Source organism: Ammodytes marinus, assembly GCF_949987685.1.
Source record: "Ammodytes marinus genome assembly, chromosome: 18".
Taxonomy (NCBI): domain Eukaryota; kingdom Metazoa; phylum Chordata; class Actinopteri; order Uranoscopiformes; family Ammodytidae; genus Ammodytes; species Ammodytes marinus.
The window spans coordinates 23927349-24071527 of record NC_137222.1 but is presented as its reverse complement, the minus strand read 5'-3'; the positions used below and the strand labels follow the sequence as shown (position 1 = coordinate 24071527).

The window sequence follows — 144179 nt, the reverse complement described above, 5'->3', positions numbered from 1 at the left end:
AGCTGACAAGCATCATAGTAAAGTGAACAGAGAAGGTTGCAGTATGTTATAAACTACGAAACTTCTATGATAGACCACTTGACTCATAGCTGCTGACCAATAGTATAATACGTTTTTTGTTTGCTAAACAGAAAATGGCATTCACCTACAATGTAAATTTAAAATAATGAAAAATAAAACACACGCACTCTTTACTCAGCCTGATGTATCATCAACAGCCAATATCAAACAGTGCCCTTCAGGAACTTTAACTAATGGAGCATGCATTGGTTATTATAGTCAGCTGCTTTCCATGCAGTCTCCAGTCAGTCACACATGTCATGTGTCTCAATAGGCAGTCCACATAAACATCCGGCCCTCATTCAGTGTGCACACAGTGCTGAGCTGTGCGTCCCTGCTGCTATACACTGCTGTTTCTCTAGCTCCCTAGCCTCCTGTGTTTGAAACGCAAGACAGATATAGGGTTACCGTACCATACCAAACCAATCTGTACCGCTGAGTGGAATGCGTCAAGATCTAATGTTTTATAGCTGTACTTTTATAGTATTCTGGTTTATATGGTGCTGTTATTAAAATGGACATTCCTATGGAAGCCCAGTAATCCTGTCTATTCTCTCGCCATGACCTTTACCTTTAAACAGCCTTCACACCCAAGCACAGAGCAGACACTCAGCAGCTTGACTCAGTCTTATATCTATACATTGTATCTAAACTACAGTGGCTGTTTATAGGCAGTTTGATGTGAATGCTATGGCCCGCTTATTTGGCCAACCACCATCACTGTTTATCCGGTTCCACTAGAACTTATAAGTAAACACTTTGCCTAAGGAAAATAAAATAAAATACGCAGGCATACTTCAACATGCTGAGTATGCCAGCAATACACTCAAAAGAGCCCTCTGTAGAAAAGTATGTTCATTCCTGTCTATGACATCAGCGGTTGACATTGTGAGGTGACAGCATGCTAGACAACAACAAGCCGCAAAGCGTTCATATTGTTCTCACACTGGGGATGTACCTCAATACATTTGTGTGTGTGTGTAGAGGGGTCACGGACTCTGCAACAAACCAGTGCCCAGGGGCCCCTATAACAGCTTAACATGGCCCCATGGTTGGCACCCTCTGAGTTAACACTTGATGTCATTCATACATTTTATGAATTGGGCGGTTATTGTAATAGAAAATGATTGCACAATATTGGGCAGCACAGGCCCAACAGTGACGGTAGTGCAGTAGCTTCAGCCTCACAGAATGAAGTCAAAAGTACCTGGTCCCCTGATGGATGACTTTGATATTATGTTGCATATTTGCCAATACACAAATATTTCCAATCATCCCCCTTCACGTGGCACACATGTTAAAGCATTTGATGCTGAGTTAGCAGCTTGGTGACCAAAAAGCACAGAGGATGTCTTTTCAACTCCAGAATCTCAGGTGTAACATAGCCTAACTCTAACCTAATCAAACCCACCACTACTAACATCTCTATTCCAGTTATCCAACACAAAAAAAAAATCTAGTTCATGTGAGTTTCCCATGTTAGGATGACTGACTGTGTATCATAGTTGAAGCTAATGTGCTGCAGCTATTTCACAATGTGGCATGATTCACTATACTGGACACATGTGTCAGTCAAAAGGCAGCAGGAGAACAGTTTGTGTTTTAATGACACCCAGCACTTTGACAGATGAGACTGCGCATAGGCTGCATACTGTACATAAACCTAATCACTGAATATATCCGCAGCTCGGGAGAATGATTACTTAAATCATGCGTCTGTAGGCAGTTCAGTTCCGAACTCTTCGCTAGCAGTGATGAAGAGAAAAATAAAAGCTAATCCGATGCCAACATTAAAAAAAGAAAATACTCAAGCTCCGAATCGACAAGAACTGATTAAATGTCCTGCTGCGATTGAAAGCTGTTATCTAAAGATGAGAGTGAGTTACTTTACCTCTGTGTGGCTCATAGATGCAGATCAGAGCAGGTCGAAGCGTAGCCGCCAGTCTCGGTCTATCCGCGCGCGTGTGTGTGTGTGTGTGTGTGTGTGTGTGTGTGTGTGTGTGTGTGTGTGTGTGTGTGTGTGTGTGTGTGTGTGTGTGTGTGTGTGTGTGTGTGTGTGTGCGTGTGTGTGTCGAATGCAGCCTGGCTGTGCGCTGCGATGACAAGTAGCGGTTCCTGGCTTATCCTGCGGTCACACCCATACACTACTCCGTCTGCAGGGGCGTGCACATACTCTGTAGGGCCAGGGGCGGAAAATGAAAAAAAGCGCACCTTCTCTAGGCTATGTAAACAATAATAGGACTTTAAGCAGCAGCCTTTGCTTAAAGCCACTACAGTGTTTGTATTGGGGCCCAACGGCGGTCTGGAGTCCTGCTGACAGGATAGTGGGCTGAATATTTAGTTTTGACTGAAACAATCACATTTAATTGGCTTTTGAACGTAAAGCCAGATGGACTATTTATTTTTCCTTCCCTCATGAACTTTGGATTGAAACAATTTCTTATCTGTATTTCTTATCTTTATTTTTTGCGTGTACAGTCTCCCAGTTATGGAGTGGGATATTTGTCACCATACTGGATCCAACAGGTTTATTTTTGACTTTGAATAGTGTCTGTAAAGCCCTTTCAGTCCTTCTAAACAGCCTCTAACAACATTCACCTTGCGTTCTGAATCGCATACTTTCTACTATTTAGTATGGTAGAAAAAAGATGTAGTATGTCCCGATTTGTGTGGCCAGATTTAAGATGGTTAGAAAGACCCGGATGTCTACTACATCCGGCCAAGATTTTTAGTGTTGAAAACAGCATCCTTTTTCGATTCTGACCCATAATCCAGTGCGAACCTGAAGTGACGTCACATCAACGGATCCTCCATATGAAAACAAACTGGGATGCGATGGATATAAAAGCAAGAGGCAAGATCAAGGCACAATGTTATGATGAAATTAATAGGTAAAAGTATGTCCCAATAGTATGTCTACTGCATCCTAACTAGATTATTTTTATCTTCGGATGTAGAATGTAGAATAGAAAAAAGAAAGAGTATGCGATTCAGAAGGCAGGGTCAATCTCTAGCTCTATGTTCTTCTTCTTAGATTCTGTTTTGTGAACTGACTAACAAAAGTACTTTTTTTGTCAAAGCCACAGCTACATCAGTGTGCCATTCAGATGAACAGGCTTATATGCTACTAGTGTGCCCCCCCCCCCCTATTGTAGGAAATAAATCTTCATTTGAGCAGCTGAAATACCATTTGTATGACCTAAGTGTGGGAAGTCCCTTCAGGTTACTGGTTTGAATAAAGATTCCAAAAAAGGGCGTTTAAGGCTCTCCAGGGGGAAGAAAGGGCGGTGGACAGTTACATTTTTGTTATTTCCATGTACAGTATTGTATTTCGTCTACATTTTATTTGATTTTGCATTCTAAATGTAGGCCTACTTTATACAGTATGAAGAGGGTGCACCTTATCTCTACTCTTCTATCTTCACTGTGTCCTCGCACTACTGTTGTGTTTATGTGTGTCTCAGGTGTTGCTCTCTTCACTTGTGTTTTTCTCTTCTTCTATATATCACATTGTTGAGAGGAGCCTGAGACTTAAGAATGTGACTGCTGCAGTAATTATTGCGGATATTAACCATACATGACTCTTGAATCCAAACCTGTAAAGTCATCACATGGGTTTTTAACCTTGCTGACTAACGGTCTGATGACTGTTGGCTGTGCTCCAGACACTTCTTCCTCCTTCATCACAGAAGCAACAGAAATAGCAAGCGCATTGATGAAACATCACCACTTTATTTCAATACATCTCAAACAGAGAAGTGTGTGTGTGTGTGTGTGTGTGTGTGTGTGTGTGTCTCTCTCTCCTAAGATAGGAATCGGTCACAAAAAGGCTCCTATAATAGGCTACACCCCAAGGTTTTTGTAATGTGACCCTGCGTTGTTCCAAATCACATACTATTCTTTTTGCTACACTACATTACTAACGTACAGAAGAGTTTTAGGGCCACAGGAGAGAGAAAAAATCACATGAAGAAGATTTTTTTTTCCATTATGTTGAGAAATGTCAAGAATAAAGACGAATACTCCCAAAATGCGATTTGGAGTTAGTGAGGCATTTATGTATTTTTCAGCATGTATTGGGACATACTAAATCTTTTTCTGGCATACTAAATAGTAGGGAAGTATGGGGATTGGAACGCAGGCAGGGTGGGAGTGGCTTCTTCCTCAACACATAAATATTACCCAGAGTTACTAGAGGTTTTCTCAATATCTTTGATATTTGATATTTGATCTTTTTATGAGGTGCCCATGGTAGACGACTGTATGAATGCTAATGTTGCTCCATGTAGCATTGTTGGGGTATAGCTACCGTTTCATCATGGCTTTGAGGAGGACCAATGTCTATCAAGATCAAACGCCCATCTACATGTGATATGAAATGATAATTAAATATAATACAAAAAGTCACATGACAGCAAAGAAAATGTGCCCAAGGAGTTCATTGCAGAAACTAAAAAGTGCTAATTTGATCTTCACATGTCATATATTATAAACCAAATAAACCTCATTTTAAATGACCAATTAAAACAAACCACTTTCCACAGATCTTTTCAAGGGTGAGCTAACGATTACATTACATTTTATTTAGCTGACGCTTTTATCCAAATTGCAACTTCCATTAAGTGCATTCAACCATTAAGGAACAAACTCAGAACCAGAAGAATCCCGCAAGTACTATAGCTTCAAATAAACCAAACTACCAAGTGCCACATGTAAGTGCTACATGGAGATGTATCGAGCGCCTTATTTTCTTCTTCTTTTTTTAGTCGAAGTGCAGTCTGAAGAGATGTGTTTTTAAGGCTGCGGTGTAAACTATCAGCTGATCTGATGTTAATGGGGAGCTCGTTCCACCATTTTGGAGCCAAGACAGTAAACAGTCGTGATTTAGTCGAGTGACTAAAGGATCCAGCTTTCTGGAAGGTGAACAGCCCTGACATCTAAACCTAAGGACAAACCTGCCTGGAATTTCACCAATTTTGTTGGAAACATGTGGATTTTATATTATCTGGGGCTTGTCAATGGGGGGTCGATTAGAGAAGCAATGGTCACATTAAAATGAATTATTTTCCTTTAATGACAAGTGACAAAAAAATACAAGGTACTTGAATCACTATGCAAATATAGAATGTAGTTGAACAAAGCTATCAAAATGGAGTTAAACTGTTTGCCTAGACAACTGTACGGTTATGTTAATGTTGTCAGTTTAGCCTGAGTGCTTTTCGTCCTGGTGATGATGTGTGACATGGTACTAGCCTAGGGCATAGGAACATGTATTCTGATAGGAAAGAACCTTTCAATTTCTCTGGGCATTGCGTCTGTGCTTTTTTGATCTTTATTTTATAAAGATTAAAAAAACAGTGACGTCGTTTGTAATATAGTTTTGTACCAAATATCAACCGGTCACTGTTATTATACATAATAATACACTTTCATTGAGCATCATTTATTATATAGTCTAGGTCCTGGGTAAGATTTGTATGCGCTTCACTTAGCGGAGAATATCTCAACTGTTATAGACTAATATGACCCCAGTGAACAACGTGGGATGTGTGACTTTTTTTTCCTTTATAGATATCCTCATACTTTTTTTTACCAGAATAATCTTCATATTAAGAGAAATAATTTTTGTATTACACTTTGTAAAATATTAAATGAAATATGCAAATGAGGCAATATCTCATTAAATATGCATAGCCTATATAAACCCTTTAGTAGAAGTCCTTGATACGATTTGTATGCACTTCATTTAGTGAAGAATATCTCAACTGTTATAGACTAATATGACCCCATTGAACAACATGGGATGTGTGCTAACAAATCTAATAAAATATGCAAATAAGCCAATATCTCATTAAATATGCATACAATAAACCCCTGAAGTTACAGATTTTCTGAGGGGATCACAATGTTCACATGACAATGATTATAAGGTCATAGAAGAGTGTAAACATTCTGATAATGAAAATGGCTAAAACAGTCAACCTATTACGTACTGTATGTACAGTCAAGTGCGAAAGTTTGTGAACCCCTTGAACATTTTGGAATTTTATTTATTGTAACCATCATTAATTCATTTTTATCAATACCAGTATTTTTTATATGAAATAACAGATGTTTGTTTATCAATTCAACATTTTTCTTTTCCAGAAATCAATTGTTAAAACAGATAAAACAAATTATTTGACGAATGTTGTATGTGCAAAAGTTTGTGAACCCTGAGCTGCATTGCTTAAATGGAGCAGGTAAACACAATCAGATGGGCCAAATTGAGTCGTGAAATGGACCAATGTAGTGAGAGATCTTTAGGGAAGAAATTGGGCGGCACTAGATACAACAGAGATAAAACCAGGTCAGTTTAGGCTCACCAAAGTGAACCCATACAGGTCAGACATGCTAAAAGGGGAAACAATCTCAGAGGATCTCAGGAATAGAGTTGTGATGCTGCTCATTTGTCTGGGGACAGCTATAAATTATTTTAAAAAAAGTTTGAGCTCCATCGGTCCACCGTGAGGCAAATCATCTACAAATGAAGAGCTTTAAGAGTGACTGAACATCTGCCTAGAAGTGGACTTCCTTCAAAAAAATCCACAAGCGCCACAAGATAAGTGATTTTTCAGTTAAAAGCCAACCCAAACATTACATCTGGTGATTTGCAGACCTCTCTTGCAGCATCTGGGACAGATGTGCATGGTTCCACAATAAGAAGAAAACTCAGTCAACATGGCTTTCATGGGATGGTTGCTGAAGAAGCCTCTGCTCTCAAAAAAGAACAAAACTGCTTGTCACAACTTTGCCAGAGAGCACCTGGAGATACCTGAAGTCTTATTCTGTGGACAGATTAGTCAAAAATTGAACTGTTTGGTCATAACCAAAACCGCCATGTTTGGGCAAAAACGCAATTCTGCCTACCACCTAGAGAACCTTCTCCCAAGTGAATAATGGTGGTTTCAAATTGTCTGCAAATCTCCAGGTGTAATGTTTGGGTTGGCTTTTACCTGAAAAATCACTTTTCTTGTGGCGCTTGAGGATATTTTTGAAGGAAGTCCACTTCTAGGCAGATGTTAAGTCACTCTTAAAGCTCTCCATTTGTAGATGATTTGCCTCACGGTGGACCGATTGAGCTCAAATTTTTTTTTATGAATTTATAACTGTCCCCAGACAAATGTGTAACATCAAAACTCTATTCCTGAGATCCTCTGAGATTTGTTTCCCTTTTAGCATGTCTGACCTGTATGGGTTCACTTTGGTGAGCCTAAACTGACCTGGTTTTATCTCTGTTTTATCTAGTGCCACCCAATTTCTTTCCTAAAGATCTCTCATTACATTGGTCTATTTCATCAACCAATTTGGCCAACCTGATTGTGTTTACCTTGCTCGATTTAAGCAATGCAGCTCAGGGTTCACAAACTTTTGCACATACAACATTCGTCAAATAATTTGTTTTATCTGTTTTAACAATTGATTTCTGGAAAATCAAAATGTTGAATTGATAAACAAACATCTGTTATTTCATATAAAAAATACTGGTATTGATAAAAATGAATTAATAATGGTTAAAATAAATAAAATTCCAAAAGGCTCAAGGGGTTCACAAACTTTCGCACTTGACTGTATGCATATTGAATGACATATTGCCTCATTTGCACATTTTATTACATTTTTTAGACAAAGTGTAATACAAAAAGTGTTTCTCTTAATATGAAGATTAATCTGGTAGAAATGTATGAGGATATCTATAAAGGAAAAAAAGAGTCCCATTCATCACGTAGTGTGATACTAGTGTAACCTGTTGTGGTCATTTTCAGGACTTTCGCCCCGGATAGAGATTTTGTCACACATCCCACGTTGTTCACTGGGGTCATATTAGTCTATAACTGTTGAGATATTCTCCGCTAAATGAAGCGCATACAAAACTTTCCCAGGACCTCCACCACTAATAGTGAAACTGTTTTATTCAAGTGAACAAAAATAATGTCTTAGATTCTCAATTTATTCCCAGCTCTTCTTTTTTGTTGTTGATATACAGTGGAGGAAATAAGTATTTGATCCCTCACCCATTTTGTAAGTTTGCCCACTTATAAAGAAATGAACGCTCTATCATTTTAAAGCTAGGTTTATTTTAACAGTGAACAGAATATCAAAAAGAAAATCCAGAAAATCACATTAAAAAAAATATATAAATTATTTTGCATTTCATTGAGTGAAATAAGTATTTGATCCCCTACCAACCATAAATAATTCTGGCTCCCACAGATTAGTCCTCGTGCTTTAAAAGAGTATTCCTAATCTCAACTAGTTTCCTGTATAAAACACACCTGTCTCAACTTGTTACCTGTATAAAAGACACCTGTCCACAGAGTCAATAAATCAAACTCCAACATCTCCATCATGGGCAAGACCAAAGAGCTGTCTAAGGACATCAGGGACAAGATTGTAGACCTGCACAAGGCCGGAACAGACTACAAGACCATTGGCGAGAAGCTGGGTGAGAAGGAGACAACTGTTGGTGCGAATATTCGAAAATGAAAGAAACACAAAATGACCATCAATCTCCCTCGGTCTGGGGCTCCATGCAAGATCTCACCTTGTGGGGTATCAATGATCATGAGAAAGGTAAGGGATCAGCCCAGATCTACACGGGAGGAGCTTGTTTATGATCCCAAAGCCAGGGCCGCCCATAAGGGGTAGAAAGTGGGAAGGCTTTCTAGGGCCCAGCCACTTGGGGGGCCCATGGTCTTTGGAAGCCAAGAACCTAACTAAGCTAAATTTATTTTGAGATTTTTAGATATTTATTTCAATATCTATTCAGAGTTGGGTGTTTACACAGAGCCGCAGCTCCGCTTACGGCCATTTAAAAAGCAGTAGAAAAGCAGAAATGCTTAAATGTTTCAGATTGAGCACAACGGAGTGTAACTGTTTCAAACATAATCCATCCTATAAACCCTTTGTGTGCCATATGGTGACAAGATTGGGTTTTGATATCAAACAGTTTTGTCTGGATTATATTTCCTGAGCCGTTCCTGCTCATGGAAAACATATTTACCTGCTACTTGTGTCTGAGTGTGGCTGTGAAAAGTATTTGGACCCCATGAAAAAACAGGTTGGGTACCTTTTGTAGTTATTCTACATTCTTATAAAGAGGACAGGCTAGTTACTCTGTAATTTTCCTGGGTCTACAAATAGGTTTAAATTATCTCTCCCTCATACATTTTTGTGAAAAAGAATTTCCCTTTGGGGACAATAACTTCTCAAGGCTTTGACATAAGTCTTCAGGATGACACGGCCAGCCAGGCCAGAAACCTGGCTAATTGACCAACCAGCCGGGTCCTACCACAATGAAGCTGACGAGCAGCATCATCCTGTTTTAATTTTTGCCTTAACCACTGAGGTCCTGTTTCTGAATTGTATTGTTTCTAAAAAAAAAAATAGACCTAAAAAAGTTCTTAATGCAAAGAAAGACACACAAAGAAGTTGGAAATAATTTAAGTAACAGATTTGAGTTCAAAGATTAAAAACTTTTTTTGTAATGATTTCAGTGCTTTTGCAGTGATGAGAGCAGAATTAACGAAGCCTAAATGTTGCAACAAAACATAGCCCAACTTTATAGTTTTGAGGGTAAGTTGGTTTGGTTATTCATGTAGAGAACTGCCTTTTTTCATTTGTTTGTGAAGAATTTGTCTTTGGGTTAAAAAAAACTCCTTCAACTCAGTATCCGTCTAGTCCAAAAAAACTGTCAGCTGCTGCTGCTACAGACGGTGTGCAGACGGGCTCGGAGAGTCGGCATCGGCGCATCAACAGTCATTCAAAGCAGCGGCAGTAATCACACAACCGAACGGTGTAAAGTCCCGTCAGATAAAAATAGTAACCCAGTTTTTAAATCCATGTTAAAATCGGAAGGATATAGAGCTAGTTAGCTTTAAAAAAAAAGTAGCAAACATGTCAAATGTGATGTGTTCAGGCCGGCTCAGTAATATGATTGATGTGTTCAAATGCAACACAAAATTAGATTTTGGCGAAAACTTGTTTTCCCAGCATTATAAAATAGATAGTAAAGATGGAATTATGACCTGTTTAATGTCCTATCTTGAGCTATGATCATATCAGCAATTAAAGCAATAATACAAGTTCTATTTCAACAAAATAATAGAAAAGTATCAATTGTGATATCAATAAAGACCTGGATCGTTAAGGAGTCTCGAAAATGGTATCAATATCAACAAAAAATAACGATATCCTGTCATCTGAGAGAAATTAAGATGATTTAATTTTTAGTATTTACCGGTTAAAAATCTTATCGGTTGACTGGTTTACCATGGACATCCCTTATACTGTATAAATGTTTATCATACACTGTATGTTTTTTTTTGTGTTATCCCAGTTAAGTTTATTTTTAATTTATCATTTAATATTACTTTTAATAGTTCCGGGACGTTGGAGCAATAACCTGGTGTTTTGACACTTCAGTCTGCACTGTGAATTTGAAGTAATGTTCAGTTTTGAATAAAGATGCGGCATTTACGAGTGTTTTTTTTTTATCTGATTCATCGAAAAAATCATCGCAACTAACGATTATTAAAATAATCGTTAGTTGCAGCCCTAGTTCCTGCTCACGGAAAACATATGTACCTGCTACTTGTGTCTGGGTGTGGCTGTGAAAAGTATTTGGACCCCATGAAAAAACAGCTTGGGTACCTTTTGTAGTTCTTCTACATTCTTATAAAGAGGACAGGCTAGTTACTCTGTAATTTTCCTGAGTCTACAAACAGGTTTAAATGATCTTTTAAATTATGTCTCCCCATAACGTACATTTTTGTGAAAAAGAATTTCCCTTTGGGGACAATAACTTCTAAAGGCTTTGACATAAGTCTTCAGGTTCACACGACCAGCCAGGTCTGACCAGTTTTTCACAAACCTGGCCAATTGACCAACCAGCCGGATCTACCACAATGAAGCTGACGAGCAGCATCCTCCTGTTTTAATTATTGCCGTAACCACCAAGGTCCTGCTTTCTGAATTGTTTCTAAAAATAAAAAATAAGAATAGACCTAAAAAAGTTCTTAATGCAAGGAAAGACACAAGGCACAAAGAAGTTGGAAATAATTGAAGGAACAGATTTGAGTTCAAAGATTAAGAACTTTTTTTGTAATGATTTCAGTGCTTTTGCAGTGATGAGAGCAGAATGAACTAAGCCTAAATGTTGCAACTAAACATAGGCCAACTTTATAGTTTTGAGGGTAGGTTGGTTTGGTTATTCATGTAGAGAATCGCCTTCACTTCTTCCATTTTATCTATTTTTTTTATCATTTTCGCTGAAATACTGGGGGTAAGTGATATGTCTCGGGGTATCTCTAATCACATTATTGAATATGGTCCATATGCTTTTAATATTATTTTTATTCTTTTCCAATATTGTACTATAATATTCTTTTTTACATATTCTGATAATACTTGTTAACTTATTTTTGTATTTCTTATATTTATTTTCTGTTTCCTTAGTTCTGTATTTGACAGATTCTCTATATAGAGTGTTCTTCTTTTTACAAGCATTGTGTAATCCTTTTGAGATCCATGGATCATTTTTATGTTGATTTTTTCTGCTTTCTTCCCTAACTGGACAATTTTTATCATATAACTGTTTGAAGGATTTCACAAACTTATCATTTGCTATATTCACATCATTTTCTTTATATATTGAGTCCCAGTCATATGCAATCAAATTGTTTTCTAATGTAATCATAGATTCCTCTGTTCTGACTGTATTGTGGTCTGTTGTCTTTGTAGGTTTTATTGTAGTTGCAGTTATAGACTATAAATACAGGTAAATGGTCAGTGATGTCATTTATTAATAATCCGCTTATTATGTTGTTATCTGGGACGTTTGTGAAAATGTTGTCAATTAACGTGGCACAGTGTGAGGTGATTCGGCTGGGTCTAGTTATTTTAGGGTACAGACTGAGACTGTATAAGGTGTTAATGAATTCGTCTGTCATTCTGTGCTTGTTTGGGTTCAGAAGGCCAATATTGTAGTCTCCGCAGATAAACATGGTTTTATGTTTTTCTTTTTTCCATTAATATTTCAATTGTAACACATTCTAAAACATCATTTATCACTGTTGACATGTTTTCTACTACCTTGTAGGTGAGATTTTGATCTACAAACAAAGCCACACCACCTCCATTCTTGTTTTCTCTGTTTTTACAAATCATTTCGTAGTCTTCGAGTTCAAAGTCCACGCCCCTTTCATTGTTAATCCATGTTTCTGAAATGGCAATAATGTTGAATGGCTGCGAGAATTGTCCGAGGTAATACTTTATGTTGTGGAAATTGGCATACAGGCTTCTGCAAATGAAATGAATGATTGAGAGTTTATGTTCGGTCTTGATGGTATCATTGAATTGTTCTTCATTGTAGTAGTGGCAGTTATTGTTTATGCTGTGAAAGAAATTAGTCTCGGGATCTATATCATTTTCAATGTCATGTGTGTGATAATTACTGTGTTGAAAGGTCCGTAGTTCCACATCCTCATAATTGGCAATCGGGGGTGGGTAACCAGTTTGTCGTGGCGTAAGTAGGCTATTTCCCCCCTCTCTCTCGCAGCTCTTAGCTCTGGCATCAGCTCCTTCCTTTTTTGCCTCACAGATTCTGTGAAATCTTCATTTGTCCTGGTTCTTTTGAGTGCCTTAGTGCGCTGCAGGATGGATGTTCTGTCCTTGTGTCGGAGGAATTTCATCACTATCGGCCTTGGTTGTTCACCTCCAGGTTTCCCTGTGCGATGAGCCCTCTCCACCTCCACGTCCTGCTGCAGCTGTAGCTTCTCAGCCAGCACCTTCTTCACCTTTTCCTCTGCCTCTGCCCAGGTCCCACCCTAAAAATACAGCAAAGGCAACAAGGGAGTGGCTCAAGAAGAAGCACATTAAGGTCATGGAGTGGCCTAGCCAGTCTCCGGACCTTAATCCAATAGATCTGTGGAGGGAACTGAAGCTCAAGCGACAGCCTCAAAACCTCAAAGATTAGGAGAGGATCTGCAAAGAGGAGTGGTCCAAATATCCTCCTGAGATGTGTGCAAACCTGGGGCCTATTGCATAAAAGCGGAATAAAGACATCCAGGATGATTGATAAAGCCAGCCTTGACAAAGTCTAGCCTGGGCATTTTGGATTAGTCAATTGCATAAACGCCAATCCAGGATGAAAAGGGCCCGCTTTGTCAAGCCAGGTGTAAGTAATTCTGTTAAGTGCCAGCCTACAGCTTTCAGAAGTAGACCCAGAGATCGAACACAGATTTACTGATGGAAAAATGGAAAAGACGGCCCATTTTCCCACAATGCCTTGCTAGTTTAAACCGTAAGTCAGGGGGCAGTTCATTTCATACAGGAGATGTATTCTCTGCCAACTGTTCTTGATGTCCCTGCATTGTTTTATGATAAAATAGTTGACAGTGAGCAGTCTGCAGGTGCATCTAAAAAAATGAATATCATGGAAAGTCCATTCAAAAAGGGAAACTTTCATAGATTCATTACACAAAGTGAAATATGTCAGGCCTTTTTTTGGATCGATTGATCATGGAATAAAAAATCCAAAATATCTCAAAATATTAGAATGTTACATACAACCAATCAGAAAAAAAAATTTATAATACAGAAATGTCGACCTTCTGAAAAGTATGTTTATTCTAGATTAATTTCACTTCATGTTTAATGAATTTCTAGACTATATTTAAGTTTAACTTTTTGAATTCAATTACAGAAAAAAGGAATTTTTCATTGATATTGAATTTTGTTTCAGATGCACCTCAATATAGTTATAAGTACAAAGTGAATTTATTTGACCCACACTTGCAACGTCATCTGCCATCGATAATCAATTGTATAAATATAGCCTGCAATATGAACAGACTATCACATAAATTATTATAATTTATATCATTGCATCTTAATCTAATTATAATTAAGTTAATTATAAATGGTTCATGTTAAATAAATAAAAAAGAAGAAGTATTTAACTAAATGACAATGTAGTCCTTTATGTGGTACCTTAAAACAGGCTAATGAAAATAAAGCAATACACGGAAGATCATGGAATAACTGTTAAACACCTTGATTTCAGATCGGAGTGACAGCTGACTGAGCCAATCAGGCAACAGAATAAGTTTATCCTTTACGTTTAGCCTGGTCCCGACCAGGCTAAACCAAGCCCCAACCTCAGCGATTTTTACCGGCATCCAATAAGGAAGTGACCTACAACTGTAGTAACCAGAAAGTGCCACTGGGGGTGGCGCCAAGATGAGCAGTTTTTCTTTGACTCACTTGTTAGATAGGCCGTTTTCAAAGTCTTATTAAACCTATTTACAGCCTGGGCCACAAAACCATTTTAGTCTGTATGTTTAGGTCATATCTCCATGACAACACTGAGGGGGGTGAATTTTTTTGGCCCAAGCTAGTTTTTATTCTTTTGGAGGTTAAAATGTATTGGCACGATCTCTTGAGTGACAGCTCTCCGCCCGTTGTCCCTCACTTTGCCTCGGAGGTATAGTTCAGCTATCTCCCTCCCCCCGACGTGACATGGATTCCCCTTTTCGGCAAGAGGAGTGAGGCGGAGTAAAAATCTCACAAGATGGCGACACGCACAAACCAGGATTATTGGATGCCGTGTGAATAACTGAGGTCAGCCCGGATGCTACATCCATATTATTTACTATCTATGGGCTAAACGTAAAGGATAAATCTCCATGGTAACTTATGTCCCTCCGCTTTTATGCAACCGGATCATGGCAAGCCAGGATAACCGAAATATCCTAGGTTAATCCCTTATCCTAGTTTTATGCAATAGGCCCCTGGTCATCAACTACAAGACACGTCAAGGGTTTCTCCACCAAGTACTAAGTAGGGCCCGACCGATATATCGGCCGGCCGATTTAATTGGCCGATTATAGCACATCTTCGAAAAATCGCAATCATGTTGAGTGAGATGCATTGCTGCCCTGGAGGTAGCCTTATAGCATATTAACAGCAGCAGCAGGTGTGTTGTAATACATTTGAATAATCACACTTGACAGTTCCCCCTGACACCAATAGCAGAGTCATTGGTCATCTCTTGACTGTTAATAGTAGTTGATATTACTATAGTTATTATAGAATTTATATAGTGCTTTATTGGAGATCATTCAAAGACACTTTACATCAAACGTATAGAAAATCATACTTATAGAAAAAGAAAACAAAATACAGACAAGTTAAAGATAAGGTTTGGAATGGAGTCAGGTGTAATTATGCTTTCTGAAAGAGGTGAGTTTTGAGTTGACTTTTGAATGAGTTTATTTAGTCTGAGATGCTGATGTTTGAAGGGAGGGAGTTCCAGAGGGTTGGGTGCAGTTACATAAAATGCTTAATGCCTGAGTTTAAAAATGCTTCATGTCACATGTGACATATTTGTAACACTTTATTTTTTTTAGATAATGCATATTTCAATAAATAAAAAGTTCCTGTACACCTATCGACAGTAACAAGTATTTATATTTCACAAAAGTTCAAAAAAGTAAATTTTTTCAATATATATGTATGGGATTTTTTTTTAAAGAAAATCGGCCGATTTAATCGTTATCGTAATTTTTCTCAGAAAATAATCGGCATCGGCACCCAAAAATCCATATCGGTCAGGCCCTAGTACTAAGCAATGTCTTGATAGGGGATCAAATACTTATTTCACTCAATGAAATGCAAAATTATTTCTATTTTTTATGTGATTTTCTGGATTTTCTTTTTGATATTCTGTCTATCACTGTTAAAATAAACCTAGCATTAAAATGATCGACCGTTCATTTCATAGTAAGTGGGCAAACTTAAAAAATCAGTGAGGGATCAAATACTTTTTTCCTCCACTGTAGCTCCATGCTTTCTAAAAATGCCCTGTCTGTATTTAGTGAGACTCGACTGCACTTCCAGCACTCACAGCCAAAGCTAGGATTTAACACATCACTCTCCTGTTCTACAACTTGTTGAGAGAAACAAGCAAACACAGAGACATCAGCCAGGGTGGTGCTCTGCTTGTTTACTCCTAATCAGCTGGCTAGGAGCAAACAACAAACATTGAAGCAGGATGGAAGGGGAACCTCTTGGCTGTTCTGTATAACTACTATACAGAACTATACTAGAACTTGAAGATTCATAAGCAAACATTTTCATTAAAGGTCCAGTAAGCGGAATGGTCAGTTTAGCTAACTTCCTGTCAGTGACTGCAGTTAGCAGTCCCCTCCCTCGTCCCTACGTCACCACATTAATGCAATGCGGTCTTCAAGCAGCGAGTTATCTAGCATCATCTCAGATAAGTAAGTGTGATAAAACATGATAAACCATCAAAACAGACATTGGGAAGGATTTTTACCTGCTACGCCATTGTAGGCCATACACATTCACGAATCTGTCGCTCTGCACGTGCACCGGCAGTGAGACGGGTGCCGATTTGTAGCGTTCTCTCTTCTGATTGGTTATCAGTAGTGGGATCCCCGAAACGTTTATTTGCAGATTTCATGCAGAGCGAGTGACTGAGAGATCGGCTTTATGAAACACGCACACTATATAAGTGATCACTGTATGAATAAAGAGCGATTTAACACTTACAGTGCCTTGCAAAAGTATTCATACCCCTTGAAATTTTCGACATTTAGTAACGGGGCAGAAAAACCTGTTAGAGTCTGCAAAAGACTTGAGACTGGGGTGGAGGTTCACCTTCCAGAAGGTTAAATACCCTAAACATACAGCCAGATCTACTATGGAATGGTTCAAATCAAAGCATGTGTTAGAATGGCCCAGTCAAAGTCCAGACCTCAATACAATTGAGAATATCTGGAAAGACTTGAAAATTGCTGTTGACAGATGCTCTCCATCCAATCTGATGCTGAATCTGAAGCTTGAGCTATTTTGCAAAGAAGAATGGGCAAAAATATCAGTCTCTAGATGGGCAAAGCTGGCGGAGACATACCCCAATAGACTTGCAGCTGTTATTGCAGCGATAGGTGGTTCTACAACGTATTGACTCAGGGGGGGGGGGGGGCTGAATACTTATGCACGCCACGCTTTTCAGTTTTTTATTTCTAAAAAACATGTAAAACCATATTTCATTTTCATTCCACTTCACAATGATGCACCACTGTGTGTTGGTCTATCACATAACATCCCAATAAAATAAATGTACGTGTGTGGTTTTAATGTGACAAAATGTGGAAAATTCAAAGGGTATGAATACTTTTGCAAGCCACTGTATATTAACATAAATAAATCGCTAACTTCACCTTTCATAAAACACCACACATTTCCCAAAATCAGTGTTTTATTGAAGAGAAAAAAAGACTGTTGCAGCATTTTTATAGATTTGTGCCAGACAAAATGCTTGTTTTCCTCCAAGACAATTCACAAGTAGCATCATTAATGCTTTCACACACACACTACAAAAATGAGCCCTGTCCCCTGTCACAGTATTTACAGATTGTAGGACCCATGCCGCTTCCCTTTTTTCACATATAGTGACCCACACCCACCCATTGCCCACCCCCCGTCATACTACTTTCAATTACCGTATTGACCCTAATATAGGAATTTTGTTTTTCTGGAAATTACATTTTAAACAACATATCATACTTGAGGACAGGACATGTACGTATTGCACAAACAGATATTCTTTCAGAGTGAAGACAGTTCTAAACCTGGTCATCAACTACAAGACACGTCGGACCTCTGTACTTGCCAACAAGGGTTTCTCCACCAAGTACTAAGCAATGTTTTGATAGGGGATCAAATACTTATTTCACTCAACGAAATGCAAAATAATTTCAATTTTTTTTTATGTGATTTTCTGGATTTTCTTTTTGATATTCTGTCTATCACTGTTAAAATAAACCTAGCATTAAAATGATAGACCGCTCATTTCATAGTAAGTGGGCAAACTTACAAAATCAGTGAGGGATGAAATACTTTTTTCCTCCACTGTAGCTCCATGCTTTCTAAAAATGCCCCCTGTCTGTATTTAGTGAGACTCGACTGCACTTCCAGCACTCACAGCCAAAGCTAGGATTTAACACATCACTCTCCTGTTCTACAACTTGTTGAGAGAAACAAGCAAACACAGAGACATCAGCCAGGGTGGTGCTCTGTTTGTTTACTCCTAATCAGCTGGCTAGGAGCAAACAACAAACATTGAAGCAGGATGGAAGGGGAACCTCTTGGCTGTTCTGTATAACTACTATACAGAACTATACTATAACTTGAAGATGCATAAGCAAACATTTTCATTAAAGGTTCAGTAAGCGGAATGGTCAGTTTAGCTAACTTCCTGTCAGTGACTGCAGTTAGCAGTCCCCTCGCTCGTCCCTACGTCACCACATTAATGCACTGCGGTCTTCAAGCAGCGAGTTATCTAGCATCATCTCAGATCCATAAGCGTGATAAAACATGATAAAAAACCATCAAAACAGACATTGGGAAGGATTTTTACCTGCTCCGTCATTTTAGGCGCATACACATTCACGAATCTGTCGCTCTGCACGTGCACCGGCAGTGAGACGGGTGCCGATTTGTAGCGATCTCTCTTCTGATTGGTTATCAGTGGTGGGATCCCCGAAAAGTTTATTTGCAGATTACATGCAGAGCGACTGACAGAGAGATCGGCTTTATGAAACGCGCACACTATATAAGTCAGGGGTCTCCAAACTTTTTTCACTGAGGGCCACATACAGAAAAATCTACGAAGGGCCGGGCCACTTTGCAAAAATAACACATTTATCAGGACATGTAGCTGCTCTGATGTTTAGTCTCATAGTGTCTTCGTAAATTGTAATCCTTCTTCACGGCAACACTTTCCTTGCACATTAAACAGACACATTTCCCCTCTTGTTTATATGCCAATGATACACCCAGTGTTTTCTGCCTTTGCGTCTAATGTCCAGCAGGGTGAAAATAGTATCCAGCCGAGGTCCCGACCCTCCTAGGGAGGTCCGGGGGTATGCCCCCCCGGGAGATTTTTTAAAGTTTTTAAAGCTAAATGCATGAATCTGGTGCACTTTGAGAGGGAAATTAAGAGGCTAAATCTGAAGAATTTTGTATGAAAAAAAAATGGAGACACTGTGTCAGATGAATTAGAAGCTATTGGAGAAGGACGCATAGATTTTCCATAATAATATTAATTTAAAATAAAATATTATGCAGGGTCCTCTGGGATGGGCTTGTTGCTCATTTTCTTTTATGGGACATATTTCTCTGTAATATAATGAGTGCATTTAAATTATTTAAAAATTAAAAGCGCCATATTACATTATATTTTTAAAATGTGCCACGGGCCAATCAATCAGTGTTTGACACCCCTGCACTAGTGGGTTAACTAAGAAATGCAAAAAAAAAAAAAAAAATCAAAGGGCCATATTACATTATATATTTAAAATCGGCCGCGGGCCAATAAAAAGCAGGCCGCGGCCCGTATTTGACCCGCGGCCCGTAGTTTGGGGACCCCTGATATAAGTGATCACTGTATGAATAAAGAGCGATTTAACACTTATATTAACATAAATAAATTGCTAACTTCACCTTTCATAAAACATCACACATTTCCCAAAATCAGTGTTTTATTGAAGAGAAAAAAAGACTGTTGCAGCATTTTTATAGATTTGTGCCAGACAAAATGCTTGTTTTCCTCCAAGACAATTCACAAGTAGCATCATTAATGCTTTCACACACACACTACAAAAATGAGCCCTGTCCCCTGTCACAGTATTTACAGATTGTAGGACCCATGCCGCTTCCCTTTTTTCACATATAGTGACCCACACCCACCCATTGCCCACCCCCCGTCATACTACTTTCAATTACCGTATTGACCCTAATATAAGAATTTAGTTTTTCTGGAAATTACATTTTAAACAACATATCATACTTGAGGACAAGACATGTACGTATTGCACAAACAGATATTCTTTCAGAGTGAAGACAGTTCTAAACCTGGTCATCAACTACAAGACACGTCGGACCTCTGTACTTGCCAACAAGGGTTTCTCCACCAAGTACTAAGCAATGTTTTGATAGGGGATCAAATACTTATTTCACTCAATGAAATGCAAAATAATTTCTATTTTTATGTGATTTTCTGGATTTTCTTTTTGATATTCTGTCTATCACTGTTAAAATAAACCTAGCATTAAAATTATCGACCGTTCATTTCATAGTAAGTGGGCAAACTTACAAAATCAGTGAGGGATCAAATACTTTTTTCCTCCACTGTAGCTCCATGCTTTCTAAAAATGCCCTGTCTGTATTTAGTGAGACTCGACTGCACTTCCAGCACTCACAGCCAAAGCTAGGATTTAACACATCACTCTCCTGTTCTACAACTTGTTGAGAGAAACAAGCAAACACAGAGACATCAGCCAGGGTGGTGCTCTGTTTGTTTACTCCTAATCAGCTGGCTAGGAGCAAACAACAAACATTGAAGCAGGATGGAAGGGGAACCTCTTGGTTGTTCTGTATAACTACTATACAGAACTATACTAGAACTTGAAGATTCATAAGCAAACATTTTCATTAAAGGTTCAGTAAGCGGAATTGTCAGTTTAGCTAATTTCCTGTCAGTTACTGCAGTTAGCAGTCCCCTCCCTCGTCCCTACATCACCACATTAGTGCACTGCGGTCTTCAAGCAGCAACTTATCTAGCATCATCTCAGATAAGTAAGTGTGATAAAACATGATAAACCATCAAAACAGACATTGGGAAGGATTTTTACCTGCTCCGCCATTGTAGGCGCATACACATTCACAAATCTGTCGCTCTGCACGTGCACCGGCAGTGAGACGGGTGCCGATTTGTAGCGTTCTCTCTTCTGATTGGTTATCAGTAGTGGGATCCCCGAAAAGTTTATTTGCAGATTTCATGCAGAGCGAGTGACTGAGAGATCGGCTTTATGAAACACGCACACTATACTGTATAAGTGATCACTGTATGAATCAAGAGCGATTTAACACTTACAGTGCCTTGCAAAAGTATTCATACGTCTCTTGAAATTTTCGACATTTAGTAACGTTATAACCACACACGTACATTTATTTTATTGGGATTTCATGTGATAGACCAACTCAAAGTGGTGCATAATTGTGAAGTGGAATGAAAATGAAACATGGTTTTAAATTTTTTTTATAAATAAAAAACTGAAAAGCGTGGCGTGCAAAAGTATTCAGCCCCCCTGAGTCAATACGTTGTAGAACCACCTATCACTGCCATTACAGCTGCAAATCTATTTGGGTATGTCTCCACCAGCTTTGCACATCTACAGACAGACATTTTTGCCCATTCGTCTTTAAAAAATAGCTTGAGCTTCAGATTTAGCATCAGATTGGATGGAGAGCGTCTGTGAACAGCAATTTTCAAGTCTTTCCAGAGATTCTCAATTGTATTGAGGTCTGGACTTTGACTGGACCATTCTAACACATGACTATGCTTTGATTTAAACCATTCCATAGTAGATCTGGCTGTATTTTTAGGCTAGTTATCCCTCTGGAAGGTAAACCTCCACCCCAGTCTCAAGTCTTTTGCAGACTCTAACAGGTTTTCTGCCCTGTATTTGGCTCCATCCATCTTCCCATCAACTCTAAACAGCTTCCCTCTTCCCTGCTGAAGAAAAGCATCCACATAGCATGATGCTGCCACCACCATGTTTCACGTCGGTGAGGATGGTGTTTATTGGGTGATGTGTAGTGTTAGTTTCCACCACAGATTGCATTTTGCATTCAGGCCAAAAACTTCAAGTTTGGTCTCATCTGAATATGATGTGTCCCCCGCATGGCTTGTGGCAAGTGTTGGAGGAAGGTGCTCTGAAAACTAACACTGCACATCACCCTGAACACACCATCCCCACCGTGAAACATGGTGGTGGCAGCATCATGCTGTTGGGGTCCTGTTCTTCAGCAGGGACAGGGAAGCTGGTCAGAGTTGATGGGAAGATGGATTGAGCCAAATACAGGGCCGAAAAACCTGTTAGAGTCTGCAAAAGACTTGAGACTGGGTGGAGGTTCACCTTCCAGAAGGTTAAATACCCTAAACATACAGCCAGATCTACTATGGAATGGTTCAAATCAAAGCATATGTGTTAGAATGGCCCAGTCAAAGTCCAGACCTCAATACAATTGAGAATATCTGGAAAGACTTGAAAATTGCTGTTGACCAATGCTCTCCATCCAATCTGATGCTGAATCTGAAGCTTGAGCTATTTTGCAAAGAAGAATGGGCAAAAATATCAGTCTCTAGATGGGCAAAGCTGGCGGAGACATACCCCAATAGACTTGCAGCTGTTATTGCAGCGATAGGTGGTTCTACAACGTATTGACTCAGGGGGCTGAATACTTATGCACGCCACGCTTTTCAGTTTTTTATTTCTAAAAAACATGTAAAACCATATTTCATTTTCATTCCACTTCACAATGATGCACCACTGTGTTGTATCACATGCAATCCCAATAAAATAAATGTATGTGTGTGGTTTTAATGTGACAAAATGTGGAAAATTCAAAGGGTATGAATACTTTTGCAAGCCACTGTACATTAACATAAATAAATCGCTTACTTCACCTTTCATAAAACATCACACATTTCCCAAAATCAGTGTTTTATTGAAGAGAAAAAAAGACTGTTGCAGCATTTTTATAGATTTGTGCCAGACAAAATGCTTGTTTTCCTCCAAGACAATTCACAAGTAGCATCATTAATGCTTTCACACACACACTACAAAAATGAGCCCTGTCCCCTGTCACAGTATTTACAGATTGTAGGACCCATGCCGCTTCCCTTTTTTCACATATAGTGACCCACACCCACCCATTGCCCACCCCCCGTCATACTACTTTCAATTACCGTATTGACCCTAATATAAGAATTTAGTTTTTCTGGAAATTACATTTTAAACAACATATCATACTTGAGGACAGGACATGTACGTATTGCACAAACAGATATTCTTTCAGAGTGAAGACAGTTCTAAAGCAAGCCCAACACAGCTTGAAAAGTGTTCAGGGTCAGCTGCACCAGTTTTACAACGGCCTTATAATGTGTTTTACTGATGTGATGGAAAAAAATTCCTGGAGAAAAGGAGTGGAAACCTCTTCTTTGTGATCATGGCCATCTTAAATTGCAGCCAACAGGGTCATCAGAACAGGTAGAAGTGGCATCGGTCCAATGAAGTTCTCCCTCCGCAGTGCTTGGTCTAAAGGGATGTCCTACTGGAGCCCTATTATCCTACAGAGTGGAGATGGGCAATTTCAAGAATGTTGGTCTATCAAAATATGACATTGGACGACTGCCACATGCGGAGGTGTGGAAGTCAGTGATAGCACATTTCTACATGTCAATCGTCTCTAAACTGAAAATAGAAAGAAAATAGTGAAAGGAATCTCAAAAGCGTTCTTTTAAGGGGGCGCTCGTGGTGTAGTGGTTATAGCCCCCCCCCCCCCCACCACCACCACCACCATAGAGGCTCAGTCCTCTTCATAGCAGACCCGGGTTAGAAACCAGCCCGGGTCGTTCCCTGCATGTCATTCCCCTTCTCTACCCCATTTCATCTCTGTCTATCTAAACTGTCTAATAAAAAGCAAAAAAATTAAAAAAAAAACGTCTTTATGTGTGGAGCCAGCAGAGATCACCCATGGCTACCTTCACATACTACAGTCAGTCAGTCACACAGGCATCCTGAGATCAGTCCGCTTTCTTTGGCTTGCGACTCTTCCACATGAAAACTGCAGTGAAGGCCCCTGTGGAGAAGATAAGAATGGTATTATTAACCTGGATGTAGATACTACCTGCATTCTCACACCTCATCTCATTGTATATTTGCAGAGTCGATATTTTTAAGGAGAGTACTCGAGTGTGAGCTTTGTTTTATAGAGTGATGTAAGGGCCGTGCTAAAATATCCATACGGCAATATATCGCAATATTTATCTTCTTGATTAAGTATTGTATCATCAGCCCCAAAAATAGATATTTTTGAATAAAGAAATTCAAGTTTTAATGGGTTGTGTTGTGTAGACTACAACCTCTACTCCTGCAGATATAGCAGTACGGTTGTGTTTTCCTGAATGGCGGGGTTTTTGAGTCTGAATTAAAGTTTTTGATTTAAATGAGTTATCAACATAGATGTATTGAAGAGCACCCAGATCATACACAGCAACTTGTAGGCCTATTTCAGCTCTGCTTTTACATTTTCAGGGAACTATGTGGAATAGCGCAATGTTGCAATATCGTTAGCCTCATAGCATCATTGCCTAAATCATATTTACTCTACTCTTCTTTTACTCTACATCTACTCTATTCTACATCTACTCTACATTAACGAAAAGTAGATGTAGAGCAAAAGAAGAGTAGAGTAAATATGATTTAGGCAATTATGCTATGAGGCTAACAATAGGCAAGGCAAGTTTATTTATATAGCACAATTCAGACACAAGGCCACTCAAAGTGCTTTACAGGGGCAAGATTAGAATACATAAAACACATTATAAAATATGCATCATATCGCATGTATCAGGTATGGTATCATGAAGTCATAGCCGAGACACAGCCTTTAGAGTGATGGTCTACTCACCTATACAGAGGAGCAGGATCACTGCAGCAGCGCCAGGCAGAATGACAGAGTACTCCCGAGGGAGAAAATACTTGTGCGCTACATGGTCACTGTCCACGAAAGGCTGGGAAAAGGACAAAATACCAAATCATAAATTGAATTTAAAAAAAATGTATTAAACATTTGGCTTAAAAAAAAATTACATTTATGTTTGTGTACCCTTATTAAAATAAAACATGTCATAACAATATTGTGTGAGACAGTAGAAGCATTAACGTCATTTAAGGTTTACTTTGACAGAATAAGATGTGTAAGGGCACAGAGAGGTCTCAGGTCTGAATGCAGGGTATCTGCACATTTTTAAAAGAACAAATGGAATGACCTCTGAGACCTTTTTAAGACCTCTAAAGCCCAGTTCAGACCAAAGATTCGCCTTGCCACTGCTTGCGACAAGACGGTTTTAGAACGTTGCGGGGGATAAATCGCAGCAGTGTGAAATAGGGGTAGGAAAAATAATCGATTCTCTGATGCATCGCGATTCTCTCTCGAACGATTCTGAATCGATTCAGATAAATTAATAATCGGAATCAAATTTTTATTTAATTTTTTTTATTATTATTTTTTTTACTAGATTTGTAATTACTAGTATTTCCTGCACCACTGCGCATGCACACCACACACGTGCGAGTTGTTAAAAGTGGCGACAAAAGGGCTGACAGCAGCAAACCTATATGACCTGCACCGGCTTTGTGTCTGTTCACGTTTTTGTATGAGAGCTGAATTCCAAGCCATACTTTTTGCACAATGTGTTGAAATGACAGAAAATAATAGAATAGAAATCCTATAGAAACATGATTCACAGGAGTAGAAAGAAAATTAAACTGAATCGGTTTAGTTTTTACACACTTCCATATTGTGTTGAAAGCTGCATTGATTATTGCACTGTTCATAGAAAGTCATATTTGTGACAAGTAAAGCTTTTTCTCTAATACAATATTAGAGAAGGCAATTCATCTGTTGATTGTATCAAATGATCATCACACAAGTAGGAAGTGATTAGCAAACTCAGATGTGTATATAAATATATTTTTGAGAATCACACATGAGTACGTACTTAAAAGAAAAATTGCATTGAGAATCGATTTTGAATCGAATCGTTGACCTCTGAATCGGATGGAATCGTGAGGTGCCAAGAGATTCCCACCCCTAGTGTGAACTGCTTATTGCAGCGCGTTGCAAGGAGTCGCAGAAGATGCAACATGTCAAATCACCAGGTCAGTTTCAGAACGTCCAGGCCAGCTCGTTGTGAAGCAGTTGCAGTTACGTCTGGTTGCAAGGCGAATCTTTGGTCTGAACTGGGCTTAAAAGTTAAACCAATACTCCAGCAAAAACAAATCGACCAACTGCACTACATTATATACTCCGTTTAGAGTTTTTATTAAGTTTGATTTACACATATTCAAAGCGATTGAACGATATAAAACATAGAAATATAAATTTAGCTAGAAAAATTAAAAGAAAAACTAAAAAGTCACACTCATTCATTCTGCCTTGTTCAAATGTAATGCCTCCCCTCAAACAATTCCAGAATCTTAAGACACTTAAAAGCTTAATATAATGACTTTTTAAGACTTTTCAAGGATCTGTGGGTACCCTGGCCTGAATGTGATCGATAAAACTTCCCTCTTCTCTATCTGAAATAAGCCTTGAGAGTTTGTAATGGTAACTGTAGGGAGAGAGACAGTAACGTACCAGGACAATGACCCAGACAGAGTAGTATGTAAACAGCACCAGACTGAACACAACAAGGCTCATGCCCGCTGCTTGGTCCACTCCCGTAGCCTAAAAACAGACAAACAATGCTGGTTATTGTATGTTACATGCATGACCCAGAAGATCCCAGAAGAAAAAAATGTAATAAAGTGTGAGTGAACTGTGTATAATTGTTAGGTGCTCTTAGAGGTATGACCTTTGTCTAAGGGTCAGACACTGCAGGTGAATAGGATAACATTTATAACTTATAGTCATCATGAAATTAACCAGTTGATTACTTACACAAAAATATTTGTTTTTAGTATAATATATCCAAAATCATGAGTACATCTACATCTACATCTTAATGTACATGTTGAACCTTTCATGGTCCAAATAGCCTACTATTAGTATACTAATAGTAGGCTATTAGTATACTAATAGTAGGCTATGACCGAACAGAAGACATGTTATGGAAGCAAAAGAGACAAATTTGAAAAAAAAAATGCAAGTTTTCAATTTCAGCCTAATCCTCAGAGACACAGATTCTTCATGGTCAACCAAAATAACTGTCACTTAAAATCAAGGTAATCCCACATACAGAAAAAAATAAAAAGTTCAATAATCACTCGCTGTTTTATCCATGCATAATGTCAGTTCAATGCTGCTGCTGCGCGCCTAACAACACTCCATTCAGAGGTCTTAAAGTTGACAGTTGTCTCACACCACATACATTAGTAGTTGATTCATTCTAAAAGCTCCTTCGTAAATTCAGGGTAGAACATTCATTCAAACTAATTTGAATAGCACCTCTTAGATTATCCTGGGATATCTCATCTGTATCTGAGAATGGAGACGTTCTCTATCAAATTGTGTATCGGTGTTGTACGTTTGCAACCAAATATAACATTGGCTTTATAATACAAACCAGAAAACATCTTATTATAATGGGTGTTACGCCAACGACCAAGCTAAAAGCAAATGTCGAACCGACGTTCATAAGGATTGGATGAAGATTAGCTACAGGAAGTGTGACTCAGTCAACCTGCGAAGCTCCATTATCAAACCGGTCAAAGTGTTCAGCCCGCTACAAAGCTAACTAGCTATGAGATATAGCTTCAGATAGCCTCAAATCCATCTATTCATTTCATTCAGTTTAACTTTCTTACCATTTCTGACAGGTAGCCTACTGTTCTGTTTGTGGACGTTTCCTGCTGTTCTTCTTCGTGTTTGTTAAATACGGCCGACAAGTTGCACCCCAAAGACTCTGTTGGCCCCTACTGGATGAGCGGCAAAAGTACACCTTTAGTCCAGGCATTTTGTGAGAAAATATGGGTGGACCTCTCAAAAACTCACAACAGAAACTATTTCAACTGTTTGGCTATATGGCTCAATATCTTGAAATGTTCAGGGCCCCAAACTGTATAAATTTAGAAAATGTTTCATGTTTTTCTGAACAAGTTAACAATTGGGAAAATATCTACCATAAAACAGTAGGCCTACTTTAGGAAGCCAACAATTGGTATAAAAGTATGGTTAAGAAACCCCTAGAAAATAACTTTCCACCACTTGGATTCCTTAAGACATTTAGTATGTTATCAATTACATATTCATGATTCAAAAACAGTTGAAATACAGTTTCTGTTGCAATTTTTTAGATGTCAGTTTATATATAATGCCTGGACTACTTATAATGAGAAAGTTGCTGTACAGTTTTGAAAGTGAGAATGTATTTGGAATCGTGTATTCATGTGACATTATTCTCGTGCATACGAAATCATTTCCCTAAATCTGACCTATTAGATGTCATGTGCAATTACCATAATATCTGTTATGGAAAAACGGCATCCATGATTTTGTTTGTTGTTGCAGTTTTTACTTTTTTTTTCTAATTTACAATGTAATTAACTTTATTCGAGCAGCCTTTGTGGGCTGAGCGTGACATTAGCAAATACATATTAGCATTAAGTTAATGTGTGAAAAAGCCTATACATATATTTTGATACATTTTCAGACGGTCAAAATAAAGACGTGAGAAACAGCAGCAAGGTTTGTGCATAAACCTTTTTGTTACACAGAGACAGTTTGCAACTAAAATGTCAGGTCTGTTGAACATTCTCTTATCTTAAGTAATCTTACACACACACCAGATATACTGGAGTGCTATATTTTGTCCATATCATTAATATTCACTGTCACTGTCAAAATAACTCCTGCATGTTGTACAGTATAGGCTGTACCGGACCACATCACTCCCATCCTATAGCAGCACTTCACTGGCTCCCAGTCACATGTGAAGGAAGTTCTTTCAAGGTTAGAGGTCAACTCAGGTGGAAGAATATTTCAGGAGACTTGAATGAATTATGAAGCAATATTTATTACAGACTTGGCCAAGGAGAACCGGACTGCAACTCGGGTGACTTGCACTTCAGTTCTGACAAACCCTTCCTGAGAGCTGTGTATTAACCTGGTGCTATCTCTAACACCTCCCCGGCTCGGGCACCAAGCGTACCAATGTTTTGGTTCAGAGCTGAACACAGTGAACCATAACATTCTGGAGTAGAAGGAGATGAGACTTTATCTATACAACTGACCTAAGTGTCTCCTAAGAGGCTCCAAGGCTGACCTAGAGTCAGAGAGACAGACGCACAAGACAGGCATAAATGGACTATTAATCTTTACTATTAATATTACAACTAAAGACCAAAAATTCCTTCACAAAAACATGAGTTTTGAACTTTTAAAGCCCTACATGGTCTCCCTCCGTTATATCTGAGCGTTGTTCTGTCAGAATCCCAAGACTCTGGAACTCCTCACCAAAGAAATGAGGTCAGCAAACTACTCCCTTACAGTGATGGGAATTTCGGTGAGCCTGATCATTTGGATCACAGGTCACCAACAAGAGCTGGCTCTTTCGGCTCCAATACGGCCTTCACATTACCACTTATATAATTCAGCCAAATGTAGCCCTGTTTTGACTCGTATGAGTAGGCCTATGTCACTTAAATGATTCAATACATCCTTTGTCCTTTTCTAATATCAATAATTGGAGTAGCCGACGGTTTTTGTATTTCCAGACCCTTGTAACTCTCTGAGACCACTAAATAAATGCGCTGACTTGCTTGTAGAGCTCTCTGGTACACAAAGTGGCCTAGATGAAAACACCTATAAAAACTAAGGCAAACTATATACAGTATTTATTATAAAAACAACTCCCATGGTTTACTTAAAAGAGCTGGTCTCTTTGAACCAGCTCGTTTGTGACAGACACATCATAATGACTGTCTCGTTTTACTTAAAGGTCATTAAGAAACATTCTCCTGGTTATAACTCATTTCTTGTTTTTACTTTGTATATGTAGATGTTAAATCTAATCTGTGAAGCGCTTTGTAACTTTGTGTTTAAAAGTGCTACACATTGGTATGAATGCACTGTACATAACCATCCACTCCATGCATATCATTTCAATATTTATTTTTCATTGCTCTAATGACATTGTTCTGAGCTGAGAGAGCATTCAAGTATAAAAAACACAATAAGAAAGACAAATTCCTTGTGTACAGTCAGTGTACACATACTGAGCCAATGAAGCTGGTTCTAATATACTGTGGTCATCCATTTATTATATATTAGATTTGATTACAATAGCACTTGTTAAGAAACAACGGTCCACCATGTAGAGACAGCCCTTATAATGATAGCAGTAAAATAAGTCTTATTTCTAAACATCATCACAACCCAAAGAACCCCCACAATTTCACATTATTTAGTCATGCACTAACATTGCCTACACTGGTTAACTACATAGATTTTCTTTGCCGATATCATGTTAGATTATTACCACCTTTACATAAGACATTTCTTGATATTCTGAGTTATATTACATTCATTTTTGAGAAAGATTGGTTTTATTTTTCCTTAGAACGGAAAAAGTTTGAAAAGAAAATACATTAATGCATTGTCGTATTTTGTATAAATGTAATTAAACCCGGCCATGGGTTTACACACGATCACATACAAAGGAAATAATAAGTGTTTTCTAGAACAAATCACAATTGGTCCCCTTTGATCATAACCACAATCTTCACTAAAAAGAACTGTGTATCAGTTCACTCTCAGCCATATTAGCTTTTACATAGAAATGTGTATAGAAACCTGCCTGCTGGTCTCAGTGGGGGAAAAGGGAAAAAGATTGGAGTGTTGTGTAGCCAAGGTTCTCTGAGTGAACCCCAACATAGGACTGAGCCCATCTGCATACATACAGTAGATACCTATTGACTTAATATTTAGAACCATGACATGACAATATGGACTTATTCAATAAATGACTGAATATATAAATTCCTAGGTTATGTGCCTTTGTGTATGGGAAGAGTACACTGTTCAACAGTATTCCCCAACAATTGACCATATAGTTTTTAGCAGTAAATCCACAGTATTAACAACCCAGGCATAATGAACCAAGTAAAGATAAAGCTTTCCAGTATCTGATACACATCCTTACACATCAGTCAAACAAAACATGCACGGCCCGCATGCATAGAGTGGCACATTCAAAACAATACAGTGCGACATTTACATACAAAAAACGCCAATGAGTCCATGTGGGATGAGGAATCTATTGTACATTGTTAGAGCCATGGCACAACAGAGGGCTTTGTGCTGCTGCTGCAGCTGTAGAACTGACCTCAGTGCAGTGAACAGCAGGGCCACAGTATACTGACTGTTAGCTCTATGCACAATGACACAGGCACTGAGTTTACAGAAGCTATTCAGCTACGATGCAGAAAAAAAATAAGGAATTTGTTAGCATTCTACTACGAGTTGCAGTCCTATAGAATATTCTGCGACACCCCTCACAAAAACACAGACTAAAACTACAAAGTGCAAAGAGCTCTGGTTGAAGTTGGTCTTTTTTTAGAAAATAGGGGTGCAGCAGGAATGTAGGCATAACAGCAGCCAATAGGAGTCCAGTACTGTTTTTTGTCTGATCCAATAATATGAGCTCAATGACAGCTGACTAAATATCTATTTGGTCCAGAAGTACTTGACTGATTATCACTGATCCATCAGCCAATCAGATTCTCCTAAATGGCCTAAGCTGTGGTTCAAAGGCGAATCACTAGCTCAATCTAGCTTCAAATATTGTACTTTAAAGCTGCAACACACAGACAAAGTTAAAGGTGGAGTCCGCCATTTCCAGGAGAATACTTGTTGTCAAAGTGACTTTGTTGAATTCAGTGAATATCTCCTCAAGATCAGCTACCTGTCCGTACTGTGCTATGCGAGAAAGGTATTAGCCGTAACAGCTTTACATATGCTTCTATTGCAGCTCAAATCATTAATGTAGCTCTTAAGTGACATTTTATCCAGCCTGTTGTTGTACAGAAAAAGAGTAGAATGTACGTTTTAAAGCCTCTCCTGTTCAGTATACATATGAGGGTTCAGCTAAGCGGTGTGCTATCAAATGGAGCTTGGGGTTGGGACAAAGATCCAAAAAACAAACTTGCGAAACCAAAAACTTGATTTGTTAACAAGATATTCATGTTCTACGTAACTAAGTGCAGGACATGGAGAGGTACATATGGCCCGCCATAAACACTCAAACTTTGTGCTGTCTCATAAGAGCATCCTGTGACACATTAACCAAACTACATTTTGTCCTATAATAAAAACATAAAAAATTAAATGTGGAACAGAGTAAAAAACATCATATAAATACCAATTCCTTTTAGTGGTTTTAACAATCCTCACACGTGTACGTAAAGGTTTAATTAGTACTATTTACTGTGATCAAATAGCGTCATAATATAATACAATAAAAGGATAAAAAGCTTCAGATTCCAGTTTACAGGCTGATTTTGAGTGGTTCTCAGAAACAGCCAGTGGATGGCTCTTGTGTGGCATTCGGTGGGTCCTTGTTAACTCATAAACTTAGAAAATTATGACATGATAAAAGTCATATTTACCAGGTATACCATATTTGTAGTCAGATCCACTAGTCAGTGTTATATATCCATCACATGAATTGCACCAGAGAAAAAACGTGACGTAGGCTGTTTGATTATGACAGAGAAATCCATATTATATGGATATCAAGCTGATACATACTGATTTCAGATCAGTCCATCATGTGTTCAATTGAAAGCCGAAGAGCAAAAAACTCCTATCTGGAAAACCTACTCAATATAGTAATATATTCCAATAACAGTGTATTGAATTGGGTATTTTTGTTTTCTTAAAAAAGAGAATTTGCGAGGTTTTGCTTTTAGGACTGCTATGTTACAGCTGGACAACTCAGAAGTGTTTCTATTTTTACAAGTTGACAAGGCTCCACTGAATGCACCATTATGTCAGTGTTGCACTAAAATTCCCACGATGCAGTGGTCTTTAAGGTATTGTTCAAGTAGCTTTTTTTTTATCATTCTGCACATTTTGCAAAGGGCCACAGTAGAACATCTATTAACCTACTGCGCCACAGACTGGTGTATAACAAACCCAATGAGAAGAAGAGAGGAAAAACCAAATCACTGGTAGCGATGGCACTAATGTGTTGCTCTGCGTTTCTCCTTTTAAATGCAAGGCTTTTAAGGTGCAAGAGGTTAAAAAAGTTCACAGAAATTTGAAATCAATGCTCTCAAACTAGGAATGTATTTGAGTGAGTTACCAGAACAATATTCTCAACAAATGTTGACAGTATGGATTGTCAAGATAACAACAATTTTTTAACAAGAAACATCTGAAGAAGAAAAATCTATCCATGGCCATATTAGCGTTTCTTCACTGCATTACGTACCTACTGACGCTGAGAGTATTACTGAAATGTAGCCTATACCAACTGTATAAAAACAGTGTTGTGATGACAAGGTTCATCGAAGTCAATGTGATGTCCACACAATATCCATATGAATTAGTATTTTGAGGAACCTCACCTCCAAAACACAGCGGCTAGTCTGATGCTAACACTGCGCTGAGCTCATTTTATGCGCAAACATTTAGACTAAAGTAAGTGTTGTTTTAGTTTCTGGTATTCATGTAAAACGAAGGAAATAATCTTTCTTCATTTGAGGTAAAAATAAAAAGGAATAAATAAAATAAGATTATACTATTTGGGAACATATGCTAATCGTGTGTTAAGAAGACACCTCCCACCACCGTATTAAATATACTAGAAAAGGCTCAGTATGGGTATCATAGTAGTAGTCGTATTTCAAGCTGTGTGCACTGAAGATAAATATATTATGCACATAACTCTCACATACACAGTCACAGACAATCAGATGTCACAGAATCATCAACCGGTTGATAGAGGCTTGAGACGCGTCCATACGTCTCTCAGTGAGTCTCGATGACAACCGGCTCAAAAATACCTGGTGTCCCTCTGGAAGAAACACACACACACACACACACACACACACACACACACACACACACACACACACACACACACACACACACACACACACACACACACACACACACACACACACACACACACACACACACACACACACACACACACACACACACACACACACACACACACACACACACACACACACACACACACACACACACACACAATCATTTAGATAATAAACATGTCATTAAATTAGTTCATTTTCATACATTTTTCAACTTTTTCTGCGCTCTGAAAGATTGAATTTGAATGAATAACTGCTCAAAACATGGTTCATCATACAGATTAGATTCTTTTGCACCAGTGGTTTAAAAAAAAAAGCATGAGCGGTCCTGTAACGGCCTTAGTTCCTGATAAAAAGACACGGTAAATAAGCGTGTAAAACTGTGTAGGCCTACCTGTTGGAGAGCTGTGTCCCGCTGAGGGCCGTGCTACCATCTTTGCTCACAAACAGTCTCAAGTTGCTATCTGAAGTGAAACAAGGCAAGACCCAAGAGAAGAGTTACCGACTGTCATACTGGTACTTGCTGTGTGCTGCTTCAACTAAATCCCCCCCAACACCACAACAGCTGTGTGCTCAGTGCTGTACCTTCATTGTTGCTGCAGTCAGAGAAGTTCTGACTCTGGATGATCTTCTCCACGATGTCGTCTGCATCGAGGCGCGTGTCCTCCACACAGCTGGGCTGCCTCTCCACGCTGTCCTGCTTCCTCCTGGTACAGGGACAAGAAGAAAGATTCATACTAGGTAGTAGGATGTCCTAGAGGAAAGAGGGGGCCGACCAGTAACCATGAGGTCTCTGGTTCCTCCTCCCAGTAACCATGAGGTCTCTGGTTCCTCCTCCCAGTAACCATGAGGTCTCTGGTTCCTCCCAGTAACCATGAGGTCTCTGGTTCCTCCTCCCAGTAACCATGAGGTCTCTGGTTCCTCCCAGTAACCATGAAGTCTTTGGTTCCTCCTCCCAGTAACCATGAGGTCTCTGGTTCCTCCTCCCAGTAACCATGAGGTCTCTGGTTCCTCCCAGTAACCATGAGGTCCTCTGGTTCCTCCTCCCAGTAACCATGAGGTCTTGGTTCCTCCTCCCAGTAACCATGAGGTCTCTGGTTCCTCCTCCCAGTAACCATGAGGTCTCTGGTTCCTCCCAGTAACCATGAGGTCTCTGGTTCCTCCTCCCAGTAACCATGAGGTCTCTGGTTCCTCCTCCCAGTAACCATGAGGTCTCTGGTTGGATCTCGGCACCTGACAGGAGGGTTTTGGTAGTAAAACTAGTGGTGGCTGCTATTACATCTACGGTGCCCTCCATCTCTACCATTGTGTCCTTGAGCAAGGCACTTAACACAAAAAATAATAATAATTGCCAGCAGCAGGTCTGGATTTCCAGGCTAGGACATTTGTGCAAAGTTTGAAGAATATCCCTCAAAGCATTCATGAGACAAAATCCATAATCAGTTGATTTAGCAATTTAGCGGTTGACATTCAGTCTGAGGCCCTCTCACAGAGGTCTCCCTCTCACAGTCAGGTTGGAATTCTTGCAAGAAATTCCTGGCATGTACAGTACGTTTACACATGCCCAAGATTCACCATAGATTTTTATCAGTGAGGTGGAGTCCAGACCAGTCTCACATTGCGATCTACTGACAAAGAACAGTGTTGAGGGAGAGTGCTGGAGCAGAGGTATTCAGGCAGGAGTGCAGGTGTGTGTTACCCTAGAGAAACCAGACGCGCAGCTAACAAATTTGAATTTGCTCTGCAGCTTACTATGGGGACGAACCATTGGAGCTCATTAACTGTCAGAATGGGCCAATCAAATGGGCCGCGTAACCGAGTAAGTCACCTTGTTCATTGCTCTGATTGGTCATAGTCAGTTGTAGTGTTATCCAATTGCGTGCAGTGGTATTTTGAAATGCATGCATTGGTGCCATTCCCTTGAGTTGGGAAGGTCTATTGCTCGTACCCTGGATTTCCAGGGTAGGAGTGTGTGTGTGTACCTGGAGGGTCTGCTGGTCTTGAGGGCTGCTCCGGTGGGGGGAGGAGGTCTGGCTGGTTTGGTGGGACTAGCTTGTGGGTGGCGTGGCTCTGTGGGAGTGGGAGGGGCCAGCTGTGAGGAGTGGGCGGGCCCACAGGACACACTGCTACTGGACGAGGCGTTCCTATGGTGACTGAGGTCGGTCAGACTGGAGGAGCGAGAGTGAGCTGTGCTGTAGCCTGCACCATGGGACAGAAAGAGATGTCTTAAAGGGGCCCAAAAATGAAGATGTTTCTCAGTTTTTATAAATATATTTGATCATATATGAAACATAGTCATGGCTCAATATAGTAAGAGAATCAAAAAAAATATTACTAGAGATAAGTTGTAGTTTTAAGAAATATCAGAAGAGACTTTTTCCCTTCACTAAAATGGGGAACGTGGAGCATCTTGTGAGGATTTAGCACCCTTCTTTCACAGTTAACGAAATGCCTAATCTTTTGGCAAGCTGCTTATGAGAAAGATTTTTAATTGAAGAATTAGCAGCAGCATGAGAAAGGCATTACTCTCTGACCTGAGATCTTGCTGTGCGTGCTGGCATAGCTGGAGCTGCGGATATGACCAGTGGAGAAGACCTCGTCTGGACTGGACACACTCTCTCCCTCCTCGGGCAGACCTGCATTCAAAATCAAATCACTTTCATTTCTATAGCAGCCCCAATGTCACAATAGACAATTGCCTCAGTGCGGGCTTTACATTCCGTACTATGACACCCTCTGCCTGTAGACACTTAGCTTAACTGAGGAAAACGGATAACGGATAACCCTAACCAGTTTAATTGGTGAAATCTGAGAACGAAGAATCAACACAATTATCTTAAAGGAATACTTCACCCATACGGAACCAGCGTTCTATCATTATAAAATAACTATTATAATATAATGAATGAGGTTTTTCTTCCCTCAGTCTTCCCTTAGTCTTCCCTTGGCCCAGCTGTCCTGTTATTCCTGACCCTTACTGTGATGTCACAGTAAGGAAACTGTAGGGTTAGACAGTGAGACCATAAAACACTCTTTCTGCCTTTTCTCAGGCTAAGATGATCCGATTTCAATTTTTTTTGCACATTTATACTAAATAGGATCTCCGAGTTCAATACACCTTCATATTCCAACCGGTGAAGTAGGCCTTTAAAGGTATATTTAAATGACCAATGAAACTGCTGAGCGAGAGAGATCGCAAGATGGCGCTGTACGATGAGTCAATCAGTGGAAGAGGTTACATGTTCTCTTACACTATTACACAGGGTAACTTTAAACTCCCACGCTTGAAAACATATCTGCGTTTAGAAAATTAAAAATGAAAGTATTTTAACAGGTAGTTTAAATGCAGGAAACACTGTAGGGGAAGATGTATGTGTATTTGGACACTTCTATTATCATGACAGACCACAGTTGGTCTGTCTGGTATCACTGTTGAACCTTATGTTCACCCACAAAATAAATAAAAAAATCGTTTCAGAAACCTTTAGAAACTCTACTTTAGTGAGTAAGTGCACACAGAAGATGTGACATCTATTTGCTTATTAGACTACAACGTTTAGAGAGAGGGTCTAAAATGTTCCTTTTTAAAACCCAAACAAAAAAATTATAATAATCCCGACCATTGTTTTCTAAAAGAAATGACATAAGTGATTGAATGGACCACATGCACTAGTTGTAAAAGAGTATGTTGGTTAGAGACGACACAGGGAGCAATGATACCGAGTAGTGGGGTTCCATCCTGTTTATGTTGTTGTTGTGTCTTGTTTAATTGTATTTTCTTTTAACATTGATGTCAGGGGACTACACATGAAAAATTGCCTTTTGGCTAATTCTGGCATTTTTAACCCATGTGTGATCATGTGTGTTATTCATTTGCACTGTCCCCTTCTTAAATAAACTGAACTGAATTGAATTGAGTTACCCGAGCTTCGTACTGACGACTGTTTGGGTTTGTTGATGCGAGTAGGACGCTCCAGAACGTTAGCTAGCGGCTGCGCTGTGGCGTCAGTGCTCTCCCCCTTACAGTCCAGCTGCAGGGTGGGGTCCTCCGTACCCATGGAGACAGATTTGGCCGTGCTGGGAGGCCTGATGTGGTTAAAGACACAGGCACAAAACATGATGAGTATTATTACCAAAAAGTTACCACATTCTGGGGGGAGCTTGTACCAATCCCTCTCATCAAAAGCCCTGACAGAGAGGAACTCACGTTTTAAAGCAGGGATCCCCAGACAGGAGAGTCATCCCGATTGTTACCTATAAAAGAAAATCACAGACGTGTTACTAAACCTCAGTGCCGATCTGCTCAGTGTGTGTGTGTGTGTGTGTGTGTGTGTGTGTGTGTGTGTGTGTGTGTGTGTGTGTGTGTGTGTGTGTGTGTGTGTGTGTGTTTTGCCATGCCTTGAGGATAGAGTTGTCCTGTCGAGTGTTTTTGGTGTCGTAGCCCTCCAGAAGGCAGCAGCGGTTTGTGGAGCCTGAACCAGCGAACTCTGCAATGTTCAGATCAGCAAAACCTAGCTGGAGACATCATACAACAGAGAGTGAGAGCGTTAAAGGGTGGAGAGTGGAAGGTTATATACAGATATAGAATAATGTCTAGAACCTGGTACACTCAAGCCCCAACCACAGCGAGTTCTACCAGCATCCAATGAGGAAGTGACAAACATTGCAGTAGCACCGGGTGGCCACTAGGGGGTGGTACCAAAAGTGAGCAATTGTTTGTTGACTCACTTGTTAAACAGGCCGTTTTCAGTCCTATTAAACCTATTTACGTCCTGGTTTAAAAAAACATTCTAGTCTGTATGTTTAGGTCATATCTCCATGACAACACTGAGGGGGGAGAATATTTTTCTACCAGGCTACTTTTTATTCTATTGGAGGTTAAAATGCATGAATAATTAGGGACGCGATCTCTTGAGTGACAGCTATCCGCCCGTTGTCCCTCACTTCACCTCGGAGGTATACGTCAGCTAGATGGGCGTATCTCCCTCCCCCCGACGTCACATCGATTCCCTTTTTCGGCAAGAGGAGTGAGGAGGAGTAAAAATCTCACACGATGGCGAGGAGCATAAGCCAGGAGAATTGGATGCAGTCTGAATAACTGAGGTCAGCCCGGATGCTACATCCATTTTATATACTATCTATGGGTAACACTTCACAGAGAGAGATCAGAAACAGTTGGACGGTTCTCCTTGCTAGTACATGTTCTTCCATCGTTTTGTGTAGGACCCTTTTTCGTTCTGTCTTTATACTGTACGTGACTCCTGTGAATAACCCTCAATCAGTCCTCCTGCTCATGTGAAGAAGTGAATGAGGTTTTTCATGACTCTTTAACCATTCCTTCCAAGCCAGTTCAAAAAGCCAAAATACAGGACAGGCGACCATGATATTTCCTTTAGCTCATCCATGCTCAAACCATTTTTTTATTCTGTACATTCAACCAGCTTTCCTCTTAGTGCTATTCTCAGGACAAAAACAAATAAAATCAGTTGAAGAAATATGATTGGAGTAGCCTACTGTATTTTGGTAGTGAGGGATAACAGTGATTGAGAAGGATGAAATGATCCCTACAATCAGGGAATGACATGACAAAATTCTGTAACCTTATGTGACCTTCTATGTTATTATGTTACATTCTCTCACACACACACACACACACACACACACACACACACACACACACACACACACACACACACACACACACACACACACACACACACACACACACACACACACACACACACACACACACACACACACACACACACACACACACACACAGAGTAGTAAACACAGTGTTATTGGTTACTGGCTACTTCACAGTCATTACTCTGACTGTGTCACATGCTCCCTGTTACAAAGCCCCGTCATTATGTCGACATGGTTGCCATTTTAAAACCTATGTTTTACCATCACTGACACTGTATAAGTCTGTCATATAGAGGGACTTTATGAGTTTACAGGTCAAACCGGTAGGGTAAGGGGTGAGTTACAATCATTGGAAAATAGACGTACCTTTGAGAAGGCCTTTCCTCCTTTGAGCTCCTGTGAACACAGAGAGACGGTGAAGGAGCAAACTGCTACTGTGTATGTCAGCCTGCTAACACCCTCTGTACACTCATATCCACAAACATATTATATCACATAAGGAAGCCATGTGTAACCTGAAGTTAAACCTTGTTATAGGTGCTGTGGCCCAAACCCACACTGCGTTCCAATCACCATACTTCCCTGCTATTTAGTATGGTACAGAAAGATTTAGGATGTCCCAATACATGTGGTCGGACGCAGCATGCTGAAAAATACCCAGATGCCCAACTACAACCGGTCCGGTTGTATCAAGTTATGATGAAATTGACTTAAGTTAAAGTATGTCCCTATTGTGTGCCTACTGCATGCTAACAACATACTTATGTATTATCAGCTGTAATATGTAGAATAGTAAAAAGAAAGTATGTGATTTGGAATGTAAGGCAAGTATACTAAAATAACTGTAGTTTGTAGGGAATTGTATTTTACCTTGCGTACAGAGACCCTGCAGATACAGGGGTCCAACACTCCTGTGATTGAATTGGCACTCATTTTACACACAAAGGAGAACTTCTTCCTCCATCGAACACAGTTCTGCTGCACCTCCTCCCTACACACACACACACACACACACACACACACACACACACACACACACACACACACACACACACACACACACACACACACACACACACACACACACACACACACACACACACACACACACACACACACACACACACACACACACACACACACACACACACACACACACACAGAGAAACAGGTTTGTTATTTTAAGGGATAACATAGTGACAATTTACTAAAACAATACGCAAGATGTTGATAGACATGTGAGTAAACTCCCAAACAGGTAGCTGGCCTGTGTTTGCTTTAATCAGACAGGATTATTCACAAAAGGCTAATGGCCGTTTGAATAATGGTGTCAATGGTAAACTAATGGCATTCCTCCACAGGCAATGTGTAGTCCATCTGAGCCTTAGGGAACCTAGCTTCACTGTGGTTACAGGGAACTGTAGTTGTGCCACCGTTTTGCCTCATTCAAGGGTGAACTGATTTAATTTTTGAGGTCATGGGTCCAAAGGTCAATGCCACTGTGACCTCAGGCCTCTTGAACGCTATCCCTGCGTTCCAATCCCCATGCTTCCCTACTATTTAGTATGCCAGAAAAAGATTTAGGATGTCCCAATACATGCAAGTATGCTGAAAATAAATAAATGTCCCACTAACTCCAATAGCATTTTGGAGTATTCGTCTTTATTCTTGACATTTCTTGACATAATGAAAAAAAATCTTCCTTATCTGATTTTTTTTCTCTCCTGTGGCCCTAAAACTCTTCTGTACTTTAGTATGTAGTGTAGTCAAAAGATAAAGTATGTGATTTGGAACACGCAGGGAATGTCTCAACAACACTTTGAGGGACTTTCTTCAATTTTTCCACTCTGACTCAAAGATGAACTGATTTGATTTTGGAGGTCAAATGTTACTGTGACCTTAAACATTGTGGTCTAGTAGAGTTTTACCTTCTTTAAAGCATAGCCTACCACCACTGGACTTTTCACTTTTCTGCAATTGTATGTATCACAGAGACATATAACCACCAGGCGCTTGTCCTAGTATTTTGTGTTGTTTTATTGATTCCTGCTGCTGATGATTAAATTTTTTTTTTACCAGTGAATCAGTGGTGGGGAAATGCAATGATTAGCTCTGTTAGAGAGGGGTTAATACATTCAGGGCTAGACAAAAATGTTAAACAGAGCAGGAAGAAGTGGATGCTAAATGAGCAGTCTCACTATGGAGAGAGAGAGACGTGTGTCCTATTAGTTGAAAGCTTCACATATCATTAGCCTCATAGCATAATTGCCTAAATCATATTTACTCTACTCTATGCTATTATGCTATTAGGCTAACGAAAAGTAGATGTAGATGTAGAATAGAGTAGATGTAGAGTAAAAGTAGAGTAGAGTAAATATGATTTAGGCAATTATGCTATGAGCCTACCGATATGGACAATCAAATTTATTTAAATATACTATATGTTACCCTGAAGTCTAAACATAGGAAATGGAATTAGAACTGTTAGAAGTCCCTGCCTGCCTTTCCTCAGAAATGAAAAAAATAAAGTCCAGATGGTCCACATGATGTCATCCGGGTCTGTTGAGGGGTTTTCCACTCACACAGATTGAAAACAGATTTGGTGTTTATTTCTCACACGTATCTCAGTGTCCATGAACAGACTGGCTCTGATGTCACAGAGGAGATGATACCTATATGCTGCAGGGTGCTTTATCACTGCATGTGCATGCTATGTAGGGTAGAGGGTTTCTTTATGCACATATGCATAGCATCCAGTATTAGGTATACGTTACTCATTGGTCTACCATCCAAATGCAAGAAAGAGTATTTGCACCAAAACACTTCAGAAATGATCATCCATATATCTTATCAATAACTTATACACTTGATTCCAGTCAATACTTTATAGCCGTGGCACAGACATCCATTGTATTTAACAAAACACTGGTTGAGTTTAAGTATGGTTCAGGCGTTCTTTAGAAACTGGTTCATTTTTCTTAATCACATCATGAAAAGTTGTGTTAGGGTTTGTTAAGATGCTGTATGCATGAGACACATTTGAAGAGATAACGCTTTGCCCCGTGAGTAATTCCAACAACACTGTCAGTGCATCTACAGTACATGAGGTAAGGCTTTGGTGATCACGCACGGATTTTATACCTTCAGCTGTACGTCCAGGTTTTTCTCTTTGCAGTAGAATCAACAACTGAAAAATTGCTTGGGCTCTTCTTGGGATTTCTCTGAGCTCCTGCGCCAGTGTCGAGGGGGATACACACCAGTTTGTAGACACTACAGTACTGAGAAATACAGAGGGAGTTTTGTGGAGATGATAGGAATAATTCATTAATAATTAAAAACATATGATAATTACTGGCTTTATCTATGTGTTACAGTGAGGGCTTTTTGTCATTCAGATATTGACGTAATAGTTTGCCACATATTTAGACAATGCTGGAGGCATTTCTCTTTTGATATTATGCATCATGGTGTACAAGATGAGCGGAGTCACTGTGTTGGGAGGAACGCTCTATTGAAGATCAAGTTCTCTTAGTAGCTTGGGCATTCAAACGCTCCCTGCGTTCCGAATCGCATACTTTCTACTATTTAGTATGGTAGAAAAAAGATTTAGTATGTCCCGATTCTTGTGGCCATGTCTACTACATCCGGCCAAGATTTTTAGTGTTGAAAACAGCATCCTATTTGGGCGATAATCCAGTGCGAACTTGAAGTGACGTCACATCGACGGAGCCTCCATATAAAAACAAACGGGGATGCGATGGATGCAAGATCAAGGCACAATGTTATGATGGAATAAATAAGTAAAAGTATGTCCCACTCCAAATAGTATGCCTACTGCATCCTAACTAGATTCTTTTTATGGCCAGATGTAGTATGTCGAATAGAAAAAAGAAAGAGTATGCGATTCGGAACGCAGGGACAGTCAGAGACCCTGTTTCCACCTGGCATCAATATGTGGTTCTGAGGAATCCGATCGTTATATGTAAATGTAATATGCTTGTTCACACCTGGCCTTAACAATGCGTCTTCTATGCGCGTTTGCGATCCGGATTCGAATTCCCCGCGCTGTATGGAAATCAGCTCGTACATCATTTCCGCTTATAGGCTACTGTTGTTTTTAATCGGCGGGGGCAGCAGTGCCCCGCCCTTGCCTAGTCTGCCGGAAATAAAAGAAGAAGAAGAAGAAGTGTTGACCATCCACGACCATAGACATTATAAATCCCTTTATAATGTCTATGGTCACCTCGGCAAGAGTCTTGTGTTTTGGTGAAAATGTGAGCACAGCACTGTTTATTGTGTGGTGTTTTCCTCGTCAATAAATTAATCACTTGGTTACACTGTGTCCCACTGCGTAGCTGCCGCAGCCAGCACTGTTCGCTCACTGTCTCTATTATGAGTTGCACCGAGCCGTCTCTGTGTGTTTACGCCATAGATAGTAGTAGGCTAAATACACGCTCACAACAACACGGGGGGAATAAATAAAAAAGCGGCTGGTTTGACCGAGCAAAAACGTGAGACCGCTGGCTTGACCACAGTTGGTCGAAAGAATCATTTCCGCCTTGTGTAGTCACCTCGGCTAGAGTGAAGAGAGTCAGTGTGTTTTGGCGAAAATGTGAGCGCGGCACTGTTTATTGTGTGGTGTTTTTCCTCGTCATTAAATGAATCAGTTGGCTACACTGTGTCCCACTGCTACGATGTCACGAAGCTGCCGCAGCCAGAGCTGTTCGCTCACTGTCTCTATCAGTTGCACCGAGCCGTCTCTGTGCTCACAACAACACGGGGGGAATAAATAAAGAAGCGGCTGGTTTGACCAAGCAAAAACAAGAGACCGCTGGCTTGACCACAGTTGTTCCACTTGTTGACTTTATTATTTACCTGCAACGGTGCGCTTTTATGACGTGAATTGTCGCGTGAATGAGTACGCCTTTCCGCCCAGTCACTCGCCGCAGTTGAGTGGGCGGGGCCTAATGTGTATGAGATACGCATACGTGTTTCCACTGTTAATGGGTATGTGGATATGTGGTCTCAAACCACCTCCGAATGTGGATAATCTCAATGCGCATTCAATGCGCATTGAGCGTGTTTCCACCTGTAGTTAGCGCGATCGGATCCTAAAAACCACATATTAATGCCAGGTGGAAACAGGGTCAGAGTCTCAATTAAGGACCACCATGAGCACAATGGAGTGATGCTATAGCCCATCATTTAACAGCAATCCCTGTCTCCCATTTTATAAAGTATATACTGTAAGTACACACAAGCTGACAAGACTTCGAGTCGTTGTCTGTCTCATTTAGTTCCTATGCTGTATGCAAAACATTTCACTGGATATTGACAACCTTATTCATGCAGTTAGCATGCACATAGGAATGAACAGGATTATTCTTCTTGTTTAAATCTCTTATCCCCGGTCACTGCACAAGGGAGAAAAAAAACGCTATAAGCCTGATACAGTGGGGTTGCTCTTTAATGCTACAGCCTTTGGTTACTCATGTTGAGATGTTAACCTCCTCAATGAGCCATGCAACAGGCAGATTCCATACAGGATGTATTCAGTAAAATGATCACATTTGCATATGAGACGCATGTGTGCAAGGAAACATGCTTCCTGTAAATCTACTGTAATGAAACTTCACTGCTTCAATTACAAAAGTCTTTGTGTCTATCCAATAAATTGAATTGTTGATGAATTGTAATTATATACTGTATGTAACCATAACTACTGCATATGTAAATGTAACTACTGCATACAATCTCAGATGACAGTGATACATATCTGAACCATTATCTACAATACGGTTTTTTTTAAAGTGAGAAGCACAATTCTTTCCTCACGTTTCCTTGAGCAAGGCACTTAGCCTCAGAGTGGGAGGAGCTAGGACACATGAAAGGCCTATAGAAAAGAGAGAGTGTGCTTTTTCTTCCCCTCGTTTGTGGAATTTCTACGGCCTCCCCGGGGGTGAAACATGGCTTCACTGGGCTTGTCCTCACTTGGTTTGGTTAAACTCAGATGTTATCAGCCCCTGGCCCGCTCACATGGCAGGAAACACTAGATGGGAATCATCCACAGCTCTGTACCGCGATTCAGTTACACAACACACACAGCCTGCTGCTTTGTTGATTACAGATAGTTCCACAGGCTTCTTCTGTGGAACGTGATGGGCAAACAAAATGCAGATTGTCACCCTATCACTACTGCAATAGACAACTCTTCGTACCATAATTCAAATGTTCATCATTTTCCGACGTTTGGAATACAACCCATCCAGGTTCTGCAATGTCCCTGTGCTGTACTAACAATGAAGCTACGTTGTAAATTACAGTTGCATTCACTTGATTTTGGCCACTTGAGCCGCCTTTCCACCACAGGAACTACTTCCCGGAACTAGGAAGCTTTGCAGGAACTCTGTGTGTTTCCACTGGAACCAGGGTCTAAACTGTAGTTGCTGGAACCTTTCTTACCCCAGAAAAAGATCCTGCTCGGGGGGGAGGACTTTACAAAGGTTCAGGAACCTTTGGGGGCGGGGCTGCAGTGCTGAAGAATTCTGATTGGTGGAGTTGCCTGCTCGCAGCTTTTCGCCCGCGATGTTTAAATCTCCGTTTAGCGAGCGTCTCATTTCCTGGTTTGAATTTAATCTGTTTGTGATGTAATAAAAAGCGAACAGCATCATCATCACACATCATGCATCTGCTGCGCTTGTGTCTGTGAACATGTTAACATTATAGCAGCTGCTTGTACAGTCTATAGAGCAGCCGCAAAGCGCTGTCTCGCCATTTATTTTTCTCCACTAAAATATAGAGAGAAATCAGAAACTTTTACTGCTTCTCCATACATCAGTGGCCTGATGCATTAACCTCCCTGGGAGCAGTAGATGGATGTACCTGGGTCCCTGGTTTCTGCCAGTTCTGAGCTGATGGCACTGCTGGATTTAGATTTATCTTCGGTTCATTAACTGCATTTTATCAATTTATGAAAATAAACTCATAAAAACTTCGGTTTTAGAAAGCATTCTTTGTTTCTTTCACACCTGCCTAAAACTTTTGCACAGTACTGGACATATTTAGTCTTTTTATGCAATCGACCATAAAAAACATGAGCCAGTACCTTGAGGCATTCTTTTCCCCAGATTAGCTTTACCATTAACCTTATCGCAGGGACCGTTTCGCTCTCCACTTATCTGAAGCGTGACCTCCTAAAGCATACAGGTCTCTTGAAACAACAAGCTGCGAGGGTGCCGGCCGCCTGGGAGGGGCACATAATGGTCAAACAGGTTCTGCCACTTCTTTTCTTACAGCTTAACTTCCCCGCCTTCACAAACATACCATTGTAAGTAGACACAAGCTGGATAGCTGGTCACAGTACACCAACAAAGTCCCAGTCTGACTCAGTGGCCGATATATGCTTTGTCATTTCAGTAGACATTGATTGCGGACTGAGAAAATGGCAATGTACGTGGACAACAGATGTAAGTCATGCTTGTCAATGTCAAGCAATATAAGAGTAAGAGAAAATAGTGTACATAAACACATACAATACTTTGTAGAAAAATATTATCCACCAAAATTAGACAATAGAAGATTGGAAAAGTCTTGCCTGGTAGAGTCAGAATTTGGCGTAAACAACATGAAATTATGGATCCATCCTGCCGTGCACCATCAACCATGCCACATTCAAAGTCGCTTAAACCCCTTTTCTTCCCCATTCTGATGCTCGGTTTGAACTTCAGCACGTTGTCTCGACCACGTCAACATGCTTAAATGCATTGAGTTGCTGCCATGGGATTGGCTGATTAGCTATTTGTTTTTACAATCAATTGAACAGGGGAACCTAATAAAGTGGCCGGTGTATACATGATCGTAAGGTTGACACAATTTGAATTGAAGTGTCCTTTCGGATTCCATTCCAGTGGATAAAATATCCTGTAGGAGCCCTTGAGTTTGCCTTTGCTTTCACTTTAAATGCATCACATCATGGTGCTCACTGGTGTCTTTGTAACACTGTCTTTAAACAACAACAATGAAGATAAATAAGAACATTTGATCCCACATATTCACCGTGCTACGTGAAGTTATTTTTTTCTTCATGTCTGGGATGTTTTTCTGTTAGTATTACTGACCATTCCTACAGAACATGTTGAACAGGTTTCATCATAATATGACAGCTGTGATTGATGATACCTTTGTAGAATGTGTAAAGTCTAATCTTACCACACCTGACACTGAATAGTTAAAGCAGTAAAAAGCATTCTGAATAGTATGGAAGTACGGGGATTGGAACGCAGGGCCTATTTCTAGTCTTAGCAGACAGGAGACTGTGAGCAACGTCACTGGTTAGAGACCAGCAGATTCAGACTGGTTACACTTCCCCTTTTTCAAGAGTAATAGTGCAACTTGAAACTGCTTCTAAACCAAATTCCTTCATTTAAAAGCCAAAAAACCAAAACCACTGTGCAAAGCTGCCAACCACAGTAACACTACAGGGCACAACACGGACCAGCAATGTCACATGGCCAATCCAGACCAATGCTGTAACAAGAGCATCAGAGTGAACGAGCATGAATGAATGAATGAATGAATGAAATAAAAGCAGGAATCCTGAGGATAAGGTCAATGTGACATAACCACAGAAACACTGCTCCTTATGTTAAGTTCAGTGAATCGAGGTCCTTGTTGAACATGAACAGTTCAAGGAAACACAATAAGAACAAGATCTATACTTAGATTAAAGGATGTCAACACGTACATGTACAGTCAAAACGGAAATGATTCATCCCCCTGGCAAATTTAGACTTAAAGTTACTTTTATGAAACCAGCAAGCTTTTTTTTTTTGTTGCATTTTTATGCTTTATTGATGAAATAAATGGGTGAAATGGGGCAGAGAGGGGAGTGACATTGTTACTAGAATTATTTCATCAAACTACCCAAGTATTTGAATAATTGAAACTGAGTCAGGCCTTCTTGAAAGCAGGTGAATTTACTTGCAAACAGCAGCAAGGGTCAAACAACAATGTACCACAAATGGGCTTACATGATTGAATACATCGAATGAACAGTGTACAGAGATTATATGCAAGAGAAGTTGGTGTGTGCGCAAACACATACTAGGTTTGGTGTGTCCAGCCCGTTTTGCTGGCGAAAGCAGAAATGTTTTAATTAGGCATACATTCCCAGAAATTCATCTCAGCTGGTGTTATCCTTCATACAATGTCTGATAACAGAATATGGGGAGTTTAGGGAGTCTTTTCTTATTGTGCACATGAATGCGTCATACCTCTGTATGGGCCAAAATCTTATTAGGCAGTTTCTTTTTCAAGGCTAAACAACAAACTTGTAGCAAAACACTTTGGAGTTCTTAATCTACTGGGACAAAGTTCAATAGGCAGAAAGCATGTATTGTGCATTAAAATATTATACAATAAAGCAAACTAAATTCTGTTAACATTCCACCCTTTTTATAATATTTAATGCAACTTTTTGCAACACTTCAAAGCAAAAGGGCAAAGCATATGAGTAAATATATTTCATTCAAGCAGAATAATATCAAGTACATCAACATCACAGTTGTGAAAATGCAAGTTTGTGTACTGGTGCAACAGTCTATGTACAGTTTCAGAGAGGACAGTTTTTTGCAGAAGCCAGGGAACAGGAACCAGGATCGTCTTGATGGTCAACAAGTCCTTTTTGTGGCATTTTGACGTAAAGTGTCCTTCATATCACAGTCACTGGGGGAATGGTTATGTAGGATATTACCATAACCGATTCAGATTGTTCCTCAGTGTCCAATTGTCCTTATTGAAGCATGTCAGCTTCGTCTTCTCCTTGCATCTGAAACAGAATGAATTTGAGCAGTAACATGTTCTCAAAAGAAATGCTCATCATTCTGCCAGGGTTGTTTCTAAAATATCATCCTATCCATTTTGCTTGCTCTAGATGTCACAATTAACGCACAACAACATTTTAGGATAGGTTTGATTTCATTCTTCCACATGGTTGTCTGTGTTTGGGCAGCATTCAAGCACACACAGGCAGTCAGTGAGACAGGCCCTCCCTTTTCTGCATGGGACTGAATCACACACACACCACATTCCTGAGAAGCTCTCTACTTCTCCAAATCTGACATGGTGTTATAGTTTGTTCTTCAAATAACACATTATGATCACATTTTCAGCATAAAAATCCCCTTTAACTTGTAATTCAAATCAAAAGCATTGAACAAGTCTTTTCAGTGAACATTTTCATAAAAAGAACACAAAAGGACGCTTTTTTTAAGTTTATGCTGGGACTTCAAATGATTGACTGCACCTTTAATCTTTAAGGTTCACTATGGGGCTGGAATTGGCAAGATATTCAGCTCTAAACTTTAAAGTGTTTAGCAATTTAGTCAGAACTCTGGTCATCTTTAGGAGACAAGCATTTTATAACCCATCATAACAGCATAACAATTGTATGCACACTTACAAAACCTTTTATCTCCCTTCCCCTACATACTTTTTCTTTCTTTATAACATCCATAAACAATCAGTTCCAAACAATCTTTTTCCTCTTACACTTTCAACAACATTCTCTTATTCATCTCCTTGGCCACCACCTTTCTCTTTACTGTTCTCGATGGGGGCTTGGATCAAATGTAAAGTCAGATATTTGATCATATGTAAGAGGGGCAGTTGCTTACAAGTATTTTTTTTTTTTTTTAAATGTAAAATCTAATCAATTTAACAGGACGAACACCCCTATTCCCTCCAATTGATTAACAAAATTCACCAATTTAAAACTAGAACACCCTATGTGATGTATTCTAAACAAAACTAATAAATCTACTCAGCAGATGTAGACTATCGACAAACATAACAAAACAAAACAAATCAGCTGTTAATATTCACCTGATTTCAAGAAAGCCCCGATTCGCTCAGGCTCCGGATTCCGTCACCCCCCCTCCGTCCAAGTCGAGTCTGCTGACGGCCTCTCCCTGTAGCAACGGGCTGGAGGTCTTCTGTGGAGAGTCCCAGACTCCCCCGTCTTCACGTGCAGGCTCTTCTTGTCCAGAGAAGAAGATGTCGGATCCGGCAACTCGAAGGACAGTCAGGCCTTCTTGAAAGCAGGTGAAATTTACTTGCAAACAGCATACAAGGGTCAAACAACAATGTACCTGGCTTGATACATGGTTGAATACATCGAATGAACAGTGTACAGAGATTATATGCAAGAGAAGGTGGTGTGTGCGCAAACACACACTAAGTTTGGTGTGTCCAGCCCTTATTTTGCTGGCGAAAGCAGAAATGTTCTCAATTAGGCAGATAACAGGGTATGGGAAATTTAGGGAGTCTTTTCTCCTCAACTACTGTGCATGAATGCGTCATACCTCTGTATGGGCCAAAATCTTCTTCAAGGCTAAACAACAAACTTGTAGCAAAACACTTTGGAGTTCTCAGGTTCTGGGACAAAGTTCAATAGGCAGAAAGCATGTATTGTGCATTAAAATATTATACAATAAAGCAAATTAAATTCTGTTAACAGACATGCATTCATCTTTAGCAATGAGCTCCAACTCTTTCAGTTTGGAGGGTCTCACTGCCATAACCCTGATCTTTAGCTCCCTCCATTGATTCTCAATTGAATTAAAAAGTCAGGTCTCTGGCTGGGCCACTGTAAAACGCTAATGTGTTTGTCCGCTAACCATTTCTTCACCACTTTTGCTTTGTGTTTTGGGTCGTTGTCGTATTATTAAAAAAATACAATAAGTTCTGCATAGTGGGAAACATATGAGGACGTGGTCGGAAGCCAAAAGTTACACCTGTACTGGCCAGGAGGATAGTGAGAGAGGTGAACAATAATCCTAGGATCACCACCAAGGCCATCCTGGTTAATGTTGGCTCTGCTGGAGGAAACGTCTCATGGCAGACAATCCAACGGATACTGCACACTGCTGGGATTCTTGGACGCAGAACAAGGAGGATACCACTTCTCCAGATAAGGCACACAAAAGCCCACTTTGCAAATGCTCACCTGGACAAAGAAGGAGACTTCTGGTCTTTTGTTTTATGGTCAGATGAAACTAAATTTAATTGTTTGGCCACAATGATGTGTCCTTCATTTGGCATGAAAAAGGAGAAGCCTTCATCCGTAAGAACACCATACCCACTGTCAAACATGGTGGTGGGAACCTAATGCTTTGGGGTTTTTGTTTCAGCCAATGGACCGGGGAACCTAATCACAGTAAACGGCATCATGAAAAAAAACAATACATCAAGATTCTCAACAACATCAGGCAGTCTGCAGAGAAACTTGGCCTTGGGCACCATTGGACATTTCAGCAGGACAACGACCCAAAACACACAGCAAAAATGGTGAAGAAATGGTTAGCAGACAAACACATTAACGTTCTAAGGTGGCCAAACCAGAGTCCTGACATGAATCCAATTAAGAATCTGTGGAAGGAGCTAAAGATCATGGTGATGGCAAGAAGTACCTCCAACCTGAAAGAGTTGGAGCTCATTGCCAAAGATGAATGGGCAAAAGTACCAGTGGAGAGATGCAAAAAGCTGGTCAGCAATTATAGGAAGAGTTTGATTGCTGTAATAGCCAATAAAGGCTTTTCTATTGACTATTGAGAAGGGTATGAATAATGTTGGACATGCAAATTTTTGTTCAAATGTAAATAAAAGCTGAAAAATATTTTTTTTCCCACAATGATGCCTCTTGTACATCGTCTTATTATATTTTGGGAGAAGCCTGTGTCATTTCCAATCAAGAAAAAGCTTGCTGGTTTCAAAAAAGTAACTTTAAGTCAAAATTTGCCAGGGGTATGAATCATTTCAGTTTTGACTGTATGTTTTTATATTGGGCTAGTTTCTTTCACCAACTGAGTTGAGCATGAAAGTCTGGAGGTTGAAAATGTTCAGGCTTCGTGACATTGAAATTTGAGGTTCTGGTGAATAACAAGTCAACGGCCACCCTAGCTTCCCCTTAAAAAGCCCTAAATGTTTTAGGGCCGAAATACATTACTGATCTGCTGATACGTTATGAACCGTCCGGAGCCCTTAGGTCGTCTGGGACAGGTCTACTTACAGTCCTCAGAGTTAGGACTAAACAAGGAGAAGCAACTTTCAGTTTTAATGCTCCACATATCTCAAACAAACTCCCAGAAAACTTGAGGTCTGCTGCAACCCTCAGTTCTTTTAAATCAAGTCTGAAGACTTTTCTGTTTCCATTTGAACCTGCAATTGTATCGTATTTAAATGTTCTATTTCTACTCATTAGCTTTTAAATGTTTTATTTCTGTTAATTCGCTTTTCTAATGTGTATTATGTATTCTAATCTTGCCCCTGTAAAGCACTTTGAATGGCCTTTTGTCTGAATTGTGCTATAGAAATAAACTTGCCTTGCCTTAAAGGCCACATATTGCTAGGCTCATTTTCAGGTTGAAAATTGTAATTTTGGTTTCTACTAGAAACTGTTCTCAAGGTGTATTTCAATCTGGGTTGTGTTTTAAGACTGTATCGTAACATGCTTTTTAAAAAGAAGAAAGAAAGAAGTGTTCGGAGAAGAGATATAATAATATACCCTGCGTTCCAATCCCCATACTTCCATACTATTTAGTATACCAGAAAAAGATTTAGGATGTCCCAATACATGCATGTTAATTGTAGTATGCCAAAACTACTTAGATGCCCCACTAACTTCAATTGCATGTTGGAGTATTCGTCTTCATTCTAGACATGTCTTGACATAATGAAAAAAAATCTTCCTTATCTGATTTTTTTCTCTCTCCTGTGGCACTAAAACTCTTCTGTACTTTAGTATGTAGTGTAGTAGAAAGAAAAAGTATGTGATTTGGAACACAGGGATAGTCAGTGACAGTGGTGTTGTGCTGTGCAGCTGGAGTTCTTTATTCAACCTCTCTCAGCTGTTTGCTTGTGTGTTGTTGTGTAACAGCGCCTGATGTCGTGGGCGACGCCTGTGTGTTCTATTGAATTAAGTATGAGAGAGGAATTTGCTCCTAAGTGTTGCTCTCAATGCATCTCTGGCTTATGAAGTGTCATGACATTCAGAATGCCTGCCTCAGTCAGTACAAATTGATAACTCATTTCATTCTCAGTTGAAGAAAGTGTGGGCTTTTTTGTTTGTAAACTGTCTACAAAATGATTTCTATGTAACAAAAAGATGTGCTTTAATGCTGGAGTATGGTGTCGGACAGAGGGCAAACATGAATATTATAATAGAATATTGACTTTATGTCATCAGCTGTAAACTTTTTATTAGACCTAACTTGTCTATTCACCCCCTTCATTTAACATAACAGCCTTCCAAAAAAAAACGAAGGCACTTTACCACCAACGCAACGATTACTTTATGAGATTACAGAGATGAGATTATTTCCAATCAGGAATTCATCAGAGAATCATCCAGAGCAATGAGTCCATGGTTACACATTGAGCAATTAATGGCACAACTAACACTTTCCTCAATGCCTTCAACTAAAAATGGCCCCGTTATTGAAAAAATCTGAGTTGGTATGAAGAACTCAACAAATGGAAGGATGTACTGTACGTAATTTGCTTTGGTAAAAGTAATATTGGGTCTTCATAGAACATGAAAAAACAAGCCCTACAAAGAAACCCCAAAGATATACATATGATGTGTAACAGAATGAACTACTATTGGCCACTTTCCATTATGATTAGCGCTCGCTATAGGAATGTTGAATATCACACTGAAAGTTTTCTGAGTAATGAGCATTTTAATAGAAATGTACAGTGGACCTATATGTAACCGTCAGCCATAAATACCATGGGGCCAGATATCTAAATCAATGTGGAACCTGGCAAGCGTGCACAAGCCTCATTGCTACTCCCACTTTAATAATAAAGTCTGCCAGAATACCATTTTCAGTTGTTTGCTCCAAATTATGTTATCTTTATTTGCAACCTAACTGTTGCTGTTTAATCTCTTTATGTTGCGGCTTCCCAAACCCGCCGTAACACCGTCAATGATTCAGTCATATTGAAACAGACTCACAAATGTAAAAGTCATCTACAGGGGAATAATGGCTCCAATGAGAGGAAAAGAACAATTCAGAAATTTAGAAATCATTAAAAAATGTGTTAAATGATATACAGTACATTGACTGACATTCAACAGAACACAGTCAGAAGAGCAAACTAATGTGTGACTCTACGTTAAACTACATGTGCACCTCATCTTATTGTGAGTGTGCAATTTTTCATCACATTGCACATTTCATTTTAACTTATCTATTTTTTACTTTCTATTCTATTTCATATACTGTTTTATATTGCACAGGAAATTCCTTTGCTCTACTTAGTATTTAGAATTTATCTTATGTAAATATTGTTTATGTTGTCTTATTTAACTCTATAACTGCACATTGTCCAGAGTTAAACACCATTTGGATTCTGATGTATGTCTTGCATATATCAGAACTGACAGTAAAATACTTAAGACTTTGACTTGAGCTATCTCAGCTTAAAGCTGTGTGAAGACATGCTGTCTGTGGGTGAGAGTGTGTGTGACGTGCACACACACTCTCACCCACATTCTTCCTTTGGGAAAAAGGCCCCCGCTGGTCTTCACTATAACTGAGTGAGAATATTTGCATGGAGGAAAAAGTGCTGACGCAGAACAATATCTGTGAGGTGTCTGTTACTTTAGCACTGTGACACCCATAGATCTGAGTGGTTACAAAGAATTGGCTCTGCTTGGTTATCTGTCTATGAACTGTTGATCCTCATGCAGACTGCTCCTGTGTCCTCCATAGAGGCTTACTATATAAAGGTGACAGTGTTTCAACCTTTCATATTCTAAGTCCTTTTCTAAAAGCTATTTTAATTATGAAAACATTTTTTTTTTCATTTGTTTGCTGTTTGTCTCAACCTCTATCTGTTGGCTTTTACCATTTCAGTGTATTGTTCTATTATGTTTTTAAACCGATCGCTTTCCAAAGAAAGAACCACACCTCATGTTTGAGCATGATTTTATGCAATTTACTACAATTCCCACTAATGCTAATGCTAATAATAATAATAATAATAATAATAATAATAATAATAATAATAATAATAATAATAATAATAATAATAATAATAATAATAATAATAATAATAATAATAATAATAATAATAATGCCAGAAAGCAACTGGCTTCCTTTCAATTCACCAGAACTTGCCTCGTTAGCTATGACGTCAAATCTGCTCAAAAAGAATAGTTCTAGATGTCCAGAAGTAGATCACATTTTCATTGTTTTTCCAAGGGGGAGATATGAAGCTTGGAGGGGGGGGGGGGGGAGTCTAATCGCCAAAGACTCTAATACCTTCAGCACATTTCAATAAATTAATTGTATAGCTAACTTTGGAGCAACTTAAATAAACTCAACCAGAAAGGCCAGTTCTACTCCACATATGAATACTAGTGGTTATAAAGGTATTCCGTCATATATTCCCTTGAGCTCTGATTGGAACAGAATACCTGTCTTCAAAGCAACCTTTTTCCAATTGGCGTTTCTAGGCCTACTGGACATGACAGGTCTGCTCTTCTTGTGATTACTCAGCTGTCAAAAAGTTAGGAAAAGCTACGTGTTCAAAAGAGGGCTGCCATATTTTCACTATAAATCAAGATGTATCTCTGTGCCTCTTTTAGGTACTTCGGTTGTATTTTCAAAACAATTCCATATACGTAGGTATTCCAACATTTTTATTGTTCCTATGTTTAGTTACAAGTTGAGGCTTTTGACATAAACTCAAACTCTTTCAAAAATATGTAAAGGAAAAAGGTTGAAAACAACTTGAAAAAAACAGAGCACCTGAGTTGAAAATCTAAGGCAAAGTTTGAGTTATTCAGTTTCTCAAAGTTAAGTTATTATTTGGTGTTGACTTGCATACTATCTATTGCAAGTACAAACGTGTCTGATGACCTATAGCTGTAGAGAAAAGAATGAAAACTGGGAAGGTACAAAGACAATGTGAAACAACGTGAACCATTATGGTATGCACTAAATGGGTTAAAACATGCACAGACGTTGGCGCGCTCCTTGGAAGGATTGTTTGTGATTCTTTGAACCTGTCATGGCACTTCCCCCCACAGTTTACTCATATTGAACCTCAAATGTAATGGAGCGAGTCTCACTGAAGTCATGCCAGTGAGGTGCACATACCAATGGCGTGTGTTGTGTGGGCCACCAGATTGCCTTTTTTTAAACTGGTATGAAAACTGCTACTTGCAAATAATCAAAGGCTCAGATCATCAAAAACCATCAAAAAGTCTGCCTTCACACTGACACAATACAGTACAGAAATGATATGCGATAATACAACAGCAACTTGTTTTTTTACAAAGTCACCTAGTAACTGTAAATAGTCCACAAGCCTAACAGTGAACTGTTCTTTTTATTGGAACTTCTTTTTACCAAAGAAATAGTCCTATACGTATGGTCCCCTATTTAGCTTTGGTGAACTGACTCTGCAGAGGTCTGGCTGGCTGTTAAAGGTCACATGTTATGCTAACTTTCTATCTTAAATGCTTATTACATCATCATGAGGGGAGAGAAATCTGACTTAGGGTTTTTTGAACACGGGTTTTCAGAAAGGTGGAGGTGGAGAACAAGAGAGAGGGTTTGTTTTTTTCTCATTCTTTGGGAGTCTCTAGTCACATTGGTGGACCCATATTAATGTAGAAAAAAAACGTGGAAAAGTACATTTTGCATAATAGGTGACTTTTAAGAGACGCATGTGGCCAGTTTGAATCCTACAAAGGAAATTGAATGATTTTTGTTTTCCTCAACATCTTTGCCCCATAGTCCTTGTGCAAACCCCTTCACCTCAACACACTCATATAGGGGCTCAGTAGAAGGCTGTGTTCTAATGCTTGGCCGGCCCTCACCGTGTGAATGTATGCCAGGGTGGAGCTGAGAAAACACCCAGAAGGCAGCTTTCCCAGGAGACATAAGGGTGAAATAATAACACATGGTGCACCGAAAGGTTACACCATGTGCAAAGACAGGCAGTTTCATACCAGTTTTACAGCCATCATGACCATAATGCACTCTGGCCCTTATCTGAGGTTGGAGAACTACCAACAAACATAGGCTTATGTCAACTATCCACTCCTTTGTAGCAGCGAGTGTGTACATGATCTATTTGTATAAACAGCAATGTGTCAACTATTGAATAGAAAATAATCTGATTGGACTGTCTGTGAATGAAAAAGTCAAGTGGACTAGAAGCAGATAATATATAACCACAACATGTGTATGGCATGCATTAGCAGGTTTCAGTGGGCTTGGAAGAACAAGGAAGTGCCCAGTTGTTCTCTTCACATACCTGGATGACAACATGGCAAAGTCCCCGCCGTCTATCAGCCGGATCTTGCAGAAAAGCACTCCGTTGACGAAAGGCACCGCCGTCAGCTCGCACAGTGTGAACTGCACTTGGAACTTGAACTTCTTCTTTTTCATCAAGAAAGACATGGTGCCCAGCTGCTGCAGTGTGCTGCCCATAGTAGGCTATGATGGACAACCGAATGAATGGAAACTAGACTAAATGAAATACATATAGGCTACTGCTGGATGTGTCTTTAATGGGTGGGTGATGATAAAATCCTTCTTTTCTCACAGGTTTGTCATTTCTGAAGAATGGTTTCAGACCTGCCATTGGACAGAAGAAGAAAAAAACACAATTTAAAGTTATTTTTGCAACAATGACAGTTGTTGAAATAATGTGGTGTGTGTATATTTGTTTCTATCTCACATTACAGATAGAAGTCAACACCTCCTCCATAGGCTACTATATTACAGTTGTGACTAAATAGATTGGTGTGTTTTCCAATAGCTTCACAGGCTGTCTCTAAACGATTGATGCCTATGTGGACTCGCTCCCCAGTTCAGACAGCTGCCACGCAAACACTGAAAACACTTGGCGACGACTCAATATAAAACACTTTCTGTCGCCCGTAAAAACTCTCCAGGCCAACCTTACCGTTCCGTCGCCGGTCTGATGCGCCTCATTCTCGGTGAAACAGTGCAGCTGTGTACCGCTGCTGCATGGAACCACCGGACTTAGTTGTTGGCAGTTTTTTTTTCAGCTTGGGTGCATCCTCCTCCACAACTTTTCCCTCTCTCTCTCTCTCTCTTCAGTAGAGTTTTAGCAGTCAGTCAGTCAGCGCGGCTCCTGCGTGACGAGGCAGCTTAGGGACCGTCCACAAAGTGCGAGCAGAAGTGTGGAGAAAGGAGGAGGGTCGACAAATATGGAAATCTGTTATAGGCTATGTGTAGCCTATTTCTGTCATTTATGTAGGCCTACATATAATGTAAGACCCAAATGTGAAATATAGATAGATAGATAGATAGATAGATAGATAGATAGATAGATAGATAGATAGATAGATAGATAGATAGATAGATAGATAGATAGATAGATAGATAGATAGATAGATAGATAGATAGATAGATAGATAGATAGATAGATAGATAGATAGATAGATAGATGGATAGAAAAAATCCCTGTTTCTGCAATATCTGGTGAGAAGAATTATGATTTCATAGACATTAATCAAAAATCAATGTTTCTTGCAGCAGTGAAAGAGAGTGAAATGATAGAGAGTGTTCTTGAATGTAAAAACTAAACTTCAACTGACCATAATGACTGTATATGGTTTATATATTTAAAAAACAACTGTATTGTCTGGAGGACATCTCTACTGATGCTAACACTGCCATCGGTGTTTGAGTGTGTGTATAAAATGTGTGTTAAGATATGTAAAGCGCTTTGGAAGCGCATTGTGAAGCGCCTTGTGACCCTGGTCTGTGAAGGGCGCTCTATAAATAAAGCTAACTTACTTACTTACTTACTTACTTACTTACTAACACAATGGTTGTTTTGGCAGATTTGACATGTTATGGCACGAAGGAAGCAAAGTGTGATTTCCTTTTTGCAGATATTATGTTTCTGTTGTTATTCAAATGATTTCTTCAATATGCAAATCTCAACCAAAGATTGGAAAGATTTCAGAAATGTACAGTCATACCAACCCTTTCAATTGACTTCTATTGTACAGTATGGTCTGTTCTGAGCTGAGCTGAAGAGGAGACAGACTTAGAGCTATCAGGTTGATAGGAGGAGGAGGGTCAGATAGAGAGGCTAAAGGTCAGAGGAGGATCCATCAGTTTTTAAGGAGGCTGAGCAGGGACAAAGTGACAGCAACCACTGTCCATTATCAACAAGAGGCAATGTATAGGCCAGGGCTCTGAAGACTATTGATATTGTAGTGTCTAGAAAGTGAAATGAATTAATTAACGTACGACGATAAGACATGGTTCCAGTTATACCAATGCAATAATTCAAGAAAAGATTCCTAGATAAGGCAGTAAAAAAAGATGGTTTGGTGTTCAGATTTGTTTTCCTTCATCTTACTGTTTTCAAATGCTCATGAAAATGAAAGAGATTTGAGGAGAAATCAATGCACAGGCAAATGCACACAGCATCATGACATTCTGTGACCAAACAAGACCCAAAGTCCTACAAGGAACAGACCATTAGAAAAAAACACAAAACAAAGCTTTTACCAATCATCTAAATATCTTAAATGCCAAACCTTTGTCTCAAAGTTGCATTAATTAATTTGGTCACTTGGGGGCAGAAGAACTTCACAACAAGCCTGGACAAACTGGACAAATCATCACTTTTTTTAAATATTTTTTATTTTTTGTGCTTCAGACAGACAAAGACTCTCACACGAGAACAGATCAGGGAATTGAACAAATAAGGAAAAGTGATTGGTCACCAATTTAAAACTTTTTTCCCCCTCCCATTTGCTGTCTGAAGGATCTTCCCTCTGGCATGTAAATGGGGGTAGACTGTCTGGTGGCGCCAGAGTCAAACATAATACAAACAACCAGATTGTACATGTATGACTGGGGAGCGTGTTGGATGGGGCAGAGTGCAGTGATGAACTATTGGCTGCTTGGTTTACTCCTTGCTGGCCATGTGGACCATCAGGTCGATGACACGGGTGCTGTATGCAAACTCATTGTCGTACCATGTGACCAGCTTGACGAAGTGGTCGTTGAGAGCGATGCCAGCGCCGGCATCAAAGATGGAGGAGCGAACGTCGCCGTTGAAGTCTGAAGAGACGACATGGTGCTCGGTGTATCCCAGAATGCCCTTCATGGCTCCATCAGCTGCGGCTTTCACAACCTTCTTGATGGCGTCGTATGAGGCGGGTTTCTCCAGGCGGACTGTCAGGTCGACCACTGACACGTTGGGGGTGGGGACACGGAAGGCCATGCCGGTCAGCTTGCCGTTGAGCTCGGGGATGACCTTGCCGACAGCCTTGGCGGCGCCAGTAGAAGCGGGGATGATGTTCTGGCTGGCACCGCGGCCGTCTCTCCACAGCTTGCCGGAGGGCCCGTCAACAGTCTTCTGGGTGGCGGTGATGGCATGAACTGTGCTCATCAGGCCCTCAACGATGCCGAAGTTGTCATTGATGACCTTGGCCAGGGGAGCCAGGCAGTTGGTTGTGCAGGAAGCGTTGCTGACAACTGGGAGGGTGTTGGTGTACTTCTCATGGTTGACGCCCATGACGAACATGGGTGCATCAGCGCTGGGAGCAGAGATGATGACTCTCTTGGCACCACCCTTCAAGTGAGCGGAGGCCTTCTCGATAGTGGTGAACACACCAGTGGACTCAACCACGTACGTGGCACCAGCGTCTCCCCATTTGATCTTAGCGGGGTCCTTCTCATGGAACACGGAAATTTTGTGTCCATCGATGACCAGCTTGCCACCCTCCATGGAGACCTGGCCATGGAAGCGGCCGTGGGTGGAGTCATACTTGAACATGTAGACCATGTACTCCAGGTCGATGAAGGGATCATTGATGGCCACGATCTCCACCTTCTTGGAGTGGAAGGCGGCGCGGGTCACCAGACGACCGATGCGGCCGAATCCATTGATGCCAACTTTAACCATCTTTGCCTTGGGGTTGATCTAGTCCTGGTGTGTGAGATGCCTCAATCTGTCTTGCGACTGCGGGTGTGAGTGGGGAAGAGCAAAGTTTAGTGTGGTGCTTTTATAGAGTAACCAGAGTTTAAGCCACGCCCCTACCCACTGCTCCTTGACCCGCCACCCTTTGAATGTCAAGGTTGTCTGGCCTTTAGAGAGACCTGCAAGCTGGCCTCTGACACTTAACTTCATCTGAGTCGAATAGCCTAATGGTTTTCTCTTATCATCCCATTTATGTTGCTATTTATGGGCCTGGAGCTATAGATTTGTATTATTTTCTGCAGAAGTTCCAGCATTATCGAGGCCTTTCCTGACGGCACATGAATGTCGATAAAACTGTATGTATGTTCTTTTCAATATCTGCAAACAGCGATTCAGATCCAGACGTAACAGTAGAAGGGAGAAGACTTCTAAGTGGTCCAAGAGTTCAAATACCTGGGAACATTAATAGATTCTAAGCTCACTTTTAAAACACAAGTTATATAAGTCCTAAAAAACCTATTCCAATTTCAGACACATCAGGAATGATTTAACTGCAGAACCCTCAAAGTTGTACCTTCATGCTATGATTCTCTCGCATATTACAGTTTTTCTCAGTCGCTTTGGTGCTTTTCTCACATCACTATTAACATATGCACAGCAGTTAGTGCATTTCTCAAAACAATTAGTGCAAAACTGCAAAACCTAGTGGATAACCTGCAAAAGTACGTCACTTGCTCAAAATGGATAGTCTATTCCTCAAAAGCAAGTATTCATATCATTGAAACTGCCAGTGTCATCAAAATGAGAAGTCTTGACACCATCGTTTATGAACAAGATAGTCAAATGGCTTTGTCATGTTTTCACTATGACAGTTTATTCTCTTAGTGTTTTCCAATGCAAAAAAAAAGAACTCGTGACACTACCTGAAAATGCTCAAGACAGCACTATACACTACTTGTACAGCCATTTGAAAACTACAGTAAAGTTACACATTGCTGTAGTTAGGGGAGTAAGTGAGTACAAGACACTGAATACGTATGTTTCAAATTTTTACTGTATATGCTCTTTGTAATTCTACAGCATTGTGCAAAAGAAAAATACACTTCAGTCACTCATTTAGAACAAACATAAAAAAACACCCTTTTGGTAGAGCTGTGCACAAATGTGAACAATATAACTGAACATATATAGGTAAATCATTCTGGCACATCCAGACATTCCTGTCTGTCTGGCCACGTATTTTCATCTACATCACAACGGATATTATCCCTTGCAATGCAGCGAGGAAAGTCATTGGTTACAATTAATACTTCACACACCTCCTCGTGAGTGAAAGCTGAAGTCCACCTGAGAGCAATTGTTCAATTTAGGAGACATTTCCAGGAAAAAATTATAAAGAAAGGTATAAAATTTGCTTGACAGAATTTGATAACTAGTTCAACAATTTTGTATGTAATGACTCAAGCAATGAAATGAAGACTATTAGTTTTATTGGGAACGACTATTCAGCATCCATAAGTATAGTTCATTTTGACTGACATGACATAAGCAAATGACAATGTTATAAAACAGCAGAGAATTGTATGAAAGCAACTGATACATGTCCAAAAGCATTTGCAATTTGTTCAGAGGAAGGAGATATTGCTACTATGATGTGCTCAAATGACTAAATGTTGCGGAGGTTGAACTAATAGTTATGAGAATTTTCATTCTGATCTGAGAAAAGCACCAAAGCAACTGAGAAAAACTGTAATGACTGTCTTACCAGCTGGATGACAGGCATTGAAAACGCTAGATTAAAAAATCAAATTCATATCACCATTGTAAAAATCTTGATGACATATGATTTGTTAAACTGGGAAAACATGATTGACTTTGTAGACATTTTACTCAAGGAATTTGTTTAACAAAATATAAACTCTTCCACCAGAGCATCCACAAGAGAGGGGATTGTAAAATACCATATAGAAAAAGCTATTTTGGGCAGTCAGCCTTTTCCTATCGAGCAGCACAAACTTGGAATACCATACCCACAGAACTAAGGAACATCACATCACTCAAATCCTTCTCAAAATCTATATAACACTGGTTACTGGTAAATCAAATATGCGTCCATAATAATCTGGGATAGTGTGTTTGTCTTTGTGTTTTCTAGTTGTGTTTTTGTCTGTGTTTATGCTCCTTGTATGTGTGTATGAATGAATGAATGAATGAAAACCTTTATTTAAACAAACTCGAAAGGCATTGAGGTTCCCCTCATTTACAACGCCGACGAGCGCACAAGAAACACAACAACAACAATAACAACAGAGTGACAGAATAAAACAGAGAAACACAAAATCCTAGCAAGATAAAACAGATCAAAATAAATAAAGAATTACAATAAAAGAGCTTAAAAAATTAATTCAGTTAAAACAAATGCAGTGGTGATGGTGAAAATCAGAAATCATAGATTTAAAAGAAGAAAAAGTGGGGAGAATGGTCATATTGAAGTTGCTCTGAAGGGCATTCCAAGAGGTGGGGGCACTATAGCTAAAAGCAGTTGTTCCCAGCTTTGAATGAGCTCTAGGAACCTTTAAAAGCAGGTTATACTCCTTGACCGTCCACAAAGTGCGAGTAGAGGTGTTGAGAAAGGAGGAGGGTCGACAAATATGTAAATCTGTTATATGAGTAGCCTATTTCTGTCATTTATGTACATATAATGTAAGACCCAAATGTGAAATATAGCCAATAGGAATGCCTTATAGATAGGCTAGATAGTCTAGAGATAGATAGATAGATAGATAGATAGATAGATAGATAGATAGATAGATAGATAGATAGATAGATAGATAGATAGATAGATAGATAGATAGATAGATAGATAGATAGATAGATAGATAGATAGATAGATAGATAGATAGATAGATAGATAGATAGATAGATAGATAGATAGATAGATAGATAGATAGATAGATAGATAGACAGACAGACAGACAGACAGACAGACAGACAGACAGACAGACAGACAGACAGACAGACAGACAGACAGACAGACAGACAGACAGACAGACAGACAGACAGACAGACAGATTGATAATATGGATGATGCAGTTAATGGCTTCAATTCTTCTTTTGTAAATGTTGGAAGAAAAAATCCCTGTTTCTGCGATATCTGGTGAGAAGAATTATGATTTCATAGACATTAATTCAAAATCAATGTTTCTTGCAGCAGTGAAAGGGAGTGAAATGATAGAGAGTGTTCATGAATGTAAAAACAAAACTTCAACTGACCATAATGGCTGTATATGGTTTATATATTTAAAAAACAACTGTATTGTCTGGAGGACATCTCTACTGATGCTAACACTGCCATCGGTGTTTGAGTGTGTGTATAAAATGTGTGTTAAGATATGTAAAGCGCTTTGGAAGCGCATTGTGAAGCGCCTTGTGACCCTGGTCTGTGAAGGGCGCTCTATAAATAAAGCTGACTTACTTACTTACTTACTTACTTACTTACTTACTTACTTACTTACTTACTTACTTACTTACTTACTTACTTACTTACTTACTAACACAATGGTTGTTTTGGCAGATTTGACATGTTATGGCACGAAGGAAGCAAAGTGTGATTTCCTTTTTGCAGATATTATGTTTCTGTTGTTATTCAAATGATTTCTTCAATATGCAAATCTCAACCAAAGATTGGAAAGATTTCAGAAATGTACAGTCATACCAACCCTTTCAATTGACTTCTATTGTACAGTATGGTCTGTTCTGAGCTGAGTGTGGAAGAGGAGACAGACTTAGAGCTATCAGGTTGATAGGAGGAGGAGGGTCAGATAGAGAGGCTAAAGGTCAGAGGAGGATCCATCAGTTTTTAAGGAGGCTGAGCAGGGACAAAGTGACAGCAACCACTGTCCATTATCAACAAGAGGCAATGTATAGGCCAGGGCTCTGAAGACTATACTGCTATTGTAGTGTCTAGAAAGTGAAATGAATTCATTAACGTACGACGATAAGACATGATGGTTCCAGTTATACCAATGCAGTAATTCAAGAAAAGATTCCTAGATAAGGCAGTAAAAAAAGATGGTTTGGTGTTCAGATTGGTTTTCCTTCATCTTACTGTTCATGACATTCTGTGACCAAAGAAGACCCAAAGTCCTACAAGGGACAGACCATTTGAAAAAAACACAAAACAAAGCTTTTACCAATCATCTAAATATCTTAAATGCCAAACCTTTGTCTCAAAGTTGCATTAATTAATTTGGTCACTTGGGGGCAGAAGAACTTCACAACAAGCCTGGACAAACTGGACAAATCATCACTTTTTTAAAATATTTTTTATTTTTTGTGCTTCATACAGACAAAGACTCTCACACGAGAACAGATCAGGGAATTGAACAAATAAGGAAAAGTGATTGGTCACCAATTTAAAACTTTTTTTCCCCTCCCATTTGCTGTCTGAAGGATCTTCCCTCTGGCATGTAAATGGAGGTAGACTGTCTGGTGGCGCCAGAGTCAAACATAATACAAACAACCAGATTGTACATGTATGACTGGGGAGCGTGTTGGATGGGGCAGAGTGCAGTGATGAACTATTGGCTGCTTAGATTACTCCTTGCTGGCCATGTGGACCATCAGGTCGATGACACGGGTGCTGTATGCAAACTCATTGTCGTACCATGTGACCAGCTTGACGAAGTGGTCGTTGAGGGCGATGCCAGCGCCGGCATCAAAGATGGAGGAGCGAACGTCGCCGTTGAAGTCTGAAGAGACGACCTGGTGCTCGGTGTATCCCAGGATGCCCTTCATGGCTCCATCAGCTGCGGCTTTCACAACCTTCTTGATGGCGTCGTATGAGGCGGGTTTCTCCAGGCGGACTGTCAGGTCGACCACTGACACGTTGGGGGTGGGGACACGGAAGGCCATGCCGGTCAGCTTGCCGTTGAGCTCGGGGATGACCTTGCCGACAGCCTTGGCGGCGCCAGTAGAAGCGGGGATGATGTTCTGGCTGGCACCGCGGCCGTCTCTCCACAGCTTGCCGGAGGGCCCGTCAACAGTCTTCTGGGTGGCGGTGATGGCATGAACTGTGCTCATCAGGCCCTCAACGATGCCGAAGTTGTCATTGATGACCTTGGCCAGGGGAGCCAGGCAGTTGGTTGTGCAGGAAGCGTTGCTGACAACTGGGAGGGTGTTGGTGTACTTCTCATGGTTGACGCCCATGACGAACATGGGTGCGTCAGCGCTGGGAGCAGAGATGATGACTCTCTTGGCACCACCCTTCAAGTGAGCGGAGGCCTTCTCGATAGTGGTGAACACACCAGTGGACTCAACCACGTACGTGGCACCAGCGTCTCCCCATTTGATCTTAGCGGGGTCCTTCTCATGGAACACGGAAATTTTGTGTCCATCGATGACCAGCTTGTCACCCTCCATGGAGACCTGGCCATGGAAGCGGCCGTGGGTGGAGTCATACTTGAACATGTAGACCATGTACTCCAGGTCGATGAAGGGATCATTGATGGCCACGATCTCCACCTTCTTGGAGTGGAAGGCGGCGCGGGTCACCAGACGACCGATGCGGCCGAATCCATTGATGCCAACTTTAACCATCTTTGCCTTGGGGTTGATCTAGTCCTGGTGTGTGAGATGCCTCAATCTGTCTTGCGACTGCGGGTGTGAGTGGGGAAGAGCAAAGTTTAGCGTGGTGCTTTTATAGAGTAACCAGAGTTTAAGCCACGCCCCTACCCACTGCTCCTTGATCCGCCACCCTTTGAATGTCAAGGTTGTCTGGCCTTTAGAGAGACATGCAAGCTGGCCTCTGACACTTAACTTCATCTGAGTCGAATAGCCTAATGGTTTTCTCTTATCATCCCATTTATGTTGCTATTTATGGGCCTGGAGCTATAGATTTGTATTATTTTCTGCAGAAGTTCCAGCATTATCGAGGCCTTTCCTGACGGCACATGAATGTCGATAAAACTGTATGTATGTTCTTTTCAATATCTGCAAACAGCGATCCAGATCCAGACGTAACAGTAGAAGGGAGAAGACTTCTAAGTGGTCCAAGAGTTCAAATACCTGGGAACATTAATAGATTCTAAGCTCACTTTTAAAACACAAGTTATAAAAGTCCTAAAAAACCTATTCCAATTTCAGACACATCAGGAATGATTTAACTGCAGAACCCTCAAAGTTGTACCTTCATGCTATGATTCACTCGCATATTAATGACTGTCTTACCAGCTAGATGACAGGCATTGAAAACGCTAGATTAAAAAATCAAATTCATATCACCATTGTAAAAATCTTGATGACATATGATTTGTTAAACTGGGAAAACATGATTAACTTTGTAGACATTTTACTCAAGGAATTTCTTCAACAAAATATAAACTCTTCCACCAGAGCATCCACAAGAGAGGGGATTGTAAAATACCATATAGAAAAAGCTATTTTGGGCAGTCAGCCTTTTCCTATCGAGCAGCACATACTTGGAATACCATACCCACAGAACTAAGGAACATCACATCACTCAAATCCTTCTCAAAATCTATATAACACTGGTTACTGGTAAATCAAATATGCGTCCATAATAATCTGGGATAGTGTGTTTGTCTTTGTGTTTACTAGGTGTGTTTTTGTCTGTGTCTATGCTCCTTGTATGTGTGTATGCTCCTTGTCTGTGCTCATGTGCTTTTCTCTGTTTAAATTCTTACGTGTTTTAACATGCTATACGTTCATGCACTTTTATCTGTGTCTGTATGCTACTTGTTTAATGTTTTCCACACATCACCAACCTGTTATGGTCTGGAGTAATAGTTCATTTATCATTTTGGTTGGTGCTTATGTGTTGTATTTATGTAGTTTTTTAATGTTTTTTCTTTCAAGCTATCAACCTGCCAGGGACCTACAGGTGATATTAACTTGCATGGCTAAATCTGTCACATTTACTTGTTGAACTCTGGTGCTCATGTGTATTAATGTGTGCTGTCCCTTCTAAATAAAGAAATCTAAACCAAAAAAATAGGTCTAGATGTAGATATTAAAGTCCTCGGATGAACCTCGACTAGTGAAAAAAGAGAAGGGGTCTCTCCTCTGCTGACCTTCTCAGTAAAAACAGGCACACACAGACATAGAGGTAGCCAATGGGGGATCAAATCTCTGTCTTCATGCCTGTGACATTTACTGTCCAAAGACCACGACCCTTCACTTTCAGAATCTCTGCCTAACTACCAATCTTTCCCCTCTTCCCCTTCTCCCTGGGCAAAAGGCAAAAGTTGAGCCGTGGTTGGGTTGCATAACGTGAACTTATGATCATTACGCGCATGTGCAGAGGAGGCACCTTCCTTTCTGTTCACTTAATCAACTTGTTGCTTTGTCGGGGGTTTTTAAGAAAGGATCAATTTCCTAAAACAGGACACACGTCTGGAATATTAGCAGACATATGATGGAGCTTGACAGGAGTTATGTAAAGCATGTTCTCATCAGCCACTTATATTGAAGTAGCTATAAATCAAGTATTTATGGTTTGTTTTTGTACCTTTAAACAAGCATTATTCCAGTCTGTCTCATCTATATCTTCTTTTATGTTTATTTTCAAAGGGTTTAATGTATCTAGTCAGTGTTGATCAAGTACTATGTGTAACTAATGTACTGTAATACTTAGATACATGGCCCTTCTTGCCTAACTTTGCCAGTGTTACTTCCTGGAGTTTTGATCAAGGGGGCGGGTCCATTATCTGTTTGTTTTGTTGACATGTAGCTTATAATTGTAAAGTGCTTGATGAAGTGTTTTTTTGGGGATTTGGTATATCTGACTCTGAATTGATCGAAAGAAAGCAAAGCTCCTTCTACATTTAGATGCATTATTTTCTGGATGCCTTTCGTATTCCATAGCCTGAACCCCTCCATCCTTTCTGCCAGGTGGAAAGTGTTCATTACCACCCAACAGGAGTAAAATCGAGGTCATTCAGGCATGTCACCTACATGTTTGTGTGCAGCATACCCAACTGAAATGGTGTTTTTGAGGAAAGGAATTTGTGTATGTTTTTTTTCAATTTCTTAATATCTGAAGAGTATACTGTAAATATATATACAAAATGAGTGGTAGTTCAGGCGTGGATGCTTGTTCAATGTATAGCCAGGAAGGAAGAGCAGTCGTACAGAAATGATATGATGCTGAGAGGTTAGCTTTTTTAAATGGTTATCGTCACCATCTGGGGAAAAAAAGTTGTTTGGCCACATCCAGCAGCAGTAGAGAAGCACTTACATTGCAATAAGAGAGACACAGGCAAAACAGCCCTTATTGGGGAAATGTAGTCTATTTATATGTCTTAAAAATACTTTGAATTGCCATGTTGTTAAAGGTGCTACAAATAAACCTGCCTTAGTGCAGAGCAGACTGATCAAAGCCATGGTACAGTGTCCATGAGGGTCACTTTAAAAAAAAAACTCCAATTCAAGCACTACTACCCAATGAATACAATGTTTAACATCCTTTATGGTTATATGCTTCTTACCATTCAGTACGACCTGTTCGTGTGCCTGCGTAAACTATAATCTTTATACCTTATAACAGGCATTCCAAATTTTAAGGGCCAATATATTTCACATACAGTAACATAGAGTTGACTTAAAACTATACTCTGCTGCTCCACCAGTCATCACACTTGCTTACACACACTGACCCCTTGTGGTTGATCACACAGGCTGCAGACTTTTCTAAAAATGTTTATTTCACTCTGGAGCATAGATAGTATAATAATACTGGAGACATGGTGCACAGTAACCAGCCAGCCCTGGTTTTAGAAGTAAGACATAGAAAACTACAGGATGATATGAAGGGAACAAAACAAATCAAATGTTCATCTTTGCATTGTAATCCAATGTAATAAATAAGAAACACTCTTCTCTCATTATTGACAGAAAGTAAAAAAGATTTCCTCCTTAAAGGTGTAGCAATCGATTCTGGAGAACGCTTGTGTTCAAAATCAATTTTTATCAAAATCAGTGAATATCTCCTCACGATCTGCAACCATTCCGTACTGCGTGTGCGCCGAAGTGTTAATACACAGCCTATACTCTGTAAACGAGCATCTTTGGGGCCCATTGTTTACATTCCCTTAGTTTACGTATCCTTTGTTGACATAACAGTTTACAGAGCCTAGGCTGTGGTTAATACCAGAAGTCTTTTAAGCGCACACAGCATGTACATCTTGCGGATTGTGAGGAGATGTTCACTGATATTGACAAACAGCGTTCTCCACAATCGCTGACTCCACCTTATAACTGTCCAAATCAAACACTGAAGTAAAATCGTGTACATGCTCTCCCTTAAGTGCCATGCAGACAGGAAGCTGTGCCCCACACACACAATCACACAAACACACGCGCACGCGCACGCACACACACACACACACACACACACACACACACACACACACACACAGAGTCTATTGTGTGTCCTTGGCTTGCTCTGAAGGCGGTGGAGGTGTTTTAGGCCTGCTCTGCTCCTCTGCTCCTGCCCCCCCGTCAGCTGATGTTGTTGCCGTAGCTAGCGAGCTGCTAGTGTTAGCGGCGGCGTCGGTCCCACTCTGCAGGAACTTGCGTAGGTCTTTGAGAGCCGGCCGGAGCATCTGCACCAGAGCCAGCAGGGCGGCCTGGCTCCCCTCCAGGGCCTGGGCCTGTCTCTCCTGGGCGAAGGCCTGCGCCTCCTGGGAGCGCCTCATGGTCTGCAGCAGCTCCTTCTGGCCCTCCAGGTGCTGTGCGATCTGGCGGATGTGGACGTTGGTGACCCTCTGCTCCTGGAGGAGGCGGGCCGAGTTGAGTGCGATGCGGCTCTTGAGCTCCTGAGGTTTGGCCTGGCCCTGAGGCGGAGGAGGGGAGGCCGAGGCAGAGGAGGCCAGCATCTCCACCGGAGCCTCCATGTGAGCCACCACAGAGGGAGTGGAGTCGCCCCCCACGGATACAGTAGTGGTGCAGTATTCCACCACACCGCCGTCTTCCAGGGCGTGGTAAGTGGTTTCACCTGGGAACAGGACCAGAGAACAACACTGTCTTATGGCGCTTTTCCACCGCATGGTATCAGCTCGACTCGACTCGACTCAACTCGCATTTTTGGCGTTTCCACCGCAATTTCATGGTACCTGGTACCTGCTAGCGGCTGCTTTTTTAGTATCGCCTTGCTCTAGGGTCCAAGCGAGCTGAGTCGAGCTAAAAGGTGACGTCGGCAGACGGCCGGCCGCTGATTGGCCAGAGACTACCGTCTGCCGGCTTCATTCTGTTGATTATTCTCCCCTTGATTCTCAACAACTCTCCGGGACTTTTATGTGCATTTTGTCTCGCCGCGTGCAGCCTTCTTTGGCTCGCTTTCATTTGATTTGCATCACAGACCCGATTTTTTTCTCTCCATATATTCGCTAAGCTCACCCAGTTGTGTTGGCTGTTGGGGAAGTTACTTTGAACATACGAGAGGAGACATAGCAGCTAGGCTAAATAGCCTATAGCAGCAAGCTGGGACAGACATGATAGCGAGCGATTACATTACAAGCCTCGGACTGCACTGATTACCTCAATAAAATATTCAGGCTGAGACACGGCTTGCATTTGAAAACACGTATCCTGAAACAAGCACTTAACAGTCAACTTTATCATGCCCGTGTTTACGTGCATAGGGATGTACGTGACGCATCCCTACAGCTGTGTGGCAGTCACACATCAGGACACAAACCCTACCCTTTTAACGGCCCGTAGCAATATTATTCTACTTCTTTTAGCAAACAGATACAAGGGGAGTATTTTCTTAAACATTTCTCATCCGTGTTTTTGGCGGTTGGTTCAGTTAATAGTGCAACAACTGCTCGTAATTTCTGCTTTGCTACTTGACTCCGGAGTTGGCTTTCAGCCCCTTACGACAACCCCGCCCACGTTCAGGAGGTACTATTTTCGGTGGAAAACGACCCGTGCTGCTACCAAACCAAGTTAAACTGAGTCGAGTTGAGTCGAGTCGAGCTACATTTGCGGTGGAAAAGCGCCATTAGTAATAAGCAGGGACTTGGACTTGGGTCGACTCGAGTCACTGCTTTGATGACTTTTTTTATTGTATTAACATCATTCTATTACATGTACAGTATCCTATTACACTAAAGTTATTATCATTTTTATTTTCTATTTCCATGTACAGTATTTTATTTTTTCTACACGTAATTTCGTTTATATTGCATTCTAAATGTACTTTATATTTATCTGCACTGTGCCCTCGCACTACTGTTGTATTTATTTGTGTCTCAGGTGTTGCTCTCTTCACTTGTGTTTTTTTCTTCTTCTATATTTCATTGTCGAGTGTTCATAGGTCTGTTAAATATAAAATGCTATAAATCCATGTTGTCAAGTTTCTGTCTAACCATAAAACAGGGAATCATGATTAGACGACTCAAAAAAGAAAACTCCCAGTATGTGATTGTCATGACTGGATGATGAATGTAAGACCTGCTCACTGAAGAATTCCAACAGCCGGACTGCAACATCAAACGTTGTAGGCCAGCATTTTTAGTCCAACCAACAAATATTAAAAGAAAATAATACAATTTTCTTATTAATCTTCATAAGCGTATAGGCCTATACAATGTGTCCTTTCAACTAAGAAACACACTGGGTAATGTGTATGCGTCAGATACACAGTTAATGCAGGTTAAGCCAACTGTACATGGAGGGATATAGTGCGGGGGAAGAATCTTACCGCTCAGTGGCTTGGTTTCATCACAGACTGCACCAGAGCCAGCTGGAAGAGCTAAGAAACAAAGAACACAGACAGAAGATGATGCCAACAATACAAATGTAGAAATATGATCTGCTAAAAAAAGAAGCCACGTGTGAATGATTAGATTTACTGTTTTGTGCACTTTCCTTTAATGTTTAATGTACGCTGTGCTTTATTGTCTGCTTATTTTATTGTTTGTTAGCCATTGTCTGTCAATTCATTCTTACTATGTGTTATTGAGTCGACTATGTTGTTTTTTAAATCTTTGTTTATACATGCATTTTATTTCTGTCATTTTAGGTTGCCTTTTACATATCTGGCAGGGGACAACAGATGAAAACTAGCCTCTTAGGCTAACTCTGGCTCACTTACATTTTGAATGTTGATTAGTGTGCAATGTCCCTGAAATAAACCAATAAATAAAATAAATAAAGTCATTCAATTCCTTTTCATGCCAATGGCTAAGAGATGTTTTGAAAATGTTCCTTAAAGGTGCAGTGTGTAATATGACATCATCAAGAAAGTTCTACAAAGTTCTAGAATACAACACTCCCTGGGTAACCCCAACCCTTTAGAATAATAACAGAAGCTACAGTGGCCTTCAAGGACAAGAACAATTCAAAATTTTAAACAATGCACCTGATGACATTCCAACTATGACACTTTCAAGATGGCACTAGGCCTTGGTCCAAATTATGCAGAAATATGGACATATATGAGACCCTTTCTAAGGGGGAAAAAAATAATTCAAAACTTTTTTTTCAGCTATTATGCACTAAATTAAATGTACTTATGGATATTATAATTACTTTCTACAAAATCTGCTCGGAAATAAAACCCCAAATTCTACACACTGCAGGTTTAAGGTTCTGTAATGAGCAGTGACATAACAAGTGGTTTGGGAGCCAATGGTCCAGTGTGATGCGGACACTATCTTGTGTCCAATAGTTCAACTTTGGAATCAATAAAACATATTTTCATAGTAATAGATTTAGTATAGGCAGGATTTTTTTTTCTCTTCTCTCATTTTTATTCCAAAACTGCTGAAGGTATTCACATCAAACCACTGTCCACTGCTGGAGTGGATATTCACACTTCCTTTTAAACTATTCCATCCACCACACGTAGAAACCTTTCTTTATATGTCCATGGTAGAAACACATGAACTTTTCTTGCTCGTCATCATAGTTGCAGTACCTAGACTACATAATCCCTGACGTCGTAAACTGACTGCATCCTGCGCGTGCACGAGTGAAAACTTTTGTTGTTGTCAACTAACCCTCTGTGAGTGTGACGGTGGTGGCGGCGTTCACTGTGACGGGTATCGTAATCTCAGCATCCGAGTCTCCCCCAGGTAGGCTGATGATGGTGGCCTCTCCCAGGAGGTTACAGATCCGCTGCTGCATCGCGCTGAGGATGACGGGAACCGGAGTGCAGTCGGCGGACGTCCCCTCTATAGCGGCCCGCGCCTGGGCCACTCTCCGCCGGACCTCCGTCTTCATGTCGGACCACTTCTTCTTCACCTCGGGCAACTCCCTGGGACAGGTGGTGACGGCGTTCACCTTCTTCAGGATGTCCGACCACGCGTTATTCTTTGCCATGTGTGTGACTCCAGCATTGAAGTGGTTAACCAGTGTGTGCTTTTGTTTCTCTATTTCTTCCACAATAATTTCCACTTCTCTCTCCGAGAAATTCATTTTTCTCTTTTTCGCGATCGATGCCATAATTGCACAAATACCTCTTTCCGAGAGGTAATTGTGCGTATTGTACGCAAAAATAGTATGATTTACTCAAGAGATCTGCGCAACGTAATGGCTTCCAGAATCGGCTTCTTCTTCCTTACCAACAACGCTTACGTTAGCGGGGCGTGTAAGCCCGCCCACTGACACTCCATTGGTTTGATATCTCGCGGTCTTTGCTACATACTCTGCTACTATTGGCCATTTACAAACGCCCATCATTCAAACAGCCAAGCAGACTATGTGATTCCAAATAAATGTATCCTACCGTTATCTTACTTCATGTCACGGTCGCAATTGGTGAATAGGCTGAGTTTTTATTTTATTTCATAATTTAATTTAAACAACATCAGGTTTGTATGAAACAGGAAGCCTATTTTATGCGTCTGTCCTAGAAAAAATAACATCAATAATAAATGAAAACATATATATTTTTTTAAATACATTTTATTTAAATATAGGCCTAGGCTATTATTATGCAAATAAAAAAACGTAGTGTTGTAAAGTGTGTTACAACCTTTGTTGTATGAGTACAGCTGTAAGTTGAATTGTTGACTAGAATTCAACAGTGTTAAACTCCATAAAATGCTAATTATAAAAATGAAATTTAAAATCCAGAACTGGGTGGTTTACACACTGTACATTCATGCTATATGTACTTTATACTTTGGCTCCACTAAAATTCTGTGGAAAATATACTTTTTATTACATTAATTAAAGTTATAGTTTAAGATACTTTACGAAACATATGTAAAGTTTATAAAACATTGCATACTACCCAAAAGTGTATAGGCCTACAAACACAGAGGAAACAATAGGCTACTAAAATCCACAACGAAAATAAATAAATAATTTGCAGTCCCATACTGAATGAGCTCCACCGAATCCAGCTACAAACCCTGATTTTGCATACACACACACACACACACACACACACACACACACATATATATATATATATATATATATATGGTATAGGGCATTATAAAACAATGTTTTTCAATATATTTATTGCTTTTTACTTTTTTTTAACAAGAACACTACAACAACAAAAACAATAGAAATATACAAACAATACTGACCAAATAATAAAGTAAAACAAATATATATTATACTGTATATATTACAGGATTAGGGGATTTCCACAAAAGTAAAATACGGCGTCTTGCCAGAGGGGAGGTGAATGCTAATATTTCTGATTGTAAGGCTGTAATATGGGGTTGTGTAAATGGGGTTCCAAATATTGCAATGAAGGGGTCTGGGCTCCTAGAACCTTCGTCATGATCATAAAAAAGTCAGTCCAGAATCTGTGTAGTCTGGGACAATAAAAAAACATGACTCAAGTTACAAGAGGAGGCGTGGCATCTGTCACACTGGTCCACAACATTTGGATACATTTCCGATAGTCTGGATTTGCTAAAATGGACTCTATGTAACACTTTAAACTGTATAAGCTGCAGCCTGGCACAAGGAGAAGATGAGCGTATACTATGCACAGCCTTATCCCACCATTGATCTGTCAAATCTACCCCAAGCTCACGCTCCCAAGCATTTTTGCTTTTGACAGCTGAATTGTTTTCCAGAGCCATGAGTTTGTCATACATCTTAGATATTAGTGATTTCTGCTGGGGTTTTAAGGTCAGAAGGTCTTCCCATGGTTGGTTAAAATAGAGAGGGAGGGATAACATGAAAAAAAAAGTGAAAGTACATAAATAAATGGGATGTAGGTAAATTAAAATCTTTAGACAAGTCCAGGGGTGGACTGGGACAAAAATTCAGCCCTGGCATTTTTGGCCATGGCAGCCCACCATGATTATTTATACGATATGTGGAGGCAGGGGCGTTGCTCAAAATTCTGGGCCCCTATACAGGAAGTCCTGATGGGCCCTCTGAGAGGCGGTCTTACAATACAAACATGTAAAAGCTATGTTTGTCTATAGTCCAAAACGTATGAGTGACTGGTCCCTCTCTGAGCCAGATAACAACACAATGTTTCTATTGATGAATGACCAAATCATTACGCGTACTTGAACACAACCCCTGGTCTAATGACTCTTAATAACCATGCACACACACAGTGTTTCTCACAGGAATTTGGGAGACTGTGTCGTGGACCCTGGACCTTCTAGAGCAGGGGTTCTCAACCTTCTGCAAGCTGGGCCCCCCCAAAGCTGGGTCATTGCAGTTGGGCCCCCCCACCGACCCTGACAACCCCCCCCCCCCACACACACACACACACACACCACCCTACACAGATAGACAGATAGACAGATAGACAGATAGATAGATAGATAGATAGATAGATAGATAGATAGATAGATAGATAGATAGATAGATAGATAGATAGATAGATAGATAGATAGATAGATAGATAGATAGATAGATAGATAGATAGATAGATACTCTATTATTGTTATTATCACAAGGGCTAGGCCAGTGGCGCACCTTTGAGTTGAACATTGGGTTTAGGGTTGGGGTCCGGAAATTTCTTATAATTTAACGTTAAATTCTGGTGCACTTTTATGTGACACTGAGGAAATGTTATTTTTTTTTAATCTCCTTAGAAGAGAAGAAAATAGTAGCCTAAATAGAACATACACAGAATAAATTCTACAATAGGTATACCTGTTATGAAAAAGCTTCACAAAACAAAGTCTATGATCAATGGGAAACCCAGTTCAGAGAATGTTTCAACTATTGAGTCTTGGATTTGGAAAGTGGCCAGATTTAGCTCAAAATGCTACCTGCGATTAATGTGCTGTGCAGCCTGAACGCGGAGTTGTGTGTGTCTCAGTGGCGATTCCAGGAAATTTTGACTGGGGGTGGCCAAGGTGGGCCACAGAGCTAGAGTGGGGTGGCCACCCCTGAATGAATAGCATGTGATATGCTGTACAACCAATTCAAAGATGATTTATAATCCCAAATGCCCAAATCATGTTAGTATCCATTGTAATGTTTGTCAGAAAACTAAACCCCTGAAGAGGGGTCTGGGGGCATCCCCCCCAGAATATTTTTTTGTGTTTTTAACATGTAATCTAAGCATTCTGGCGAAGATAATAAAGGAAAAAGTCAATATTCATTTCAGTTCAGATGAATAGTAAAATTAGCAAGACAACATAACTTGCTAGCAGCCAGATGCCTAACAACTGGACAGAGGGACGGATGACAACTAGATTTTGACCAAATATCTTGCTAAAAAATAAACCTTTATTTATGAAATTCTGCCCTAAGAACATGTTACACTTGCTAACTACAAACTTAAATTTTTTTATTCAGATTTCAAAAATCTGCTGGGACACGTGCCCATACACATGCATGGGTGGCATGCATGTCACAAGCACACTTATGCTGTTTTCAAGACCTTTGCTGACCAGAGACCAGTTCTATTGGCCACAGTCCTACCATTAATTCAGTACTTGAAAATTGCAAACTGATCTCATATCAGTGGATTGGAGTGTTTGTGTGATGAACTTGGCAACTACCTATCAAAAAAAGTTAAGAAAGAAAAAAATACATATCATCTCTGAACTAGGATACATATCAGGAATACAATTTAAATTACAAAAAAAAAAAAAAAATTAAGATTAAGATTTTTTTTTTTTTTTTCATCCCCCTCGCGCCCCCCTGGTTGAGAACCACTGTTCTAGAGGGGTCCGGGGGAATGCTCCCCCGGAAGATTTTTTTTCAAGTGTTAAAGTAAAATTCATCAATCTGGTGCACTTTGAAGAGAAAACTAAGGATAAATCAACTGTTTCCTATGTAAGCTATTTAGTAGGCTATTATTTGCTGGAATAATGTATAGACACAGATGACCAAAAAGCAGAAAGAAGAAATGTACATGTTTAAAAAATCCAGTCAGCTTCGGGATTTTTTTTCCTTTGTTTGCATTTTTTAATGGCCCAATATAGGCCCCTGATCTTCGTAGCCCCGAACAATGTTATTTAAAAAATAACATAAATGTACTGACGAATGAAAGGCCCATGAAATCTTTTTTTTCCCTAAATAACGTTTTTCTGGGCCTTCAAAGATCAGGGGCCTATATTGAGCCAGTAAAAAAAAATATAAAATATATTTTTTTGGGTGCAGCCCCCCTCTGCCTTGGGCCCCCCAAGCCTGTCCGCAGTCCGACGGCCCTGAACGTAACTGACCATCGTCAGATGCTCATAATTATGGAGTAGAAGTTGAATGCATGATAATACAATTTAATGCAGCCTCTGAATGGGCGGCCCTCTGCTGTGTGTGTGATTGGGCCAGGCCCAGCCTAGAACCAATCATAATGAGTCAAAGCCCAAGCCTGGGACAAAGTTTTATTTAACTTTCAGGTGAAGTTGACAGCCTGCACGCACAATTATATGTCCATGGCACTCCCGAGAGGGAAGGGCCCTCGGCCCTCGGCTGTGTGACTTGGCCGGGCCGGGCCGAGTCACACAGCCGAGGGTCCATTAAAAAAAAAAAAAAAAAAAAAAAGATTTTAAATTTTTTGTTGTTGTATACAACAGGTGTCAAATAATTTGTTTTATCTGTTTTAAAAATTGATTTCTGGAAGAATTATTTTTTTTAATTGATAAACAAACATCTGTTATTTCATATAAAAAATACTGGTATTGATAAAAATGAATTAATAATGGTAAAAATAAATAAAATTCCAAAAGGTTCAAGGGGTTCACAAACTTTCACACAGCACTATACAAAAGAAGGTTGTCAGCATAAAGAGACAATTTTAAGTCAATACCAGAACGAGGAATGCCGTGAAAGTGGGGGAGAGATCTTGGAGCAATTGAGAGGGGTTCTATGGCCAAAGCGAAAAGTAGGGAGGAGAGGGGACAGCCCTGTCTAGTACCACGTGACAATGTGAAATATTTAGACTGGGAATTATTCGTGAGGACACTGGCTTGAGGCTTGGTATACATTATAAAACAATGTTAACAAGACATCATACACATATGACAGAGTTGGGAGTTGGAACTTGGTTCAGATGTTCAAATCCTTGCTGAAAATAGTTTTTCAAAGAAAGAATTTTTTAATTGTTGTGAACACATTTAAAACAACTTAATCCACTGTTCTGTTCCTCAGATATATGAGGTAGGCTAAATACATAGGCCTACTTTTGTATTGGTTCTTGCAGACAAAAAGCAGAACAATTTGAAATAGTGTTTTATTTCATGTCTGTTGATTTAGAGAGAATGTTAGACTCATTTTAGCCACAAGAGGTCAGGACAGGTTTAAATTAGCTGTTTGCTCTTCATTTATTATCTCACTTCCTGCACTCATTTGTCAAAGGGACATCTCACTCAACCACTCCTGTTACATAGGCCTACACTCATATAACTTTCTCTGTATGCTATTAAATTAATAGGCTACTCTATTATTAACTTGAACATAACTTCCAAATGTACAATGAATGGCCTCATGAAGTTTGTTTGGGAAACATGATCACCACCAGACTTCATACTAGTTCACTAATTTGAATTGTAAGCTAGGCCTAGGTCTACTTCAGACCATTCGGCTAATGACATGCTTTTTGAAACAGAAGTTTGTCCTAGTGTGGACTGCCACGCAGCAGGGTTGAGTCTTCTTGAGTTTATGTTTACATCTTCTCAGATTTGTTTTCAATATTCTGACTTCCATAACATATTCTTCAATTCTAACTAAAGTTTCCCATCTGTCTACTACAGAGTATCCTGCCTGCTGTGCTGCCTACCATAGAGAGATGCCATGCAACCAACACGTTTGCTGTCCGTCTGTCAATCAGGCAACAGCAGAAGGGCAGAATGAGTTCACGCTGCAATCTCGCGATGTACAGCGAGACTTCAGACGCACCCGGTGCCGGTGACAAATGTATTTATCTTCTCAACGGTCGGCGAATTGGCGGCCCTTTAATTAACGGTTTTTCGCATTGGAACCTTATTGTTGGTGATTTGCGATAGACGAGCCGCTCAAGGACTGTACTGTTAGATGCTTTGAAGGTATTTTAATAGACGGTGGAGGCGGTGACAGCTCAGCAGTAGGATAGTCTACTCATCTCATTACCGCGTCTCGTTTCGCCGGCTAGCTCTAATGCTGCGTCCACACCAAAGCTTAAGTTGAAAACGCTAGTCGTCTAAGCTTATTTATCAAGTGGAATCAGTGAGAGGAAGCCTGTTCGTCTCACGTGAAACCTTGGTGGTAGAGAAAGTGGGTTTTGTAAGTTAACCGGCACCTGGTTTTTACTTTCAGTGGAAATGGAGGGGACATGTGATGTGACGTGGTAGTCTTTTTGACCGAAGCTGTGAGCCGGTTGGCACTGAAGCTAATGTAGAGTGTCAAGCTGTTCAGGAGCCAAATAGCGGCGGACACTCATAATGCACCAGCAGGGCTCGTTCATATCCCCCTTGCTCAGTAATGTATTCTGCCAGTGCCGGTGTTATACCGAGTTCGACCACCAGTGCAGCGGAGGCGAACCCGCCCAGCACCCCCCCTCAGCTTCCAACACCTCATCCACACCGGCCACCCCGCAGTCCAGTGAGTGTCACCCGGGCGCCCACCAGTCATCGCACCCGTGTGACATATGCGGAGGTCCCGAGCAGGAGCACCACAGGCTCAAAGTGCTCTTCCAAGTCCTGGATGTGAACGGTGATGGAGGCATCTGTGTCAACGACCTGACGATTGGCCTTAAGAAGTTAGGGGTTCACCGCACTGAACATGAGCTTATGGTGAGTAGTACATTGACATATCTCTGCAAAGTGTATAAGCTCGTATTTTTGTATGTCATTGTTCTTCCTGGGTCGCTGTCTAAATGAACAAGAAATAAGGTAACCATCGCAAGTATAAAGATCCTTCACTTAAGTTAAAGTACTAATACCGCCCTGTAAAAATACTGTGCTACAAGTAGAAATCTTGAATTGAAAATGTTTCTAAAGTATTAAGTATAATCAGAAAATGTACTTAAAAGTAAATGTACTTAATGAAAAAAAAACGTGACAATTATGTTATATTATGACATTATTACTACTCATCATCAAAGAGGGAGTCAGCCATTATGAAGAAAGCCTGTTGTCATTCAAAATACCTTTTTGACAAAAATCCGTACATCTCTCACACTCCACTTACCTTCCAGAAATCCAGTATTCATACACAGCCTATGAACTCTGTGAACATACATGTTGCTAGCTAGCTATGATGGCCCCCCTCTGTTTATATGCCCTTTGTGTACATGCCTGTTAATACAGAGGCTAGGCTGTGTATTTATACCTGATCACTTTTCAGTGCACACACACTCACACAGTTCATATTGGTAGCAGTTCATAAGGGGATATTCACTGGTTTTGACAAAGTGACAACACGCATTCTAGAATCACTGTCCTCTTCATTCTGCCACCGATAGACTCAGGTTTTTCATTGAGTCATTACTTTTAAAAGGGGATTCCTGCTGAAACGCAGTGGATGATGCCTATTTGATTTGACACCGGGCAGCAGTTGTAGTTAGAGTTTACAGTAAAAGGTAAGTGAGTAGTACAGGAGTCTTCCTCTTGACCTAATTTGAGAGTCTGGATTTGAAGCAGATCAGAGCTGTGAAAATCCTTCTGCTTCTCTTGTGAATTTCTCTTTGTGTGTTGTGGTCGGACACCTAATCCTTTATAATGGCATCTTCCGCATGCCGTTTGAAACTGTGGCAAATGTCCAAGACCATAGACAGTCGCAAGTTTTCACACCCTAATAACTTTAAAGTTGTTCTAGCTACTATACACAAACTTGTCAGGATTCAGTGTATCCCAACCAAAGATTTTCTTTATCATTTGACAGTTATAGCCAGAGCATTACCTTCCAGTCTATATAAACCCCCTCCATATAAAATCAAAGGGACCCAGTTTACTCTTCTACTAAACCAGGGGGTCCAAACTACGGCCCGTGGGCCAACTGCGGCCCGTGGCCTGCTTTTTATTGGACTGCGGCCGATTTTAAAAATATAAAAATTTATTTTTTTATTTTTTTAAATCCATGTGTCCTTCTTCAATAGCTTCTAATTCATCTGACACAGTTTCTCCAAATAATGTTTTCATACAAAATTCTTCAGATTAAGCCTCTTAATTTTCCTCTCAAAGTGCACCAGATTCATGCATTTCACTTTAAAAAGTAAAAAAAAAATCTCCCGGGGGGGCATACCCCCAGAACCCCCTAGGAGGGTCGGGATCTCGGCTGGCTACTATTTTCACCCAGCTGGACAGTGGATGGAATAGCAGAAAACACTGGGTGTCTGAATGGCGTTTAACAATAGTCAATGATTTGGTCACCCCTAACATTGGAGAGGGGCCCCCCCTAATCAAATTCTGCTTAGGGGAAATGTGTTAATTTGCTAGGAAAGTGTTGCCGTGAAGAAGGATTACAATTTACGAAGACACTATGAAACTAAACATCAGAGCAGCTACATGTCCTGATAAATGTGTTATTTTTGCAAAGTGGCCCGGCCCTTCGTAGATTTTTCTGTATGTGGACCTCAGTGAAAAAAGTTTGGACACCCCTGTACTAAACATTAGAATCGGCTAAATGCATGATCTCAATGGCTGACCTTGATGATGTTGGAGGATTTAGACAGACCTGTTTAAGCCAGCAGGCCTCGCTAAGCCACAGGTAAGGAAATAATAGCTTTGTGCAGCAGTGGTAGAAGATAACCAGAGCACACTTAGCTGAATCTTTAAAAGGATTGGCTACAGCAGGGTCCAACTCCTGTCAGCTAATAATGTAGTGTAATAATAATGTAGCCCTGACTGAAAGATACGTGATAATTAAAATTTGTGGAGAATGGCACACTTGAGTAAGTTTTTAGATTTTGTTATTGCACTTGCACATTTATTTCTAAAGTGGTTTAATGAATTTAGACTAGGATGTAATAGGTTTGTTGGCCATTCAATAAACAATCATTCAAGTCAATCTCACCTGACATTTGATTTTCAATAGAGTCTAATGGCCTTTGCACACCGGACTCGTTTCTTTTTTCTTTGTGCAATTAATATGTGCGGTAATAATAATTATCGAACTAATATAGAGTCAATACAAGCTTCCATATCAGCAACGTAATTTCGCTTCGCTACATTGCGGCTTTTATTTTTTCAAACAGAGTTCGATTTTTCTAATACGTCGCTTCCGTCAGATCAAAATTCGCATCCCAAATGATTTTGCAAATTTTGTGCCGTTTATATATCCAATGTGCAAAAAAAGTCTTAAGCAGAAAGTTAGGTCATGTGTTGCTTTGACAGTGGCTCTTGAACCTTATGACACTGAGAGTTTTCTTCTCATTGTGAATTCTTATGGACTTGATTGATTTGTTGTGGAGTCAGAAATGGCAGGCCAAGGCTATAAAATAACTGATGGACTGCCTGGTTCAATTATTAACAATGATCTAACCACTGTAAGTAAGTTGATGTGTGCTGCTGACACACATGCTTCATGCACACACAGCATAAGGCCCCCTGGTGCGCTAAACCTTAACTGACAGCAGCTCATGTTCCTGGCTCTGTCTAAGGGTTAGGGTCCAGGGTCACTCTCAGGAATTTAGTGGCTGGTTACTTCTGGCCATGTCCAAATGCACTACCAAACAGGCTTAAGGAAGATCCTGTATTACTGTTGTTTTGATTCAAAATGTTCATATTCATGTTCAGATACATCTCAGTGTTTCCCCTACCATTGCCGCTCAATTGGTTTGTGTTGTCATAAATGTAGCCTATGAGACCAGCCATATCTCACACCATCAACAACTACAAGAACATATCAGGGGCTGCCTTCCACTAACAGATGGAAGTGGAGAGGGCCCGGTCTGACTAGAGTCTAGATTGATGACCACATAAACCTATCAGGGACTGCCTTCCACTTACTGACCGGGCTGGGCTCCTCCCCACGGAGATTGGAGAAAATCCATCTGATCTGTCGTATCGAAATGTGCTGCATGTGAAGCTTGCAAAATCCGGCTGCTCTCGCCAGGCTACTCTAATGCTGGTGGGAGAGACTTAAAGAATTTGTATTGTTGCATTGAATAGTTTCAGTATTTGGAAGTAAGGACTTCTTCCTACAAGTAATGTGAATTTTATGATGAGATGGACCAGCTGTTTGCTGACTGTGTGCTTGAATGACTCAGGGAGAACAGGAGGACAGGGAGGAGGGAGGCATAACTCAGCAGATTTTTCTGCTGTGAGGAAGGTGTTACCAGGGGAAAGCCCAACCCCTCCTTCTGCTCTTGCTGATATTTGAAGGCATACATTACTTTCCATGCTGCCATCGCATCCGCCATTGGCTGAGGGGGCCGCTTCCGTGGCTGGAAAGTCAGACCTGCCAGTATGGGCTGCAGTGATTGGTCGGGCTGCGCTGCAGTGAGGATGCAGGTTTCTTGAAGCTCTCCTCCTTGCTGCATTTTTCTGGTGGCTGATACTGAAGCCGGCAAAGTGGCAAATTCTTTGCTTATTTCTGTTAGCTGCGGCCATCATTCTCAACATGGTTTACATTGTTAAATTTAAAGTTTGAAAAAAGAAATGGATTGAATCATGCCTCATCAGAAGTTACATGGGGAGACTCAGCTTTTGAACATTTCATTTTTATCCTCCTGCATTTGACTCCTATACTGTGGACCAGAGCCTGTGCGTCGGTCAACAGAGTGATTTTAAAGAGAGATCCAGGAAGAGGATAAGACAGAGACACTCGGCTGGAGCAGTGAAGTATAGAGGAAAGTGGTGAAGTCCCACACTGTCCTCAGATGACCCTTTTCTGCACTTGTTCTGCTTAGTTTCTTTGCGTTCTTTGAGTGGAGAGTCAGCCACGTAGAAACAGTAAGCCTCTGTTTGAGGATGCTGCGAGACATGCTGAGTTTCCTTTGCCAGAGCCTTTTTGGCAGAACACAGTGTAAGCCCGCTGAAACTCAGTCAGAGGAGAAAGAGACTGAGGACACTGAGACCAACTGCAAAGGACTGCAAGCTGGTCTCCATGAAAAGAATGCACACTCCTCCCCTGACAGTAAAGAAATTGGCAAGGGGAATGTCACTCCAAAGAAGACCACAGTGTTAATTATGCTGGCACCACCTATGACGCTCCAACAGGTAGGATAATGCAGGTAGCTGGGTTTTTTTCTTTTCTTGTGTATACAGTGACATCTGTCCACAAGGACTGATGTACTGAGTAGGCAGATTTAAGGGGCTGGGTGTTGGCAAGGACAATAATGGTTTTTAATATTTCACGATACAGTGCGATATGGTGCATTTTGCGATATTCCACATAGTTCACTGAAATGAAAAAACAGCTGATAAAGAAGTTGCTGTGTACGATCTGGGTAGTCCTAATACTTCTCTCTCTCTCTCTCTCTCTCTCTCTCTCTCTCTCTCTCTCTCTCTCTCTCTCTGTGACTGACTGACTGACTCTTAGTCAGATCGGCCTGAGCTTCCGGATATGGCTTGCGCACGGCACGAAGGTGTGCATCCTTGATTGATTGTTAGGTTTTTTGGACCAAATATGTAGAAGTTATCATATTTCTATCATGCTGGCGGCGAATACATGCGCGCACTGAAGGCCACAGTAACGACCGGCATGAAGTAGTCTCCGGCTAAACCCCGCCTCCCTCTGATTTGATTGGCCGCTTCGCCCAAAGCATGAATTTACGAACGGGACACACACAGCAGACCGACATAGCCTGGTGTTACTCATTGTTGTTGGCTCCTTTGACCATGACAACACGTTAAGCAAATGAGGACTTTTAGCAAAGTGACTTCTTATGAAGCATGTGTGAGTTAGAATTAGAATCATGAGTGTTTCGGTGTCCATTGCTGTTTGCCTCAGTGTCTTTATGGATACTGCCACCAGATGGCATAGAGGTCTGAAATACAGTCATATGAAAAAGTTTGGGAACCCCTCTCAGCCGCATTATAATTGACTCTGCTTTCACAAAAAAAAAGATAAAAGTGGTATGTCTTTAATTTACCAGGAAATGCTAACTACTGGGATGTTTTCCAAACAAAGATTTTTTGAAAAGCAGTATTTGGTTGAATGAAATAAAATAAAATGTGAAAAACTGGCTGTGCAAAAATATGGGAACCCTTGTGGTTTTGTTGATTTTAATGCATGTAACAGCATGTAAGGGGCCACTCACACTAGGGCCGCGGCCCCGTGCCAAAGCTAATTTGCATACTAAAGTCTAGAACGTTTGGCTAGTGTGACCACGCCAACTTGTATTCCAGCACGGAACAGCCCCTTGGCCACGGCACACCTGGGAGAAGTGTGCCATGGCCAAAGTACAGATGCTAATGAGATGACACGCGCACAAGCAAGCGCACAAGCAAGCGCACAGGCGGCGTTCCTGACGTGAATTTATTAAGGATGCATTGTCCGTTAACGTCCGCTGCCTTACTAGTCGGCACCAGAATTGCCCACCACTTGGACTTGTAGCTACATAAAATGTGTGAGAATTAACGTGTGTGTAGACCTAGGTGTGGGCTAATAAAAGAGGGAGAGAGCTAAATAGGTGAGCGCAGAAAGCAAAGCAAAACGGTTTTCGTGTTTACTCACGTTCGTCAGATGATTTTTTTCTTTTTCCTCCCATCAGCTGTCATAACTGCCTTTACGCATGGCGGTGGAGACGCACCCAAAACAACACACCGCGGCCCGGTGATAAGGAAATAGTAGCCTACACTAAGGTTTAACAATAAACTTTATAAAGACACTTAAAAAAACTATCTCTGCCCATACAAAAAGGTCTGACTTGGATTACTTGATGGAGCGATCGATGTGTATAAAACCATCCGGTAGGTACGGTCTGATGACGGGCTGTTATATTAATAATAAACAGCGTGCTGCACAAATATGAGACTGTTCACCGCAACCTATTACGTCAAGGCTACATTTAAAAAAAAACAATAGCTTAAGGATTCTTGTTGCTCTAATGTGGAAGTGGAATATATGATGCAAATTTGGCCGGATGAAAATATTCACAAACAGTCGTATAACCTACAAGTAGACTACGCTCCAAATCCTAAACGCGCACGGTGATGTAGGGAAGGTGCAATCGTGCCCAGGCCACGAGCAGTGTGACCACGGGCCAGCAGGGGGAGTGGGGAGGGGGGAATCGTGCTGAATCTTTCTGCAGCACGAAACAGGCAAACGGCCCTAGTGTGAGTGCGCCCTAAAACTGATGACTTTAAACACAAAATTGGTTGGATTATGTTGTTAAGCCTTGAACCTCATAGAAATGTCTGTTTAATCATGAGAAAAGGTATTTTAGGTGCCTAAATGCAAGTTGCACTTCTATTTGGCTCTCTGCTGAAGTGAGACAGAATGGGATCATCAAAGCAGCTCCCAAAATATCTGAAAAACAAAGATTATTCATTGTCATGGTTTAGGGGAAGGCTACAAGAAGCTTTCCCAAAGGTTTCAATTGTCAATTTCGACTGTAGGGAACGTTGTCAGGAAATGGAAGGACACAGGCACAGTGGCAGTTAAACCCAGGCATGGCAGACCAAGAAAAAAACAGGAGCGGCATAGGTGGAGGATTGTGAGAATGGTTGCACACAACCCACAGATCACCTCCAAAGACCTGCAAGAACATCTGGCTGCAGATGGTGTATCTGTACATGGTTCAACAATTCAGCGCTATTTGCACCAAAACATCTGTATGGCCGGGTGATGAGAAGGAAGCCCTTTCTGCGCCCACGCCACAGATACAGTTGCATGGAGTATGCAAAAGCTCATTTAGACAAGCCAGATTCATATTGGAAGAAAATGCTTTGGACTGATGAGACAAATTTAGTTATTTGGTCTTTATAAAAAGCGCTTTGCATGGCGAAAGAAGAAAACTGCATTCCAAGAAAAACACCTGCTACCTACTGTCAAATTTGGTCATGCTGTGGCCACTTAAGGGACTGGTTAAAGTGGATAGTCGGATGAATTCAACCCAGTTTCAACAGATTTTTCAGGATAATGTTCAGTCATCAGTCACAAAGTTGAAGTTGCCCAGGGGTTGGATATTCCAACAAGACAATGACCCTTAACACAGTTCAAATTCCTGCAGAGGGAAAAGTACAATGTTCTGATATGGCCGTTGCAGTACAATGACTTGAATATCATCGAAAATCTATGGGATGATTTGAAGCGGGCTTTCCATGCTCGGCAGCCATCACATTTAACTGAACTGGATCGCTTTAGTGTAAGACTGTTCAAAATACCTACATCCAGGATCCAGACACTCATCACAGGCTACCAGAGGCGTCTAGAGGCTGTTATTTTTGCAAAAGGAGGCTCAACTAAGTACTGATGTCATTTTTCTTTTGGGGTGCCCAAATTTATGCACCAGTCAAATTTTGTTATGATGCTTATTGCATATTTTCTATTATTCCAATAAACAAAATGACACTGCTGAATTGCTTCTGTTTCCCTAGGTATGTCATATATGAAAAGGAATTTGCTTCTTTGAAATCCCAGCTAATGATGAACAAAAATCCCCAAAATTAGAAGGGGGTCCCAAACTTTTTCATATGACTGTAGATTATATAGTGGCTTTTGCAGCATATTTTCTGGGGTCCATTCACAAAAGGTGTTAGTTTGAAGAATAGAAATGAGTCTGCTGACACAGAAATGAGTTGAGGTAGATAAAGTATTTTATTAGGATAAAATAACCCATCGCCTGTGTCAGGCCAGGCGGGCCATGCCCGGTTAGCCAATTCCATTATCCCAACCTTCCTTCTGCCTGTGTGTCTGCATCTTTTAACCTGAAAATGTGATCTCCTGGTTGGTCAGTTTCCCTCGCTAAGATCTGCCCTTAATCAGTCTGATTGGTGAATTCGAACTATCTCCAACCTATACTGTTCATCTGTGTTAATCAATCCCTAGAGGCGATATCCCGTGGGGCGCCAAGAAGTCTGATTCAGTAACTTTACGACAATCCCTTTAGCCAGGGGCCAATAAATTAGCTGTTAACTCTTAACCAGGCTGTCCTAAATTGCCCCCCACAAAAGATCATCTCCGAGTCTCCCTTTGTGTTCAATTTGAATGATCTACAGATCAGCCTGCTGGCTTCCTCAATTTAAGCAATCCACATTCCTAACTCTGGTCCCTGCAAGATGAGACTAACTCAGTGTCGTGTCCTCCTGAAGCAGTATAGCTTAATATAAAATGTTTAGTAACACAACACACTACACTTTAATGTGTCTCCTTATACTGCAGGTTCAGAACAAAGTTGTTGAAATGCAATCAAGCAACAAATCCTCACAGTGGAGAAGCCGGCAACAAAATGTTTGGCTTTTTTCTTTTGTTGATTCTGTTAATTGACTGACTCAACAAATAGTTTTAACTTTATTAATACAATATATATGATCATCTAATCGAGAGAGTCCATTCTGAGTACAGCATTTTGAGTACATTTGATACATAAAACACAGCCAGTATTAACAGTAAGTTTTCAATGCAGGACTTTTACTTCTAAAGTTGTACTTTTAGATTGTGGTATTGCAATATTAGAAGCATGATGTAAGGGCTTAAACATGCAAAGTGCTATTACTTTATAATCATTTTAGCATTTTTATTTTTTTTTTATGATTAGGGTTGGTAAGTGGTTGATTGATTGAAAAAAGAAAAAAATCCAACCCTCAAACACTGTCATATTCTGGCCTGGTCTCCATCCTGGGAGTCCAGTGGTGCACATGGTTGATAGTCGTGCTCACTCAGTTGTTTGCCTTCTCACTAGCATAGCAAGTCATCTGGTAAAGTATTGCTCAGGTGCATTCTAAGGAAAGACAAACAAGCAGATTTCCTCTCTGGTCTGCAAACCTTTTTCCTGACAGTAACTGTATATTCATCAATTGCTCGTAGAAACTCTACCCAGTTGTCTTGTCCCGGCTCTATTGGCAGAAGGTGTGTGTGTGTGTGTGTGTGTGTGTGTGTGTGTGTGTGGGGGGGGGGGGCTCTAAAGTGTTTTTGAGCTGCAGACTGGGTCAACAGTGTACAGATGGTATGACCTCTGCTACTGTTTGTCCCATCACTCTGTCCACAGGGCAATAAGGCTGTCTTATATAACGGCGCTTAATATCCTTTATATATAATGCTACCGAACAGTATATACATTACGGCTAATGCATTCTGCTTACTGAAACATGTTGACTAGGTTAAATACAAAAACATAGCCAACATGTTTCATGTGTTGCTGCTGTCCCTCTTGTGTTTGTTTCTTAAATGGTAACTAAACCCCAAAAACAGATTTTTCATCTTACAACCAATTTATATTGGAATTTAGTATTTTGTTGATTGTCTCAGGTCCAATTTTTCACATTTTTGAACAGAGTATGTTCATTCAACATATTTTGATATAAATCTGCATATTCGGCGGCATTGGCGAAGTGGGTAGGGAGGTCGTCTCTGGAGTGCAGGGTCGGAGGTTCGACTCCCCGCACCCACGCCACATGTCCAAGTGTCCCTGGGCAAGACACTGAACCCCAAATTGCTCCCGATGGTTCAGAGAGCGCCTTGCATGGCAGCTACTGCTATCGGTGTATGAGTGGGTGTTTGAATGGGTGAATGTGGTAAGAAATGTAAAGCGCTTTGGGGCTGAGAAAATTGGATAAAAAGCGCTATATAAGCCAAGTCCATTTACCATAGTGACTCAAAGGTTTCTGTCTGCTCTGTTCTCTTTACAGAAAATAGTGAAAGCAGGAGACAAAGACATGGACGGGCAGTTGGACTTTGAGGAGTTTGTCCATTACCTCAGAGACCATGAGAAGAAACTGAGGCTGGTCTTCAAAAGTCTGGACAAAAAGAACGACGGTAAGGAATCTGGTGACAGCTGGCTTTTCACACTGCTGGGGGGTTATTGAGAACAGATAAGGCCAATAGTACTATAACTCTTAAAGGTTCAGTAAGCAAATTCTTACTTTTAGCTAACTTCCCTCGTACCTACGTCACCCTATTAATACACTGCGGTCTTCAAGCAGCGAGTCATTTAGCTTCATCTCAAATCCGTAGGTGTGATAAAACATGATAAAAACCATCAAAACAGACATTGGGAAGGATTTTTACCTGCTCCTCCATTGTAGGCGCATTAACATTCACCCCTCTGTCGCTCTCTGTGCGTGCAGCGGCAGTGAGACGTGCAGGTTAATAGCAGTCTCTCTTCTGATTGGATATCAGGTTTTGGGATACCCGAAAAGTTTATTTGCCGATTACATGCAGAGCAGGTGACTGAGAGACCTGTGTTATGAAGCGTGCACTCTATATAAGTGATCATTGTATGAGTATAGAGCGATTTAACACTTATATTAACATAAATATATCACTCGCTTCACCTTTTAAGGGTTACAGTGATTTACTATTGCAGTCCCCAAAAAGTTCTACAACCCCAATTCCGAAAGAGTTGGGACGTTATGTAAAATGTGAATAAAACAGAATGTGATAATTTCCTCATCCTTTTCAACATGTTTTCAATAAATAACAGAACAAACACATCATATGAATTTGTTAAAACTGATAAACTTTATTGTTTTTTTGTAAATATATACACAAATTTAAAAAAAAAAATCAATTGCAACACATTTAAAAAAGGTTGGGACGGGCATTAACATATTGGGAAAGCTGTAGAATGTTAAAGAAATACCTGTTTGGAACATTACTCACATAAACATGTTAACTGGTAAGAGTCTTCACAAGAGCAAATTGTATCCCATTTCATATTATGTTCTGCTACTTTATAAAGTGTGTGTTTTTTGTTTTTTTTGCAATACATTTCTCCAAAAGAGAGAACATTTAACATTTTAAATTCAAATGAGTTTTTGATGGAGCTTTAAATATAATTATTTCCCCTTAAGTTTTTTACAGGCTTAGTTTTGCTAAAATGTGACGTAAAGTACACTGACCTGTCCTGCATGCATCATTTCAGTGAAGTTCACCCTTTAATTCATACAATTTGTTAGCCTCATAGCATCATTGCCTAAATCATATTTACTCTACTCTACTTTTACTCTAAATCTACTCTATTCTACATCTACTCTACTCTACATCTACTTTTCGTTAGCCTAATAGCATAATTGCCTAAGTCATTTTTTAAGGGTTATAGAGTAGGGTAAAGTAGATGTAGAGTAGAGTAGAATAGAGTAGATCTAGAGTAGAGTAAATGTGATTTAGGCAGTTCATTAGGCTAACAAATTACAACTGCTCTCTGTGCTGCAGGCCGGATCGACTCGCAAGAAATCATGCAGTCTCTGCGTGACCTGGGAGTGAGCATCTCTGAGGAACAGGCTGACAAGATCCTCAAAAGGTGAAATGACATATGGCTTTTTTAATTGTAATATATGTCACAGTATAACTACAGTGGAGGAAATAAGTATTTGATCCCTCACCCATTTTGTAAGTTTGCCCACTTACAATGAAATGAGCGGTCTATCATTTTAATGCTAGGTTTATTTTAACAGTGATAGACAGAATATCAAAAAGAAAATCCAGAAAATCACATAAAAAATATATATATATATAAATTATTTTGCATTTCATTGAGTGAAATAAGTATTTGATCCCCTACCAACCATAAAGAATTCTGGCTCCCACAGATTAGTCCTCGTGCTTTAAAAGAGTATTCCTAATCTCAACTAGTTCCCTGTATAAAACACACCTGTCCACATAGTCAATACATCAAACTCCAACATCTCCATCATGGGCAAGACCAAAGAGCTGTCTAAGGACATCAGGGACAAGATTGTAGACCTGCACAAGGCCGGAACAGACTACAAGACCATTGGCGAGAAGCTGGGTGAGAAGGAGAGAACTGTTGGTGTGATTTTTCGAAAATGAAAGAAACTCAAAATGACCATCAATCTCCCTCGGTCTGGGGCTCCATGCAAGATCTCACCTCGTGGGGTATCAATGATCATGAGAAAGGTGAGGGATCAGCCCAGATCTACACGGGAGGAGCTTGTTTATGATCCCAAGGCAGCTGGGACCACAGTCACCAAGAAAACCATTGGTAACACACTATGCCGTAATGGATTGAAATCCTGTAGTGCCCGTAAGGTCCCCCTGCTCAAGAAGGGACATGTACAGAACCGTCTGAAGTTTGCCAATGAACACCTGAACGACTCAGATAATGCTTGGGAGAAGGTGATGTGGTCAGATTAGAACAAAATCAAGTTCTTTGGTATCATAGTGACTCGCCATGCTTGGAGGAAGAGGAATTCTGACTATGACCCCAAGAACACCATCCCCAAAGTCAAGCATGGAGGTTGAAGCATTATGCTTTGGGGGTGTTTCTCTGCTAAGGGGACAGGTGGACTTCACTGCATCAAAGGAAATATGGATGGGGCCATGTACCATGAAATACTAGGTGACAACCTCTTTTTCTCAGCCAGGTCTGTAAAAATGGGTCGTGGATGGGTCTTCCAGCACGTCAAAGACCCTAAAAAAACAGCAAAGGCAACAAGGGAGTGGCTCAAGAAGAAGCACATTAAGGTCATGGAGTGGCCTAGCCAGTCTCTGGACCTTAATCCAATAGATCTGTGGAAGGAACTGAAGCTCAAGCGACAGCCTCGAAACCTTAAAGATTAGGAGAGGATCTGCAAAGAGGAGTGGTCCAAATATCCTCCTGAGATGTGTGCAAACCTGGTCATCAACTACAAGACACGTACTTGCCTCTGTACTTGCCAACAAGGGTTTCTCCACCAAGTACTAAGCAATGTTTTGATAGGGGATCAAATACTTATTTCACTCAATGAAATGCAAAATAATTTATATCTTTTTTTATGTGATTTTCTGGATTTTCCTTTTGATATTCTGTCTATCACTGTTAAAATAAACCTAGCATTAACATGATAGACCGTTCATTTCATTGTAAGTGGGCAAACTTAAAAAATCAGTGAGGGATCAAATACTTATTTCCTCCACTGTATGTGTTCAGAGTGAAAGGTTACTTGCTACAGGCATTACTCCTATTTCTTAGCCATCATCCATATACTTATATTTCATCCATGACAACTGCAAAAAAAACTATCAATAAATTCACTCCAGAAAAAAACACACAACACGGGTAAGCAAACGAAAGCCTTGACTTTAAATCTTGTCATTCAGTGTTTGTGCACAGTCAGGCTTTATAAAATATGTGGCAGAATTCTATAATAAGTGACTAAATGAATAAAAACATGGCTCTTAGGATTGACAGAACAGAGAAACACTTGTCTTCCTTATATCATGAATTTTGAACTCTCCTCTCACACACCTGGGGCTCTGTCCCTAGCTGCCCTGTCTGTTGCTAATAAAAAAGTTTTAATTTATTTTTTACCAAATTTACAAATGACAAAAGTGTGTGTCTCAAATGACAAAAAGCCAGCCCAAAGCTTGTTGCGACATGTTTATACCACGTTATGTTGCGCTCTATAGTTTTAAACTTTATGTCATTTAAACATGAAATACATACTGGAAGGAAACCAGGAAGTGCCTGTCACGGTCACATATGTATTTGATTCTAAAATGACACAACGTGTAAAAATATAGAGCACAAAATAAGTTGGTAATTCAACAATTCCCAACAAGCAAACTGGAGTATTTAGTGATGTTGACTTGACTACCAGTGTTTGAGCTAAGCTAACCTGGATGAGCTACCTTTGGACATACATTTATCCAAAATGCACGCACAGTTACAGGAACGGTTTCTGTCGCCTTATCTTGAGCCGGAGAGTGAGACAAAAAGCTCAAAATTCTAAATGTTGAACTATTCCTTTAACAGATACATTAAGCCTGAAATGTTATGTTACTATTCATGTGAGCTCTCTAAGTTGTTCTGTTAACCATTTCAGCATCTGTCTCATGTTGTTATGTCTCAGTGTATGACCTCTGTGTAGTTCGTCTAACCTCCTGTGTGTGTGTGTGTGTGTGTGTGTCTGTCTGTGTTTTCCTCTTTCTGGCTGATCCCAGAATGAGGGGGGGTCATATCTGGGCCCCTATCTTGTAGTAAGTAGTAGTTTCTATAGTCTGCCTGCTCAGCCCTAGTGCTGCACTCATCACCATTGCATAGCCTGCCTAATTCACTTTCATGCTGCTACTTTTTCCCAATGATTTTCAGATCAGAAAACGCAACAAAATATCACATTGGGCAAAACAAAAGAAATGCAGTCCTTAAACGGTGATTCGGTTTTAGCACCGAGCGCTCACGTTATAAGGATCCTCCTGCAACAAATGAGTGCACTTGAAGGAGGCCATGTTCCCCATACTATTGCATGTGATTTAGACAAGTGTGATTGTTCTGTGTACTGTCTAACACTGTCCCCACCTGTAACGCTCTGGCTCTGCTGTGTGTTTTTACATCCCCAGTATGGATAAGAACGGCACAATGACCATCGACTGGAATGAGTGGCGGGATTACCACCTCCTGCATCCAGCAGACAACATTCCTGAGATCATCCTCTACTGGAAACACTCCACGGTACACACTCCTGCTCTCTGTAGTCCAAAGCAGCAGCTCATTTCATCTACTACAATGCATCTGAAGACACAGGAAGCTGATGACACGTTTCACAATATATGATAAAAAATAACAAATAAACTTTTCTAGGCACTTAAAGGCATACTAATCGATCTACTCACCATCGCTACCTGTCTGTGTGCACGCTGAAAAAAGTTATGTGTTGACGCACAGCCACGGCCCACGCTACAGCGATCTAAAATGCCCGGCTCAGAGCCAGCCAGTTTCGGGGAACGGTCCACCCGACCACTCACTTTGAGCGTCAAATATTGCCGCATAAACAAACATTCGCCAAACGTTTGCTGGAGATTGCTTAGTATTCCTTTTTAGAGATGCTGGTTGCAAGTGGTTAGAATATATGTTGAGCTAATATATATATATATATATATATTAGGGATGCACCGAAATGAAAATTCTTGGCCGAAACCGAATAAAATTAAACAGTTGGCCGAAAGGCCGAAACCGAATACCGAAAGAGGCTTTTGCAGTTTTGTTTATTATTTAGTCAATTATTTCAACATTGCATACATGAACTCCCAAATGTTCTCCTCAAACATAGCCTACAACTAAAAAGCAACCCTAAATAAATAAACAGTAAAACCTTCAAATCTAAGAGTAAAATTTATATTTTACTAGGAATTAATTTGTGAACCACTCACTGATTTTTACCTTGACTTATAGTTATATGAGGATGAATCTACAAAAAGATCGACTTATTGCCTTTCTTCATTTTTTGCAGTGCAGGTTGAGTTGCTCTAAAAAAACTGCACCACAGCTCCCACCGTAATGTCCAGACTTCAGAATTTGCATCAAAGCCCTGATCATAACAATGAGAGGCATTAAACGATGTCCATGCTTAGGAGGTGATTGTAACTTTTTCGTCTGTAGACTGAAACTAACGGGGGGAGGCGGCTCACTGGACATGTAGTCGCGCTGTCAGTTTGCCGACATGGCTCTGTGTATTCAGGCTCGAGAAATGCAATCGGACCGTAGGAGCCTTTTCCCCCAACAGCGCTAACGGACAGGATATCTCCCGTTATCATTTTAGCTGTCAAACTAAAGTTTTTTTTGCGCGGCGGCCCTCACCGGCGAGGTGTCACTGTGAATGACACCGTTACCAACTGTTACACTGTCACAGAGTTTCCCCGGGTGAATCGCTGCTTCGCTCGCGCAAGGCTTTTGTGTTTCTAAGGTGATTAAACATCAGTCTTGGACGAGCGTTTTAACTTTACGCTGCATAAAGCATTGCACTGTCTGCGCCGTGTTTCATCCAGTTGCTCCCACACTGGACTCTGACATTTTCATGCACGCTCCAAACTGTTCCTGCTGCGCGCTCACAAAGAGACGTGGGCTCGCATACACGGTTACGTCTCTCTTTACTGCCATTTCCTGGTTTACAAGCGCGCAGCTCTTTTAGGGCGCACTCACACTAGTGCCGTTTGCCTGTTCCGTGCTCAGCACGATTCAGCACGATTCCCCCCCCTCCCTACTCCCCCCGCAGGCCCGTGCTCACACTGCTCGTGGCCTGGGCACACTTGCACCTTGCCTACGTCACAGTGCGCGTTTAGGATTTGGAGCTTAGTCTACTTGTAGGCTATACGACTGTTTGTGAATATTTTCATCCGGCCAAATTTGCATCAAATATTCCACTTCCACATTAGAGCAACGAGAATCCTTAAGCTATTGTTTTTTTTTAAATGTAGCCTTGACGTAATAGGTCGCGGTGGACAGTCTCATATTTGTGCAGCACGCTGTTTATTATTAATATAACGGCCCGTCATCAGATCAGACCATATGTATTCGGATGGTTTTGTACACATCGATCGCTCCATCAAATCCAAGTCAGAACTTTTTGTATGGGCAGAGATCGTTTTTTTAAGTGTCTTTATAAAGTTTCTTGTTAAACCTTAGTGTAGGCTATACTGTTTCCTTATCATCGGGCCGCGGTGTGTTGTTTTGGGTGCGTCTCCACCGCCATGCGTAAATGCAGTTATGACAGCTGACGGGAGGAAAAAGAAAAAAAATCATCTGACGAACGTGAGTAAACACGAAAACCTTTTTGCTGTGCTTTCTGAGCCGACCTAATTAGCTCTCTCCCTCTTTTATTAGCCCACACCTAGGCTTACACACACGTTAATTCTCACACATTATAGCTACAAGTCCAAGTGTTGGGCAATTCTGGTGCCGACTAGTAAGGCAGCGGACGTTAACGGACAATGCATCCTTAATAAATTCACGTCAGGAACGCCGCCTGTGCGCTTGCTTGTGCGCGTGTCATCTCATTAGCATCTGTACTTTGGCCACGGCACACCTCTCCCAGGTGGCCGTGGCCAAGGGGCTGTTCCGTGCTGAAATACGGTTGGCGTGGTCACACTAGGCCAAACGTTCTAGACTTTAGTATGCAAATAAGCTTTGGCACGGGGCCGCGGCCCTAGTGTGAGTGGCCCCTTAAAAACATATTTCCTTAGTGTCATTTAGTTCGCCAATTTTCGGTAATGTTGTTCGGCTTTTTAACTGTTTCGGGCCGAAACCGAAAATGACTTATTTTGCCATATATTCGGTGCATCCCTAATATATATATTCTTTTGTAATCAAATAGGCCCGAATTAGTCTTTGTTTTGAAATCATAACATTTAATTATATTAATGTATTAGCTGCATTGTTTCTACAGCAGTGCTTCAACCTGTACAAAAAATTTTCTTCTCCGTAGTCACTCTGAATCTTTCCTGTAACAAGTGATTCTGTAACAGCTAGTGTCATGAACCAGCTCAGGGAATATGACAAAACCAAGGTCAATAGAAGACATTCACTTAAAACCAAAGTCATTTATATAAAATCTTAGGTTAACACAAACCAAACAATTGAGCGGGTAGATCAGTAATGTCAATCAAAGCAATGTGTGTATGTATGGCATGTGTACAGTAGAGTTGTTGACTGTGCAAACAAACAGGATGATGCAGTGCTGATGCCAGCTGCAGACAGACAGACAGACAGACAGACAGACAGAGAGAGGGAGAACACATGGGCCAGCTTACATAGACTAAGGGCCCAAGTGAGCTTAATCAGCTGATGAACCTCCAATGTCAGCCAACCGTACGCTCAGGACAAAACACTGGGAGGTTTTCACACTAGTCTGCAACATTCATACTGCCACACCGATGTGGTGTGTGCCGGGGGACACCATCAAATTGCAGATACAAGTTACTTTATTAAGCCTCTTTTCCACTGAGCGTTTCAGTTTGGTGTGGATCTGCACGCATTTATCTGTGTTTCCACTGTCAAAAGTTGGGAAGGGTACCAAAATAAGCAAACTGAGACGCACCTATATTTGTCACCCTGATGATTCTATAAATCAAGTCCAAATAGGGCTTAAAAATGAATCTAGTCATCATGCCAATCATACTGCACTTTGGTGTGTGTCACACAATGCTTACTGTAAGATTGACCCTGCGTTCCAATCCCCATACTATCTACTATTAAGTATGGTAGAAAAAAAGATTTAGGATGTCCCGATTCTTGTGGCCACATTTGGTATGGTTTGAAATACCAGGATGCCTACAACGTCCGGCCGAGATTTTTAGTGTTGAAAACAGCATCCTATTTGAGATATTCTGACCCAGAATCTAGTGTGCTGCGGAAGTGGCGCCACATCGACGGAGCCTCCATATGAAAACAAACGGGGTGCGACAGATATAAAAGCAAGATCAAGGCGCAATGTTCTGATGAAATAAATAAGTAAAAGTGTCCCAAGTGTATGCCTACTGCACCCTAATTAGATTCTTTTTATGATCAGATGTATGTAGAATAGAAAAAAGAAAGAGTATGCGATTTGGAACGCAGGGTGTGTTTCCTGAGGATCGGTGTAAGCAGGTCTTCCCCCTGTGCTTCCCTCTCAGATCTTTGACGTTGGGGAGAGTTTGTTGGTTCCTGATGAGTTCACTGCAGAGGAGAAGAAGACAGGGATGTGGTGGAGACACCTGGTGGCTGGAGGAGGAGCTGGTGCTGTGTCTAGGACCTGTACGGCCCCACTGGACCGCCTCAAAGTGCTCATGCAGGTACAACACAACATGTTGTTTAGGCAGCTGACTCTCACACAGGGACAACACAGTTTGAATACATACTGTCTGTCTGTCCTCCCCAGGTCCATGCCTCCAAGGCCAACAGTATGCGTATGGCTGGAGGCTTTGTCCAGATGATCCGAGAGGGCGGCGTGAGGTCACTGTGGAGAGGCAACGGCATCAATGTCATCAAAATCGCCCCAGAGTCTGCTATAAAGTTCATGGCCTATGAACAGGTATACACACCAGCACAGCTCTGACTTGACAAGGCCTTTGTTTCTGTCACATTGTGTGTCATTGTATAACAAAGATGGATGTCCTGTGTCAGATTAAACGCTTAATTGGAAGCAACCAGGAGACGCTGGGCATCGGGGAGAGGCTGGTGGCAGGCTCTCTGGCTGGAGCCATCGCTCAGAGCAGCATCTACCCCATGGAGGTGAGGGACCCCCGACACACACAATCCAGCTGTGCTTTAAATAATACTCTGCATGCTCGTTCACATTGTGTTTATTATGTCAATGTTATGTAGCCACTCAATATGTTTGAATGCACAAATATCCAAGTTGGATCTCTTTGTCTTGTGACTGACTGCCCATTTTAACTTTTAGCCTTGAACCCATCATGTGAAAGTGTACTGTGCCCTCTTATCTGGAGGAAAACAGGCCTCCACACGCAGACTCACAGACCTTCACTTATGCACAAAGTGTGAGCAAGTCATTTATGTAAATGAGGTTCATAATAATACACAACTTCTTTTTAATGTGAGAGATAATGCACGGCATATAGTCTTATGCTTGTTGAAAGTATGAAAGATTCTCTAGCTCTCCTAAACAACCAAGTGGAACTGTGTTTGATGTGACATCACTTCCTGCCCTGTCAGGTCCTGAAGACCCGCTTAGCCCTGAGGAAGACGGGTCAGTTTGCGGGCATCGCAGACTGTGCCAAACACATGTTCAAGAAGGAGGGAGCGGCCGCTTTCTACAAAGGCTACGTGCCCAACATGCTGGGTATCATCCCCTACGCTGGCATCGACCTGGCTATCTATGAGGTGAGGACACCACTTGTCTTTTTCTATATTGTTCTCTTAGTTAAAGCCCCTATGAACCAACATCTACAAAATCCTAATAACTATGTCATAGACGCCTAATAGTAAGCATCTGAATTCTATGAACATTTCATTTCAGATTTTTTTCAAAAGCTTATTGAGACTCCACACTTTCTATCATATATTGATTTTGACTGTTTTAGAGCATGTTTTTCCAGAGCCTTTAAGTCCGACTCCTTTTCCCTCCTCCTGTCCTTTTGTCAGACTCTGAAGAACTGGTGGCTGCAGCGCTATGCCGTGGACAGTGCTGATCCAGGAGTCTTTGTGCTGCTGGCGTGTGGCACCACCTCCAGCACGTGTGGTCAGCTGGCCAGCTACCCTCTGGCCCTGGTCAGGACACGCATGCAGGCACAAGGTCAGCACTCTAGCGCTCTGTTCAACCTGCCATCGGTGTATCAGTGTGTGTATGGATGGGTGAATGTGGTAAGAAATGTAAAGCGCTTTGGGGCTGAGAAAGTCGGCTAAAAAGCGCTATACAAGTCAAGTCCACTTACCATTTCACCTGCTGCTGTCTATTACAAGAAGAAAGAAAATACTCGGGCTGTCAAACAATGATTTTTTTTTCAGATTAATTGCAGAATTTGGAATGTTTACAATTCTATTATTTTGCATTTCACAACAGTTCTGAAGTCCATATTATATTATTATTATAGGGGAAGGTGGGGTGATTTGTGCATTTTGGAAGTTGCAAAACCCATTGTTTCTAGAAAACCGTGGAAGAAATTGGAAATGTGACCACATATTTAAGAAGAGCCATCCATTTGACTCATCCTGTAAAGAAGGGAGACACAAGGAATAAGATATAAGCACATTTAAGCTCAAAAAACTGTGTTTTGCCTTTCAAAGTAAAATTTCCATGATCAAGGTTTTTTGATTATTGTGTCTGAACAATTATAGACACGTTTGAAAACATTTGACACATGTTTTAGTGCTTTGGTATGCTACACTTTGAGTCTATATAATTAGCACAATGTCAACCCTAAATTGCTGCATCATGCCTATTATCCAAAATTCTGGGGATGGGGTGATTTGTGCGCAAGGGCCTGGGTGAGTTATAAGTAAGTAAGTAAGTAAAATGTATTTATAAAAGCACATTTATGACAGTTTGCACTGTCCAAAGTGCTGTACATAGTGCATTCAGTAGGTAAACAATGAAGGTAAAATAACAATAACCAAAATAAAAGACGTAAAGCCCATACATCCACATAAACACAGATAGTAGTGCAGAGGTAAGTAAGTAGTGCAGAGGTTAATGGGGAGGAAACACCAGGGTGTACATATGGGTTTTGAGCCTTGATTTAAAGGCAGAAATGTAGGGGGAATCACATTTGTCAGGTGGCAGTTGGTTCCACAAGCACGGAGCAACTAGTGCAAAGTACATTTCTGAGAGTTGTGCCAGTGGCATGGCTGTATACGCTGGTCACCAAAAGAAAGTGATTGTCTACAGTAGCTCAGAAGAGAGTGACATCTCAATTCCACTTAACGACACCACTGATGAGAGTTCAGATGGCCAGAAAGATGATGATGGTGACTTTGTCATTGTGACACAATGACGCACAAATCACCCCACTACGTGGGGTGATTTGTGCGACAAGACAACTTTTTTTCCGAAAGCTATATTTCTTAAACAGTTTATTCCAGATCCAAAGTTTTTATTGCCAGGGATGCACAACATCCTGAAATATATGTACATATTTGAGTTGGAGACATAACTGTCAAGGCCTCACTTTAAAATCACTTTGAGTAAAAAGTTGCACAAATCACCCCACCTTCCCCTATTATATAAATATGTCATCATCCATTTTTAACTCGGACTGTACTTAAATCAGCTGTAAAATAGTCTTTTTACATTGGAAATAAATAAAGGTGGTGGTTGGCCTATACAGTTGTAATGTGAGATGACATATTATAATATAATGTGAAATACATTTTTGATATGTTCAGACTGGTGTTTCTTGCACTCGTCACAAGTCAATAAGCCAGCTGCTTTGTGTTTGGTGTAGCATTGTAATGTGTTGCGCCTCTCCCCCTAAGCTACGGTGGAAGGCGGCCCTCAGACCAACATGACGGGCCTGTTCAGACACATCATCAGGACCGAGGGGCCCATGGGTCTCTACCGAGGCCTGGCACCAAACTTCATGAAGGTCATCCCCTCTGTCAGCATCAGCTACGTGGTCTATGAGCACCTCAAGATCACACTGGGGGTCCAGTCCAGGTGAGGGAGGAGGCCAACACCTACCAGGGCTCTTTTCTTTTGCTGTTTACTTCTGAGCTGGACATTGGGGGGGGGGGGGAGAAGCTGACATTCAACACATTTTAAAAGAAATAATCAAAATCCAGGGTTTTGAAAAGATTTATTTTAAATGATGTGAATGATTTAGGAATGTGAACTTGCAAGAGAGACTCATGAAGGAAATTTTGATTGAAGTAAGTCAGTTGCTTTATCCAAATCTTCCTTTTTGTGCAATTCAGCAGAGCTCCAACACCTGTTATTTCTCAATGTTAGCATTGAATGAATTGAAGTGGTTGACTTGTGTGGCCAGTAAAACCTAGCTGCTAGATTTGGTTACTGTGGATATAAGTAAAGGGAAGAATCTTCTTGAAGGGCTTTGCTAAGGCATATAAGGCTCAGTGTCTATCTAGATATCTAGATAGAATCACAGCTTTGCTCTGTGTAACATGATCAATGGTCAGACAAGACTTAATCGAATAATATATATTTTTTTTTTAAATATATTCTGCTGCAGCTAGTTTCCAATAGATGGAACGCTATTTTTTATTTCTACAGACATAACTGGACAAACACTTAGTTAGTTAGTTCCATGATTTTTCCGTATGGACATTAGTTTGCATGAAAGCATTCTAAACATTACCAGCATACACCTCATTCAGACTATTAAGTTATAGGCCATGCAAACAACCAATACTTTCCAAAATGATATGGTGGAATTTTCTTCACTGTGTTAGTCATCCCCACAATCTTTAAGCAGACATGTGTCCATTCATTTTTACCATTGGTTCAACCCTTCCAATGTGTGACACTCCAACAGGCCAAACTGTGAACTTTCAACTTACTATAGGCATTTCATGCCTGAACACATGAATGCTTCCAAATAGATGAATCTGTAGCCTGTCTGACTCATTTCCTCGTGTGTTTTTTTTTCAACCTACTTTTAATCTAGGAATATCAGTTGATATTATGTTGTTGGTTCCGTCCCAACACTTTTTTCTTACTGTGGGGCCACAAGGTGAAGAAAGTAGGTGTATTGCAGAAGTTTTAAAGTGCAGGTGAAAAATCTGGTGATTTATATTGGGTTGTGCTAATCCATAAATCCTGTTTTTTTTTTATTGAAATATGAAGGTGAAGATTATGTGGAGTCTTCCTATTGGTTGAGTTTTTTTGCATCAGAGTAACTCAGTCATTGGTTGTTAAATGTCACAATCGGACCTTTTCAAACACATGAAAAGTATGAAGACAGTAAGTGCACACAAATGACGTTATTCAATTTCTATTTCTATTTCATGTTTTTTTTTTTTACGTGTGAGACGGCTGCTGCTTACAATCTCTCACTGTTCAAACAAAGCCACTCCTTATAAAGAGAGATGTATGAGGTTAACTGGGAGGAAATCATTTGTGTGCTCGAAAAAATGTAACTAAGAGCATGAATGATAGTGTTTTTGGCTCCTCCATGACACCTTCCATCTGGAACTCTGGCAACAATCAGAAATGACACAATAAGTAAACCTTCAATTCAATTTCAATTTCCCAAGATTAACTTGAGTCAGACATTAGGCCCGTTCGGTGAGGAGAAGTTTTTCTCAGACCTGCGCAATTATGACGCGCGTCAATTATGACGCGCACAGCATTTTTTTTTAGCATTTTTGCTGTGCGCTCAGCAAGACCCGAGTCATAATTGTGCATGTCTAAGCAAGACGGCTCCTACTCAAACGAGGCTATTCAGTAACATTCTGACATGTCATGTGACCACAAGCAGGAAACAATGATCTGGTTTGGCTTTGGGTAATATCATCCTTTCTTCAAGGACACCTCTTTGGGGAAACACCTCCATTCCTCCTTAGGTCTTTTACAATATATCAGTTTTCATGACTTTAAACCATAATTCCATAGGTAGGATTCCTGGGTTAGACTTACTGACAAAAGATTAATAGAGAAAATGGCTGTTATTATTTCTTTTCTAAGGAATATTTGACTTGCTAAAAAAAGTGATCCATTGTTGTACAGCTAAAATGAATACTCCGTAGCAGGACGTGGAAGCAGAGGCAGCACTCTTAAACCTGACTGAGGGCCTGTGTCGAATGGTCGCAGATTCCAATGAGTGCCTTTTGGGGGCCAAGCCTGTCTAATGAAAATTGCACTTAAACACTATAAGAAGTGGAGTCTGTGGAACATTGAATGCACTTTAAGGTACTCTGCTTTAATTCCTTTGTAAAAAAAAAAAAAAAAGTATTTATTTTTAACTGTATATCTTAATTTATTTATGCAAAAAAAGGACTAATGACAGTAATGGAGAGCTATTGGTCGTGCTGTATATATATATATTCTGATGGCTTCTTGATTGTGGAGTAATCCGTGGTCTTGGTGAAACATTGAGGCTCATGGTTTGTTTTTTAGTGGAAGAAGTTACTGATGTGGTTTCATATGAAATGCCTCTAACAGGTGGAGCCCTAAAGTGTTCAATACTAAGATTAGTTCAGAGAATATTGATCTAAACCAACTATGTAATACAATTATTAAAGAAATTATTAAAACTCGCCTTATAACTACTGCATTTTGTTTTGTCATAATCAATTTCTTTACAAATCATTATGTCATTATAGCCCCCCCCCCCACCTACCGTTTTGATTTAATGATGAGATGTGTTTCATAATATCTATTTTCATGGCAGAAGTGTTATCTCCACCATCTCACCTTTTATCCTATCGCAGACCTTTTTAAGCTAGCACGTTCAACAAATGCTACCACATTCAGCGAGTTAGCTCCTTTTAGCTAGAGCAAGAGCAAAGAAATGTTTCAGTTGTTGATTCTAGTGCTAAGAAAAAAACCTGGACGTACAGCAGAAGGAATAAAATCCATGTGCCATCACTGAAGACTTTACCTTGTGTAGGTGTGCTGACAGTGTTGTTGTAATTACTCATAAATTCCTCATGGCGGTGACAGAAGTTACACACTATGGCTTTTATTTATTTATTTATTTATTTATTTATTGCATTTTTGTTGTTGCTATTGAACACTTGAAGGCTCCATAGAAAGTTTCCTGAGCAGTTTGTCATGGTGATCAAGGAAAGCCGACTATCATGAAGAATACAATGCGAGATTTCATCATGTTCATTCAGTCAAATGTGTGTTGTGTAAAAGGATTGTTATATTTGTCAAGGCCACTCCCCTGCTGTACAAAGCAGTCCAATGTTTGTATGTCTCTGGTAGAACTAACAGTTCTGGGACCTTCACAACACCAGGCTGCTTTTGGTCCGCTGCCTTCCTTTGAGCATTACTTCTAATTTGGCAGGAGAGACGATGGGCTTGCATTTTGCTCCTTTGAGTGTGGATCCATTCATTCAAAGGGCTGGAAGCAAAATGTCTTAAGTCCATCCCTCTCTCCTCCTCTTCCTGTCCTGCATTAAAGGAATAGTTCAACATTTTTAATGTTTAGCTTTTTTGCCTCACTCTCCGTCTCAAGAAAAGGCCTAGCACAAACACTGACAGTCAAGGGGAGCAGGTCAAAGGATATGCTTTACAACGTCACTCAATACTCCTATTTGTTTCTTTGGACTTGTTTATTTACCACGTTATGTTGCGCTCTATAGTTTATGCACGTTCTGTCATTTTAGAATCAAATACACACCTGTCCGGCACGTCCTGGTTTTCTTTCTGGTATGTATTTTGTTTTTTAAATTACATAACGTGTAAAAATAGAGCGCAACATAACTGCCCATGTTTAAATATAAAAGAGAGTGAGGCAAAAAAAATTAAAAAGTTGAACTATTCATCGCTCTCATATCATATATGCACAAAGGGATGCCCCAGGATGATGTCAAGAGTGTAAATGTTTTCCACATATTGTACAGTGTAAAGTAACGCTCTAATGTCTTAAAGTAGCCTGTCTTACTGCGTTGTTGTACTGACCAACAGGCAGTAAGGTCCTATCACCAGTGGAACTTGAAATGTACAGGTACTTACTAAATGATACAAACTGGAGGCTACAATGTACATTGATAAATAGAGGCGGTTTTACAAAATGTATTCGGTATATATTTCTATTTTATTTTATTATGTTACCTGTAAGCGATGCGAGAATGAGTCTTGAGTCCTTGTATGCTAGTTTGTAGATGCATCCATCGAAAGAATGTCAAGTGAAAACAATAGTTATGCCTGTTTGTCTCGGCTGTTTTAAATAAACTCCTTCAGCAGTGTTCTGATTTGGCTTCATTTTGTATTCAACTCTATAACTGAAGTGACACCATATGATATGACACCTTTGTCACTTTAAAAGGTTCTAGTAGAAACTGTTTTCACGGTGTAGTGTCAAAGAAACCATTTTTATGTCTCAGATTGTCATTGCTGAATCTCCTCTTTTCAGCCTCGGCCTGAAACGTTCCCTTTTAGAGCCTGACTCATTTAGCCCCGCCTTTTCAAAAAGAATGGAATTGAACTGCCAGTTTGATTCAGGGGAATCTGGGGGGTGTGGTTTATCACAGGTGGTGGTAGTAATTAGTTAGGTAGTATATCAAATGGATGTAGCATCCGGGTTGACCTCAGTTATTTCAACTGCATCTAATCATCCTGGCATATGCGTGTCGCCATCTTGTGAGATTTTTACTCCACCTCATTTCCTTTTACCGAAAAAGAGCATTGATGTGACGTCGGGGGGAGGGAGATACGTCCATCTAGCTGACGTATACCTCCGAGGTGAAGTGAGGGATAACGGGCGGCTAGCTGTCACTCAAGAGATCGCACCCCTAATTATTCATACATTTTAACCTCCAAAAGAATAAAAACTAGCAGCAAAAAAATCCACCCCCCTCAGTGTCATGGAGATATGACCTAAACATACAGACAATGTAGAATGTTTTTTTGGACCAAGCCTTAAATAGGTTTGATACTGCTGTGAAAACAGCATATTTAACATAGTAGTCAATGAGAAATTGCTCTGTTTTGGTACCACCTCCTAGTGGCCACTCGGTGAACTCAAATCTTTGTCACTTCTGCATTGGATGCTGGTAGAACTCGCTGTGGTTGGGGCTTGGTTAGGTTAGTAATGTGGGGGTGTGGCCTCTCCCCTTTTGACACCATAAGGGGAGAGAAATCTGACAGGGGCTTTTGAAAGAGATGTAAGTTTACACATAACCATAAACCAATGGTTCCCTATGCAAAAATAGGATTTTTTTAACGCCGCCACCGCACCCAACGCGTTTCAGGAGGCCCATCAGGACTTCTTGTGTAGGGGCCCAGAAGTTGGTGCTACGCCCCTGTCTAGGCCTACTACAAAGATATACCAATATAATATTAGAATACATATAGGCCTAAAAAATAAACATAAGACTAAAACAGCCAATAATTGAAATTATTACAATGTGTGTTATTGTGAGGTACACAGATTTGATTACAACACCTCCCCCTTCATTTCGAAACAACATTCAGTAAAATGGTAAAGATACATTAGAATAGATAGAACATTCCATCGGTTTTGATAGAAAACACTAAAGCATAATAAATGCACGTATGATCGGCAGCTCGTGCAGTCAGCTGATGAGAGACGCTGAGTCAGCACGCTCCTGCTGACTGAGAGGAAGTCGTCCTAAACGTTGCTTTTTCAGGAAGCTATTTCAGACATGTTTGGCTGCTCGTTTACAGAGAGGGTTTGATCTGGCTACAGCTGCAGTATATTCGCTTTTATTGACTCTACACCACAGGATCCGTGTTTGGATCAGAGAGGGCAGCAGTCACGAGTTGCGCAGGTCCCACAGTCATTTCCTGCAAACTTAACCACACACACTCCTACACTTCAAGCCCTGTGCAATTTGAATGTCCTACTCCACGGTTTTGCTTTGTTACCAAGACTCAAAATGCTTTCCTTGGAGAAAATCAAGCGGAGGTTAGAGAGCGCGGGCCAGTCTCACATCCTGCAGTTCTGGCCGGAGCTGTGTGAGGACGAGAGGGACGCCTTTCTCCGGGAGTTGTCTCAGCTGGACCTGGACGGACTGCGGGCTCACTGCGAGGCGGCCGCGTTGGCTGCAGCCTCCCCGGACCAAGCCAGCGTGGACCAGCACATAGAGCCCGTCCCAAAGGAGGACATCGGCAGCGTCAGGAAAAGCGACAAACGCTCTCTGGAAGAGTGGGAGAATGAAGGTAAAGAGTCAACAACATCAACCGGACCAGATGGTGCCAGTTATCTGAATAACTACATGGTGTTTCTGAGGTTTTTGTGGCTACTGTTGAAATAAACAGAAAAACTCCTACAAGCAAAGTTCTGTAGGCCTACTGAAGAAGCCAACTTTGATTTGATGTTACTTAATACGTTACTACTGAACGTAAGAAGGAAATGTAGCCTACTTTTCATTCGTCAATCTTAATGAGATTAACCCCTTCAATGCACAATATGGGTCAAACTTTATATTTGCAATTATTTTATTTTATCATCCAGTATTCCAGGTCGCCTATTCCTCAATGAACTTGTTTTTGATCATTGCCAATCTAATTTTGTCATTTTTCCTTGTTTAAATTTTGAATAAAAGTATGTGTTGTTGCTTCACTGCCGTTGTGCATAGACAGGTCAACAATACACCACATTCAGCTTCTATGATATTTCATACATGGCTGAATGTCAGCTGAATGCAATTTCAGAAGATGCTTGGACTAAGTGTTTCCGTGGCACACAATGTGTTTTTTTCACAATGTGTTTATTGTTGTTTTATCTTTTTTTCACAAAACACACAAACATCTACACAATCACAACAACGACACAAACCAAGGAGCTACATAAATGAAACGAAAAACTATATTAAAGTACATACAAAAAAAAACAAGAGAAAAAAAATAGTTTATCCCATGTTCTCATCAGTCATGATGTCCATGTACGGCTCCCAGAGCTCAACAAAGTCCCTCTGCTTGCCCTTAGCAATATATGTCAATCTTTCCAGTCCAGTTACGGCCACATCCTCCATCCCAACCCAGAAACAGCCGTTCTAGACTGCTCACAACAACTACAGACTTTAAGTCATTGGAAAGCTCTGTCCATCCAGTATGGGATGGTGATCGCAAAACAAATGATTCTTTAGGTTTGGAACAAAGAGATAGCTCCCTGTTTGGACATCTGGCTCATAGAGTTCTCCAGTACTTTATATATGGAGAACATTTGTTATATTTCAGTAAAAAGCAGAGAAATGTATACAGATATGGCAGCCTTTCCTTGCATAACAGTACTGAAGGGACCTACGTGACACCTCGTTTACTTTTTATTTTCTGCTTAACATTTGCCTATACATGTAATATAATAATGTAATTGGAAGTCCTTAGAAACCTGTAAAGTAGAGTACTTATTTTTTGTCTTTTGTTTTTGTTCTCATTTATTCTGTTTTTGTTCATTGTGTAATTAGAGGAATACTTCACCCATACGGAACCGGCGTTCTATCATTATAAAATAACTATTATAATATAATGAATGAGGTTTTTCTTCCCTCAGTCTTCCCTCAGTCTTCCCTTGGCCCAGCTGTCCTGTTAATCCTAACCCTTACTGTGATGTCACAGTAAGGAAAATGTAGGGTTAGACAGTGAGACCATAAAACACTCTTTCAGCCTTTTCTCAGGCTAGGATGATCCGATTTCATTTTTTTTTCCACATTTATAGTAAATAGGATCTCAGAATTCAATACACCTTCATGTTCCCACCGGTGAAGTAGGCCTTTAAGGAAAATTGAAGAAAAGCATTCTCTGGTGATCAAAAACAAGATACTAAATGAAAACGTGGAATATTAAATGTTTAAATACATTTATTTCAAAGGCATAGAAAAGAAACACAAAGTCAGGCCTTTGTGCATAGGCTTTGTGATGTATGTCATAGGAAATGAATGCGGGTGATTTTTGACCCATGTTGTGCATCAGAAGGGCTTTGCATAGCTTGTGTATGAAAGGGTAAAGAATGGTCATAATGGCCTATGAATCATGATCTGTTAAATTCATCGTTTAGCACATGTATTACCTGTTTGTCCCGTTCCTTCCATTCTGCCAACAGCAGGTGAATGCGGTATCATTTCTCCCAACCCAACAAGAGCAAAAACTGACAAGCACAGCCTGCCCTCAGCCAAACTATTCTGAGATCAGATCTGTTTGGGCTCAATAAGTGAAAGCACGTGTCCACCGCTGAACCGCATGTGGGCACAAAACAGTCGCACTCTAGAGCCCTGAAAATTACAAATAAATGAACCTTGAACTTTGAGTATCACTGGCCACACCCCTTTACTGATTAATGTTTGGATCCGTCCAATGTGAAAGCTTTTACTTTCTTAAAAAAATGGTCAACAGAGAGACGAGGTGTTTGATTATGAAGAAGATAGTTAAGAAGAATGAAAAAACACTCCTGCTATGTACAATCATTTTCAGACCTTTTTTTCAAGTACTAGAGATTAACATTTCATAACTCTAAGCATGATACAGTGAACTGCTCCTGGCTCATGTCACCTGTAACACGGCGGTGAGCTCAATCTCAAGCCCAAAACACTTTGGAACCACTCATCTGAAATATTCATTCACTGCCAATCTCTTCATGCTCGACCATATCACAATGAAACCAGGAACTAGCTTGTAAAGTTGTATGCAGGTTTCCCCTCATACAGTAGGTGTGCTATGTAGGCCAGTAGTTCTAAAGTTTAGGGCCTTGATTGAGCCAATCAGCAAAGTTGACTTACCGTACATTGCATGGTGCTGCTGCCTCTATATTCCAACAGGGCTGTTGCAGATCTCAAAGAATGGAGTTGGTGTGCTGCTGTTGGCGGGTGGTCAGGGGACCCGTCTGGGTGTGAAGTACCCCAAAGGCATGTTCGACGTGGGCCTACCGAGTAGCAAAACCCTGTACCAAATCCAGGCAGAGCGCATTCACAAGATCCAGGAGTTGGCCAACAAGAAGCATGGCTCAAACTGTACTGTTCCATGGTAAGATGGTGGTAAATAAAAATGCTAAATGGACTTGACTTATGTAGCGCTTTTTTAGCCGATTTTCTCCAAGCCCCAAAGCGCTTTACATTTCTTACCACATTCACCCATGATGTGATGGATCTCACTATACTCCACTACTCTGATCATGTGTAGGCCGACAGCAGCCATGTTGAAAGGAGATTAAGACATGTGGGTATGATACACTATAAAGCCTTAGATACACTGTGAATTTAAAGTGGCAGTCAGTGATTTTTCTGTCACTTGGGTGCAGCAGGAACACATGCTTATATCTTTACATCCTATAGGTTGCTATGGTTAACTTGTTAGCGAACAACAACTTATTATACTGTTTTTTTTTTGGGGGGGGGGGGGCTTTGTGATGAAGCTTTGAGAGATTTGAATATATCTGTACTATTGCATTTCTCCAGGTACATAATGACCAGTGAGTTCACTCTGGCTCCCACCGAGAAGTTCTTCAAGGAGAACAACTACTTTGGTCTGGAGCCGTCCAACATGCTGATGTTTGAGCAGCGCATGATCCCGGCCGTCACCTTCGATGGAAAGGTCATCCTGCAGGGCAAAGGGAAGATAGCCATGGCTCCTGGTAGGTGCACTTGGGCTGTGTTCGGATAGCCATACTAACGTCCTACTCATACTCATTTTGACTTCAATTTGAGTATGTGACGGTTTGGGTATGCGAGTTTGGGTATGCGAGATTGACAATGCATTGCGTCTTTTCAAACGACAAGGAAGGTTTTTTTTTAATTATTTATTTACAATTCTGCATTTCCTGCACAACACAGGACTGTATGTAAAAATCTAGTTCTATATCTAACCTGTGGAGGGCGGTAATACGCTAACCAGAGTCTAAACGGACGGAATCTTATAAGAAGAAGAAGAAATTCTTTATTGCTTGAGTATACTTCAGTGTGAATATTTCGACGCACCTCGCATACACGATCTTTAAGTATTAGTATGTAGTGTATAGATGTTGAGTATGTAGGAGGGAGGACGTTAGTATGGCTTTTCGAACACAGCCAGAGGCTCCTTCACAACATCTCTCAAATATACACCAGGCTCACTTTAACAAAGCAAGGCTAGTCTAAAATGTGCAAAGATGCTGACCCAACTTGGGATGGATGTCCACAGGCCACTTGCAAGCCATGTAGATAAAATGTTTTGGTTTTGCTTCGCTTAAAAGTATTTTTTTTATATAATGCTTTTGGCATTTTAAATGCTTTATTTATAAGGCAGAGGGACAGAGGTGACATTGGGAAGAGAGGGGAATGACATGCAGAGAATGACCACGGGCTGGATTCTAACCCGGGTCTGCTGTGAGGTGGACTGAGACTCTATGGGGTGGGGGCATCGGCGTCGGCAGACCCTTTTCACCGGGGCACGTGCCCCGTTGTGGATCTGCGGTGCCTGGGTATGCCTGGGGCACTGATTTTTTAATTAATTAATTTATTTATACCTTTAATTTTTTTTTATTTAAGTCTGACTCATCTGGCAATCTACAGAATGCATGCTTGCATTTTTTTTTCTTAAAATAGGCCTATATGCATGGTGCCCCCCTCATTGGCCGGCCGCTGCAATGAATTGTACGTGACGAATGCACACACTGAGGAGAGAATCATTCTCCTTGATATCGACTTTTTGAACCTGTCCAGCACAGCGTCAGCGACCATTCACTCCGGCCGGCGTGAAGTGAAGTAAACAGTAACGGCCTCCACACACATCCTGCGTCTACCTCTGGAGCGCGTCGCGTTACCTTACTGCTGCCTCTCTCGGACTTTTCTCGGACACACATCGTCTCAGCAGCTGCTGCTGCTGCAGCAGCGCTGCTTCTAAAAGCCCTGTCTTTCTACATAGAGTTTTCATAGATAATTCCCATTAAAAATGAAGTTATTTCATGTCATCTATGATGCATATGATTTATATTGAGTCTGGACAGTAATCCGTTCGCCCCATTGCCATTTTTAAAAAAAAATTTTGCCATATTTTCGCTTGTTGGAAGTTTTATTTTGAAGGGGACACACCAGGAAATGGTGAAACTACAGCGAAAGCTGCCAGTATGAAGTCAATATGACTCTCAGCAGAGTATTTCAAAAATCACTTTACTGAATACGGGAGAGAGAGAGGGGGGTGTGGTCGGGGAAGAAGAAGGCCGTAGACACAGATAGAGCAACGGAAAACTGTTGCGCTCATCATGATCTTTTTTATTTCTTCACTATATTGGATCTCTATATGTGTCATTTATCCAAAAATGAAATGCCAGAACTAATTGAAAATTAGGTTTTAAATCCCTCGGATTTTGATTGCACAATTAAATCGTGAAATAAAGGGATTATTCGCGTATACGACTGAGGGGTGTTTTATTTTGAAATAAACACACCGGGTAAACGTGTAACTAGAGTGAATGCTGCTGGTATGACTGTCAGCAGAGTATTTCTCTATCAGTTAAAGCACAGAGACGCGAGAGAGACGCGCTGCTCTCAGAAAAAAATAGGCGAGCCTCCTGAGGTGAAGGGGAGCGTCGCTGCAGACGTGCCTCCGACGCGCCTCAGCAGTGCGTCTGAGGTTGGATGTGTGCTCGCTCTACGTTGATTTCTGTGACAAAAAGTCAGACGCAGACGCGAGGTAGACGCGCAGTAGAGGTAGGATGTGTGTGGGGGCCGTAAGCGTTACATTTTTATCCTCTGGAAGCATAGAATGTCTAACAGCTGCAGTTGTGAAAGGACATTCAGCGTACTGAGACGCCTTCACACTTGGTTGAGGAGCACAATGGGGCAAGATAGGCTTCATCATCTTGCCATCATGTCGGTTGAGCGAGGAGAACTCTCCAAATTAAGCCAGTCACAATTGATCGACAGCTTTGCAAAAATGAAGCAGAGGCGCTACCGTTTACTGTTAAAAAAATGAACAGCTCCCCTATCTGGCCGTGATATACACACCTCATAGGATCATCACCATCACACCATCATAGGATGGTCTGAAATAGAAATGATAAACACAGACATGTATGTATGTAGAGGTGTTTTTTTGTTTTTCCTTTTACAGTTGCACATTTCAAGTTTTCAGTTTTCAAGTTCATGTTTGCTGACAGATATTTAATGAAGATACGCTTTATGATAATAAATAAGTGCTATAAAATATTTGCTCGCGTGCTTGCATTAATTATCTGTGCCCATGCTTTTTTTAAATAAATAATTGCCCAAAATTTTTTTAGCTTGCGCGCTTCGCGCGCTCGCATTTTTTCTTGGTGCCCTATTGTGCCCCTGTATGGTATTGGGTGAGCTGACGCCCCTGGGTGGGGGGGTCTAACCACTACACCACAAACGCCCTTTCGCTTTACAATCTTACGGAGTAAACATCTTCAGTTCAATGTCAAAGCTCATTGGGAAACTGCTGAATGCTAATGCTATGCTATCATTGTGTGGTGTAATTCTCCACCCATATTGCCAAGCTCAACAGAATGCGGCTCTGTGCTCTGCTGATCTTATTGAAGTGGAAATCTTGGACACCACCTCCATATACCCTTTGGATAATGGAAGTTCTTGGCTTTGTAAAACTAGAGGGATTTAGATGCATGCATACTTAGGGGCTCACTGAAGAAATGTAATCAAATATGTGGCCCTTTAAGTTCAGTACATTCAGTACAAGACATGCATTTTCCAAATATCCCAAACTGATGGACTGGATGGGGTGATATAAGAGGTGGCGGATGGAATTACAGCCTCTGTTTTTAATTTTTTACGATATATTCCTGCACTTTTTTTGATAACCTTCTTTCCTCTTAGTCTCTTTTCTTATTTTCTTTATTTTTGATGGTGTTCTGTCTCTACTTTAAATTGAAACGATATCTTGGTTCAATGACCATTGGACTGTGTACCATTGTCTCTTTTACGTCGATTTTGGGAAATTCAAAATCAACAAGGACTTCCTTGAATTTACTTTTGGTTTCCCCATCTGCCACTGATGATGTTTGTTGAGGAAAGCTTTGTGTTGATTTGGTTGGAAGGTTCAGTAAGCAGAATGGTTCTTTTAGCTAACTTCCTGTCAGTGACTGCAGTTAGCAGTCCCCTCCCTCGTCCCTACGTCATCACATTAATGCACTGCGGTCCTAAAGCAGAGAGTTATCTAGCGTCATCTCAGACCCATAAGTGCGATAAAACATGATGAAAACCATCAAAACAGACATTGGGAAGGATTTTAACCTGCTCCGCCATTGTAGGCGCATACACATTCACCCATCTGTCACTCTGCACGTGCACCGGCAGTGAGACAGGTGCCAGTTTGTAGCGTTCTCTGATTGGTTATCAGTAGCGGTATCCCCGAAAAGTTTATTTGCCAATTACATCTAGAGCGAGTGACTGAGAGATCGGCTTTATGAAACGCGCACACTATATAATAAGTGATCACTGTATGAATAAAGAGTGATTTAACACTTATATTAACATAAATAAATTGCTTACTTCACCTTTAACCTGTCCCTTTCTCTCTGTCAGATGGGAATGGAGGACTGTACCAGGCTCTGGTGGACAACAATGTGCTGCAGGACATGGAGAAGAGAGGGGTGGAGTATCTGCATGTCTACTGTGTGGACAACATCCTGGTCAAGATGGCTGACCCCGTCTTTATCGGCTTCTGTGTGAGCAAAGGGGCTGACTGTGGAGCCAAGGTACAGTATGGACCAAGGAGCATTCTTCTTCTCTTTTTTTCCTTCTTCTTTTCAATAATTTTTTTGGGGCTTTTTTCCATGCTTTTATCGACAGTGGAGAGACAGAGGCAAGGCAAGGCAAGTTTATTTATATAGCACAATTCAGACACAAGGCCATTCAAAGTGCTTTACAGGGGCAAGATTAAAATACATAATACACATTAGAAAAGTGACTGAATAGAAATAAAACATTTAAAAGCTAATGTTGAAATAGAACATTTAAATAAAATAGAAATTGCAGGTTAAAATGGAAACAGAAAAGTCTTCAGACTTGATTTAAAAGAGCTGAGAGTATCAGCAGACCTCAAGTTTTCTGGGAGTTTGTTCCAGATATGTGGGCAGAGATGAAATGGGACAGAGAGGGGAATGACCCAGGCAGGATTGGATTCACAGCTGCATTTCTCTTTGTGTTAGAGTTCAATCGGAGTGTTGGACAAAGCCAGGCTGATACTACATTTTTGGATCACTTTGAATTTCAGGTCTATTCTATATCTTTTCTTACACGGACATATTGGTTCTTCCAAACTCCTAGTTGTATTAAAGGCCTACTTCACCGGTGGGAATATGAAGGTGTATTGAATTCTGAGATCCTATGTAGTGTAAACGTGAAAAAATAAATGAAATTGGTTCATCCTAGCCTGAGAAAAGGCAGAAAGAGTGTTTTATGGTCTCACTGTCTAACCCTACTGTGACTCACACGCACATTTATACTACATAGGATCTCAGAGTTCAATACACCTTCATATTCCCACCGGTGAAGTAGGCCTTTAAGGTGAGCACAGCAGGAACACACATTGTTTTTTTTTAAAACACTGGTCAATTTTGATATTTGTCAATTTTTTCATACTTGTATAAATCAAAAGGTCCAAAACGTAAATTTTTTCAATACCCTGAACCATAAATCTCAACATCTAAAGCACTTACATCAACTAAACTTTCCATAATCATTCTTAGCACTATTTTTTTTTAAGATAATTTTTTTAAGCTTTTTTTTTACTTTATTAGACCGATTTTATAGAGACAGAGTTGAAATGGGGCAAAGAGGGGAAGACATTCAGAGAACTAACCACTACACAACCAGCTCCCCCCTCTTATCACTATTCTATCTAAAGATTGTTACACATCTATTTGTTCACATTAATTGATTAATTGTCTGATTTATGACACATTTAGTTTTTAAAAACCCTTTATTGTTCAAATGTGTAAGGCTGTAACCAAAATGTGTTCTGTGGAAACGTTAGACATTAATATGTTGTTAAACTAAATAAGGGGGCGCTCGTGGTGTAGTGGTTAGATATTGCCACATTTTCATATTTATTCAAACATTTCTGTAACGATTGCAATACAATTTATTTTTTTTTATGTAAAGAATTAACTGGCAACGAATCATGATGATATCTACAAGGTCAATTTTTTCAAATCCTATTTAAGTGCAGTGTCTCGCATTAATAAGGAAAATTAAACAGGACTGTTGTTCTCTTGCGTACAGTATGTCTCTCACAGTATCCTTTTTTTCCAGTTGCACCCAAAAGCCGGCTTTCCAAAGTATAGACTAACTATTCCATCTTTTTTGTGACGGAACATCGCACAGAAAGAGGGAAATGTAACACAAATTCTGAAGAAGAAGAAAAAAACTAGTGTTTGTGTGCTCATATGTCCCTCTCCATGCGTCAGGTGGTGGAGAAGGCCTACCCAGCAGAGCCTGTGGGCGTGGTGTGCAGGCTGCAGGGTGTCACTCAGGTGGTGGAGTACAGTGAGATCCAGCCAGAGACCGCCCAGCTCCGAGGCCCAGGAGGAGAGCTGCTCTACAGCCAGGGAAACATCTGCAACCACTTCTTCACCAGAGCCTTCCTGCAGGACGTAGCACAGTAAGAGCCTGCCTGCACATGTCACAATAGCCCCGTAGTTCCTTCCTGGAGAACTTAAAGGGTTCCCTTGGTCCGGTATTGTCTGTGTTTCCACCACGGCCGGAAGTCCCAGAATCAGTGTTCCTGATTGTGGCCTAATCAGGGGATCAACAGATTATTTCTCTTATCAATGTTTGCATGAAGACACCTGTGTCTTATAAAAAGACAAAGAGCAGGCATGGTGAGCTGAATAGTGGCGCTGCAGGTGGAAACGCGGCTAATGTCACAATTCTCGTGTGTATAAAACATGATGGTACACTGTTAATCCATCCCTCACACACTAACGGTATTCTAATCCAACACATTTCTGTCTGCTCTCAAATGTTGACATGCAGCTGGGAGGGGGGGGGGGGGGCTGGTGGTGTAGTGGTTGGATTCTAACGAATCTAAAATATATAGAACTTTCAACTTTTTGATTTCAATTACAGAAGAAATGTTACTTTTCCATAGTATTCTAGTAATATGAGATGCACATGTATTTTAATCTTCCAGGAAATTTCAAGGTCAATTGAAACAACATGTCGCCCTCAAGAAAGTTCCCTTCGTGGACACATGTGGCAATCCTGTCAAACCCACCAAACCCAACGGCATCAAGATGGAGAAGTTTGTTTTTGACGTCTTTCCATTCTCAAGGTGTTGTTAATTATTACATTGTGTCTTCGGCTATTTACTCTGCATACAATGTCACAACACATTGTCTCTACGGCTCACTAAACATTCACTCCCTGTTCGGGATGCATCGTCAAGTTATCTGTATCGGTATCTAATGGCTTTAATATGAAATATGGGACATCTGAAAACATCCCGACACGACAAAGCGATAAATATACTGCAGAGCTAGGGAGAAGCTCAAAATGTTTTAAATAATAATGTACATTTAAGTATTTTTCTTATTTTACTCAAAATATAAAATAACATTATTTTAAGCTTAGTATTTTTTGACTGCATTTGCCAGTGTTCCAACACTACAAGACTATGCATAATAATATGTTAATTTCTCTACAGAAGAGACTTGATATCTACAATTAGATGTGGGGGGAAAAAAGAGATTATATTAGTTCTATATATCGATACCGATATCGGTAATCGGTCGAATGAGTATCAGTAAATCGTATATTGGCAAAAAAAATCTAATATGTTGCATCCTTACTTCCTGTCTTTGGAAGGAGCTTTGTTGCGTTCGAGGTGGTGAGGGAGGATGAGTTCTCTCCCCTGAAGAATGCAGAGGGAGCAGCCGGGGACACCCCCACCACCGCACGCCGCTCCCTGCTGGCACTGCACTGTCGCTGGGCCACGGGGGCTGGAGCCACACTGCTGGATCAGCATGGGAACGTTCTACCTCCTACAGCCAGGTCAGAGCAACAGCTTCCTGGGTTCACACAGGAGATATACAGCAGCACACTGGAGGCCAGGGGAAACAGTTGAAGAAAATGTTTTTACTGACAGATATCATTATGAAACGTTGCCAGTTGGTTACTTATACATTAAACTTATCTTTTTTTACTTCATTTTAAGTATTTTCTTAACTTATCTTATCTTTTTTTCAGAAATGTTTGAATATAAAAGCAAATGTAGCGATATAGTCATATGGTGACAGTGTAAAAAAAAACAAGTGACAAATTCCAGCAGTCTTTGTTCTAGATATGTATTCGGAAATTGAGTCATAAATAATAGGTTACTTTGGCCGTCTGAGTCCAATCAAGTGGCTATATTCCATATTGTCTCAGAAGTGCAGAATTTCCTCCATTAAGAGTTGTAGTGATCACAGCGACAATTTCAATGTGCATACGGGCCTGTGATAGTTGAAATGACATAGACTGGGAGAAACCTAACCCTAACCATGAAATCTAAAAATGTGCTTTCTCCCCCCATAGTCAACCAGCAGGAGACAATCCTCCGGCACAATGTGAGATATCACCTCTGGTCTCCTACTTTGGAGAGGTAATTTTGTCAGCTTTCATTTTAAATTCCACATGACTATACTGCTTCTGCCAATCTGCTGGCTGCTCCCTCACTCCAAGGGTCACCTAGTCACTCGTCTAAATCACGACTGTTTACTGTCTTGGCTCCAAAATGGTGGAAGGAGCTCCCCATTAACATCAGATCAGCTGATAGTTTACACATCTTCCGCCACATCTCTTCAGACTGCACTTCCACTAAAAAAAATAAAAAAATAAATTGCGCTGGTTACATCTCCATGTAGCACTTACATGTGGCACTTGGTAGTTTGGTTTATTTGAAGCTATAGTACTTGCGGGATTCTTGTTGTTCTGAGTTTGTACCTTCATGCTTGGATGCACTTAATGGAAGTCGCTTTGGATAAAAGCGTCAGCTAAATAAAATGTAATGTAATGTAATGTACATCATTTTCACAGTTTTGTTATGATGAATCCTCCCCTTATTGACTTAACATGGTTGCTGTCATTTAACCTCACACCATCTGACTTTCTCTGCCAGGGCCTAGAGCAGCTGCTGAAAGGAAGGACACTGCAAACTCCATTCATTCTGGATGAAGAAGGAGCCAAAGAGTTGTCCGCTCACTAACATTGTCTCTGGTTCATAGAGGATGGTAGAAGGGGATGGCAGCAGAGATCACAGTATTCTCTGGACTACAGCAAGGAGATGGATGTGTTTGGTGCAGGTTCAGCCCAACAGTGCACATGTTATCGAAGTGAATTTTGGATTTGTATGTGAAGATAATCAAATCAAAAGGGCGTCTTAATACATTATGGTCCCTTTGTTGAGGAAGAGCTCCAAATGAACACTTGACAACATGTAAGACAAATAAGGGATTAGATGTAGTGTAAGAATGTAATCAAAATACCTCCCCTCTCGTTCTTTTTAAATAAATTGTCATTATAAGTACTGTATGAGTTTTATTACACAGTGCTGCTTGAAAGTATGTGAACCCTTTAAACCTTTTGGAATTTTATTTAGTTTAAGCCTTATTAATTCATTATTATATCGATTCAATAGCAGCATTTTTTATGTTAAATAACAGGTATGTGTTTAGTGTTTATCAATTCAACATTCTTTTTCCGGAAAATCAATTTTTCTAGTCAAAAGAATCAAGTAAAACAAATGATTTGCCAACTTTTGTAAGTGCTAAAGTAAGTGAACCCTGAGCTGCATTGCTTAAATCGAGCAGGTAAACACAATCAGGTGGGACAAATTGAGTGAGGAAATGGACCAATGTAATGAGAGATCTTTAGGGAAGAAATCAGGCGGCACTAGATAAAACAGAGATAAAACCAGGTCAGTTTAGACCCACATATATATAATAGATAATAAATGATCATTAGAAACATAATAGGCATAATAATAGGCCTAATAATAATAATAATAACACTATTAGGCCTAATTATATCTCATTCATATTTATTTAATTTTACTGATTAGTTATTGTTTTATTATTAGTTATTATAATTTTCGTTGCGATGTGGCAACCGCAACACGTCTATTTGTATGCCAGTGAAACAAATTGAATTGACCTCAAATAGGCTAGGCTATGTATTTTTCTTCTTTTTCTTTTTTGTCAAATAAACTGCTTCTGATGACAGCCAGCCATGGACTGTCACGTGGCCGACGCTGGCCAATCACATCCGAGGCTGTAGTGTAAAGGGGGGAAAGAACAGCCTACAAGCGAAGCAGACGGATTGTAATGTATTTTTGTGTACTAATATTGTGTTCAGTTATTTAACCCCATATGATTGATATTTAATAGAAATTGTATGTTTTCGGACGTATATTTAATTCAATGTTTTTGGCTCAGTCGCTTGAAACCATAGATAGTATATAAAAGCTTGAAACAAACGCAGCAGCCAGGCTGTCGGACTCGCTCGCGGACGCTGTCAACATAAACCGTTAATTCTCTGACGACATTACACGGTTAGCTAGCGTTGTGACAGGACGCTGCTGGATGGACCGTTGACGCCGACGTGAGAGTCATGTCGTGTTGTCATTAGCCGCTTTGTAAAAACAACAACAACAACAACCCACGGAGCGTCCTGTGAAGCGACCGTCCTGCTGCCTGCAGGCTGCTGTGTGATGGAGGCTCCAGCATGCTAGGAACATGTTCAAGAATGTGTTCGGCTCAGGCTTCCTTGTGAGAACAGCGCATGTGATTCTGACATGGGTCATAACGCTGATACTCTTCCTTCATGATACAGGTGAGGCTGCCCCCACTCTATACATGAGGAGAACGTTTATGTGTAGCCAGCTGTTACGTTAGAGAGTAATCTAGAAGATGTGGAGTAATGTTGTGTGTGTTTGTGTATCAGAGCTGAGGAAGCAGGAGGAGACGGGCCAGCTGTTCCAGCCCGTGCTCTTTGTACTGCTGGTGCTGGTCTCTGTGTTGCTATATTTCGCGGTGTCTCTGATGGACCCGGGCTTCATCCTGTCTGACGCCAGAGACCTACAGGTCAGTCCGGATCACAATGTCTTCATCTATCAATATCCAATCACAGATCTCCGTAAGAACGGTCGGCATCAGGGCGCACTCACACTAGGCCATCTGATCCGAACCGTGCCCCAAGTAGCCTACAACCTAAAAAGTCTAGTTGGTTTGACCAGTGTGAGTGCTCCATTCCGTACTCAAGCACACTTTCTCAGCTCCGGCACAGTCGGGAGAGGTGTGCTTGGGTACGGTACAGATGCTAATGAGCCGACAGAGCGGGCACATATTTATCGTATGAGCACAGCCACAGCAGATCATGCTAAAGCTTGAAGTTAAAGCCTTTCTTTCTTCTGTGTTGTGTCAGTTCACAGTGGGAGTGAGCGAGGAGCAGCAGGACATGATTCCCCCCACCACCAAATCCCTGCGACAGAGACGCTGTGGCCACTGTCTGCTGCAGGTAAGCAGTTCACACACTGTGTAGGCACACTGCATCGATAGTATATACACTGCTATAGGCTCACTGTGTACGCAGGCCGTTTTATAGACTCATGGGGCATGGATCTGTTCATTTCAGGGTGAGACAACTTTGACATGAGTACAAAAACACAATGAGAATGAAGACGGTAAGATTTCTGAAGCTAAAGAGCGTCAAAGTCTGCTGACATGGTTGCCATTGCATTGTTGTAAGACGTTTGTACAGTTCTGATTTCTTAGACGCTGTCTTTGGAACGTTTGGCTATTTTGCTAAAACCCTAACGTGACACCAAACCAGCACCAAACACTTCTCTTCCAAAAGTAAACTGTTCCTGCAAAACTATTCAAAGTCTTTGAGAAAAGGGTGTTTTTGGTTCCATCAGTACACACAAACAATCATTTGTATAAGCACAAGAATCAACAACTACACACTGGCAAAAACACTTTTTTCTTTTTCTGTTTGCAGGCTAGTTTGAAATAAAGTTTTGTAGTACAAATTGAATACAAAACACTCAACCAGCCAGGTTTCGAATATCGATTTGTATTTGAACATAACATAGATACAAAAACTGTATAATGACTTTTCTCAAAATGTTAAAAAAAAAAAAGAAAATGGCAAACCCTCTCCTTGTCGGTGGGTGTAAGTTGACCTAGGAACCAGGGGCCAATCCGAATAGTCCAATCTCCTAACCTATAAGCCTCCTTTCCTATACCTTAACCCCTAAACGTCATCGGGGTCAAGGAGAGATGAAAGGTGCTTCCTATCGAACATAGGAAAAGACAGCACCGTTTCAAATGAATTCGACTCCACTTTTCCTAACTGACGTTATTGCGCGACGGCGAGTAGTGCTGACGTGAGTCACTAGCGTGAAACTACACTAGCCGAAAATTGACTACAACAAGCGCTCGTTTGATCGATGCGTTCTTTTCATATTGATTTTAATCGGGTTGTCGCCAACAGAGTGAGAATCACTCCCATATATCCCAATTCACATAAAAAGAGGCTACACTTATGTTGATGTTGAAATGAACTGCCCCCAGTAACTTCATTAAATGTGAAGTTGGTATTTTATTTTCTTATGGTGTAAATTATGTGCTACGAAAATAACTATTATGATGTTGGTCTTTTATGAGTTCTTTATTATCTTTATGGGGCCGGGGGGTATTTTGTTTTAGCCGAGTTAAATCTTCCTCTCTTCTCTTCTCCTCTCCTCTTCTGTTTTACCTCTCGTTCGTATTCGTGTAGAGTCGGTAAACTCCGGCGGTGGCCTGTTGCTTTAAATCTTGCCGCCGTAAAGGATTATGGGATACCACTATCTCCTTTCCTTTAGCATAGGTTTGTCAGGAGTAACCTATGCTAAAGGAGGGTTAAAGGATGAATCGAGGCTCCTTTCCTATGCCTTTCCTAAGCATTTTGAGAATTCGAATCACCTATCCGCCGAGTACTTCCGGGTCATCTCGATAGGAAAGGAAATTTCCTATGCAAAAAAGACGGATTGGCCCCAGTAGTTTGACAAGAAAAAAGTTAACCCTAGGTCCACTAGCCTTAAAGTGCATCTCACAGACACAGACAGTGCACAGCAGCTATACTTAGTTTTTCAGTGATGGAACACCATGTGTTTTGGTGTAAAGTGATTAAAGAGGAAGTTTTGTGGATGACACCCAGCTGTGTTTCTCTTTGGCCGCCATGTTGAAGGATTGATGGATGGTGTGTGTCCTCTGTGTGTGTGCTGGATGCCGGTGTCAGGCTAACATGTTGTACAGCACTGGTAGTTTCCCTCAGCGGTATAGAATAACAGATCAGTTGTCAAGCAGCACAGTTAGATTACACAGCAGCACCACTTCCACTGAGTGATAACCACATGATACAGGAGCAGTGTCTTTGTACAGCACAATACAGACAGTCATTATATGTCTATTTTCTACAATGTAACCGTCTTACTGTAACAGCCATGCACACGACCAGAGATCCAAACGCTAACTGGAGTTTAGCCCTTCTATTTAATTAGGACTTACAAGACTAAGTGACAATCCTTCTTTAAACCTTCTACGAGGAACTTATAAATGTTTGTGAAACAGTCTCATGTTTTCTGATGATTGATTATCAATGACCTGTAACTGCAAACCAGACCATCAGTGGAAAGAATGCTATTTTTACATAGTAATTATAAATTCATTACATTTGCATATATTCAATATATTGAATCTGACTGGCAGTTAGATTCAGGGCCAATCAGAGCAGACTGGGCTTTTTGGAAGGCAGAGGCTTAAAGGAACCTAAACAAATGGGCGCTGGTGTTGTAAAAAAAAAATCATACGCGGCGGTCTCAATTTCCGCGCATGAGTCGCAGAGCCTCGCAGTCCTGTCGCTTACATTTTTAACATGTTCAAAAAATATGTGCCACAAATCTTCTCTCAAAACAGTCTCAGAGTCGTCGCAGGTGTGTCGCACGCATCACAAACCCTTCTCAATTTAGTCTCCGCGAGTCAGAAAGTGCGAGAAGTGAGAGATAACTTTGTGAGGGTTTGGCGACATATAAAACTAAATTGTGACTGATTTGAGACAAAAATTTGACTGACATTCCGTTCGTGCGTCGCTCGCAAGACATAAATGCGAGCTCCCGGCAAGGACATTCGCAAACGTGTCGTAAGTACCAACTCAGTGAGACTGCAAGTGAAACTGTTCGCTAATTCGCATATTTTCTCGCATGTTTGTGTCTCCAACTTGTCGCAAACAGTCGCAGCCCAGTGAGATAGGGGCTTTAAACTCAACAGCGTTACACTTTCCGGCTCCCTGGATAATGTTCTGTTGTTCAGTGTGACTTAAAGCTGGGGTATGTGATTTCTGATTGGTCAAAGTTAACATGAGCTGTACACTTTGACCAATCAGAGCGAGGCTCTGATTCTCTGTTCTTATTGGCTGTTGGGACTGTCCATTCACTTTGGCATGACTTTGTTGGTGTACAGCGTGTCAGGGAGGGAGCATAGGGGAGGGACCAAAGAGAACAAGTGGAGCGGTTGAGGTATTTGGATTCAAATCTCTATCCCAACTGCCATTTTCTCCCCAAATCATATACCCCAGCTTTAACAGATGGTTAATATAGCTAGAAGTTCTGTGAACAAAACAAAGCCATTCTCCATGTTATACTTACTGTGTTTAAGGGACGGGCTAAAGCCTCACAAATCTCTTTTCAACATATGTTTCCAGGCTGATGAACAACAGCAGCTATTTTTCACAGAACAGTGAGCAGCTCAAACCAAGCATGGCTTTTATAACCAGTGTTCTAAACACAGGCTTAAACAGAATGCTCACTATGCTCCTCATAGCATGATGTACTGTATGTATGCTTTTATAAACACATTTCTATTTGTGTTTCTGCCTATTTCTAAGCAGCAGCCAATGAGATCCAAGCACTGCCAGACATGTCAGCACTGTGTGCGGCGGTACGACCATCACTGTCCCTGGATAGAGAACTGTGTTGGTGAGAGGAACCACCGCTGGTTTGTTCTCTACCTGGCAACCCAGCTGCTGGTGCTGCTGTGGGGGCTGCACATCGCCTGGTGAGTCCAGCACACTGTCCACTCAAAGCACTACATTTACTCTAGGACTGTCCTTAAAGGAATACTTCACCCATATGGAACTGGCATTCTATCATTATAAAATCGCTATTATAATATAATGAATGAGTTTAGTCTTCCCTCAGTCTTCCCTTGGCCAAGCTGTCCTGTTAATCCTAACCCTACATTTTCCCATGTGTGATGCCACACATGGAAAAATGTAGAGTTAGACAGTGAGACCATAAAACACCCTTTCTCCCTTTTCTCCAAATTTTTTTTTGCACATTAATACTACATATGATCTCAGAGTTCAATACACCTTCATATTACCACCGGTGGAGTAGGTCTTTAAGGACAAGCTGGAGCCACTTGTACTTTACTTGAGTCTTTTCTTTTCGTGCTGCTTTCTACTTTAACTCCACTACAGTTCACTGGGAAATATTCTACTTTTGACTCCTCTACTGATACATCAAGTAACTGATTACTTTAGGAATGAAGATTTTTGCACACATAAAGAGTTTATAAACGAACACTGAATATAATGTATTGGCTATTTACCCGTTTGATAAGTCATTTTCAATGCCAATGTATTTCTGTTCACATACCATTAATGTTTCCACACCAGTTTAGGCTGTGTATTAACACAGACTTTACAGTATGGACTGGTAGCGGATCGTGTGGAGTTAATCACTGATTTTGGCAACAAGCGTTCTCCAGAATCGCTGACTTTACCTTTAAGTAAAGGATCTCAATACTTCCTCCACTACTTCAGCTCTACCTACTGCTGCCTAGTGGCTGTTAGTTTTCATGCACCACATATCTGGAACAAACTCCCAGAAAACTTAAGATCTGCTGCAACTCTCTTTGAAATCAAAGCTGAACACTTTTCTCTTTCCCTTCTAACCTGTTATTTATTTATATTCACTAGTTTTTATTCTCTTTTAAATGCAATTTCTTTTTCACATTTTTAACATTCTGTCCTTTTTTGCTCTTTGTATTTGTTATCTCTTTATTATCTCTTCTATTATCTATTCTATGTATATGTCTCTGCCCCTGTAGAGCACTTTGAATGGCCTTGTGTCTGAATTGTGCTACAGTATATAAATACACTTGCCTAGTGCATCTTTGAGAATACATTAAATACGAGCCAATTACTCTTGATTCTTAATCCTTTTAAAATCCGCCCCTGTTGTAGTATGGCTCTAGTGGTATTGTAATAATTGACTTGTAACTTGTAACAGTCAGTTTTCTAGTAAGGTATCTGTACTCTTCCTCCAGTAATAGGGGCAGGAATACGCATTGTGCTTCAGGCCTGCTCCTTCTGGAACTTCTCCTTTTTTTGTGTTTCATTATAATGTGCTGCTTGTTGGTGTCTATGTTGGTGTTTTATCTAAATGTGTTTCTATCAGATTTTTTTCTTTTCTTTTAAATAATGTTGATTGTTGGAGATAAATTTAAAAATCAAATCAATCAAAGTATGTTTTTTTAGGCCCCCTCTTTCCACCACTGCCTCTTAAATGTGCTGCTGTTGTCTCTTCCAGGACTGGCTTCAGCTCCGGGCCCACGTGGCAGGTGTGGCTGCGTGCTAACGGCATGCTGCTGGCCGTGGCCGTGCTGCTGGGGCTGCTGTCTGTGGTGGCTGTGCTGCTGCTGGGCTCTCACCTCTACCTGGTGTCTCTCAACACCACCACCTGGGAGTTCATGTCGCGCCACCGCATCTCCTACCTCAAGCACTGTGGGGCCGACGAGAACCCCTTCGACCGCGGCACCTTCCACAACCTGTGGGGCTTCTTCTGCGTGTGGGGCACCGTGCTGTGGGAGCAGGTCTACTTCAGGGAGGGCAGCGACCTGGTCTAGCCAACACAATGAGTTTTTTTCCATTGATTTCAAGATTTTTTGGGGGGCCATTTTTTTCAAAAATGTAAATGCTGTGTTTGATAAGTGTTGAGAGACAAGAGATGAAATGGGGGTAGAGAGGGGGAATGACATGCGGAGAACGAGCCGCGCCGTATTCTTACCCAGCACCGCTGCGAGGACTGAGCCTCTATGGGTGGGGTTTAACCAATACACTACTAGCTACCCCCCCCTGCAACACATGACTATGAGGATTGGATTAACCTATTGAACACACTTTTCTACATTTGGAGGATCACAAAACTTGACAACAAAGTTGGGAGATACACTATGCTCGTGTGCAGTTTACCTTTTTATATAAGCACTTATTGTCTTGTTATGTCGTCCCATAGCACGTTTTCCTCTTTCTTTTCCCCTAGTCCTGAACAGATTATCTCTATGTGAACAACTGGTTACCAGCAGCGCAGCCCCACATCCTAACAACTGTTTACAAGTATTAAAGTACAGCATTTCCCACTTTATATTGACCTTTCTATTTTAGAAGCTATTGATGAAGCCCACACACACACATCCACCCTGTGTCCGGCACTCTATCAGTTATGTGTCTTACCATGAACCTAATGGACTGTTAATTAACGCTTTAGTTTACTTTTGAACACGTCATGTATTGAATAAACATTTGATTCAGACTATTCTTGTTTTAGGTGCTTGTGTAGACAATCTTCATCAATTTTAAAGGAAAACAATTCATTTTTCTAATGTAGAAAGTCTGATTCCCTTTTTTCATTTAATGTGATGTCATTGCCGAGTCATATTTATTGAGATCCACTCGCTTGCTTTAGTCTGATTTAAAAAAATAGCTGTTAGTTGAAGTGTTATTTTTTTTGTTTGATTGCAAATATTAAACTAAGATGTTAAAGTGTACTGTATTGTTCCTAGCATTGTAAATCCTAACATGATGTACAGGATGTGTTTGACTATCAATTAACAGCATTACAAGCTATTTTATATTGTATATACTTTTTTAAACTATTTTGGAACCTGAAAATGTCTTTTAGAATTTTGTATGTTTTATTGGAGTAAGTGGGAGAGTACTGTGGAATGGTAGCTTAAGAGTAAGTAGAGAGCTTTGAGTGCAATACATTGTTTGGTATTTGTATTGGAGCTTTCCCTGTGCAATAGAGTTACCTTTTCATACAGCAATAAAATGTGATGTTGAATATAATGTACAGCAGTAGTTTGACAAAATGCACATTCCCTCCTATTGGACCCAGTCATTATCGGTGAGCGCTCCAGATTTCTATGAATTTAAACATTATTCATGTTGTGTACTAATTATAATGCAATACTGTTTGTTTTTACTTATTTGAAATGACTGTGTACACATCAATAAAGGTTTGATGAAGACTTTCCTGGTATATTTAAAGTCCAGCAGATTAACATTTATTCATTCAGATGTTCCTTCATACAGGCTGATTCTTTCCTATACAAGCACACTCTTCATGATGGTATTAACGTACACTTATCTATATGGAAGAACTTCAATCAACTGGTCGGCCATTTTCAGTGGATTTCAAACACATGGACGAATTATGGTTGTTCTGGCAGGAGGTATATTCAATGCTTTGGTCTTCAGATTTAATTCTTCTTCATTAAGATTACAAATATTTACAATTTAGAACTTTGGATAGACGGAACATAACCTGGCACAATGTCCATTTGTATATATACAGTATATATATAAAAAAATCAATTCACAAGCATAAACTCATCATTGCACTGGTGATTTAAGAGGATATAAAAAAAGGTGCTTTTTCAGCCTTTTGATCTGGATGTTTTAACAGTACAAATGAAACAACATTAATTTGACATACAATCCAAGTTAAAATATTAAATGCATCAGACCCCGGCGAGAAAATGTTCAGTGGAGTGCAACTCGGTGGCTGATTTTCCTAAGAACTGACTCTTTAGTTTGAGATATTGTATGGTGCATTGTTTGCCGTGATGATGATGTGCACCTGGAAATGTGGAAGTGTGGGCGGGACTCTTAGAGCTTAATGGCCAATTAAAAAAAAGTACAGTACTCTATAAACAGGAGCTGTCAATCACAAGAGGCTGAATCCCATTGGTCAACTGATGAAGGAGAAGTCAAAGTCATTGAAGATGTCCTGCTGCTGTGCGGTGAGGACACAGGCTGTGCGTGGCAGAGTGAGCACGGGCTGCAGCTTAGTGAACTCCTCGTCAAAGTTACTGACGTCCTCCGGCGCTCTGATCACCGGCAGGAACGGAGGCTTCAGCTTCTTGGAAAGGAGAGCGGCCCAGTCCATCTCCTGGTAAAGGGAACCCATTTATTTATGTTAATACAAGTGTTAAATCGCTTTTGATACTCACCGATTTTGTAAGTTTGCCCACTTACAAAGAAATGAGCAGTCTATCATTTTAAAGCTAGGTTTATTTTAACAGTGATACAGAGAATATCAAAAAGAAAATCCAGAAAATCACATTAAAAAAAATATATATAAATTATTTTGCATTTCATTGAGTGAAATAAGTATTTGATCCCCTACTACCAACCATAAAGGATTCTAGCTCCCACAGATTAGTCCTTGTGCTTTAAAAAGGTATTCCTAATCTCAACTAGTTCCCTGTATAAAACACACCTGTCTCAACTTGTTACCTGTATAAAAGACACCTGTCCACAGAGTCAATAAATCAAACTCCAACATCTCCATCATGGGCAAGACCAAAGAGCTGTCTAAGAACATTAGGGACAAGATTGTAGACCTGCACAAGGCCGGAACAGACTACAAGACCATTGGCGACAAGCTGTTTATGATCCCAAAGCAGCTGGGACCAAGTCACCAAGAAAACCATTGGTAACACACTATGCCGTAAATGTTTTTATTATGTTTTATCACACTTATGGATCTGAGATGATGCTAGATAACTCGCTGCTCGAAGACCGCAGTGCATTAATGTGGTGACGTAGGGACGAGGGAGGGGACTGCTAACTGCAGTCACTGACAGGAAGTTAGCTAAACTGACAATTCCACTTACTGAACCTTTAACAACAATGACATCACATGGACATATGGATCGATTGATTGATTGAAATCATAATGCTTTAAAAAGGTGGAGTCAGCAATTTTGGAGAATGCTCGTTATCAAAAATCACTTTGTCAAAATCAGTGGATACCTCCTCATGAACCTGTCCGCACTGTGTGTGCAGTGAAAAAAACAATCTAATGTTAATAATAGGCTCTATAAAAGAGCATGTTGCTACCTATGGAGACCCCCTTTGTTTACATACTAGTTCACAGAGCCACAGTACAAGACAGGCAGCGGATCGAGAGGAGATATTCACTGATGATTTTTAAAATATTTTGACAACAAACATTCTCCTGAATGTCTGCGTGCACCTTTAATTATAAATGAAAAAAAGTCAATAAAGTAAATGAGACCTGGAAGAATTTGTGTCTTTTGATGGGTGAAGCGTCTTCTTCTCCTGATCCCAGTCTCATCTCTGGATTCTTCTGCAGCAGCTAGCACACACAGAGAGGGGAGGAACCCACACAGCATTAACACAACACAATTCATCAGGTTCATGTTGGACTTGAGAGACATTCCCCTGGGTGGTAAAGGAGGCCGACCTTCTGGATGAGGGAGACCGCGTGTGGAGAGAGGAAGCGAGGGTAGCGCACCTCATCGTTCACTATGCTGTCAAACACTTCCTCCTCATCGTCACCTGGGAAAGGAGACTGACAGCACACACACAGACAAGCACAAACACTACAAATTATTATTATTATTTTTTACATAGTTATATTACATATTTTATATGCTGATTTTAATATGTATTAATATTTTTATTATAAACTTAGTACAACTCTACAAAACTCTGTTCCATCTGGTGCTAATGTTGCCTTCATGTGCTCATCTGAAATAAGCCGGTTCTTCCCACTTGTGTAGTCGTGTACGACAGTCGCATTCAAGCGCTCCGGTCGGAAATAAACAAACAAAATGGACGATAGACTTGAAGTTGTTTTTTTATTGAATTAATTTTTAATCACCAAAATCTACTACAGAGCTTGTTTGTGCACCAGCATACTCTGGTGTGTAGGCCTAACTGACGTTTAAGTTTGCTTAAGTAGGTCTATGTATGTTTAGAAGTTCATAAGCACTTATATACAATGTTTAGAAGCTTAAATAACATACGTATCTAATATTTGCTTAGCAAGATAGCTTTGTTGTCCCAAATCAGGCTTGTGATGATGCTGTGTGTTGTCCCTGTTTCTATTGTTTCAAGTGAACTCAGGACGGGGCCGATCCGACTCCCCATCAGGTACCATATGGCTGAACATATCTGATATCTGACTGACGACTCCATTTATTTATTTATTTTATAAATCTAAACTAACAATGAAAGAAATGAAAATGTTCAGACCACAGCTATGTGAACTAGCACAAATTAATATTAGAATTTAGCAATTTGAAAGTTGAGTTCTGATGTTGTGTTCTGATGTGTTGCTTAAGCCTTCCTAACATTACACATAACATCACGTCCAACAAAGAAATGTAGAATAATAATGATATGGGACAGTATCTGTATTATATCCATTACCCACATATCAGAATCAGATCGGACTGTAAAATAGTGGATGTGTGCTTCTCTACAGTGAATAAGAGGTTGGCCTATTATTTTTTACTGTCAATTGTTTACACTGAAAGCAATCATCTCATGCACACATGTTCACTGAACCAGTTTGTGTTCCCTATAATTGTCCCTGTTGTCTTCAATGACCTCAATGAGAACGCTTCCAAATGCTCTTCTACTGTGAGAGATAGGAGAGAAGCTCTGTGAAATGGCACTTCACTAACTAGTCAGGGTTAACCTAAAAACCAGATCACTCTGTAGGAATTAAAATATTAAGGACGTCAAACCAGTCAGTCACGGGGACACGAATGCCTGGTATCCACAGAGCATCACAGTGAGGTTAGGCACAGCCATAGATAGTATAAACAGCACTGTTTGGTTAAGGAACAGTAAGGGCACACTCACACTAGGCCATCTGTTCTGTGCCCGAGCTCATTTGCATCCTAAAGTGCTGGGCCACATTTTTCTCAAAACTATACTCTTCACTTGTGCCCAATATTGCGGTTTATCTCTCGCATGGAAATTATTCTCTCGACCAATCAACGGACTGCAGTGTGTAGCTCCAGCTCCTTTTGGGGCCCTTTTGGACGGCTTGGTACCCCATGGATGGGTGACGACAATAGGTATGGTATGGTTTGCTTATTTTGGTACCTTTCCCAAACTTCTTACAGTCGAAACGCAAAGAAATGCGTGCCTAACCGCACTGCTCGGTGGATAGGAGGCATATAGAAAGTGGTGCATACTGACCTCCCCCACCAGCATCTCATAGATGAGGACGCCCAGCCCCCACCAGTCCACACTGCGGGTGTAGTTGTTGTCCGTCAGCACCTCCGGAGCCAGGAACTCTGGAGTGCCACAGAATGTGGAGGTGCGATCCCCGTGGCCCATACCTACACACACAGCAGCAGGACTTAAGTTAAAGGCCTACTACACCGGATGGAACATGAAGGTGTATTGAACTCGGAGATCCTATTTAGTATAAATGTGCAAAAAAAATTGAAATCGTATCATCTTAGCCTGAGAAAAGGCAGAAAGAGTGTTCTATGGTCTCACTGTCTAACCCTACAGTTTCCTTACTGTGACATCACAGTAAGGGCTAGGATTAACAGGACAGCTGGGCCAAGGGAAGACTGAGGGAAGAAAAACCTCATTCATTATATTATAATAGTTATTTTATAATGATAGAACGCCGGTTCCGTATGGGTGAAGTATTCCTTTAAGTTACTTTATTAGTCAATGGTTAAATTAAAATTTGTATTTTCGCATATCCCCTCTCAAGTTACCACACTTTGAGCGCAGGGTCAGCTGCAGTACAGCGCCTCTGGAGCAGTTTTAGGTTAAGTGTCTTGCTCAAGGACACAATGGTAGAGATGGTGGGCACCGTAGATGTAATACCAGCCTCTGCTAGTTTTACAACTAACACCCTCCTGTCCAGTGCCGGGGATCGAACCAACGACCTCATGGTTACTGGTCGGCCACCTTTCCTCTAGGCCATCCTACCACCACTTACACAGGACTTACATCAACACACACATACAGTGCCTTGCAAAAGTATTCATACCCCTTGAACTTTTCCACATTTTGTCATGTTACAACCACATACGTAAATTTATTTTATTGGGATTTCATGTCATAGACCAACACAAAGTGGGGCATAATTGTGAAGTGAAATGAAAATTATAAATTGTTTTAAAAAAAAATTACAAATAAAAAACTGAAAAGTGTGGCGTGCAAAAGTATTCATACCCCCTGAGCTAATACTTTGTAGAACCACCTTTTGCTGCAATTACAGCTGCAAGTCTTTTGGGGTATGTTTCTACCAGCTTGGCACATCTAGAGACTGATATTTTTGCCCATTCTTCTTTGCAAAAAAGCTCGAGCTCAGTCAAATTGGATGGAGAGCGTCTGTGAACAGCAATTTTCAAGTCTTTCCAGAGATTCTCAATTGGATTTAGGTCTGGGCTTTGACTGGGCCATTCTAAAACATGAATATGCTTTGACCTAAACCATTCCTTTGTAGCTTTGGCTGTATGTTTAGGATCGTTGTCCTGCTGGAAGGTGAACCTCCGCCCCAGTCTCAAGTCTTTAGCAGACTCCAGCAGGTTTTCTTCCAAGATTGCCCTATATTTGGCTCCATCCATCTTCCCATCAATTCTGACCAGCTTCCCTGTCCCTGCTGAAGAAAAGCATCCCCACAGCATGATGCTGCCACCACCATATTTCACAGTGGGGATGGTGTGTTCAGGGTGATGTGCAGTGTTAGTTTTCCGCCATACATAGCGTTTTGCATTCAGGCCAAAAAGTTCAATTTTGGTCTCATCCGACCAGAGCACCTTCCTCCACATGTTTGCTGTGTCCCCCACATGGCCTTTGGCAAACTGCAAACGGGCCTTTTTATGATTTTTTTTCAACAATGGCTTTCTTCTTGCCACTCTCCCATACAGGCCTGATTTGTGGAGTGTACGGCTTATAGTTGTCCTGTGGACAGATTCTCCCACCTGAGCTGTTGATCTCTGCAGCTCCTCCAGAGTAACCATGGGCCTCTTGAATGCTTCTCGGACCAATGCCCTCCTTGCCCGGCCTGCCAGTTTAGGTGGACGGCCACTTCTTGGTAGATTTCCAGATGTGCCATACTCTTTCCATTTGGATATTATGGACTGAACAGTGCTACGAGACATGTTTAAAGCTTTGGATATCTTTGTATAACCTAACCCTTCTTTAAATTTCTCCACAACTTTATCCCTGACCTGTTTTGCGTGTTCCTTAGTCTTCATGATGCTGTTTGTTGAGAGCCTTGTGTTGGTTTGTTCACTTCTAACAAAGCTCTGAGGCCGTCACAGAACAGCTGCATTTATACTGAGATTAGATTACACACAGATGGACTCTATTTACTAATTAAGTGACTTTTGAAGGCAATTGGTTGCACTGGATATTATTTAGGGGGATCAGAGTAAAGGGGTATGAATACTTTTGCACGCCACACTTTTCAGTTTTATATTTCTTAAAAAATTAGAAAAATATTTATAATTTTCATTCCACTTCACACTTATGCGCAACTTTGTGTTGGTCTATCACAAAAAATCCCAATAAAATAAAATTACTTGTATGGGTGTAACATGACAAAATGTGGAAAAGTTCAAGGGGTATGAATACTTTTGCAAGCCACTGTATTTCACAGTGATTACTCACTCTGCTGCCAACACAAGCTTTGTTTGTTTTTTCCATTTACAGACTTTGATGTGCAATTGAAATAGAAATCTACTAAAATAATGTACAGTAGACCACAACAAGAATATGTGTTAACATTCCAAGCACACTAAAAAACTTTCAAAATACACTATATGGAACCCACAATGCCTTTTTTTTACATTGAAAAAGAATAGCATAGAGTGCTTCTGAGATTCAGCAAACCATCTCTAATGCCAGTCAATAGTTCTTTTACTTGGGGCCAATACCTCACACCACATACATTAGGACTTTTTAATAGACGTAGGATCTTACCTTCTTTGCACAAGCCAAAGTCTGCTATCTTGACAAAACCATCTCCATCCATTAGCAGATTGTCCAGCTTCAGATCCCTGACACAGGAACACAGGAACACATTGAGCTCTATGCTGTATGCTTCTACCATGGAGCAAGCTGTTAGGTAATACTGTTAACACTGAAGCAAGCTGTTAGGTAATACTGTTAACACTGAAGAAAGCTGCTACAAGCACTCACCTGTATACTATGTGGTGTTGGTGGAGAAACTCCAGACCAAGCAGCACACATGATGAATAAAACCTGAAAAAAGAGAGATGGACGTAGTATTATTATTATTATTATTATTATTTCCTTTATAGAACCAGGTTTGTCTTATTGCAAGAGAGACCTGGATGGACAGCAGTACACAGTCACAACATAACACACAGGGCAAAATACAAGCTCGATACTTGACTGAAATTGTGAAATACACACGATCAATTAAAACATTTGCATTTTCCAATGGAGTCCGACTTAGCGATATATTTATGTTAACAAACGTGTTAAATGGCTCCATTTTCATACAGTGGTCACTTATATAGTGTGTGTGTTTCATAACTCCGATCTCTCACTCACCCGCTCTGCATGTAATTGGCAAATAAACTTTTCTGGGATCCCACTACTGATAACCAATCAGAAGAGAGAACGCTACAAACAGGCACCCGTCTCACTGACGATGCACTCGCAGAGACAGATGGGTGAATGTTTATGCGCCTACAATGGCGGAGCAGGTAAGAATCCTTCCCTACGTCTGTTTTGATGCTTTTAAATCATGTTTTATAGCACTTACAGATCTGAGATGATGCTAGATAACTCTCTGCTTGAAGACCGCAGTGCATTAATGTGGTGACGAGGGAGGGGACTGCTAACTGCAGTCAGTGACAGGAAGTTAGCTAAACTGACCATTCCGCTTACTGAACCTTTAACAACGTTAAATGAATGGAGAGTCACTAGGTCCTGAAGTGATGCTTAAAGAGGACCTATGATGCTTTTTGACTTTTATGACCTATAAACGTTGTTATGATGATTCATAGTCATGCTTAACCATACTAAATTATCAAATAATGACTTGCATGCATTTCGACGTATTCCCTGCTGACCGTCTGGGGTGTCTGTGCAGAGCACTAAACACTATTCTAGCCAGTCGAGAAGTCACGTCTTCAAAGCGGTCTACCCTTTCATAATTTGTGACGTCGCATAAAAATTTGTGACGTGACCACGCGGATGTTTCCATGTATGGTAATGCTGTCACTTCCCTGTTCGCGTCTGCCTCGCGCCCTTATAGGTCCATGGTCGCGCTTCCCGCCACTGAAAGTGTTCCGGAAGGAAGGTAACCAATCACAACGGAGTGGGGTTTGCAGGAGGGGGGGGAGGGTAGCGGAGATGGCCGATGCACAGGCGGAGGGAGCGGAGATTGCCGAAGCACACACACTCAAGTGTTGACAGGATGTGCTGGATCGCCAAAATAAGAGAAAGAGCTTCCCGAAAATCTACATAGTTTTTTGTGATGTGATTCGTGTCAGGTTGCTCTATAGCAGTGTAAAACAAGAAATTAAGACCAGAAAAGTAGTATAATAGGTCCTCTTTAATGGTTAACATGCTGTATGTGTGCTGTATGTCAGTGTTGGAGGCTAACCGGCTCTGCTGCTCAGTGAAGATGCTGGTGTGGATGTGTGTCATGAGGTCTCCTCCTGGAGAGTAGGCCATCACAAAACACACATGCTCTGCTGTCTGGAAGCAGCCGTGAAGGTTGACCAGGAAGGGATGTCTGGACGTGTTGATCACTTCAAAGATCCTCTTCTCACAGATCAGGCTGAAGACAAGACAGACAGACAGACAGACAGACAGACAGACAGACAGACAGACACAGACAGACAGACAGACACGTTTAACCCCAAACCCCTTTTCCAAACATGCCTTGATCTATTCAGCTAGAACTATATGACACATTTGAAATCATTATTCTATAGCAAAACACCTTCACTTGTTAAAGATGTCATCTGTCGCATTAACATTGTTATTGTCTTTTAAGTTCCTATCTATCACATAGTGAGTTAATGCTGATTGAGCATATGACCCACAGAGAGCCTGTATTTGCTGCTTTGCTCTGTTATACTATCAGAGGGGCTATGTCTTATTAACCACGCTGCAGCGGTGTGTTCTTTTACTCAGGACATGGGAGCTTCAGACTCAGTAGTACTGAGTTCAGACCTGTTTGTGTTCCAGTACATCTGTTAGTTTGTTTATTTTTGTTTGTATCTTTTATATACAGTCTATGGTTTGTATAAGACATGGTCCTAGGTCCCACATTTTCAAAATTAATGAGAGGTTCTTTCTGCACGCTGTGTGTGCTGCTGTCTCTGAAGTTCCCGATGTCCCACGTACATCAAACGCAGCATGCATGTCTGGGCGAGTGTTGTGCTGCCGAGTGCCAACGGCTGTAGTGATACAGACTCTCTCTGGCTGTACTTGTCATAACTTCTGGGTCACAATGTTGGATCAGAACACACAGAGAAACAGTGTGCAGGTAAGAACTGACAATCTACTGACTTCAATTGACTTCATACAGTCAATAACGTTCTGTTTTGATAGAAACTCTGGCCCAGAAGTGCCTGCAACTACAGTTACGGCCACTAGAAACAACGGATAACATCTTCAAGTAAAAAAACTGTTCAAATATAAATGTATCAGATGATCAAACCCCCCTCGGTACGCTTGTTTGGTCTGCTTTTAGTACGTCTTCTCACTTGGGCAAACTAATCGCAGCAAAGAGGGAAACAGTTTGAAATGGAACCAAACACTGCAGGTGTGAAAGCTCACCTGTCCACCTCATCCCGTGTCACTATGTCACCTTTCTTCAGGGCTTTGATGGCAAACAGTTTGCCTGACTTCTTGTATTCTGCTAGCAGCACCTGGGATCAGGCACAGGAGAACCAGAGACATGTTTGCATATTCACCTTCATATATTTGATTTGAAACATAATGCCTTCCTTCTAGAGTAGAGAGGGGAGCCAGCAGGTAGAACAGGTAGAGGTGTACCTTTCCAAAGTGACCTCTTCCCAGGACAGAAATACAGTTGAAGTCTTCCATCTGAAGTCTTCCGTCCCCGCTGCATGGGAGGACACAGGTGTAGAAATACTTTGACTTTCAGTATCTTGAGGGTTACTTCATGTGAATTGTTACCTTCACCAAGGTTAAACTATATTTATATATACACAGTATATGTTCAATCTGTTTGGGCTAATACAGAAAATAATATATAAAAGAAAGCATTTCAAATTGATAGCATGACCAGAACTATCATTCCAAACAACCACCCCCCCCCAAAAAAAACCTAAGTTTGCACACAGGTCTGACTCACTGTAGGGAGGGATGGATGGAGGGTTGTCTCTTAGGCTTTGGGCTCATGTTCTCACCAGGAGAATGGTTCTTCTGCAGGGGTGAACAGACAACACAGATCAATTGTCACACTCAATGAAAAATAATAGAAAAATATAATAAAATATATATTTTTTTAAATCAGCCCTGAGATAGAAAGCAGAATAAACATAAGAGATGGAGGGAATGCACTGTTCTAGTTGATGACCTTAGCTTTCACATCATACACTCTTCCATTGCCATTAGCCTCAGTACAGCTATTCTCCTGGTCAAAAGCCTTTGCCAGTGAAACAAAGTGTCTGGCCTGCTTACCATTGGAGAGTCTTTAGTGTTCTTCCTCGAGCGATGTGGAGATCTTCCGGGTTGGTCCTCATAATTTAAACTCACAACAGCAGGTTCTCTGAAAAACCACAAGAGAAAAAAGCCTTTTACATTTTGTTTGAGCAGTTTTTAACAATGAAAAGTGCTTAACAAAGAACATTTATCATTATTATTCATTTAAATAGTATTAAAGTGCCACCCTGCTGCTGTCAGGGCCGTCTTATGGCTGTGCTGCTCGTGCTAGGATCATTTTATAGCCTTCAGTCATGAACTTATGTTTTCCTACATTTCTTTGAGAAGCATCTCCAACAACCAAACAGACACTCAACCAGTCAGCCAAACACCATGCAGACCCTCACAATATGAAATACTTCTTTCTTTAGAAATGGAGAAGTACATGTCCTTTAGGGAATAAACTAAAGTAACAAATTAAGACTAAATACCTTCTATACATTTGCCTTTCAAGTTTTGGTTCTGTAGCTGGTAACACCGTGTGAAGTCCCATCGTATGGTTTCACTCCCGACGGCCATCGTGCTCCCACAGCGATTTATTTTATTGATACTTTTTTTCATACTATGTCTGAAACATATCTTATTTTCTTTTTCTTGCACAATTAGAAGTACTCCTCCTGGAGGCGCCCTTAGCTCAGTTGGTAGGGCGTCCCCCCCCATGGACCTCGGCCAGCAGCGGACCCGGGTTCGATTCCAGCCCACGGTCGTTCTCTGCATGTCACTCCCCTCTCTGCCCCATTTCAACTATGTCTCTACACTATCAATAAAGCATAAAAATGCCAAAAAAAAAATCTTAAAAAAAAAAAAGTACTCCTCCTTATATTTTATAAATATACTGATTTCAAATATTAAATGTTTGAATTTTATTTATTTTTTCTTATTTTTCATATGATCAACTCTCAGAAAGCTTATACTGTTGTGTTGAAAGTGGTTCAGATGTGCAGTACATCTTAACACAGGAGCAAATGAAGAATGTGTTGGGGACTTCTCACAGCAATACGTTGGATGGATGGTATTTGTTAAAAAAAATAATAATAATTAAAATAAAAAATTATTTTATATATCCTTTGATAAAATAATAATCCCTTCACTATGAACACAGGTGAGTGAGAATGTTGCTATCAGCCCTCCACTGAAGTCACATCTCTCTAGTCTCAGATATCATGACATTGCCTCAAGTCAAAGAGCAAAGATAAGCATAGACATGATAAGCAGCTCTTTGCTAGCGGTGTGTTGGGTGATGACAGAGGCTGTACCGTGGTGGGGAGGTGATGGAGGCTATGGCCCCGGTGTTAGGGCCTGTTAGAGGAGGGCTCATGGGCTCCATGTTGCTACAGGGAGGCAGGATGCTCATCATCAGACGGCCCCACGTGGCAAAGTTCATGTTCATCTGGGCGGCACGCAGGAAGTCTTTACCTGGGAGGAGACAGAAGAAAATACAGACCAAATCTCAATCTCATAATGCAAACAGTGTAAACCAAATCATAAGTGACACGGTGAGAGGTGAATAAATGCTGCTTACCTTTTTCTTTAGGGAAGATTCTCCTCTGCCTCTGGAGTTTGGAGCGCCGCTCGATGACAGGGTTGATGAATGTTACCTGTACATGAACACAGCAGCTGAATGTGAGTCCTCTACAGGGCTGAGGTGGAACTGATAGTAAGTAAGTTAGTCAATTGTACACAGGACACATTGGAATTTGTCTTTTCGCATATCCCCTCTCAAGTTTTCCACTTCGGAGGGGGGTCATGGCGCAGGGTCAGCCATAGACAGCGCAGAATTTGTGAGCCTTTAAGTCAAGTTTGAATGAGAGATGTTTGGGTGTAGTTTTGACGTGTGGTGTGTAGGCACTAGATGTGAGCAGAGACCTCGATGAAGAGCACGCCCTGAGGCTCCAGCTGGAGACACAAGCCGTGGCGCCGGTTGTCCAGGAAGTCCTCCAGACGCAGGAACTTCAGCCCGCTCAGAGCCCGCCAGTCCCTCCAGTACACAGCCAGCTCCAGCTCCCTTGACTGCATCAACACACAGTTTACAAAGACTACATGTGTTCATAATGTCATGTTAACAGTTATTGTCTCAATAATAAAATAATGTAATATTATTTTTTGTTTTTTTGTTTGTTTGGTGGACCGGTCGATGAGGAACAGTCAAAATAAAAATAAATTGTAAGACTCACAGCTGTAAGACAAAATAAATGAGATCTTCTTACAGCTTTTGCACAGGGTCACTCTGGTGATTTAGTACTGGCAGCTAAAGCTGTTGGGACTCACGCTACAGACTCAAGAAAACAAATGGTCATTTACAAGGCAGCGGTGGCAGAGATGCAACCGAAGCATCTTTACATTACCACCCTCCCTCCCTGGATGCTCCTACTCTACACCCTCAGTCTGTCACAGTCAAGATATACCCCTATGACATCATTTAAGTCTTTTTTTTTTTTTTTTTTTAATATATTTTTTGGCATTTTTTATGCTTTATTGATAGTGAGAAGAGATAGTTGTGAAATCGGGCAGAAAGGGGAGAGAAATGCAGAGAATGACCGCGGGCGGGAATCGAACCCGGGTCTGCTGCTGGGCCATGCCCGGGGGAGGGGACGCCCTACCAACTGAGCTAAGGGCGCCCCTCCCATCATTTAAGTCATTTGACTCAAATTTGACAAAGCTTCCCATGT

General features: G+C 40.7%; 10 protein-coding genes across 11 annotated transcripts in view; 3 read left to right on the top strand and 7 right to left on the bottom strand.

Moving 5' to 3' along the window:
* Positions 1–2083, bottom strand: part of pip5kl1 (phosphatidylinositol-4-phosphate 5-kinase-like 1) — a 19411-nt gene extending 17328 nt beyond the window's left edge. Inside the window, exon 1 of the mRNA XM_080046284.1 lies at positions 1952–2083. Within this exon, the coding sequence (XP_079902410.1) occupies positions 1952–1966 (15 nt within the window). The 5' untranslated portion in view covers positions 1967–2083. The remainder of the gene's footprint in view (positions 1–1951) is intronic.
* A 20601-nt stretch (positions 2084–22684) lies between these two features.
* dpm2 (dolichyl-phosphate mannosyltransferase subunit 2, regulatory) lies at positions 22685–27649 on the bottom strand. 2 transcript variants are annotated; one of them, XM_080047342.1, is made up of 5 exons: positions 27564–27649; positions 26395–26484; positions 24664–24766; positions 23735–23832; positions 22685–23320 (listed from the first exon to the last, which is right to left on the bottom strand). In XM_080047342.1, the coding sequence occupies exons 1-4, from the start codon at positions 27564–27566 to the stop codon at positions 23777–23779; spliced, it is 252 nt and encodes an 83-aa protein (XP_079903468.1). In that variant the 5' UTR covers positions 27567–27649; the 3' UTR covers positions 22685–23320; positions 23735–23776. The 2 variants fall into 2 exon arrangements, with proteins under 2 accessions (XP_079903468.1, XP_079903467.1); XM_080047341.1 differs by lacking the exon at positions 22685–23320 and having other exon boundaries at positions 23560–23832.
* Positions 27650–29990: 2341 nt separating this feature from the next.
* LOC307265456 (early estrogen-induced gene 1 protein-like) lies at positions 29991–58590 on the bottom strand. Its single transcript, XM_080047201.1, has 12 exons — positions 58455–58590; positions 57801–58123; positions 40338–40458; positions 39834–39863; positions 38217–38333; positions 38026–38072; positions 37741–37904; positions 36353–36454; positions 35801–36017; positions 34404–34525; positions 34213–34282; positions 29991–33775 (listed from the first exon to the last, which is right to left on the bottom strand). The coding sequence occupies exons 2-12, from the start codon at positions 57974–57976 to the stop codon at positions 33730–33732; spliced, it is 1212 nt and encodes a 403-aa protein (XP_079903327.1). The 5' UTR covers positions 57977–58123; positions 58455–58590; the 3' UTR covers positions 29991–33729.
* Positions 58591–60157: 1567 nt separating this feature from the next.
* On the bottom strand, positions 60158–61507 carry LOC307265524 (glyceraldehyde-3-phosphate dehydrogenase-like). The gene has a single exon (XM_080047276.1). It carries the CDS (start codon positions 61443–61445, stop codon positions 60444–60446), a length of 1002 nt encoding a protein of 333 aa, XP_079903402.1. The 5' UTR covers positions 61446–61507; the 3' UTR covers positions 60158–60443.
* A 4268-nt stretch (positions 61508–65775) lies between these two features.
* Positions 65776–67120, bottom strand: LOC307264829 (glyceraldehyde-3-phosphate dehydrogenase-like). The gene has a single exon (XM_080046351.1). It carries the CDS (start codon positions 67056–67058, stop codon positions 66057–66059), a length of 1002 nt encoding a protein of 333 aa, XP_079902477.1. The 5' UTR covers positions 67059–67120; the 3' UTR covers positions 65776–66056.
* Positions 67121–70900: 3780 nt separating this feature from the next.
* On the bottom strand, positions 70901–74978 carry naif1 (nuclear apoptosis inducing factor 1; the record flags this gene model as incomplete). Its single annotated transcript, XM_080047340.1, has 3 exons — positions 74486–74978; positions 73186–73236; positions 70901–71475 (listed from the first exon to the last, which is right to left on the bottom strand). Exons 1-3 carry the CDS (start codon positions 74928–74930, stop codon positions 70901–70903), a joined length of 1071 nt encoding a protein of 356 aa, XP_079903466.1. The 5' UTR covers positions 74931–74978.
* Positions 74979–80802: 5824 nt separating this feature from the next.
* On the top strand, positions 80803–103776 carry slc25a25b (solute carrier family 25 member 25b). The gene is made up of 10 exons (XM_080046815.1): positions 80803–81637; positions 91580–91706; positions 93105–93192; positions 96231–96342; positions 100278–100436; positions 100523–100675; positions 100768–100875; positions 101320–101487; positions 101749–101899; positions 103579–103776. The coding sequence occupies exons 1-10, from the start codon at positions 81287–81289 to the stop codon at positions 103761–103763; spliced, it is 1602 nt and encodes a 533-aa protein (XP_079902941.1). The 5' UTR covers positions 80803–81286; the 3' UTR covers positions 103764–103776.
* A 5621-nt stretch (positions 103777–109397) lies between these two features.
* uap1l1 (UDP-N-acetylglucosamine pyrophosphorylase 1 like 1) lies at positions 109398–122199 on the top strand. The gene is made up of 9 exons (XM_080047184.1): positions 109398–109912; positions 112507–112711; positions 113143–113318; positions 117223–117395; positions 119109–119302; positions 119834–119974; positions 120508–120693; positions 121216–121282; positions 121799–122199. The coding sequence occupies exons 1-9, from the start codon at positions 109630–109632 to the stop codon at positions 121883–121885; spliced, it is 1512 nt and encodes a 503-aa protein (XP_079903310.1). The 5' UTR covers positions 109398–109629; the 3' UTR covers positions 121886–122199.
* Positions 122200–123413: 1214 nt separating this feature from the next.
* zdhhc12b (zDHHC palmitoyltransferase 12b) lies at positions 123414–129626 on the top strand (the record flags this gene model as incomplete). The annotated part of the gene is made up of 5 exons (XM_080046520.1): positions 123414–123510; positions 123622–123761; positions 124102–124194; positions 127603–127772; positions 129311–129626. The coding sequence occupies 5 exons, from the start codon at positions 123414–123416 to the stop codon at positions 129624–129626; spliced, it is 816 nt and encodes a 271-aa protein (XP_079902646.1).
* A 1495-nt stretch (positions 129627–131121) lies between these two features.
* pkn3 (protein kinase N3) overlaps positions 131122–144179 on the bottom strand; it is a 39350-nt gene continuing 26292 nt past the window's right edge. Inside the window, exons 9-22 of the mRNA XM_080047074.1 lie at positions 143377–143520; positions 143033–143108; positions 142767–142926; positions 141490–141577; positions 141161–141231; positions 140839–140908; positions 140620–140711; positions 139436–139612; positions 137998–138060; positions 137779–137855; positions 135025–135167; positions 133274–133381; positions 133085–133165; positions 131122–131953 (exon numbers count right to left, since the gene is read on the bottom strand). Coding sequence (XP_079903200.1) covers positions 131753–131953; positions 133085–133165; positions 133274–133381; positions 135025–135167; positions 137779–137855; positions 137998–138060; positions 139436–139612; positions 140620–140711; positions 140839–140908; positions 141161–141231; positions 141490–141577; positions 142767–142926; positions 143033–143108; positions 143377–143520 — 1551 coding nt within the window. The 3' untranslated portion in view covers positions 131122–131752. The remainder of the gene's footprint in view (positions 131954–133084; positions 133166–133273; positions 133382–135024; positions 135168–137778; positions 137856–137997; positions 138061–139435; positions 139613–140619; positions 140712–140838; positions 140909–141160; positions 141232–141489; positions 141578–142766; positions 142927–143032; positions 143109–143376; positions 143521–144179) is intronic.

Bases quoted from the DNA above. Each gene is read 5' to 3' on its own strand.
- dpm2 (XM_080047342.1), bottom strand. The intron at 24,767-26,394 runs GTACGTTACTGT...TCCTTTTCCCAG, and splicing joins CTGTCTGGGTCATTGTCCTG to CCTTTCGTGGACAGTGACCA. The intron at 23,833-24,663 runs GTGAGTAGACCA...TCTTCTCCACAG, and splicing joins GATCCTGCTCCTCTGTATAG to GGGCCTTCACTGCAGTTTTC.
- LOC307265456 (XM_080047201.1), bottom strand. From the start codon at position 57,976: ATGGGCAGCACACTGCAGCAGCTGGGCACCATGTCTTTCTTGATGAAA. The intron at 40,459-57,800 runs GTATGTGAAGAG...GTGTGTGTGTAG, and splicing joins TTTGCCATGTTGTCATCCAG to GGAGGAGGTGCAGCAGAACT. The intron at 36,455-37,740 runs GTAACTCAATTC...TTTTGAATGCAG, and splicing joins GTCGTCAGTACGAAGCTCGG to GTCTGCCCGAGGAGGGAGAG.
- LOC307265524 (XM_080047276.1), bottom strand. From the start codon at position 61,445: ATGGTTAAAGTTGGCATCAATGGATTCGGCCGCATCGGTCGTCTGGTG.
- LOC307264829 (XM_080046351.1), bottom strand. From the start codon at position 67,058: ATGGTTAAAGTTGGCATCAATGGATTCGGCCGCATCGGTCGTCTGGTG.
- slc25a25b (XM_080046815.1), top strand. From the start codon at position 81,287: ATGCACCAGCAGGGCTCGTTCATATCCCCCTTGCTCAGTAATGTATTC. The intron at 93,193-96,230 runs GTGAAATGACAT...TTACATCCCCAG, and splicing joins GCTGACAAGATCCTCAAAAG to TATGGATAAGAACGGCACAA. The intron at 101,900-103,578 runs GTCAGCACTCTA...TCTCCCCCTAAG, and splicing joins GACACGCATGCAGGCACAAG to CTACGGTGGAAGGCGGCCCT.
- uap1l1 (XM_080047184.1), top strand. From the start codon at position 109,630: ATGCTTTCCTTGGAGAAAATCAAGCGGAGGTTAGAGAGCGCGGGCCAG. The intron at 117,396-119,108 runs GTACAGTATGGA...TCCATGCGTCAG, and splicing joins GGGCTGACTGTGGAGCCAAG to GTGGTGGAGAAGGCCTACCC. The intron at 119,975-120,507 runs GTGTTGTTAATT...TGTCTTTGGAAG, and splicing joins GACGTCTTTCCATTCTCAAG to GAGCTTTGTTGCGTTCGAGG.